This window comes from Onychostruthus taczanowskii, unplaced genomic scaffold, assembly GCF_017590055.1.
Source record: "Onychostruthus taczanowskii isolate IOZ18803 unplaced genomic scaffold, ASM1759005v1 scaffold2, whole genome shotgun sequence".
Taxonomy (NCBI): Eukaryota; Metazoa; Chordata; class Aves; order Passeriformes; family Passeridae; genus Onychostruthus; species Onychostruthus taczanowskii.
The window spans coordinates 23,029,735-23,173,913 of record NW_024499239.1 but is presented as its reverse complement, the minus strand read 5'-3'; the positions used below and the strand labels follow the sequence as shown (position 1 = coordinate 23,173,913).

At 42.6% G+C, this 144,179-nt stretch overlaps 1 protein-coding gene across 2 annotated transcripts; it reads right to left on the bottom strand.

Annotated features, from left to right (window-relative positions):
• Window positions 1-43,589: 43,589 nt before the first annotated feature.
• On the bottom strand, window positions 43,590-114,171 carry FAM53A (family with sequence similarity 53 member A). 2 transcript variants are annotated; one of them, XM_041402701.1, is made up of 5 exons: window positions 114,083-114,171; window positions 93,358-93,601; window positions 86,215-86,269; window positions 81,594-82,396; window positions 43,590-44,796 (listed from the first exon to the last, which is right to left on the bottom strand). In XM_041402701.1, exons 2-5 carry the CDS (start codon window positions 93,433-93,435, stop codon window positions 44,473-44,475), a joined length of 1,260 nt encoding a protein of 419 aa, XP_041258635.1. In that variant the 5' UTR covers window positions 93,436-93,601; window positions 114,083-114,171; the 3' UTR covers window positions 43,590-44,472. The 2 variants fall into 2 exon arrangements, with proteins under 2 accessions (XP_041258635.1, XP_041258636.1); XM_041402702.1 differs by lacking the exon at window positions 114,083-114,171 and adding an exon at window positions 107,747-107,811.
• Between the last annotated feature and the right edge of the window lie 30,008 nt (window positions 114,172-144,179).

The window sequence follows — 144,179 nt, the reverse complement described above, 5'->3', positions numbered from 1 at the left end:
CCTGAAGGCTTGCCTCTCTCTTTTCCTTTTCTTAGACCACATAAATAGAAGAGTAACACCAGTCCATAAGCTGAATACATCAGGTTCTGATCATAGACCAAAGCTTTTGCAACACATGAAACTCATATTTGCTGTCATGTGCACAAAGGTGTCATGTACACATTAATGCTACTCAGGATTGAATGGGCAGATTCTTGTCTTTCTGTGGTGTGTATCTCCCATGGCATAATCCCCAAAAATCACTCTTCCCTTGGAAGGAAAGTCTGAGAATGTTTTGAACTTTTTTTAACCTGCAAATTGAAGGCTCACGGTAGGATTAGTAGGTACCAATGGAAGGAGTACTAGTAAGTGGGAATCCTGAAAAACATCTCCTCTTCCTTTGTCTTCAAAAGCCTTGACAAGCCTCCCTCTCCCTGCTTTTATCTCACCCAAGCTTACCAGCATAATCCCTCCCACCAAGTCATCCATGATTTCCAGCCTGCTTTTACTTTTTTGGTGTTTTGAAACACCTACCATGCATAAAAGCAAGGTAAATCTAATTGGCTCATCCTCCTCTCCTTCCCTGTACAGCTCACAGTGTTAGACTGAAGAAATCCCACAACATCCTTCACATGAGTGCATCCAGCAACTCATGTGTGGGGATTCCCATCCCTATTAATTGCACTTGGGGGCATTTAAATATCCTGTGATGGTCCTGTTTGCAAATCCAAACAGTTTATGGTCAGAGCAGACAAAATGTCATTGTCATCCCATGTAATATGGGATGCAAATTACTCTACATTTTTGGGGATGGAAGGGACAATAAATATTATTCCAACCTCCCTGCCATGGGCAGGAACACCTTTCACTGCACCAGGTTGTTAAAAGCCCCACCCAACCTGGCCCTGAACATCTCCAGGGATGAAGCATCCAAAACATCTCAGGGCAGCTTCACCACACTCACAGTAAAGAATTTCTTCCTAACAGCTAAGCTAAATCTGTGTCTACCATCTTTCAATTTAAAGCCATTCTCCCTTGTCCTATCAACACAAACCCTTGCAAAGTCTCTCTTCAGTTCTCTTGTAGCCCTTTAGGTACTGTCAGGCTGCTCTAAGGTCTCCCTGAAGCCTTCTCTTCTCTCTTCTTTCTCTCTTCTCTTCTTCAACTCCTTCAGCCTATTTTCACTGGAGAGGTGCTAGAGCCTTCTGAGCATTCTCGTGGCCTCTTCTGGACTCACTTCAGCAGGTCCATGTCCTCCTGGTGCTGGGGATCCCAGAGCTGGATGCAGCTCTGCAGTTGGGCTTTCACCAGAGAAGAGGAGCAGAATCCTCTCCCTCATCTGTTATCTTTCCTTTGTACCCTCTGGTGAATATATTCAGTTTAATCACAATGTCCCTTGTCTGTTCTTGTTCTCTTCTGTCTCGTCTCTTGCCAGCTTTATATCACTGTGAAGCATTTGGGGGTTTTTGATGGAGAAAAGTGAAGCAAACAGCATTAAATATGTTTGCCTTCTCTAGGTCATCCGTACCACTCCTGTTCCTCATTAGGTAATGGGCTGATGCCTGCTGCTGTCTTTCTCTTACTTTACTGTATTTATAGCACCTTTCTCCTTGTATCCTAACACTCCACACTGGTTGTAATTCATTTAGCACGGAAACCTTTGTGCCCTACATGCTTATTTTATTCCTTGATCTCATCCTCAGTAATGTGACCTCATTCCTCTTTTTAAAATGATTCTTCTGGGACTCTCCTATCCTTCCCTACCCTCTGGCTGTGCTCAGTGGGGAGAGGTGGATTGGTGAGCAACGTCCCCTGGCTCAGATGCTTGCTGCCCATGAGGACAGCTCCTTGCCCCTGGCCCTGCTGAGAAAACCTTGTCAGGATGTGGGATCTCACTCAAACAGCAAGGCTTTATCCAGCACACAGCACTTCAGTTGTTCCAAATCCTTCCAGCACCCACAGGAAGGGGATGTGCCCCAGATAAAGGATGAGGGCAATGACTGTCCCCTGCACTCAGTGCTGGTGAGGTCACACCTTGAATCCTGGATTCAGTTTTGAGCCCCTAACAATAAAAATGTATTGAGGTGCTGGAGTAAGTCCCTAGAAGGGAAATGGAGCTGGGGAATGTACAAATTTTACAAGAAGGGGCTAAGTGTATTGGAGATTTGGCTTGGCGAAAAAGAGGCTCAGGAACTTATAATTTTCTACAACTCCCTGAAAGAAGGTTGTAGTGAGGTGGGGCTCAGGCTCTTCTCCCACATAAAAAGTGACAGGACAAAAGCAAATGTTCTCAGGTTACACCAGGGAAAATTTAGGTTGAATATTAGGAAAAAAATCTTCACTGCAAGGGTGGTCAGGCACTGGAATAGGCTGCCTAGAGCAGCTGTGAAATCACCATTCCTGGAAGTGTTCAATTGTGTGTGGATGTGGCAGCTGGGACATGGCTTAGTGGTGAGCATGGTGGTGTTGGGTTAACAGCTGGACTTGATGAACTTAGGGTCTTTTGCAGCCTTAATGTTTCTCTGATTCTGTACATCAGGGACATGCCAAAGGAGATCCTCTGCATCCCACACTGCAGACATGCTGTGGCAGCCAAGGGTGGGAAATGGTGGATCTCAATCCTACCAGCAAAGGACAAGGCAGCATCCAGAGAGAGGTGATCAGGGCATTACAAAAGAAGTCTCTGCCCCCAATCAGTGAGAAAAAGCCACATTTGCCCTCCAATTTTCATGTCTGATGGATACCTTAATGTCAGCTATATACTTGGTTCTCTTCTGCAGCAGAGATGAGCATTTGCCTGTGCAGATCCTCTGCAGCAAAGTTAAAAGGATGCAGATCTGCTTTGCTCCACTCCTCCTCCCCACTCACACAGGAACCAACACTTCCCAAAGCCACCTCTGTAAAGCCTGCAGGGAGTTAACACAACACTGGCAGGAGTGAGGCTGTAAAAAATAATGTCTAAAATGTTAAAATAGATATCTCCTCTGGCAAAACCATCTGACACAGAAAGCCCCATGGTACAGATAACTCAAACAGTACTGGGAGCTTTGTATGTGTTCAGTCAGTGTGAGCTGCAGAAGGGGGATGTTGGAGCAAGAGAGTCTCACCCACATTTGACTTGCTGAAGATGTGAGGGGGTTGTAGCCTTACCTGTTCCCTCCTCAGTGCTCAGCAGCTCCCACGCTGGAGTCCCTGCAGAGTTCTGTTTTACCCAGCAGCAGCTGAAGTGCCTTAGGGCCCTTTCATGCAGCCTCAGTGGGGGTGGCCCTTGGAAACACCACTAAGGGAATAATTAAAAAAAAAATTAAAAAGAAGCAGATAAAGAACTGATCACAACCCCAGTACAAGCAGGACATGAAAAAAACCTGATTACAGCCCTCTAGGCAGGACACCAAAGACTTCCTCTGTCCAGTCTGGGCTTGGTGAAAACTACAGTGATTCTGTTTAATCTCTCCAGGTATCTTTCCTCCCCAATACAAGGTGTCAAATGATTTGCAAAATGTTTGTGATTGCATTGATACATGCTGGCTGTACTGGCCATGCATATTCTTTGGGAAAGTATTTTGGGAAGTACTTCCATTCAAGTGCCTCCTCAAAACTTTCCCTCTCTGAGATTTCAAGGGCTCAGGGCTCAGAAGCTGAGGGAAGGGAAAATTGTGATTTTTGAAACAGGGTGTTCTATATCAGGGCACCCAGAGGCAAATAGCTCCAGAGAGCCCTGTCTCTGTCATTAGAGACTACATTAGAGTTTATGCAGGGCTGAGAACAGAAATCAACAACACTCATGGACCCCTCTTCCAGCCTTTCTAGATGAAAACCTGATTCTAAAATATTTTAAAGATGAGTTTTTATAACACTCACTTATCACACATATGTCTGACTACCGTTGTGTGTTGGAGCATCAGTTTTAATATCACAGCACCACTCTACTGCTGACATGTCCCTAAATGATCTCAAACCTCTTTTTATCCAGAAAAGGTTGGGGGTTTATGCCTTAATTCCTTAAATTCAGATAAACTCCAAGGAGTTTCCCAAAGTCAATCTTGAGCCTGGGGAGAGATGAACAGGGCTGGTTATTTTTCATCTGATCCAGGCCCTGGTTGCTGCCTGTCTCACCCAGTGAGACCTTGTTTGAACCAGCCTGGCCCCACCAGCTACCCTATCAGGCTGTGTGAATGCAATCTAAATTCAGCAAGCAGCCCTAATTAATGCTCCTTGTGTTTATTTGACTCACCAAAGATACACATCGACCTAAGTAGTAAATCTCATCGTTGCATAGGAACTACAGGGATCAGTTCCTTTCCAAATGTGTCCTGGACAGAGCCCAAGATATCTAATACTGTGGGGAAAACACATATTGAGTGTCAAATAAAAGCAACAGCGGCTCTGCAACAAATGGCAACTTCCTCTTGGAAGAGTCAAAGATGGCTGTGACTGCTGAAGGTTTTAAATGTACTTTCAGATTATTAATAGAGACAATTTAAAATAGTTCCTCTCAGTCCAATTCCTTCTTTAACTCATGCCCAACTGCTAAACATACTGTGGCTGCTCCTGCTAATACACTCTCTAACAAATCACAGCCATGCATAGGTTTCCTTTCAGTATTTCCAATTTACTCTTTAATGGGAAACAAATGTGTCTTATTTGCTGACTGTTTAATGAGTCTGAAAGATTTTCCAGGCAGACAGTGGGATGGTGCTTATTAGAGCTGCTTGCAAATTGTTTTACTTGCTTAAATCTGTGGCCATAGGATATTCACTGGCACCTAGATGCTGGACTGGCTGGTGCAACACTAACATGTAAATCAGCCTATTATGTAGAGAAATAGAAATTTTGGTAGGACTGTTCCCATTTACACTTGACAATATTCAGAAACCAACATATTGAACTGACAAGATGTGCATGTAAATAGTTGCTTTGCTCGTGTAGTTGTAGGATAGTAATTGCTGTCTGGCTTTCTATTGTAGAAATTCACTGAGTAGCCGATCCTGACAACTTCAGGTCTGTTGAATTTCATGCTCCTGAGGTTTACTATTGATTATTCAGAGGGACTCTTTGTTTTGGTGGCCATGCAAAGGAAATATGCCTCTTTGTGCATTTGTACATGTATTTTGGGACTGGATTTATTTTTCTTATATTTTTTTCTAAGTGTGACGACTCCACCAGGAAACATATCCAAGCGCAGACTTCCTGACATAAATATTTATATAATCACCTGCCTTTCCACCTGCTCCCAGCCACTGGGTCAGAGGTGGGAAGCATGGATGAAGGGCTGGGGACAAGGGGAAATGCAGCAGGGAGAAATGCTGAGGGGGCTGAGCCTCAGGCAAGGGTACCTGGGGCGTGAGAACGGCTGGAGGAGTTGAGGGAGGGCAAGGCATGGAGACATGGGCAGGGGTGGGGGATTTGTAAAAATATAACATAAAACATTTTATTTGGGGTAGGATGGAAGCAGGTTTCCATTGGAAAATCTCTTGGTGTCCATCTCTGTTCCTTCACAAAGGAAGGGTGGCTTGTGGGTGCTGGGTTTTTTGTGGACTGGGGGTCTGTGGCTGTAGACATTGCAAAGCAACAAAGAGCCAGATGCAGCGAGTTTGATCAGAGTCAGATGGGGTTTGGGGGAACAAAGCACCCCAAAAGAGGTGGTCATTGGAACAGAAACAAAGAGAGAAAATGTACATTGACCCTGAATTCATGTGACAGAAAAAAAAGGAATAAATCCCTCATTTTTCCAGCATGAAAACCTACACAGTTTTTAGAGACTAAAAGGCCTTAGATCTTATTGCTTTGTCTTTCTTACTGCTAGTAGGGCATTCAGGCTTAAGAAAACCATTAAGGATATGCTTTCTCAGGGTAACTGAGGCTTTTTGCTGTTCAATAACAGGGGAAAAAATGAATTAATATTATTCTGTTGGTTTCACAAACTGAGAGAGGGGACTTTGAGGTTTTCCTCCCTTAGAAAAGTTTTGCTTTTCAGCTCTCAACTACACCAAAATTACCCACATTTACTGCAGAATAGACCTGTCAGTGTGTAGCATGTATTTGAAATATAGAGGCATGCCAGATGAAAACCAGCAGTGTGAAATGAGTGCACCAAGAGAAAAAGGCAAGGATCAGATCAGACCCTCTGGGCTGGCTGCTGGCAGCGTGTGTGTGCTCGCCCCTCTACTCCCAGTGCCCTTGATTTCTCAGGCTGCTTTGAAAGACAAAAAGAAAGTTGGTAATCATACACTGACAGATGGTTCCTTGGTTAGTTACTCTTTATTTAGATGGAAACAACTGCGATTCATCAGCTTTTTTTTTTTTTTTTGCTTTTTTTTTTTTATTATAGCTACATCATGGTGAATTTTCAACTCCTAATCTATTTCTAAGTATTGTGTGACAAGTGTCTATTAATAACAAACCTTGGGGTGACTCGAAATTTCCTTTTCTGTATTCATATTCAGTTTTTGAGGTGTTTTCACCCAATTTTGTTTCACTTTTAATGATAGAACTATCTAGAAAGTTTTCCAGTGAATGTCATATTAAAGATATTGTTTACATGCCTATAAATAGAACATAGATATTTCTTTCTTATTCTTGGACTTGTTTTCTTTATTTTAATTTTGAATTGATAGCTAATGAACTGCTTGTTTCTTATTTTGATCATGAACAATTTTGGTTGATTATTTGGGGAAAATATGCTTGTATCACCTTCCTAGGCATATCAGAGTGTGGCTGTATCTGTGAATTGTCCTATTGAATAGTATTTTAGAGAACTTTATATGCATTTAAAGTTAAGAATGTCCAAAAATAATGTGTCTAGATGAAAGTCTGAAACAAAGATTTAGAATGATTGACTTAAATTTGAAGAGTGGCTGTCTGCAATAAATGGAAAAAACTTGTATTACATTCCTGCTCATGTCTAGAGGTTCATTTTCCTTTTGGCTCTTTTGGTTGATGTAGGATTTTACTGCATGTCTTACACACAAGTGAATAGGGATTTCTCCAAGATTCACTAATTAAAGGAAAATCCTGTTTAAAAAAAAATCCAAACAACAAGAGATTCAGATTCTTTGGGGGCTTTTGTTTCACATTTCCTACCATCCATCATTATAGGCCTGCACCAGAATTACTGCAAACAAAGCTGCAGATTAAGTAGTGTCCAAATTTTCTTTTACAGACATAGGGGAGACTTTCACTCATACATTTTTTCCAGCAACACAAACTCAAAATATCAGAATTACTCATTTTTCAGGTATTAAAATGGGTTGAATTAAAAAAAGATTGCTATATTTCAAAAATGCATTTAAATATTTTATATTTGAAAAACAGAAGGGGACCATCTCTATGCTTAGTTACCATAAAACACTTAATGCATCTGTGGCTATTCATTTTTTTAGGAATTCATTCTGAATTTTTTGAGAGGAAAATCTCAGGGAACTCAAATTTAATGTCTTTAATTCTAATAGAATGAGATCCAAGTCTGCTCTAAATTATTTTATATTTGGACCTGATCTACCTCAAAACCAGCCCATAGCTGACCATTTTCAGGTCACTCAGTGCTATGCAAGTTCAGCTTGGAAATTCTCCCCTTTTTCACATGCTGTTAACACTATCAAATTTTTACTTCAAGGTATGTTCTTTAACAGGCAAAGTGAAAGGAAAAGTCCCATTTTCGCAGCATATACTCCACTGCTGGCCTTCCAGACAAGAGCTGATAACCCATGAGGAGTGGCATGCTGGTAGGAGATGGGATCACTGGCATGAACAACCCCCTTCCTTGAAAATTGCTGTCTTCTTCTTCTCCCTTTGGCAAAAAGCTTACACTGACAAACCTCAGCAGTCAAGTGGGCATTCCCTCTGTTGTTCTATCCTCAGTTCCCCTGTCTTGGCCTGAGCTGGCCCAAGTGCTGCTGAAAGGCACTGGGATGATGCCATGTTTTTGCATAGATGAAGAAGATGCCATGAGAAGATTCAATGGGAGGTCCCTTAGACAAACCTATCCAAATGCCAGGAGCACTGTTTCAAGGATTCATTTTGTGCATATCCTCCTTGCAGGAGAGCTCGAGGCAGCCAGGGCTGTTGAGCTTCTCCAGCTCCTCCTGGTGAGAAATGGTCACATCCCCAGCACTCATCTCAGGATCCTCCAGCTGCCCTCCTTCTCCTCCTCTCCCCCTCTTTGGCACTGCTCTGAAACCCCCATGGGTCACACAGTGGGCAATGAGATTAAGACTGGGATTTGTAAAGATGATGCCTTTTTAGAGAGCTTAGTAGGCCAGATGCTCAGCTGAGGATCAGGCCATCTGTCCTTTCAAGCCCTACCTGTACAGCAGGTTATTGCTAAGAGAGGGAGGGTGACAGTTTGGGACTGCAGCCCCAAATCCCAGGGACACAGCAGACTCCTGACACAAAAAAACTTGGAAGAGAAAATGGCAGATGATGTTCCTGGCTGATATAGGCACTAGTAAGAGGGAGACAAGCCCAACTGCGTTCATGGCAAAGGACTTTGCTCTTCCAGCAGATATTAAGGAGCCTGAGATTCAGCAAAACCTGTAATTATGCTCACTTTAAAATCTTTTGCTCAACCAGAGTAGAGTGAAGTGAGCCCCCCGAGAAAGGAGAGTCAGGCCCAGTCTCCAAAGCCAGCTGCTGCTTTAGTGCAGTGATCTGTCTCCATACTCCCTGATAAGCAGTCTATGCCCTGTGACTTATAATAAAAGGGAACGATGGTCCCTGCACAAACCCAGAGAAGAGGTATTGATTTGCAAATGGTTTAAAAGAATATTCAAGGGTCATGAGCTGACCCTTTTTCAGCTCTGACATTTTATATCAGGGGGGATCCCATTGAGATGGGAATTCATATCCTAGACATTGTTTTGTCCTGTTTCATAAATAAGTTGAATAGCTTAATTGATTGACACCCACTGCACTTTCCCAGCTTCCTCAGGCTCAAAAGTACACTGCTGTTTTCTGCCATAAATAATATGAACTTTCAATCAGCCGCCAGGCACAGAAAGGAACTGAAAATTCTTCATACAATAGCTGCAATCTGGCATACGAGGCACTGCACTCTGAAGGGAGAGTGGTATTTGATGTCACCAGGTACTCATTTTTTTCCTGTGGCACCAATAGCATTTTCCTACCCAAATGACCAAAATCCTGAAGAAGAAGCACCTAGGGGCCCCTGCAAGGAGGAAGACTGGTTTGTCCTGGAGTTTATGTGTGGGTTAAGAACCTGGTTTGCAATACTGTGAGCACAACATGGAACCACATGCTGGACCATCCAGTCCAGTCCCTTGGAAATGCTGGTACAGCATCCCTTCTTCTCTCTTAGATTCTGATCCAACTTCATCTCAACCTGAGTGACATTATTCTCCTCCAAGCTCCCCATTTGTCCTCAGACCTCACTCCTCTGATTATTACAAATGTCTTAATTTTCAATCCATTCTTAAACACGTGCTTTGTGTTTAACTGAGATCAATCTGTTCTCATGGCAAGTTCATTTTTTTTACTTAAAAAGTTCTTTTCCTCCCTGGATATTCAGTCCCTGATGCATTTTGTTCACATTGCTCCTCCTCAGTCTTGGTTGCACTAAGGGAAATGAGCTACACACTTTACATCTCTTATTTTTCATACAACTTAATGGCCTTTTCAGCAATTCTGGTGACCTTTCAGAGAGCTCTTGGCTAACATATAGGCCACACTTTCAAAAAACAAATGCAAAAAGAGTGTGAAAGTGTTGAGGACTTCCTCTCAGGGAAGGAAGGTGTGGATGTAAGCACTTACCTTCAGTTGCCCAAGTTGGAAAATGTTAGCTTCTGACCTCCCTGTGCTTTCATTTCCTCATCTGTAAAACAGAAAGAACAACACAGACCTCAAAGGGGAGTAATTAAGTTTTCCAAAGTGCTCCAAGATCTTCAAGGGAAAAGTGCAGTTCTAAATGTGAAGCTCTTTATTCTGTTGCTCTTTACTTGTTACTTAAGCACTGCAAAGCCTGGAGTGAGGGCACTGAGCCAGACTAAAGCCAAGGCAAGTTCCTCCATTGATTGCAGTGGGAAACCTTTATGCAAAAGGTTTCATAAGGGGCAACAGGCATCTGCTGCTAAGACAGAGCAATAAACACTGGCAGAGAAAGAATACTGACCGAAACCATTGCAAGGCCAAGTGAGAAGATCAGTATTTTTTCTTTAGAAATAGCAGCAAACAGTTAATTCTATTTTCCTTGCTTTGCTTCAGCAGAAATTTCTCCAAGGATGATCACCATACGCATCCTCATCTGTAATTAATAAATGTTTGGAAGGACACTTTCCCACTCAACATATGAAATTATAGATGATCCCTTAATTCCCCAGACATTTGCAAGCCTTGTCTTGTCAGAATTGAATTTACTACAGCTGATTACCCTGAGAATGCACTGACCTTCTTAGCTCCTGCTGTGGTCTTTATTTTTTCCATGGCAGATAATATGGAGACCAGAAACTGGGGACTTGGTAGTAGGGATTATGTGATACTAATGAGACAAAGCTTATTGTTGATGTTAACTGTTATTACCACTATAAAACAGTGCACAACTCCAGACAGATGGACTTCACTTTGTTACACCAGGAGGGAGTGAATGCATTTTGACAGTAGCAGCATCTATTTAAAATCTGGACCACATCTGGTGCCTCTCTGAAGCAAACCATATCTGATCAATCAGAATTATGGCTCTTCAGTCTCCAGACAAGTTAGAAGAAATTCATTATCTGTTTTGAAGCCTGCTTCTCTTTCATCTAGTAAAAAAAAAATGAATTGTCATCAGATTCATTTAGCTAAAGAAAGAAAGGGGGGGGAAAAAAAGGACAGTAATTAAACTAACTAGCAAGCTCCACATCTGAAGATATGATTAATTCTTTGAAACACAGTGCATGTAGGTACTTGGCTCATGCTAGGCTTCAGTCAACAGTTTCTTAGCTGATGAAATAGATAGCACAGGACTTATCTCCATTTCTGGTTAATTCATAAACTCTTGGAAATACCCACATGAATTTCTCCAAACTCTGTCAGAAGTCAATATTTGTCTTTCAGTAACATTTAGCCCCTGGGCATGGGGCTTGAAAGTCACCACCTGGAGGACAGCAGTGTCTCCATGGAGCCTCCTGCTCCCAGAGATGTCACCCCCCTCTCCTGTGTCCCCTTCTGGACCAGCAGTTTCAAATGCTGAAAACTGACACTAAATGCTGTGAATTCTTCCATGTGTGGTCTGCTGAAGACAAAGAGGTGGTGAGAGCCTGGGCCCACCAATAAGCAAAAGCAGAGTGCAAAAGGATCCTGGTCTGGATCACTTTAATTTCTCCAGTTTTTTCTGATTGCAGCGTTTCTTCTTGCCTTTGCTGATGAACACAATCATCACACCAAGTAGAACTCAGCCTCTGAAGTTATCACTGCTTCCATCCTTACCATGTTTTAAGAGCACAGTTCAGAAAGAAGCCTTGTGAAAGCAATTGACTTATATCTCCATCACTCACAACTTTTCAAAAAAAAGCTTTTATTAAAATATAAAGCATTTTATAGGTGTTATAGCTAAAGTTAGTGAGAGGGTGGGGAAACACAGGTTTCATGTGCAAAAGTATGACTTGGAAGAACAATTTAAAATGCTCATCAATATTTGTGAATTATTTCTCAAAATTCTTTGTCAAACTGTTATTTTTAATTCCTGCTAATGAGACCCAGTGAAATTATCTACTTTTTTGAGTGATGTGGAGGCGGTGACTGTAACCTTCCAGAGCAGCATCAGGTGTGCAAAAGAGACCAAGGCTGGCATTAATTTCTTCTGTTGCAGTGATAGCTCAGGAGCAAATGATTTTGACTGCTTGTTGATCACGTCCAGATGGGTAAAGCACAAAATGAGGTTATAATAGCTGCCTGCCTCAATGCTAAACCACCCTCAAAATTAGGTGAGGCTGCTCCAAAGCCATTTATCTACCATGGTGCAGGACTGTCATGGGAAAATTGACTCAGGATGATATATATCAAAATCTCCTGCTGGCAGCAGTAACTTCTCTGGAATTTCTACAAATCATGGATGACAATTTTCTAACCAAGAAATAAAAGCTAACGGTAACTAAGGTGGAAATGATTATGTTGGATCCCTGTCTGAGCCAGTTAAAAACACGTGGTAATTCAACACAACCAGGTTCACAAAGCTGAAACAAGTACAAGCCAGTTGTAAGGAAGAACTGAAGACTAAATGTGATGCATGCAATGAATAGTTTAAATAATAGTTTAAATAGTATTATTTAGCTAGATGTAAAAATAATCAAACAACAACAACAAAATGAGACTAAAACTGTAAGTAGGGAAGCAAGCATGTTTCCAAAAATCTGGAATAGAAAAGGATGCAAAATAAGCAATAATAATGGATGGATGTTTATAAGACAGATGTTGTACACACTGAAAATACATCCTGGAGCTATACAGAATTAGTAAGGAAGCACAGTAAGGAGCAGATGTTTGAGTCCATTGGGACCAAGAGTAACCCTACTAATACTGGAAGTCCATGAATAGTAAGAGCACCAGAAGAGTCAGTAATAATGCAGAAAATCAGAAGTGTTTAACAAATGTATTCCTTCTCTCCCCAGGAATAAACCAGGACATGTTCATATCATAAGAAAAGAATGAGTATTTTCTACTCAGGCCATAATCAAAATGGAAGGAAAACAGTCACTACTAAAGTAACTTTTTAACAACCAGATACGTGGCACCAGGACTACTAAAAGTGTAGGTTAGCAAGTTCCTCTGGATGCTGATTTTAGTAACTCAGGCCCAGCAGTGGCAGAAACCTGAGAGAAAGCAAATACTATTGCAATGTTTGGACAGGGTGAAGGAAATGATCAAATAAGTATAAATCTGTCATCCTGGCACTCACTAAGGGTTGCAATAACAGAAAATTTTTACAAGACTTAACTACTAAAGATTTCAATGAGGTATTCTAAATATTTTGCAATTTATGGTAAACAGAGCTTCTAAAAGTTGCTGTTATAATCACTGACAAAGACAGAGACAGATAAGACCTGTTGATTTCACTTGTTCTCATCTCCAGAAAAGATGGGAAATATCCTGTGTATTCACCAAGTAAGAAATATTTGGGGTTTAGAAAAATGTGACACAAAATACAGACTTACTTTCTTTGAAAAATATTTGTTATCAATCTCAGAAGAATGAAGAAGGTCCTAATCAGTGCTTGTACAATTTGATCTAATTTTTAATTTAAAATTACCGGCTGTAATCTGTAAAATTTTTATTTAGTTGTGGTGATGAAGTAATAATTTTTTGTCAATATACTGTTTTAAGAATGGTTTAAGGCCTTAAGGCAGTGCAATCCACAGCTGATACAAAATATTCTTCTCTCTATTGTTACATAGGCTTCAGTAATTAATCTCTGATATAAAAAAATAAAGAATTTGTGAAAGAAGTGGAAGAGAAACAGTCAATTCCATCTAATTTCCACCCAAATCAGAAACAGGCATGAAGCATGGTCTCCAAAAATAACTGAAATGCTTCCTCTTTTTTTTTTTTCTTTTAAATCTGTCATTTCTTTGCTGAAATAAGGCATATCAATTCCTAGAGGTGAAGAGATAAATTCCCTTTTTGTCCTGAAGTTTCTGAAATGATCCCCTCTCCCAGATGGAGCGTGCAATGGCAGGTTACGGAGTTCAGGGCGTTCTGCGGCTCAGCTGCCGATCGCTCCGTGCCGCAATTTCTGCCTTTCCCAACAGCCCTGTCACCATATGGAGATGAAACTCAATTCCAATCTCTGAACCATCACACCTGCTTTAAAACTGTCTGTGACTTGAGGGCTGGGATTGAGATCCGAGATTAGGACACGGGACCACAGCAAAGCGCTTAGATTTCCATTGTGGTCAGTGGAAAAGGAATTGTGAGAGATGAATAATGCGATGATTGACTCTCACAATTAATGGATTAATATCGTGTATATAGGTTAAGAAAAGTTGTATAGATTTATAGTTATGTTGTACCCCCTCACGTGGTTATCAAGGGACATCTGGAGCTGGGACATCTGGGTGGGCTGGCTGTCATTATGGAGACATCTGCCCTCCAATCAGGATTTGAGAGAGAGCTCTCCACCACTGCACAGAGAAGAAGGGCTTGATGGACAGAACTTTGGGAGGAGTTAAAGGGTTAAAAGCAGAAAGCTCCATTGTGAGAGGGCTGAGCACATGGCGGGGAAAATCTATTGCCCCCCCGCACCGTAACCTTTTTTCTTTATTCAGTCTTCTGTTGTGTTTTTGATCAGGTTTAATAAACCTTCCTAAACTATGAAAAGTGAGTTGCTATTTCTCACAGAATCAACACAGTCTGAGAGCTATTTTCCTGTAGAAGGCACTCACTCTTATCAGCAGCTTGAATTCCACACAAGTCCCTTTAATATGTAATTTTTTTCAGAGAAATTGATCCAATGTTTTGCAGCAGGACAGCAGAGCTCTCTTTTCCAAGGCAATACTTCAATCTATGTTTCTGTTTAATAAAATTTCTCCCTAGGGCCATGGAGAAGGCATTGCTTGCTGCTTTAAAGGATATGTTCTTTTAAAGACCCCATAGTTCCTCAGCTTTTATAAACTCCTCTGCTTCTCAACTCTGTCCTCTCACATCTTGATGTCTCAGAGGTGCAGCTACACCAAGATTTTTGAAAGCACCATTCAAGAGTTAGTAAAACCAAAGCTTTGCATTGATATCAGTCTGCTTCTGGCTCTCTCTGAGGATTCATTCCTCCTTAATTCTAGGTGTGCCTGTTGACTCTCTTGAAGGAAGGAAAAGGACAGCCTTCTCCCAGATGCTGTGTGTGCCATTCACCTCCAGCTGGGAAATAACAGCATTGGAGCCAGGCTTGCAGGGACTGCAAATCCCTTGCACCAAGGCTGTGCTCCTCAGACAAAGCACAGCACCCCTCTTCTGCAGCAAAGGAAATGACAGCAGGGTTTGCTCAGCTCACAACCTGAGCTATCATAACCTTCAGTGTGAACTCCCCCACTTTCAGGAGCAGGGTGGGAGGTGCATGAGAACCCCTGAGGGAAGGAGGCACATTTGCACCACATCTCTGATCATCAAGATCAGCTGCCAGGAGACTGTTTATGGGTACTCTGTTATCTCATTATGATTTGCAATATTCCAAAATACAGTACAAAAGAAGACCCCAAACTGAGACAATGCCCCACAGCACCAACTCTGATGGCAGAAACAGATTTTCCACACCTGCTGACTTCACACCCAAACCCACATCTGTTTAATAAGCAGTAGCAGGAATAAAAAATACCAGCTCTGGAGTTTCATCAACAATTAGAGTAAACTTGTTGTTATGTCAGCAGTCGCTATTTCTGCTTGATGACTGTCACACACATTCACATGAGAATGGTTCTGAGTTGCACTTATGTGGGACAAGGGCATGATACAGGTGTAATTTTAAAAGCACTGACATGGATTGCTTTTAAAGGACTCTCATGGTGGAACTCAGAAACAAAGTTATCTTGCTCATACATGTGGTATCAGCATATTTTCATCCCTGATTGAATTTGAATTTTAAAGTTAATTACATTAAGTTAGACAAGATGAGGAGTTTTTTAAGTGTGCTGACAGCCTTTTTGCTTTGCAAGCCATGCCAAATGCCAGTGACTAGCACCTTACAATCTTCTGATCTTCATTCCCAACATTTTTCTTCGAAGTCTTGTATTTCAAATTCTTTAGGTATTCTACAGAGCCCATCGTAATCTTCCCATATAATGTTGTTCACTCACCTTCCACACATGCCAAGCATTACAATGCTTGTTGACTTACTTAGCAATGCAGCCTTGCAAGACCCCAACACACTTGTCATAACGAGGTTTATAATGGAAATACTCCATGGAAGAAAAAAGAAAACACTTCTTTTTCTTTCTTCTTTCATTTCACTGAAATACTGCATTTTAAATTGTTTCTTTTCAAAAGTATTAAACACAAGATGATAACAGTTTTATGGCTCTTACAAGAATAAACATATTGAAGCAAGACACTGAGCTGGACCAAGAGTGCAACAAAGCATTATAGTCCTAATTCCTAAAACCAAGTAAAAATTAAAAATTATGACAGAAATCAAGGTTCATCAGCTGAGTATGACAGATTTCAGTAATCTGGGAACTTTAATGAACCTAGCCCAAACTCTTCAGCTGTTAAATCAGCCTACAAAAGAGATCCCCTTTGCCAGGGTCCCCACTGAAGCACGTCTGCCATCAGCTGTGGTCACGTCCTGCTGGGTCCCAGCACTGCTGGGATGTGCTCCCCTTTCAAAGCCAGCCAAATCCATTTGTGTCACATGCTCTGCCTGCCCAGGACCATCCCCTTTCTGCCCCTGTGCCCATTTGGCCCGTGCTCCAGCCTGGCCATTCCTGCAGCCCATGCTCCTGTCACACACACAGATTGCAGCCTGAGCGCTGATTTGGCACCTCTAATGCACAACACCTGTTTTGAAGGTTAACAGATAGTGACAAGTATAATCACAGCTTCTGCTGAAGTTTGAGCCTGCCAGACAGACAATTATGCTATTATTTTCAATAGTTTTTTTTCTCCCCACACACATAACCCATCACTTTTTCAAGGCAGAGCCACATGCAGCTGCAACATGCTCTGTTTTGGAAAGGTGGTCACCTTTGCTTAGACTCCTTCCTGATGGCCAGCAGCTCTCAATGCCATTCCCCACCATGCCATGGCACTTCTCTGGGATGTTGCTCCTCAAAAATCACAATGCAAGGATGCTCCAGCAGCTTTGCCCACCTTATGTCCGTCAGGTGAGGTCATGTCTAGAAGAGCTCTGTCCTCAAATTTCACCTCTGGGGCCCTGGAGTCTTTGGCCAAGAGCAGTCACGAGCTGCTCCAGTTGTGGTCACGCTGCAGGACTGGGATTGGAGCCGGGGTCACTGCCAGGGCAGGAGGGGGAGGCTCATGTATCCCTGTCTAAAGGTTCCCACGACCAGAGAGCTCCTCATAATCTCAGCACAGGGGGCTTTCATTTGTCTTTTAGTGTGCTTTGACAGCGGTCTTCTCCCCAGGCAGGCAGCTGGGCTCGTCTCTTGTGCAGGGAGGAAGAGAGGGAAAAAGGACTTAAAAACTGGGAGTGCAGTAACAGCCCCAGCTCCTACAGTGCACAGTTCACTGGCAATCAGTCCTGCAGCCTCAGTGAGGACACAATTCCTGGCCATTACAGTGTGAACAAAAACACTGTCCTAAACCTTCATATTTTCAGCATTAGGCTTACTAAAATCTTCAGACCAGAAGCAATTATTCATTTTTCAGTGCACCATTTTGATTTCATCTTGGCACAGAAAGGAGAGACCAAGTGTTCTCCTTCCTTTCCTGGAAGAAGATCTAAAGATACCCGCAACATATCCAAGGTCCATTTCAACGTCCATCTCTATTGCAAGCCCTGCTGACCTGAGCTGAGCAGCACAGGCACAAGTGAAGATTCTTTCTTTAGGGTCCTTACATTCTGCAATTGAATACCTGAGGTAGAAAACAAACACTGGGCAGGGTGGATGTAGCCTGGAAGGACAAGGGATGAAAACCAGGTTGTTACTTCACAAAACAGGGACACACAACTTTTTGAAAAGACCTTTATTATTCCAATTAAACTGAAAAAGAAAGGAAGCTTTAAATGCTCATTTGAGGGGTCATTAATTCTGTCACCAAAAATAAAAAAAATATAGCAGCATGGAAAACAGCCATGATGAGATGACAGTCTGCAGCACTCCTCTCCAGTGACATCCATTGCTCGTTTCCACTGGAGCTGATGTGCTTTCTGTAGGACTACACAAAATAGACAGCCCTGTCCCCATGCCATGAGTGGGGACAGCAGCCATGTTTAGCAGGTTTGAAGATGGGGACAGGCACAGCACTGGCATTTTCGTTGTGAAAGTCAGAGGCCCAGAATGTAGTTAGGAAAAAATTACATTACTGGTGCTTACGATGTGTCAGCACAGGAAAACTCAGAGGACTATTTCCTTTGGGCTGGGAAGAATGGATAGGGAACAAGGTTTTTCTCTTTGCTTGCTTCCCTTCTACCTAGGATGCAGATAAGCATGGCATTCTCCTAGTTTTGGGGAAGGTAATGTTTCCCCTGTTACTTTCTGGCAAAATACCAGTTTGGGGGAATCCATAATTTCCCTGCAGAGAGGAAGCTGATGGCAGCACAGTTTCCAGTGCCCCCCCACCCCCTTACTTGTTCTGAGTTATGAAAGTTCACAGACCTGCACAGCGGGGGCAGTCGTGGGGGACCTGGAGCCATCAGATGCCAAAATCTTGTGCCAGCTTTTCCTGACCTAAGGCTGAGCTGGAGATACTTGGAGGCATCATATCCCAGAAGACAAACAGAGAGGCTTGGCATGGAAGTGGAGCTGAGGAGATAAACAGCTGTCAACAGCAAGCCCAGATCCCACCTGCCCTGTGCAGTGAGAGGGCTGGAGAGAGCAAGGAGAACAGGAAGCTGGGATCAGCTCCTGTGCATTCCAGAGTGGCCTCATGGTGCAGCTGGCTTCAAGAGATGGGAGATGGGCCTGTCTTACCTGGTGTATCTCCTACCTGGACCACGGGGTGGGAGGGGAGTCATGGAACACACCCAAAATTGCAGATGGTGGTTGCCTGACAGGGGGGTACACAGCAGTTCATGATCCAACTGCTTGTGGTGTGGGACTTACACCCCTCCACATGCCAAAACGTTGGCCACTATTGTGGATGCTAAGAAACAGAACAGCTCAGCAAAACAGTCTGCAGGAGGGAAGAGGTTATTTAAAGGGTGTTTGCCCAGGCTCTGCACCAGCAATGCTGTGTTTGGAGACTGACAACCCTACTGGGGGGAGCAGTATGAGGTGAGGAGTTAAGTGCCAAGTTCTCATCAGCCTTTTCCAACCACAACACTGCAGCTAAATTTAAACAAAATCTGTTCCCGTCCGTTCTGCCTGCCGTGCTCTTCCCTGTCACACACACAGCAACCTGAATTTGATACACCCTCCCCCCAGCACTTATTTATTTATTTTCAACCTGTTCACCTGGTGACCACCCATCCCTCCAGAATGCCCCATGACCTCTGGAGCAGGCAGTGTGCCAGGGGCATGCAACCACCATGGGAAAGGACAGAAAAATGCAATAAATTTGCTGGTGAGGTGCACTCACAGTCTCCAGAAATTGTTAAGGACCTGGAGGTTGTCCAGCTCTCAGGTACCTTGGGCAACCATGGGGTACCTTCTCCACTTAAAGTAAGGCTTATAAAAACCAAACAGCTTAAACCAAAGCTGTTCCCAAAGAGAAGAGAACTTTGCAAATTTTTTTTTTTTTTTCTGAGTGCAGATATCCTTGGCAAATGCTTTTCTTTTTTCTGAGAGAGACAGAGGAAATGTCTGCTCAGACCTCCTGTGTCCTCAGCTGCAGGACAGGTCAGTGAAGAGCAATGAAACAACCCATCAGCTGAGCCCGTGCTATTAAATCCAGACTAGCAATGACACACCAGTTTTCCCCATATCATATAATCAAATAGAACTTGTATTTCCATTCCTTTTCCATCCTGCACTAATGCCATTGGAATGACATGTAGGATAACACAGGGAATGTTACTGGTGCAAAGTAATTAAGGGTTTAGTTTGCACACTGCATGGGCTGGGGGTTGTTACTCATTTAATACATTTCATTCGCCATGTATCAGAGGCAAAACTTCTGAGAAAAATCTGTTTACACACTGCTAATAACTAGCACTGCTAATTAAAATATTGTGTGATATATTGTTAATAGGATACTAGAAAAGCCCAAATCAAGAAAAGCACCATTAACAAAAACACAGGGCATATCCTCAGCAGAAGGAAGAGAAAAAACACACCTATATTCCACAATGGCATCTAAAATTTTCCCATTTGACAAAGACAAAATATCATCCTGAACACAGCAATTTTGAATGAATTTCAAGATGGTGGGTGGGAAAATGCAGGACCCTTTTATTTTTTCTCCAAAAAATTCTGAAAGGAAATACTAATTTATTAAACCTTTCTTACTGGTAAAAAAGGGAAGGGAAGGGAAGGGAAGGGAAGGGAAGGGAAGGGAAGGGAAGGGAAGGGAAGGACAAAAATCCTAGCTAATTATGATCCTGCCAAAGTCGTTTTTGTAATTACTAACACAGGAGAGACCTAGATTATGAGTTGGGTTTCTCAGTGTGTAATTAATTAAAGGAATACAGAACAGCGTTAAAAAACTTGTTTGTTTTGCCATGGTCAGTTATGACCTTGCATGGGATCTGTGACCAAACCACCAGGACTTTCTTGTGTCTGGTCCCGAGATGCTGGGATTTAGGTTTTTATTAAGTAACTGCACAGTCTGCATATGCTCTCCAAACAAAACCAAGGCTGTGAGCTGTGGGATCTCAGCACATCACTGTGGATGTGCAGAGACACCAGGGGAGCCCCTGGGGGGCTCGGAAACCCTGGAATGCTGCCAAAAGGGTTTGGTGGTTGGATTTCGATCCATCAAAAGGAGAAGAACCTGTGAGGGAGGAAATGAGAGCTTCTTAGGTGTGAATGATACCTTTATGGAGGGAAATATAAATTTTAGAAAAATAGGTACAGGGGGGTCATGAAGGCAAGATGGAGGATTCAGGGCGTGGTCCTGTGTTCTTCTTTCTTCTTCATGTCTTCCATTTTGTGTGGTGATGTTAGCACTTGGAGATTGGTTCATAGTGAAAGTGCACTTGTCTATAAGGATGAATAGTATTGGGAAATAAAGGTAAATATATCACATGTAATTTTTACTATAAAAGACACAACCGCCCTGTGGGCGGAGGAGAGTGCACTCGACTGTCCTGCTGAGCGGACCTCAGCTGGGCAAAGAGAAAACTTTGTAGATAAGAGATAATAAACAGAACTGAAGACCAAGAATTTGAGAGTCCAGACTCATCCTTCGCAATCGCGGCCGCCCAGAACCACCTTTCCCTGTGTCGGGGCAGAGACACATAACAGCGGACCCCGACAGTGAGCCCTCAGTGTCACTGAGCACAATCCCCCTGATGTGCCCAACAGCTCCCAAACACACACCTGGCCCAATCCCTTCCCCAGAGATGACATGAGGGCTCATCTGTTTTAGCTGGTTATGTTTAAAAATAAAGAGGATTTGCTTTTCATAACTTTCCTTCAGAATCTACATAGTCTCATAAACAACAATGGTGGGCTCTGGGGGGATTTTAAAAAATCTCCTGCTTTGAAAGTCAGAAGTGAGACCCTGGCACTACACAGGCAAGTGTGCAGAGAATCCCTTTGATAGCTGGACCCAGCCTCTTCTGCATTTCTACTTAGCTGAAACTAATGAGCTAAATAACTACTGATTAATGCTGGTTAATGCTGAACCACTCTGTGTCAACCTACAAATGATCTACAGGAGCTACACAAGACACATGACCAAAGCCTTCACCCTGGAATAATCTGGAAGAGGGCTCATATTTCTGATTCAATATCTGTTTTTGCCACAGAGGATAAATTATTTCTGCAATACAGACTTGGAGACAGCTCTGCCGAGGATAACTTGTCAGCAGGGTAGCAGAAAGGCAAAGGCATTAGCCTTTCAGTCCCTGTGTATGGAAATGTGGATGGATTTCTGGGCTGCTGCTCAAGCCCGAATACCAGCTCTGCACTGTGTTTGGAGCACCAGATAAATAAAGCCACCTACATCACTTGTGAATAACCAAAAATGGTGGACAACAGGGAGCACCTCCTCAGGCCTTCAGGAAAGGGCCATAGCTGAGCTGGGAGCAGAGACTGCTCCCTGGCACATGGCTGAGAGCACTCCCACACCACTGAGTCATTCCAGGAAAGCGGAATCTGTCCCTGCTGACTTCTCAGGACGAGGTGACTCCGGCATGGGAGACGGCAGAGGGAGAGCATCCCCTTCCTTGACTCATCCCTGCGTGGCACTTTGCACCACAGCGTGGGAGACACCAGCCCTGTTCTGAGGTGGAGCACCTTCCCCAGCCCCCAGCCATGGCTCTGCAGTGCCCACAGCCCACAGGACTCACCACAAGGACACCTCACACACATTCATTTTACAGACAGAGAGGTGATCCACGCCCTCGCCACCGTGCAGCTCAGTGGTGCTTAGCCAATTAGATTGATCCGAGAGCCCTAAGTGGGATATAGTCAGCATTTAAGTAGATCATTGACAAAAATAGAAAATCAGAAGGACCTAGGAGCTATTTTGGTCTAGCCTTTGACTGTAAATGGTGTGGCTGATAGCTGAGATGACTGGCTCCATTACAAGTAAAAGACCCATCTAGAGTAAACAGATGAACTGATTCAAATAGACCAGCTTCTGATTTTACCTTTTTTAAGGCCTTTTCCTATGAGAAATACTCCTGACAAGGTCTGCAATGCCTTATCCCAAGGTCCCTTACAAGTGAAACAATTAACCCCTACTCTCACCAAACACCTTCTCTTTTTCAAGTGTATCCAGTTATTGATGTACACAATCATTTTTAGATGATGCTTTTTCATTCAGAACAACAATATCCATATATGAAAATACAGCTCATATCTTCTAGTGCTATCAGAGAATTTATTTTCTAGTAGATAAGATTGCTGCACTAAACCACATTTGGGAATGCAATATCCAGCCTCTGATCTTTGACTGCTTTAATATTGGCTTCCCACTGTAGCATTTGAGCAACGTTAATGGTCTCTTTTTTTGAACAGCCAAACCTGTGAGAGGGAGGGAAGTGGTATTATCTCTGTTTTATGGAGGATCACTATTAGAAGAAACAAGCAAAGGTCAAGGTTATCTGCAATGTCTACAGCCCAGCCACAAATAGTTCTTCTGGGTTCTATGGAGGGTATTAAAAAGGTAAGAAAGTTGGTCAAAATATTTTTTGGAAACCAAACTTACCCTGGCTGTAGAAGGATGCGTAATCCAGAAAAAAATAAAAACCAGCAAACAAAAACAAATCACCAACACAAACCCAGAGGGTGGAAGCCCAATTAAAGCACTGAAATAGAGAGTGTTTTTCCCAGCTGTGAGGATAACCTTACCATGATCTCCCAAAAATGGGGTCCTTCAGTCCTTCATTTAAGTGTTTTAACACAAGCTCATTTGGGAGCTCTAAGCTTGATACAAAATGATGTTGTGTGGTTGAACCATGGGGGAGGTCAGATGGAAAGAACATCACAGTCCCTTCCAGCCTGGAAGTCTGTGACAGATCAGTGTCTTTCATATGGATAGTTCTTGCTCCAAGCAGATGTTGAATTATTTCAGCATTTAAGTGTTTTGCTGCTGGCTCTGATAGGACTCTGTGCTCTTACATGCTGCTTTCCAGCTCTTTATCTTCAGGAGAATGCCCTGCTGGTAAGGGCTGACACGAGCTTTGTCTTCCATGTTGTTATAAAAAGTACCAGATCCAGAAATGGACTGACAATCCAAGATAAGAGAGTGGCAAAATATCAATTTACAGCTTCTTGCTCAAGAGAGGCACATCCCAGAAACATGAACAGAACACATGGACCAACTGCTTGTTCACATTTCTCCAACATGCCAAGGATTCCCAAGTCTACGTACCTGGAAGATTTCCAACAGTACCTGGGATGTCAGAATTGTGCTTTAGTAGATGACACCTCCTAATATGTCACCTTGGACTGATGTCTCTTGTGGAGGAACCTATTAGAGTTCAGCCTAATTGCAAAATCATGAAATAATTTAGGATGCAGGCACCTCTGGAGACCCCTATGCCAACCCTTGTTTGAAATAGGGTCACTTTCAGAGCTGTCTGCTCCACTTTTAAGTATCTTCAAGGATGGAGAATCCCCAAACTGAAACTACTGAAAGAAGAGCCAAAAGTATTGGAAATAAACTCTTCTTGCCAGTGGTAGAGGGTAGAGCAAGAGGCAGCAATAGAGGGGAGCAGAGGAGGTTCCCAGGTGAGCTCAGAAGGCTCAGACTGGCAGCTTTGGGGCCTGTAACTGGAGATGAGGTGTGAACTCCAGCCTTGGAGGTTTTCCAGAGTAGGTGGCACAAAGGATGTGCTGGCCTCACCTCTTATGGCCTGCTTTGAATAGAGGTTGGACTAGAGATCACCAGAGGTCCCTCCCAACCAGTGATTCTGTCCACAGATTGTTCAATGGATCAGTCAATCAATGGAAGCAAACATAGTTTTTGCAAAGTTGCGCCTCAAAATTCTATCAGATATTTTGGAAGGATTGCTAACCATGAGGAGCAGAGCTGATTGACTTCCCCTGGTGTTTGAAAAACACTGCTAATTGGTAAAGTTTCCAAATAATTTATTGTCATGGACTATAATAAACTCATGCCAGATAAAAACATAGGAAGTTAAAAGAAGAATAAAGGATGGTATAAATGCACACATACACATATGGGTCCATATTTTTGCATTTATTTGTACATTCTGACAAATGTACAAATTCTGACATATGTAACAGAAGAAAAGTTCCTGGAAAGTCCCCAAACACCTTGTAACTTGTGCTGGAATTTCAGGTGATTAGTGCAATCACAGTCATCTGGAAAAAGAATGAGTGAGGGGTGAAATGATGAATGATCAAGTATTAAAAGTTATCCAAGATTTTCTGATCTAAGCCTGAATGTGAGTTATGGTGGAAAGATGATAATGAATAGCCAGGCAATGAAGCCACAGTTGAAAGTCAGTATCAATAAACACAGATTAATTTATGTGGGAAAAATCATCCTAGCCATACACAGAAAAAGAACTGACATAATTGTGAATAATTGTCTGAAAATTCCAGGCCAGAGGCTTTGAAAAAGAGTCTGATAGCATTTATCAGAAGAGGGCAGAGAACAAAATTAAAAGTCCATTGCACACCCTGAAATTTTGTGGAGGGAAATGTTGATCAGAGAGCTGGAGTGGCATTTGTGTGCCAAGTGACTGCATGAGCTCTGCAGCTTGCAAAGAGCTGATGGTGGGGTGTGTCCCCACATGCAGTGACACCAGAAACTGGCTGCTCCATCTGGGGGTTCCCCTGACCCTGGCATAGGATCCTTGCAAAAAGCATAACTGTGCACAATTCATACCCAGGTGCACCCAGGTACCATCCACAATGTATGCAGAAGACAGGACAATTAGCAGCCTGACACCACTTAAATATTTCATTCTGCATAGCCAAATTTCAAATGTGACAAGGTCCACCAGAAACCCCCCATTTCAGCCTGCAGAGGGAGAGTGAGAGAAGGGAAGAAAGCAAGAGACAGACCTCTGACTCAGAAGTGCTCAGGTGTGATAAGAGTGAAGGAGAAATGGCTCAACATATGATGCATCTTTCACACCCACAGGCTCCATGATGGGACTGTAGCAGCCATGTAGTCTTCAAGTGGCATCAGGAACAGCAGGGATTCCAGTTCAAGGCCACTAGTTTACTTATTAATAGTATCAATGGGTGAAAACTCCTATTTCCAGTTTTGTAAGAGAACTAATTGCTCTAGAGATCTCTGCTCTCTGCAGAAAAATTACTGCCAGTGGCTGTGGCAGGTTCAACAACCTGGAGGACAATGCCTGGGCACCAAGAGCAGTGCACAAGACACTAAATTCCATGGGCCAAATCATGCCTGGTGCACAGAATTTGACTCACCTGTAACTGTTCCCAGGTTATGAGTCCAGTGACAGAAAAGCTGTCTGCCTCTTGGAGCTCTCCATCTCTGGGTCACATGTTTCCATAAGAGGCAGAGACCTGAACTGCCAAGTGTTTTTCTGACAGCTGAACAAATTTGTGTCCGATGGACAACCCATGCTAGAAAGATTTTCATACAAAGTGCTTAAATGTAGTGGAAAATTTACAACGTAGGTTATTAAAAGATAGGATGTCAAAAAGACACCCTGGAGTTCCCACCCATTCTCAAACCCAGATTTCCAGACACTCTGTACAGACCCTTGAGCTCTTGGTATGATAACCATCTTCCAGATGGATTTGGGCTTCTGCTCCTAGTATAACCAATGTGTAATCATGGATGCAGTAGTATTTTTGGCAATGGTATTTTGACTTCTACTTCTTACAGAATGTTGTTTCTGCTTCTTACAGAATGTTGTTACGGAGTCCTGCAAAACCAAGCAATGCCACTTCTGCGTTTTAGTTGTGCCTGACAGGTTTCAGAAACCAAAACTCAACCCCACAAAGTTTTGCAAGCAGAGTGTGTGACAGGAAAGTTGGCTGGCACCCAAGCCCATCCTGACAGGGGAAACTGGCTCAGCTGTTTCTGAAAACACCTACTCAGGTTCACCCATGCAGCGAGCAGTTTTACAAGTTAGTCATTAACCACCTCACCCCCACTGAGCCACACAAGCAAAACAGCCTTGGCTCTCTGCAGCCAAGTGTCTTGCAGATGTGCAATGGATCCAAATCCTCACAGACTCTTTTGGAGTCTTGGGCAGGAGGAAAAGAAGGGGTTTTGGAAGGAAGCTCCCTTCACGGTTTCAGTGGGGCTCCAGCTGACAGAGGAGTCAGGAGTCTGTGTGGGTGAGAGCCAAGTGCTGGACGTGAGTTACAGAAAGGCAGCTGAAATTGCATTATAGAACCTGAGAACAGCTGCTGGGAGCTGCATTCTGTGGCACTGCTTGCTGGCAGGAGCTTACCTAGGGCATGAGAAAAGAGCTCTTCTTCCACCTGGAAAAGACTCAAAGCCCCCTGGTTCTTGGAAGATGTCTCAGACATGGGATCAGGGCATGTACCCTCACAAGAGAGAGTCATGGGGATGGAGAGGGGCCAGGTGAAGAGAAATGAGACCGGGTAATTCAGGCATGCAGCAGAGCCCTCACTCCCCCTTCTTGCTCACAACTTAAGGATACACAAGTTGTGTATCCTTATCACTATACCATGCCTCCAGTCTCCAGGACAAATTCTGTATCACAGAATTTTCTCATCCATTCATATTTTCAGAGGCCAGTTAAATCTGGAAGGGTTGGAATAGATCACACAGAAGATTTTTGCTCAATTTTGAAGAGATGTACTTTGAGAGAGCTGCTTCCTGCCATGTCTCTTTGTCCCCTCAGAGCAGGACAAGCCCCATTAGCACAGGGGGAGATTTCCTGATCACCTTCTGGTGCTCCGGGAGGCTGCAGTGAGAGAACATTTCATAAACAAAAGGCTTCCCTCCCCTTCACATCAGCAACATTACAGAAGGAAACAAAACAAAAAGTGACAGTGGGCTGAGATAATGCCCTGCACCCTTGTAGCCTAAAACCCCACTGCAGACAATGGCTGTGGGGGTACTGACAGCATTGCAGCCAGGGTGTGGCTGGCAGGTGGCATGTCCCCAGCTGGAAATGTGGTCCAGCCACAGCCAGCAGGGAGCTGAGCACCCCAAGCCTCCCTGCTCGCCTCAGGCCCTGCTGAGCCCCACCACGAGCTCTGAAGGAAGGAGTTCCACTTCCATCTCGGAGCAACAAATCAGGCGGCACCTTGTTAAGTTTGAAGACAAAAGGGGAGGGGAAGAACAAAAGGTCAGAGCGGGACTGATTTCCATCTCGTCGGCCTCCCTGCGGGTCTTTCCTGTTTATTGGAAAGTTTTCTGAGGGCTATGGGTGAGCCTCCAGTGCAACCTCTGCTCCAGAGAGCCTCGAGCACTCGGGAGAAGAAAATTACTCCAAACTCGGCAGCACGAGGCCTGACTTTGCTGGGGTGTCCTGCCACTCCTGGGGGACAGAAAGCTAAATCCCTCACAGGATGCTCTCAGAGCCCAGCTTTTTGCCACAGGCCTCCAAGCAAAGGCAAACACCCACTGAAACTCTGGCTCTTAAAAGGATGCAGGCAATTCCTGTGTCCAGCAGAGTCATGGCTGTCAAGGAGCCAACAGCACATCTAGAAATGAGGACCTTCTGCCACGGGATCACACAGGGTTTCTCATGAAAGTGACTCAAAGGCAATGAAGATCTCACCCCTCAAGGCTGCTGAGTTTGCTTGTCATGCTCATCTGTGAACACTTTTAGCCTACAAAGCTCAGGCATGTGGCCAAATAGTTATGGAAAGACATTGCCCTGTCCAGATTGCTTTGGCAAGGAGGCAGCATTTGCTGCAGCATTTGCAGAGCCCTTGTTCCTGCAGTAATGCTCGTAGGACTCTGGTTTAACATGATTTTTTTTTTATTTTTTTTTTAATAGGAGCCAAACCTCAGTTTGCAAACACAAAACCCACTTTTCCCTTGAAACAGGCAAATGTGGTTGTGAGGCCTAGCTTAGGAGCACAAGTGCAGATCCTACAAAGATAAGAGAAAGAATCAGAGGAGACCCTGCAGGGTGCAAGTGCTGTGCGCCCAAAGCATCCTGCAAAGGTAGGAGCTCATCCTTGCTGGTCTCACTGCTACACAGAGACACCTCTCAAAATGGGACAGAGCTCCATCTGCACTGCATGAAAGATGTCCTCACCCTAGTCAGCTTTTCAGGCTGACTAATTCCTGAATTAATTGAACCTCTTCCCCAGTCCTGGGCGTTCAGGGGCTGTTGCCTTGTGGGGCTCTTTTGTCCCACAGCCTCTCCACGCTCAAGTCCCTCTCTGGCCAGAGGAGCAGCCCCCAGGGCAGCTGTGAGCTGGGGCCTTGTGGGCAGCGGGGCTCCCCTGGCACAGCCCAGCTCGTGCCACCCAGCCCAGGGAGGTGACACAGCCACAGAAGGGCAGTTGTTCCCCCCAAGGCGAACCCCAAAGGTGTCCCCCTGTGGGCAGAGCAGTGCCAGGGGATGCTCTTGAGCTGGGGTGACACGTCCCACATGGGCAGTGGCCTCCAGCCCTGCCCATGTGCTACAGGTGGCCACAGCAACTGCAAGCTGTCCTGAAACTGGAGCCTTTACAACTAGTTAAATAACAGATATGGTCCATTAGTTTGGCAGGCCGACAGGCCCCCGTGCCAAAAAGCCCATCTCTGCTCAAAAGGGACACTGTTAACAGTAACTCCAGAGGATGCAATAGAAGAAAATAAACAACAGTTGAGGCAGTTGGTGTAATTGGCCAGCAGATGAAAATAAATTTATGCCAGTTTGTGAATACAGCTGCTGAGCATGATTCAGTGAGTAAATCGTGTGGCAGAGAGCACAGGGCAGGCAGGAATAAAATTAAGTAAGAGACAAAAGCCAGGCTGCCTCTTGGAGAATATCACCCCTCCAATCACCCAGCTTTTCCCGTTTCTGCCCATTTCACTCTCATGTGTCCCCTCATGTTACTAATACATGGGTTTCCCAGCCAGCCATAACGTTTTTCAGGAGGGACATATGCTTGAACCACTGTTAAAACAAATACCCAAACCTCACAAAACCCAAGCAGAATTTTAAAAAAGAAAATGTTCAGCAGAAAATCCCAACCATTTCAAGTGCTCTTTGAGCACCATACATGAATAACAAAGAGTGAGCCTGCCATTTATTCCTCTGCGGATCACTTTTAAGATCAGCTTTTGTTCTGTGCTTTTTAGAGCAGCTCAAGTCCAATGGACAAAAATTCCATTCCCAGGAGCACACAAGAAAGAACTGGGAGCCCTGGGCTGCACATTTCACCTTTACTTTTTCATTCTATACTACAAATGTTCAGCATGGTCTTAACAAACTGAGCCAGCGTCTTCCTTTATGCAGTGGGGCTGACAGCTTGGAAACTGGAATTCTGCAAGCAGGAGAGGAGGATGGAGGCTGTGGATGAAGTGAACCACCTAGGAAAAAAGAGACCTCAGCCCGAGTGGATGGAACCCTACCAAACATTAACATAACTTCTACTTTGCAGATGTTGCTTCCTGATTTTACAGTCAGCAGAGAAAAGAGCTCCCCTTTTCTCATCCTGGCCTGGATACACAGAAGGCATTTTAAGACACCTGTTTATCTCCTGCTTTAGCTGCAAACCACTTGCTCTTATCAGCTCTCTCTGTGAAACACCAGCCTGCAATTTCTTTTTTTTTTCTTCTTTTTTTTTTTTTTTGCAGAGAAGCTCCAATTCTCGCTGGCACAAAGATGGCTTCAAAGGCAGCAGAACCCCAATGCTCATGCTGTCTTCCACCTTCAAAGCTTGTTGCCAGCTCAAGCCCATCCTTTGCAGACAGCTAGGGGTTCTCCTTTTTACAGAAACAAGATCCTAGCAGAAGTTTTTCTTGTCGTTTTCCTCAAACTGATGGACTGCTTGTTTCCCCCTGGTTTATTCACCCTGTCTTTTTCAAAACACCCAACCAAATCACAGTGCAAAGCAATGAGGTCACTATGAACTCCACAGAAGATGTTATCACTGCTATCCTGCGATTCCCTCAGTCTTTGCTTTGACTGCCTTGTTTTCCTGAGCCATATGGGAGGATAGTGCCTCTCAGCAAAACAGAGACGTGAGAAGTCTCAAGGGCTCTGCCTCTGATAACAAAGACACCAGCATTTCCTTGACAATTATAACTCTAAGAAATACTTTTTTTTCCTCTTTTTAGTCACATAAGAAATATTTGGGCCATATTTTCAAAATGTATTTCAAATCCCAGGTAGGCACAGCAAATAAATAGCCTGGATTTTTCCCTAGATCATAGAGGCTCTTTGGAAAATCAGGTCACAAAGTGAGAGTGGGAGCAGCTGAAGGCAGAGACCTTCTACCAAACCTTGCCCTAAACAGCTTCCTGTGCTGACAGTCACTTCACCTTTCTGCCTCCAATGGAGCTTGGGAAATAATGTCACACTGGCAGCATGAGACAGCTGCAGGGGGTAGGGATCTCTGAAGTGAATGCTGTTAGGTACAGGTGACACATTTAGCAGATATATTTTCATGCTCTGATAGGATGAAACCAAGGCCAGGAAGACCCACAGCAGGTGTCTGGCCTGGATTTGTGTGCCCAGTACAAAAACCATTTCCTTCTTTGAATATGGCAAAGACATCTGTAGGGTAGCCACAGAGTCTCCAGGCACAAGGCACTGCAGGGTGAGGTTAATTAATTAACAGTGGGCTGTGTCTCGTGCACCTTTGAAACCGCGGCGTTCCTTGGGGAGAGCTGCTGGTGGGCACGTGTGGCTGTGCACGGACACGTGGAGGCACTGGCTGCTGCTCCTCAGCGAGGAGGCTCCACAGCCTGTCTGTACTGCAGAGTCACTCATCCAAAGTCCTCCAACTGCCTTGCAAACATTAATTATCGGCTCGTGTGGTGGGGATGCAGGTAAACATCAACCGCCCTGTTTTACAGACAGGTCGGCCGTTGCATAATCTCAGCTGATGGCATTCAGAAACTAAAACCAAAAGGTCATTTTCTGTTTTAAGGACTTTCCCTGCATTGTGCAATATATCTTCATGTTATATAACTACTTTTTCCTGGTATTTAACATGTGTGTCCATCCTAAATTCTGCTGCCTTCCATGACTGTCTGTTCTGCAACCACAGATAAGTGTCCTGCTTATTTATTGAAGATATCCCTTATCTGCAGGCTTTCATCACACTTTGGAGCCCCACAGAGCAGCACCAAGCCCCATGTGCAGGAGCTCAGGGGGACTGTTTGGACCCAAACCCTGACAGATATCATTGAGGCAGCCTGTGAACCAGACACTTATATAGCAAATGACTGTCTAGACACATCTGGGTATCTGAAATCCTGCATCCAGCCTGGGTGGGAGGCACATCTCACCAAGTAACAACTGGCAAATTTAAGCTGTCTCTGAAGGCTAATTTTCAGGGATTGGCACACAAATTCTCCCTTTGTTTGGAGAAATCCAGAGTGATCAGAGGATTTTCAACTCCCCAGACCTCCCTAGGGTGGTGGGTGTGTTAAACCACATCTAATAAAGGGAAAAGTTGTGATCTCAGGACAGACAGCTACTGCAGAGTGACACAATCATAGGGATGCATACCTCAGTTGTGGGGCAGTTTCTGCTTGTATTAGTGGGACCTTCTGCTGCTGCTTGATTATTGAAGTGTGCAATGACAGCCAGCTTCAGAATAACCTTGTTTGCAACAGGTGCAGCTCCAGATTTCATATCTCCAAGTTCATCTTTTGTTTGCTTTTCTCTTGTTGGCCAAACTTCTGGTAGAGCTCTGCTCAGGGTGACAGCACCCAGTTACAAAAGCTGGGTAGATAAGGAGCAGGAAATTAGTTTCTCTAATGGATACAAAATTCAGCATCCAGATATCAAGGTCAAGCAGAAAATGAGATTTTTTTCCCCCGTCCATTTTTTTTTTTTTAACAGGGTGAAACAAGAGTGATATTCTTGGCACAACTGCAATGTAGCTGGTGGTGGGAGACATTGGGAGAGGCTGTACTTGACTCTCCAGTGTCCCATGGAGGATGTCCACAGGAAAAGAACTACCTTAGAGAAGACTCTGGCAAAATATGCAGCCCAGGATGATCACCATGGGTCTGACATAACTAGCCCACCCACTTCTTTCATTGTCTTGTTTCTTTTGGACCTGGGGCAAGCAGGCCTCACATTTCCTCTGCCTCCACTTTCAAAATTCAAAATAACCAGGCAAGACACCATGCAGCCTTTGCATCTTCTCAGCATTCATTGTGGAAGTTCCATTTTCATCCCATCATAGTGGTGGATCAGGCATTTGGACCCATATCTACCAACCCAATAGCTTGATTCATATCTACCACAGCTACCAACCCAACAGATGGTGCTTGAGGCTAAACCATCATTTTTTGGGCAAGTTAACTTCAGCTTTAAACTGATTCCTCTCCCATAAGGGCAACACAATGCTTCTGTTGCTGATGACAATGACCTAGAAATGACCACAGCTCAGCACAAGAAAGATGAAGAGTTGGTACCACTTAGGAAAGGTGCCCTCTGTGCCCAGCAGCAGTTAAAGTTATACAACTCCTTCTAGGTTTCCCAAAGGACCCTTTTACTCTTAGACAGGCCCTTGAACTTTTTTCTTTTTCTTTTATGCTGCACAGAAGGGAAAACACTAACCCTGCTGATTGAAAACTGTGTTTCAAGCAGTAAAAGCTGGCAATACTGAGAAGAAACATAAGCTCAAGGAGGAACTGTGCTCCAATGAGTGCCCTGTTGTGAGATAAGTTTTTCTTTTTTTGTGATGAATCAACATAATAATCCATCTGTAACACTAGATGGGTCTGCCTCTACTACAGCAAAGGGCCATCTGCCCATCTGCATATATGTTCAAAATGCTGCTGGGACAACCACGATGGCCTCTTAATGAAAGGCACTTGGCAATTAGTACTTCAGTGAAATCGTGCCTGGGTGGCTCTGAACCCTCATTTGTCCTTCCCACTCCAATGCAACAAGTGTCTGTAACTTTTTCTCTTTGTTTTTATTCCAGCAATTTCTCTTTAAAGCCCGGCGGGGAGGGGTGGACACGTTCTGATGCCTGCAACAGCAGGAGCTGAGGCAAGTTGTAATCAACATATGCCCTGTGTGAGCTGCGTGGCCACGAATTAGTGGGACAAACCGCTCCTCGTTTCCAAAATACCCACCTGCTCGGGGGCCAGGCTGCAGCAAAGCCATCCGCTACGTGGCTCCATCTGTCTGACAAACAGGCTGCACATTTGCTGAAAACTGAATCATTTTGCCTCTATTTACTTCCTTTCTTTTCCCCCCCTCTTCTCTCCCCCGCTCTTCTAATTGGGGCTGGTTTGAAAGGTGCAGACACCCACAAAAACAATGCAGCACAATGAGGCCACGGCTGACGTTCGTTAAACTGCTCCAACCGAAATCCGCTGGGGCTGTACGGGCAGAAAGGAGACAGACCTTGTCAGCCTCCAGTCAGAGCGGGAAAATTAAAAAATAAAACAGCCAGGCTACAAAGCGGTGCAGAAAATCCATCAGGGGAAGCCTTGTGCTGCAGTCAGAGAAAGTAGCTGCCACCAGGATGACGAGGGTGCTGTGGCACATGGGTCCTGCTGGGAGAACCACGGGAGAGAAAATGTCAGATGTTAAAAGTCATGAGCACCAGCTCTCCAGCACCACTCAGCAGCACGGGGGAGACTGAAGCACCCTTGAGCCTGCCCCCAGCTCTGCTGCAGGCTCTGTCAGCAGTGTACAGCCCCCAGAGTGTACAAGAAAATATTGAAAATTGTGTGCACTAGCAGTGCAGTGCCTGAGCAGGCACAACCAGGAAAGCACAGCCTCTTGGAGGAGTTCTTCCCTTGACCCCTTGTCTTCCCTTCCACAGCCAAGAATCATCCTGACTGTCCTGTGGTCAGTAAAATAAGCATATTTCTACCCCAGCTGCAAAGAAACAAATGATGTCCAGAAGGCTGAATTGCTCCCAGTCTGGAAAGCACAGACTGCTGCATGGAGCTTGTAGGCCAGGACGTGCTGTGGTCATGAATTTCCTTCATCTAATCACTTCACCTCATTAGGGAAATGACAGATTTCTCCACTAATCAGACCTTCCATTTCACTTACAAAGGAAAGACTAAAAAAGGGAACTAATTGTGATTCTGAAAGACCTTTTACTAAAAACTTTCAACAATCTACTAGGCAGTAAAGACACATAATTTTCCCAGTAGTCTGGACTATCTCCATAGTAATCTGTTGTGCTTTCAGATGGACTACTCACAAAATACATTAAAATTAGACTGTAAAAGCTATTTGCAAGGATTATCATTAGTAGAAGCACCAACTTTCTGGTGAGAAAGTGAGACATGGAGAATGAGTCAGGTTTCAAACAAGGTTTTGACAAGTCAAAAAGGGTGTTTCTGAGGAAAGCACCTGCTCTTTACAGATGGTGGTGAGATTTTTCTTCATTCTTTGCCACCACCTCATTGGATTTCTCCCCAGCACGGCACAGCAAGGATCTGAAAGATCCATCCAGGTAATATTTAGGATAGGAAGACTGTGGGAGAACAAGGTTCACTACACATCTGAAAGTGTTGATACATGCAGCTGATATTGCTGCCAAGTCCAGTAAATTTCTCTGTGGCTTGCACTGCCCAAACCTGGCTCAATATCTTTAGAGGTGGAAGTCTTCCATTCTTTCTGTCTGTGATTCACTCTTTTCCTTTGGCTTTGGAAACCCACATGCTGACCCATCCAAGACAACCTTCTTTCCCCACAGACATCTCACCACGATGAGCAGCTTTGCCCCAGCCCCCCACGAGCCCCCACTGCCTGTCTGTCCCTCCTGATTCCCCCTCTCCAAGCAATGCAACTTATTGTTCAAGAACCCAAGAATTTACATGCCAAATTGCAGTTCAAAGTTTGCAGGAGTGGATTTCAACACCTGAAACGGTGCTTGGCCTTCAGCCAGATGAATTGTTGATCCTGGTTTCCCAGCCTTTCTCCCACCTCTGCCCAAAAAGAGGGTGCTGAATTCCCTGCATCCATGTGGCTGGTGTCCTGACTGCACTGAGGGCAGAGCATCCCTGCCCGTGTCATCCACCGAGCCGTGATGGGGGTTCTGATGTCAGTGTTGGACACATGGAGGGCTTTCCAGGAACAATTCTCCAAGAATGTGTGTTGTGCAATGACAAAGGGAGAGGTGCTGGTGCAGCTCATCCACTCCCAGTGGGCAGCTCTTGGGAGATTTTCTTTCATGGCTTCAGTGGGGAGAGATCCCAGGCACTGATGTGTGTTTGCCAAGGGATGAGAAACACAGTGACTGACAGGGAGGAGGGAAGGGGCCCGGCCCTTTGTAAAAGGTCTGTGAGGCATCCTGACCCTGCTTCAGCCCAGCCCAAGGTCAGTCCCTGTCCCAGTGATGCTGCAGGGTGCCAGGCCACAGCTCCTCACCAGGGACACTGGAGCCAGGACAGTCATGCAGGCTGATGTCCTGTCCCTGTGCCTGGGCTACCCCACTCCCTGGCAGGGGTCACCCAGCCCTTGTCCCCAGCCCTTGTCCCCAGCACTGATGTCCAAGCCTGACCCCATTTCACAGCCTGGCAGGGGATGCAGCTGCCCCCAAACTGGAACCCCCCATTCCCTGTGGGAGCTGAGCTCAGATGGCACAAGCCACCCAGCTGTCTCCCAAACCTGGAGCTTTCCACCTCACTGCAGAACACATCTGACAGCAGGGCAATGAGGAGAGGTGGGAACACCACCCCAGAAACCTCAGCACATGGTCAGGGGGATTAAAATAGGAACCCCAGGAACATCAGCACGTGGTCAGAGGGATTAAAGAGAGGTAATACCAACACGGGACAAGCCAACTCGCTGTGGCAGAGCCTGGATGTTTGCTGAAACAATCACAATTTTTCACACCCCTGTGCCTAGTTTCAAACAAAACTTTTCTCATGAAAGAAAAAAACTTTTGCACGGAAGAGATGAGGGTGGCAGGGAGGAGCAGGGGGAGTCACCCAGCCTGCTCTACCAAAGCAGGGAATCCAGCCTTGAGAATCCAGCTCCCTTAAACAACTGGAGTTTTGGGGCATGCTGAAGGTAAACTCTCAGCAGGCAAACGGCAAAGCTCATCCCAAAGCACACAGAAGGGCCTGGCTAAGGAGCAGGCTCACGATACAAAGCCCAGCTTCCAGCCCCAGCGTGGTCCAGCTGCCTCCCTGTGCCCCCCTCCATTTGCATGACTATCCACGGGAGGAGAGGGGCAGTCCGCAGCCGAACAGCTGGCCATTGGCAAAATGGATTATTTCACCCTTTTGTCCCCATGTCTGGCTCACCCCGTTTGCATATTCAAGCTTTTTCCCCCACCCGGGCATCTCCTGTGCCGGGAGCTCGAAGTGCTCCCAGCTCAGTCTCTCTCCAGCGATTCAGTTTGCTCGGGTATACAAATATCCCGGTGAGGAGAATGGGAACAGATCCACTGGGACAGAGCCCTCACTGGGAGGAAAGCTGAGAGCCTGGAAATGAGGTTGGATGTTACCTTTTGCAAGTGGATTTAGGAACAGGTGTAACTCTGTATACTGGAATATGTGAAAATGCAGCACGACACAAATTAGACAGAAAAGGTACATTTTGGAGTTGCTCTTTTCCTGTCTGAGAGTCACTGCTACCGTTCTGAACAGCTCGTGCTGTGCAAGATACAGGTGTCTTCAGGAGTTCAAGGTCTCAACAGCTTTGTGTGTGCACAAATAAAATGAACAGTCCCAGTGCTTTCCTGCCTATGGGCTAAATTCACATTCTTTTTCTCAAGGGCAATAGTTTTAGGAAACTTCTCTTGGCAAGAACTCAAAGAAATTGGTGCCTAAAGACTATCCCAGCCATTCCCACTAGCCCTGAGTAAGGCTGACTTAAACAAATTCCTTCCTTTAGAATGAATGTGTGTTTCAGACCAAAAATATGCTGGGTAGAACAACTTGCATTTGCTGCAGTTCAAACATTGTGCCACAACCCTTTTGGTTTAAATTATGATTGCCTATATTGGATTTTTTTCCTGTTCAAATGTTGCTATTTCTGTTGAATTTTGTGTGTTACCTCTCTTTGTTTCTGTCACCATTTTCTCATCTGCCTAGACAGACTCCAGTATAATGACCTTTGAAAGCAGAACATCCACATCAGACAGGCAAATCAGGAACACTCACCCTGCCCTACATGATGGAGAGGAGCTCCCAGATCAACAACATTTTTGTTACAAGATCCTGATTTTAGACAGTTGTTTCCAATGACTTCGAGGTGTTCAGGCTGAAGTTCTTCCATGACAGTTATTTGCTTTGGATTAATTCCTTCCATTTGTTGAAAAAAAGCTAAACTGGTTCAACCCCAAAACTAAAACAAACCACCTACCATCTAGGTAAGAAGGTTTAGAATCTATGGGGACTCAAATTCCTGTGATCATCACAACACTCATGTCACAGATCAGCATTTGTGATTCCTATAAAGTTTCATCCAATTTTGACCTTTCCTTGAAGGTGTAGAGACACAGTAGTTTGTAAACTCTTATTTGAGACTGGAAATTTCAGCATCTCAGCTCTCTAAACATTTCACATGGGATGGGCACACACCTGCTGTCCCAGCTCTGTCTCATGGCCCAGGTAGCCCACACACCACCCATATCCACCCAACAAACCAGCTCTGGACATAATTTTCCAAACTGAGAGAGGATAATGGATGTAACTGAGCAGTACAGAGGGTAGAACAGAATGATGGGGATGGGGAGACTTATGAGTCAGAGGGGAAAACCAGAACTAGATCATGTTGTAATAGCCAGACTAAATTCCAGAGTAAATCCTTTGCTCCCTAGGCATGGACATTGCTTTCTTGGCAAGTAAAAAGCTATGAAGACATCTGCAAAACATGTATCTTATTTCCTCTCTGGTGGATCCATTCTATCAGACAATAAACTCAGTAATCTTAGGCTGTATGCTTGCATAGAGACTGACTCTGATGTGGCCACACAGAATGACACAGAGTCATTTGGGTTGGAGAAAACCTCCAAGGTCATTGACTCCAACCTTCTGACCAACCACCCCCTCATCAACTGGACCACAGCACTGACTGCCCTGGTCAGTCATTTCTTGGACACTTCCAGGGACAGTGACTCCCCCTCCTCCCTGGGCAGACTGTTCCAAGGCTTAACAACTCTTTATATGAAGAAATTTTTCCTGATGTTTAAACTGAGCCTCCCCTGGAGCAGCTTGAGGCTCTGTCCTCTCATCCTCTCACTGGTTGTCTGGGAGGAGAGGGTGGTCCCCACCTGGCTCACAGGGAGTTGTAGAGTGACAAGGTCTCTCTTCAGCCTCTTTTTCTCCAGGCTTTTTTCTCTCCAGCTCCCTCAGCTTCTCCTCTTAGGACCTACAAAGCTCATGACAATGCTGATGACCAAATCTGCACAATTAGCATATTTTCCTGTCTTGTTTCAGTGGAGGATTTATGTCAAATAATGTTTTCAAAACTGTGCTAGAGATAGGTGAACAGTGAAAAGTCCCTCAGAATTAGCAAACAGCAGAGTCAAGGCTGCCTACAGACTCACAGTTTGCTCTTGTGCACCTTTCTGCATTATGCAAGATTACCCATTCATGTAACATGCTCCATTTTCCATGGGAACACATCTCAGTGCATGGAAAGAGCTTTGGGGGAACAAAGCAGAGTCAAGCAGCAAAATCACAAGCAGGGCTACAGCAGTGACCTTTTCCTTGCTGTACCCACCTCATCACGAGCTCTGACACTTCCAGAAACCTGTTCAGACAGTGTCCCACAGCCTCACCTGATGCAGAGTACCTCTGTGAGATGAAGAAAGGAAAAGGAAAAAAAAAAAAAAAGAAAAAAGAAAAAAGAAAAAAGAAAAAAAAAAGAAAAAAAAAACCAAAAAAATCCACACACAAACACATACACAAAAAAAAAAAAAAAAAAAAAAAAAAAAAAAAAAAACCAAACTAAAAAATGTGGAGCTGGGGCAGCTGAACACCATCCCAGCCCACACCTGAATGCTCTGGGAGTACATCCCCACTCCATGCTGCTGCAGGGAGGAGTTCAGCCAAGACTCTGGGAAAGTGGGACACAAGTTTTGAGTACTCTACCTCAACTTCCAATTCACATCACTGCTCACATCACACAAGCTTACCTGAATGAGGAGACCACAGCTCTTCATCCAAACTGAGGCATCATGAAACATTTAGACTTATGGTTTGGGTTTTAAAGAGTTTAAGAAATGCAATGCCACTTTAAGGAAGTTTTAAACTTGTTTCCATGGAGTTCATGCCATACTTCCCTGGCTCAAAGCACTCACAGAGTAGATCTCAAAAGCATTTTACAACAGCAAAAATCCATAAAAGCAGTACTGCTGATGGGTCCAAGAAGCTGCAGATAGTGAAAGCAGCCTCATTTTCTCTCAGTAAATACCCACATTTCAGGATGCCAGTGACTATTGTGATGACCAGATGGTGGTGGGAGCAGTAAGTTGGATGATGTTAACTACACACAAACTCCAAAACAACTGATGTCCAAACTCATTTTGAAAACACACCTGATTGGGCTGCTCAGCATATGGCAGCAACGCTCCACTGAAACTGCATTTTGTGTCCTTTAAACAACTAACAAGCTCCACCAAGGGGTCCAAGGATAAGCAGCCACAGCAAGCAGGGCCCCAGATCCAAACTATTTGATGCTCGTTTCTTTATAAAGGTGATGAAAAGGTGCAGGGATGTGGGGGCAGTGTCAGCCTGCAGCTCCTGGACCAGGTCCAGGTAAGGGGAGCATGTGTAACATGTGCCACCAGCGCAGCTGTGTCACCTCTTCTAATGGCAATACCTTGAAGGAAACATCCCAGGTGATCTGCTGAGCAGCACTGGATGGATCCTAATCAAAGGATGAGCCCTGCTGTGACAGCCCAATTGCAAGCACGCAGATCTAGACTTGGGTACTTTTGAAAACAAACTACGTGTTTGCAAAATAAACACAGCGAACAGATTGAGAAAAATTATTCTGGCGTCTACCAACCTGCACTGAGGGCTTTCCAACAAACCTGTGGGTTTCCAGAGCAATGGCAGAGGCCATCTCTACACCAACAGGTAAGCAGCAACTTCACCTCTGATTTGAAAGGAAAGGTAAATTCACTAGGCACCTCCCCTCAGAATGGACCTGCATACACAAAAACACATACTTACGTTTTTCTGATAGATAATTTAGCCCGACTTTACACCACAGAGGCCTGTAGTCTAACAATGTCAGCACTGAGCAGGATCCACAGCTGCATTCCTGGGAGCTCTTTCCTTTCTGCTCCAGAGTGCTCTCCTTGCCACCTTATTTTCAGCTGCTCTTCCTCCAGCAGTTATTTACCTTGAAACATCAAAGCTTGCTTGGAGATGCAAACTGCACAGATCCAGAGGAAAATGGGACAGGATCCAGAGGAAAAGGACTGTGGAAAGTCAGCCAGCCGTGTCCCTGCCCCAAAGCAAGCTGTAGCACAGCTATTGCTGCTGACAGATGCTTGCTCTTAACAGATTTCTGTTTATGGAACAGCTACTAGTGGCTCCCCACACGTCTGTCCAGTGACTCCCTACCCTTTTTTCCTTTTATATTTAGCCTTAGAAGAAACCACCACTCATCCTAGCTACAATTTAAGCCCCATCTACCATATGATTCCAAGCTCAGTCCTTCCACTGCATCCTCACAAGTGCCTTTTCCCCCATTTTCAAGGCATCAGTCACACCACTCTCCACTGCCATTTCTTGCCCTACGTGCAGTGTCTCAAGTTGCATCTCTGAAGTACAGGATTATCTTGGATCTCACCAAATGCACTACCATTTGTGAACCCCAACCTGAAGCTCTTCTACCACCAGTAGGACCAGCTTTATCTGAAACAGTGCTTACAAGCTGTCACAACTCTGAATTTGTGCAGTTGTTTTACCCTACCTAAATTTAGTGCCTTGCTAAAAAGGATCTTGTCTTTCCCCACCATCTACTCCCTGCTGCAACCATTTCTACAAGATTATTTTGAATTCTAATGCTATCTTATCTTTCACATCTGTCCAGTTTCCTGTTGACTGTAGGTTTAACGTGCATACTACTTTGTTATCCAGGTTGTAATAAAAATGAAAGATAAGTGACCTAGAGCAACTCCCTCAGCCCCACGCAACACAGCCTTCCGTTCTGACACTGGGTGCAAGATGGAAGGAAACCACTCCCAGAGCAGAGCTGCTTACAGCCCACTCAGCTGCTTCCAAGCACAATTCAGTCTCTGAAACCACACTTTTCCTTCTTGCAAACCATCCTGTTTGCCCAACAGCCCCTACTCCATCCTGTAAGCAAGTGCAAAGGGGCCATGTTCATCATCTGTGATTTTGTTTTAGAGCGGGACTTCTGATCTCATGGGGTGGATGCAAAGTCCAAGCCTGCCCCATCTGAAGGAAGTTTCAACCAACAGTTCCTTTTGCTGTGGGTTCTCATGGGGGATTACACTGGAATTTGCAGACAAAGTGCACAGATTCCTTCCAGCAGATTTCATTTGCCAGTGTCACTGCACAGCTGTTCAACTGCTTATTTTCCTGTCACCGACTAACACAAGCCTAAACTAGATAATTACTACTTCCTACTGTCATGAAATTCATTCTTCAGTATCCAAATCCACTCCTTTCTGTTTGCTTCCATGAAAGGGCTATTTAGAGTTTTAACAGCTGGCTTAGCAGGAGACTGAGTCCTGTGTTACCATGAGCAAGTGTATCTGTAACTTCCCTTGGGAAACCCCTTCCTACTCCAAGGGCCGGGGTAGGAATGTGGCTGTGTGTTGACTGAAAACAGCACACCTACAAAAGCAATTCATCAACACCACAGGCAGGCTGTATTTCAAAGCTAGAGCAAATATTACCTCGTTGTCTACCCTTGCCTTCGCTTTATCACCGTCTTATTGATAGCTTCAGCTCTTGTTATTTTTTCATTGACAATGCACATCTTAACCTCCTTCTACCATGCCTCCTCTGAGGCATTTTCTTCTTTTACTTCTTCTAGAAGCTTGTCTTCCTTGGGGGAGGAAGAGCTAAAGGGATTGCCACATTAGCTTTCTCATTCCATGCCATTACACTTTTAACTAGTGCTTGCAAATAGGTAAATTAGCTTTTAAGTGATCCCAGTTGTACCATTGGCCTTTGCTACAATCCTGCATTAAAGCTGATTCACTTTTACTTAACCTCTATTGCTCAATTAAGAGCACTCAGAGAGGAAAAGCAGTTCTGCAGCCAGGAACTGCAGTCCAGGAGTGAGCTGGGCTGTTCCACTGCCCACAGTGTCCCATCACCACACTGCAGCATTTTCCCATCTACAGCGAGGGGAACTGGCTGTACCTCACTCACTGTTTCTGGAGGAAAAGCACCAGGAGCAGTGATCCTCCATCACACAGGATTATTCCAAATGGCTGGCTGTGCCAGCACCAGGCTGCTCTGTGCTGCCCCACAGCAACAATCTGTAGGGTGAGACGTTCCCAATAGGAGCTTCTGAAGGAACTCAAGTCTTTGCTCCAACAGCAACTCCTTTATTTTCCTTTATTTACTCATCTAGGAAAAGGAGAATGATTTGCATCAACAGAGGCTTCACTGCTCCCACACAATGTGCAGGAACACACCAAGAACCTGGCAAGTCTCTGCAGTGTTCTTGCACCTCACTACGCACACATGCCAGTATCAATAGCACACACCATTGCCACTTCCAGTGGGAGTTGTAAAAGAAAAGTTTAGAGCACCTCACTGAATTTTAAAATTTTGGTTAGATTCTGAGTTAGGTGCACTTTTTCAATAATTAAGGGCTAATCCCTTTATGATGAAAGGCTGACCCTAACCACATGGCTGGATCATGTATCATACCTTGCCACAGACTTTGACACATCCCTCAAGATATTTTTTTCATGTTTTAATCATATTCCATTAGCTGTCTGGTTACTTATCTTGGTTTTATGTTCCAGTAGGAGTTAGCTCATTTAAGCACACTAACATGATGGACTCAAGTGCCATTATCTGAGTTTCCTTCTCCTATCCCATTTAACCATTTTGAAATTAATTTCCCCCTTGTTGAGGAAGTTCCTCATTGCAGCTGAACCAAAAAAAAAAAAAAAATTATGTGTTGCAATAGTCTGCAATGAGTGCAGTATGACATTTGAGATTATTCCAGTGTATGTAATCATTGAGACACCTTTGGGATCCAGCATGAGTTATTTCACAGAGCTCCAGACAAACCTGATGTCACTTCTGTTTCAGATGACCAGAAATCTGCCCTTCCCCTCCACCAAATTCCACACATAAATACCCCATTACAGAATCTACCACATTTTTCACCAGTAAAATCCATGAACAGACACAAGTGCAAAGCAAAATGTCATTTTATTTAATTCAAGGACTATTTTCCTTCTAGTATTGCTGAAGGGATCACCTCCTGGGGAATTGATCATTACAAAGTCCCTGTCTAAAAGTTCAAGTGCTCTTGTTGTACATTCTTTTGAAACACAGAAAACATAATGACCAAGTAGGTGGGCAGCTACTTGCAGTTTTGGCCCACCTAAATTAGCATTGCTTCAGGCTAGAAAACAATTCAAGTAGTAAAATAATGAAAAATGTTAACCTTTAAGGTCACTACCATATTTTGATCAAAAAAGTCCTGAATGTATGAAAAGAACATTTGTACATGTTATGAAGTTGTTTTTTAACCAGACACTGTCAAAGATGGCAGTTAAATATTTTGGACCAGTTGTCAACCAGATATTTAAGAGTTCTATCTGAAGGTTTATTACCAATTTCATTATGCAATTCACTTTTCACATTAAGCTCTTTAACAAAAGCAACATAGACCCGCACCAGAATCACTGTAGACAGATTTAGTTTTATAGAATGCCCTTCTGAAAATTCGTTTCAAAATAGAGATGCCTTTTCTCCAGAACTGTAAAAGCCATAAAAATGCAAAATATTTGTTAGGAAATTTTTAATCAAAATTATTCCTTAATGTTCAAAATAACATTTAACCACCTATTTTTTTGTTGTTGTTGTTGTTGTTGTTGTCATCCACATATTGACCAATAGACTAAACAGGTAACAATGGTTCACGTTTTTCCCCCACCTGAAACATTTCTTCTAACACAGGCCCAAAGATAGGCAATACAGAGATTCAGGGACATGGATTATGCATGGCAAAGGTAATCCTCTATCACTTTAATTTAGAACAATTCTGATTCTAGCACACAACTCGGAGTCTCAGTTGTTTTCGATCTGCTCTAGGTCCAGGTCCCCACAGTCTAGAGGGAAGATTCCTTCTTCAGTGCTCTCACAATCGCTCGTGTCCTCGTCGCTTTCGCACACCGCGTCTGCTTTCTTATAATCCCTTGTTTTGAAGCTACGTTGGCACGACCCGTGCTGCCTCCCTTCATCCAGCTGCTCTTTCATCGGGCTGGAGCCAGGGGTGATGATGTTCATAAGATCATTTGAGTCACATGGGGATGACACAATTGTCTTCATTTGCGTGTCATCATCATCATCTTCATAGTCGAGGGAGCAAAGACTTTTGGAATTTTTTAAAGTCTGCAATTAAAAGAGAGAAACCATGACTGTATTAAACATGACTGGACAGGAGGAACAGAATAAATTCTTGAAATTCTTCAATGGTTTGAGTGTACGTACTCAAGAGTGCCACGTGTTTAAAGTAATCCTCGAAATGAGAGGCATGAAGAAAGAGGAAGAATGGTATTTACTTAATACACAGGCTTTGCATGGATATTTTGCCTAGATTCCCATCTGTGAGAAAAACAGTCCCCTTTTCTTATGCAGGAAGAGCCAACAATCCACCCTTGGTCAACTACATGGGGAAAGAGAGACACCCACCCAGTTTGCTGTATTGGGTTTCTGGTAAACCCAGAGCAGAGCATTTGGTGACACCAGCATTTAGGTCAGACAGCTGCCCTGCAGCCTGGTCAACAATTAACTTCCCCTGCAGACAATGAGCCCTCAGGCGTCACCTCGGTGAGACTGCCAGGACAACTGGCACATTTGAATAATCTCAAACAGAAGAAACCCAAGCCTCTACTGGGAGCATCTTCCTTAGTTAAGTCTTTCCGCTGGGTACTGTCTGAACAAGAACTCAGGAGCAATTCTGTTTAAATTCAAAGGATATTAAAACTAGAGGGGCACTCATCTTTATTAGTACAATGGCAAAAGAAAATAAACACTCTTTTAGAGTTTTAGCACATTAGTAAATGTGCTACCTCTGTACCAGAGTTACCAGCTCCATGAGGAGCTGGTAAGGGATCCTTGGCTAGAATCCAAGGAGAGCATTTAATAATAAACCAAATATACAGAAAGCAGAATGTATATTTTAAAAAGTGAGAAACTTCCAAATTGTGCCTCATGCAAGCACTCAGTGAGAGGAAGGTGAAACAGCCAGGGCTCCTCTAAGAAGTGGTGCAAGACAGAATAATGTCACACTCATTTCCAGTCTCTCGCTGGTTAAGTGACTCCAGCCTCACAGACAGCAATCAGTGTATTACAAGGAGATCCACAGGGAACAGGACCAACTTTCACACCCATTTCCAGCTTCCTCCCCCAATTTGTCATTTCTTAAGTATTTCATATTTGTTTATTTGAAATGGGAACATTGCAACATTCCTAGTATGCTGTATTCCAGATGCTCTTCCAGACAACAGTGTAATGGTTCCTGCTCCATCAATGCACAAGAGCACCCACATAAGGGGCCTTACCAGCACCTTTGGGTATTTTTAAACAAAACTCCACAAATTCAGAAGAAATTTGAATTAGCCTTGTCAGTACACAGCTGGTTAAAAGAGGAAAGTTCACCAGGGTGAGGGGGTTAGCCTGATCCCTTAAGTTGATGTTACATGTGGAACACCTTGTAGAGAATTCCACTGCCATGCTGCAAGGTCACAGAGTTCCTTGGACATACCTACATCAAATCTGCATGGAAAGCTCACTGGAAGGAAAGTTCAGGTAAAGGTAAAAAGCAGAGCACCCAAGGTTTGGAGCTCAGTCACAGCACAGGCAGGCTGAGGGTGGGATGGGATGGGTGGTGGCCCCATCACTGGTACCCCAGGGACACTGCAGCAGCATTCCCTGAGCCTGCACCACATTTAACACACCAATGAAACACATTTCTCCATTGATCAGATGTTTGTTTTGCTCTTCCCCTGCTCAAACAGCTTTCATATCTCACAACACACATTAGATGATTAGTTAACAAGTCATACATTTCTGGGCAGAAAGAGCCATACGGGATAATCCAGTTTGTTTGAGCAGACAAACAAGACCTCGTCTAGGAGCTGATTTATGTAACTCCAAGGCCTGCATCCGAAGATGAGCCCTCAGAAAAAGAATTACTGCTAGTCATAGTTCTGTCAGGAGGAATTCAAACTCTTTGTTAGCCATGGTTAAAGCCCATATCCAGTTTTGCATGTGACTAACACCAACACGATAAATCACCTTGCATGATCAAAAAGATGTCTATTTTCAAATTTTACTCCCCTGTGAAAACAGATTTGGTATAATATACATTCCTGGTTACAAAATGCTTCCATATAGCTCACTTACATTTTATTCAAATAGAAACATTTGAGAACATTTGAGTTACTTTCTATGACTAACAGGTACAAATTTCTCTCATATTTACTTAAAAGCAAACCAGTATATTTTTGAAGTAAAAAACATTAAAGTATATTTTAATCCTAAATCTATCTCGCTGCTTTGCAAAACACAAGATGTGCTCTATCTCCATATAGGGGACAATAATTTCAGTTCTTTAAACTTATAGTAGGAACTGGGAGGGAAAGGAACCAAATAAAGAGAAGCTTTGAAAGTTCTGCTTTCAGTGTCTTAGAAAGGAATTCCTGAGTCCCCCTTCAAAATATCTTTTATTCAATTTACTGCTAGAAATTAATCCAACCACACAGCTGTCTTTCTAGAAGGTTTGTGTACATAAATGGAAAATTGCCTGTTAGCTGTACTGTGCTGAAACCACTTGAATGGGAACTTTTAGCCGGTTTCAACACAACAGCAAGTGCATTCAACTGGTTCTTTGTTCCCCCACTTGTCACAACCTCACCAAACTAAAAATAGGTGGATTTATTATCTCGCAGCACAATCCAGCTCCTTTCACAAAGCAAAAGGTAGAAATTGCAATGCATTCAGGCTCTCTGAACTGCAGCTTTCCATGTTACACTGGTACAGTACCACACCTTTCAAGAACAATTGTGCTCAGTGGGGAGCCTGCGAGTACTTGCTCAATGGTCCTCATTTTATAAAGGATGCTGGACTAGCAAGACAAAAGAGTCCACAGTTGGCAATGGATAGAACTCAATCAGCTAGAAGTATTCTTTTGTGTGATGGAAAAAAAGGGGGGAAAAAAACCCCTCAGAGTTTTAAAAGAAGTGAGGCGATAAAATGTCTGAATATTAAGGAAAAAACCCCAACTTTGTACCAAAAACAATGGTGAAGAAGGAAATAAAAGAAATCTCTCTAGACCCTTGCCATACAAAGCAAACAAGAAAGGCCCGGAGCAGCTTGAAAGGAAGCTAATGTCTGTACTCTTTATTAAACCTTCACTTCAGAAACCCATAATACATCACTTTCCAAATATAAGAAGCAATAAAAAGGTTGTTTTTGTTTTACTAACAAAACTAGAGCATTTGCTACAGTAGTCAAGGGAAAAAATAAGACATTTACGTGCATGAAAACCTAGTGCATAATGGGAGCAGCAGTTCTCATGCTTCTCCCCCAAGCCCCCATCATTCTCCAAGTCCAGCCCTCGGCTTTGAGTGGGGGTGAAGATCCAGCTGCTCTGAAGAGGTGCAGCTGCAGCAGCTGGCACACTCTGAGGAGCAGAGGAAGCCTGAAACCACCATGAGCCCTCAGCCCATCCTATTGCTTCCTCAGCACCAGTTATCTCTGATGGGCTGCTCCCTGAAGGCACAGGCTTAGGCAGAGAGGGAATTCATCAGACTAGTAATTTGGCTTGCTTCCTGTCCCATCCTGAGACTTCTGCCTGCAGTGGCACAGGAGATGCTGCTTTAAGACTGGCACACAGGATTTCTTGGCTGTTAAGGTCTCTCTACCAGCAATACGAAATACAGAGATGGTGCAGTGTCCTCATGATGAGGAGATTCTGGAACTTCCCAGACTATCAGCATCTAACCCAAGAGCAAAACACTGAAGTAGCAGAACCCAAGCATGGAGCAACATGTGGCTTTTTTGTTCCTTCCCTATCTAGCCAGTTGATGGAGATGGGGCAAGTTAGATGGGCTGCACTTCTCCCTCTGAGAGCTTCATAGGTCCTTACTTCACTTTCTTGAATTAGGTTTCCTGTAGATTAGTGAGACTGGCTCAAAAAATGCTTTTACTGATGGTAACTCATAGCTAAAGTTCAGAAGCACCACCAACAGCACAGTGCATTTGTGTCTCAGAGCAACCTGTCCCCAAAGAGGCCACAGCTGAGTCTCAGCAACAACAAAACCCAACCATGGTACAAATTTGTTGGTGGTGGTTTTTTTTTTTTGTTTTTTTTTTTTTTAAAGAGATTCCATTCAGTGAAGCTAAGAGGGAGCCTTAAGGAAGACCTTTGTAAGAACTGACACAAAAGCCTGGTGCTGAGCAGCTCTCAATCACACAGAACAAACCCTCACCTGGCTGACATCACACCCAGCCACACACAGATGTGCAGGGTGTCCCTCCCTCCTGCAAACTGAATTTTCCCTTCAGGCACCTAATTACATTAGTACCTTCACCTGTGACAATTCAAGTTGGAGATATGTACAGTGTCTACTGTAAACAATTAGAAATGTCAACTTGTTGTACAGATTAAAAAATATCCCACCACAGTCCTAATCCCTGCATCTCCTACTATGCATAAAGGGAAAAAAAGTAAGAAAAAATGCTGTATTTATGTAACAAACTATTAATCTTTCTGAAGAGTAAATCTCTTGACATTTCACTCTGACTTTTCTGTCTTGAATTGCACTGAGCATTTTGTGTCCAGTGTTTGCAGATAACTTTTGCTTTCAAGAAACTTGCAGCTGAGTAGAAATGCTGCTTCACTGGTACAAAGTGGTGCTGACAGGAGGAAAACAATATAGTATCCTGAATAATGTTATATGCTTGAGGCTTGCTAATGCACTAGAAGTTAAACCCCTAAGTGGGAAAGAATCTCTTCCTGTTCAAACAAGAAAATAAAAGGTACAGAAATAAATTACGCTTTACAATTCAAGTGTCTAGGAAAACATTTCGGGTCCAAAACCACCGCAGATTTTTAAGTTATGCATTTGAAGTAAATCAAAAGACCCATAATTTTTTTTCTTGCATCAGGTTAAAAAACAAGTAGTGAACAAAACCATTTCTATTTGTGCATTATGTGGAAACCATCAAATCCCAAGAAAATTTCTGACACCTTCATGGGCAAAATCAAGTCTCTGTTCAAATTGACTAGGGAACCAAAGATGTTTTTCTCTTTTTTTTAGCTCTGCAGTTATCCCTCATTTTCCTGGAAATTTGACACGTACTTTTATATATTAAAAAGGCAATGTTTATGTTATCATCTATAGCTAGTAATCAGAAAAGACCTGGAATACTGGATATGAATGAGAGAGAGCAAACAGCCTCTAACATTCTGCCATGTAATCAGACACTGAACTATAACAACCACTCCTTCCAGCAGAGACAGAATTACTGCTGCAATTCTTGTAGTCAAATAAGGTAAAACTCTACTTGCAATGCCAAAGACCCAGTTAAAAATCAATACAAGCTGACAGCAATATGGCTACAACTTGAAATGACAATTGTTCAGTGCTTTGTCTCTGCTGTATCTTCAAAGATGATTTCAATTTTTTTCGATGTAGGTGCCCAGGGAGAGAAGGAAACTGCCATCAACTCATTTCACATCAGATGCTAAACAGCATCATGATGTAACAGGCTTTCATCTCCCACTAGCCAGACTGCTCTAGATTTAAGTGTGCAGTTTTCTGGTGTAGTCTACCATGAAAGTTGATCTATTTATTGGCCTAGATATTTATGTTCATATTCTAAATGGTGCCACAGTATCCTTACAAGTTTTGTTTATAAGCTGTGAGAACCTATTATTTAATTTGGCTTCTTATTTAGTGCTACTAATTGAAAAAAATAGTATGACTTAAAGAAACAATACTTAAGTGAGATACTGAAATTTATCTAATTATGCCCAGATATACCAGAATACAAGGCTGCTCATTATGTAAAATAACTGAAAGAAACCACTGGAACAGTTAAAGTCTCCAAGTGAAAAATGACAAAATGCACAAACACTGGGGGACAGGAGGGGAAATTGGGGTGCAGTTCCCTGACTGAATATCACTGCACCCACACAGGGTCCCCAGCACTGGTGAGGAACTCAGAACTCTGGCACTGCAGCCCTCGGAGCTGTAAAGCAGCCTACTCACCTAGCCAGGAAATTGCAGGAGCCAGTTAACATCACTGCTGTCACACCACAATGCAAACAGCCAAGCTGGAGATCCCAAATACATCAGGGATTACAAACAGCATTAACTGAGTTCAACCCAAATCCCTACTGCCTCCTGCCCCAAACTCAGACTTAGAAGTCATCCATCATGGGCTCTGCACATACAATAGTAAATTTCACACCCAAACTAAATATCCTCTCCAACAAAGCACCTTTTCCTTTTAGTGGTTTGCAAAGATGATCTGAACACCTGAGAGCATCCCCAGCCCCCCTCAGAGCTATCAGCTCACCCCTCTCGGGGCTTACATGCACTCAGGGAAGTCCCAACATTAAGTAACACAAGAAACGAAGGAATTTAAGCAGATTAAAGAAAAGTTTGTCAGCCTAGACGTGTTTAAAAACTGAATTTAAGCAGCCAAACCACTACTGTAATTTTGTAGTTATTCCTTTAAAAATTAAATTTTGGTCGGATGGGGCAATTTAGTGCAGGAAACTCAGTGCTGGGGTTTAGCAGCTTCTACAGGTTCAGGACCATGATCTCAGGGGTTAAGTTTTGAATGCTTTTAGAGACAAATTGAAAGCTAAGCAAGTTAATGCAGTACTTAGTGTAATACAGTCAAGAATATGACTCAACACCACTGCTAACATGTAGAGGGTGAACACACACAGCAATTTTCCCTTTTATAAAGCCCAAACCAACATTAAACCACTTTTTGAAAAGATTACAGTATGGAATTTTAATCAAGATGTTAGCCTCCTAGATTTTCTAATTCAGTGGATTTGCAAACTGCAACCTTTTACCTTCCCTGTCTGAGTAAGTCTAAATCATGCAAGCTTTTATTGTAAGAATGTGGATTACACTCTACAAACATCAGGCCTGTTTCACCTGTATGTAATTAAGCAGAGAAAGTTTCAGCTATTCTTAGGACCAGTCCAGCAGGCACTTACAGATGCTATGAATTATGCCATTAGCTACAACAGACGGGGCTCACACAGAGGATTTAACTCTTCTGAAGTGTCCAATAACCAGTACAGTGCCAAAGTGGAACACAGTGGCATTGCTTTGTTCAGCTGCACAATACAGCACAAGGCTTGGGCCAGGGAGGAGGAGGAGGTTTAAGCCAAATAGGACAATTCCTGGATACAGCAGCAATGTTCATCTGAAATGCACCCACGCATTAAAACAGAGCAAAGAAGCACCACAGAAAAAATAGTTATTCCAAAGGGCACTGAAAGAGCAGGGAAAGGGTCTGGATGATGAGTTCTTGCTCTGGTCTTGCTTCAGCAACAGCTACAGTCAGGGGTCTCTGCAAACCACAGAAATTCTGCCTCAAGATAAACCACTGTCTTTGCACACCTTTACCCAGATTATTTTACTACTCGCTGCTTGACCCTAAGCACATCTCTCTTATGGACAGTGAATTTATTTACCTTATGGACAGACTGAAGAGCTGGACAACATGAAATTGGGCTTCTACTGTGCTTGAGCTGCATAAGCTCAAGAGGCTTTGGTCTGGCAAATCCAATCAGCCAACAGCACTAATGAGCAATGGTGTGATGAACAAACAGCTGCAGCACTTGTGTGCATACAGGGATGATAAACACATCTGGTTTTGTAGGAGAAGGACACAGAGGGAAACAATGCAAGCACATGCTCTCTCCCAGCAGAAGTGATTCATGCTTTGCCAGAGTTGTTCCCCCTTTTCCTATTCAAGAACTATTACCTTTCCTTTCAGAAAGAAAACAAGCTGCAGAAGCAAGAAACAAACTGTATATTACCATCTTCTGTAGTAATCTGACAAAATAATTTTATGAAGACTTAATTCAATCAAATCTAATTAATACAGATGCATCTATTTTTCCACATTTTAGACTGGGAAATAAGAAGGCACGCACACATCATTAACATGAGCTACACACACATCCCCAAACAGAAACACAGGCACAAAAGGAGCAGCACAAGAAAACTGCTTAACAAGACTATGATTGCTTGCAGTACCATCTCTCAGTGTTCAGCTTTCAGGATCCAAAAACAAAGACCACCCTGGGTAGTCAAAGCCTTCTGATGTATTATTCCTCTGACAGAAGAATTAACAGACTACAGTCAGCTCTGAAACAACATAAACAAAAAAGTTACCTCCAAATCCAGGAGTTTTAATAAGTTTCTCAGTTTCTAACTAGGCACATTTAGACAAGAAGAGAAAAAGCTCTACCTGTGCTTCCACAAAACTCCAAATAAAAAGTGACATTTCAAAGTTTGCTTTGCCATGCCAAACTCTGCTCTCAAGTAACAAGGTTTAAGTTGACTGATTATGCACTGGAGTAACACAGGACAGGATTTGACCCTTGTGGCTTCAAAACACGACCATATTGGCTTCATTTCCTGCCATTTATGTGTCATCTATTTTTACAGAAAAGTTCTATTCCTGAGAAGTTTAGCCAAGGTCTTATTCCTTCATGACTTTGCTATGAGCTGCAAACAATTACTTTAACAACTGAATCACACATGCACCGATTGTACATCCACGTACCAACTTCTCTTCAAATTCCTGCATGTTCTCTTTTCATTTCATTTTTCTCCTCAGGTCCAATATTAAGCTGATGTGATGGGTCAAACTTAGGAGAAATTAGAGAAGTGAACCCCAAATCCTGATTCCAATGCTGCCCTCATTAGTTACTGACAGATGTCAGACTCACCTATATTATTGCGTTATGCTGGAACTCCATCATAACTAGCATTTTAAGGGATTCTATAATTGGGCCATAAAGTTCACTTCTGCCAGGGGAGGGGGATGGGGAAAAAAAAGGGAAAACTACCCCATCAGCTTGGGAACAGTTCCCCCTTCTTCAAACCAATTTTCCACTACAGAAATACTTGTCCAAAAGTATTTCTGTACACACAAAACGCCCTAAGATGTTGCTATGCCAGTGCACAGAGGGACACACGGGCACAGACACACAGACAAAGCACAGCTGCTGCTATGAATCTTTTGCTCAGCTCAATGCAAAACCCACAATTTAAGGGTAAATTCTTCCAGGAGTATTAATTCAAACTGTAGGGGGACCTTTACCACTAATTATTTCCAGGGACAAGTTAAATTGAACACAATGAGTTCGTTTAAGAATTAGTACCAGAGATTGAAGGAGAATGGTGGAATGATTGCATTTTGCTAGCTCAATATCTGATTTTGGACTATTTGAACTTTTTTGAAATAATGTGGTTCAGGAAGTGATCTTGATATTAAGTGACAAAACTGCTATATATTTTTAATACTTAGTCAACTTGTAGTAAAACTTCTATTTGATAAATAAAATTCAGACAAGTTTGTTTATTGGTCATGACATGTCAGCAGTTGATGCTCAGTATGTTTTGGTTTTTTTTTTTAAAAAGTGAGGAAACCATATATGTGGTCCTTTATCCTTCAGTGTAATACATGTTTTAAAACACATCATGCCAAGTCAGAGGAGAAGCAAAGTATACACAACTTGTGTAAGGCAGAGTCGACACTCATATTCCCAAAACATTGAGGTAACACTAAAACTGAGCTCAACCTCTCACTGTATGGCCTCAGTTTTCCTCTATTGTGTAGTAAACCCAGAGTTTGCATGAAAAAAGCTGTAACATTCAAAAAAAGTGTACATTCAGTTACTACATGTGCTTTGTTTTAAAGATGAGGATCTGTTTATGCTACCCCAGCTTGCAAACTTCCCAGCATACCATAAAAGCCTTTTGAGTGTCAGTCACATGGTAACCAATACAATGAAAACTGAAATCAGGAAACTCATCAGAAGTCTCATTTATTTAAAACTCCTTTTCTGCTAATGCTTCAGTTTTATTGCAAAGCACATGTCACCAGAATAAAAATAAATGAGTACTTTCAAATACAGAAACAGATGAGCTATTAGATTATCTGCAGCTCACCTTAAGACTAAACCATCACTTATGCAGAAAACATCTCTTTATTAACTATAGTCCATTAGAAGTTGCATCTAACAGCAACTTAAGAACAGAACAAACTTCCCTTTCGTTTTTATGTACTTGAAAAAACATGTAAACAAGTCAATATTTTCCATCCTAAAAAAGTTGACATCACTAAGTGACGTAGAAAAATTCCCATCAGTTCATTTTCACAGGTTTGAGATACCTGTACTGCTTTTATCACACCTGTTTAAGTGCTTACATGCAGCAGGAACTGATCAGTGCAATGCAAGTCTAACAAAAGACCAAGTGACAGTTAAGTTTAAGACTTTTCCAAGTGATTTTAAGCAACTTCTCTGCAGAGAAAAGCCTCAGATGAATCAGCTTGGTTTAAGGTCTCTTTTAGATATGATGCATCTAATCACAGAGCAACTGTCAAAAAGCAAGGCAAGTTTCACAGCAGATAACAGAGTATGGAAGAACAAAGTCTAGTTTCACAGTTAAGTCCTTACATTCAAGTACCACAAAAATGTACTAATCTATTAATTTGATTAACATGTTATAACAAAAATACTGAATATTTAAAGAGCCCTCTCCCTGAATTACCCTGAGTTAAACTTAAAGATGTACAACTTCTTCTAATAAAGTTTAGAAATTACACTGGGATTTCATTTGTTGCCAAAAAACCTGGAAAAAGTTCCCATATCAATGATGAAACACTACTCAACACTTCTGCTAGCCGTCATCTCTTGCAATTTAGAGCACAGGAAAAAAAAAATAACAATCCTCTACCACCTGCCAAAACCCAGATGGTAAAACCTGAGAAAAGTGCTCTCACCTCTCTTTAAACCCTCTGGTGCAGCTTAGGCACATTAACTGTAAGTACCCTATAGTTAACACTGAACCATAGCTCTTAATTCAGTACAGCATTGTTTTCCAAACAACATCACCAATAATTTTAGCATAATCCAATTTGCTGATGGGATATGTAATAATTAAAAAAGAAATATCCACAGCTGGCTGAAACCTGGCATGGGAGTCAATAGATGGCCTCTTTCTTTTCTCATAATGTCAAATGCAGCTGGTCTGGTACTCATTAGCTCTTTCAGCAACAAATACTTATTGTACATACAGGAACTTGCAAGAAAGGAAAAGCGACTCTGCAGCAGATATTGAGCTGCCTCCTCTTCTTCTCAGCACGTTGCTTACAGGAAAGTACCATAAACATCCACACAGAGCTGACTGCAGGTATGGCAAAGCAACAGAGTGATGAGCAGCTCTGGGGATCTGCAAGACATTTGTTACAGAATCCATTCACAAAAGAGGGGGGAAAACCTCCATCCTTAATGAGATTTCCTTTTCTTCCCTCTCCTCAGGGCTTATACTCCCTCACTGTCAGAGCACAGGGAACCTCCAGCACAAGGGCTCACTTCATTAAATGCCATTTTGGGCCTAATTTCACATTGTGAGCCACTCTGCCGAGGCAAAGAAAGCAAAACGCCAGATGCTCTCTGTGCCTGCTACCTCAGCAGCGTTTCATTCACTGCTCCAAAAAACTTCCAGGCATCCATTCAAAACCCAGTACCCCCAGCCTGGTCTGTCTTGTCACAGGACAAAGTGCTGGCTTGTCTTCAGCTCACTTTTGATGCTTGCCTATCATCTCCCAGCCCAGCCTACTCCTATCTCCTTTCCTTCTTCCCAAGCCTGCTGGAATTTGAACTTTAAATGGACGCCCTCCATGGCAACAATAGATAAAAAAGGAGCCTTTGATTGTTCATGCGTTGCAGAAAAGAAAGGAGGAGATTCATCCTGGCTGCAACCTAGCAGAAACTCATCAAGCACAGCTCCCCTTCCATTGCAATGGGATGCCTGAGCCTGGAGCCACTCATTCAAGCTCCCTGTGTCTATGTTGCCATTCAAAGAGGATGAATTCTTCAGGTTTCCCCTGTTAAGGAATTAAATGTTGATCCTGTGAATGAAGGGCAACACCAAGCTTGGAAAGCTGCCAAAAGGTTCTGTAACACTCAGCAGTTTGGAGTTAATTCAATACTTATTGATACCTAGGAGAATTTATAGCTGCATTATTTATAAGGGGGGGGGGGGGGGAGAGGAGAAATCACAGAGCCATATTTAGACCTTAGTAATAAACTATTTTTAGCACCATCTGTTTTTCTAGCTTGTTCCCTTGCTTAGGCAAGAGCATACTTTTACCCAGCTCCCTCTTCCTTGCCCATTTAAAAGAATCCACAGAGTCTAAACTGAAACACCAGTTAGGATCCCTCATAATATTTATTGTGCAGCAATCCTCCTAATCATGTTCTGGAAATCAAACCTGCTGACTAAGGACAGTCTTGGGCTGATGTAACACTATATATGTTGTCTTCACAGAACAGAGCAGATTTTCTTAATGTAAGGGGCAATGTGTTTCACACAAAGGAGGTTACTATCTGGAAAGGAACAACTGATCATTAACAGCATTAAGCCATCTGAAAAGTGGTTCACAACTCCTGGCAGTGCTTTTCTGGGAGACAGTTGCCAAGTTTCACCCTCATTAAACACATAGATTTTTTTTTTTTTTTTTTTAGTCACAAGTACATTCTGCCAGGCCAGGATGCTGTTAGGGGGGAGAGAAATCATAAGCAGCTGCTGCAAGCACCTTGTTTCAGAGATGAGTTTCAAGCTGCAGCTGTTACCCACTCAAAAACTCCCCCAAACCTCAAATTACCTCTTGGAGTTTACACTGATATTCTGCTTTTAGTATGTGACACAACACTGGTGGCCTCTGCAACATGACAAGGGACAGAATGAAGAGATTGCTAGTTCCTTGAACTCAGAGAAGCAAGGATTTGGGTACTTCATGCAGTACCCACTATATTCATCTTATCCTCCTGGCAGCAGTTTTCTTTTCACCCAAACAGCAGCACAAATATTCAAAAGCTTCACTGTTAATTGTGTCAGATTCAGAAATTTTACCATAGAGCAAGGCACAAAACTCATGTAAAATATGAGCTCATAGGGTTCTTATTTGCCACAAAGGGCAGCAGCAATAAGGGTTGAACGCTGGTTTCCTGGGCCTTGCAGCACAGGTCAAGCATTCCTAGGAAGCAGACTGTGTGCAGCAGAAAACCAAAAAAATTCCCAGCATGTAGTACATAGGTCAAAATTAAATTCTACAAATGCACAACAAACACACAGCACAACAAAACACTCTAATGGGTTCCAACAAAGTCTTGAGGACTTTGAAACTTCAAGCAATCAGTATTATTAATAGAACATTCACTTGGCACTGGCATTATGCAACAATAATTTCAGTGTGAAGGAAATAGAACAGTGCTGCCCACCCAGCAGCCCCTGGGATGTTTCCTTCCACTTCACTGCCTTTTTTTTTCCCCCCAGTGGAGGAAGCAGGACTCAGCACTTCTAACAGCAAATACAGCAAACTGCCAGGTACATGGAAAGACTCCTTGGCAGCACAATACATAGACAGGCCATTCCCAGGACCAGAGCCAGGATGTGAAGTCTGCTCCTGCTGGGAAGCATCTCCACAAGCCCCAGCAGCAACCACTGTGTCCCATCTGCCAAAGCTCCCCACCCCTGTGACAAGTGGTCTGTCCCTCTCCAGGGGAAAAAAGCTCCAAACCAGGGCTGCGTGGAGAGGACACCTCTCAAAGGACAGTCTGCCTCAGCTCAATAAAAGCCATTCCAAGGACAGAATCAGTCTGCAGTACTTTGAGTGGCCACACAAAGCTCATGGACAAAAGCCAGCACATACAGTAACTGTCGCAATAAATTTAAGATTTATTGCCAAGTATGTTTAAGAGTAAAAACTAAGATTACAACTTGTAGTTCAATTCCCTAAGGCTGTTGCATAACCTGCAAATATATTACAACATAAGAGCAAACTAATACTGGTGATTAACCAGGAATATAATCAGAGGATCTGGAAATCTTCAAAAACGCAGCTTGTTGCAAGCCTTACAGCAAAGCATCCAACTCTCATAGGGCAAGGATGCTTGCTTGCACACAGACACTTTTGTGAAGATCTGGAAGGTGTAACCTACCTGATTCCTTTTACAAAGCTGACACCTTATTCTAGTACATATGTGTATTTAGCATGATTCTGCATTCAGGCAGTACTATAGGGACAGATGAATCACAGTCTCAGAAAGCAGCTGGAGAAGATGATGGCAAAAAGATCCAGGATGAGGCTTGCTAGGATTTGCTCATCCACCCTTCCCTTACACACCAGATGGCTCTGGAAAGACAACAGTTATCTGTCCTTAAAAATCAGTGATCACAAAGAAAAGGCTTTGTGATTAGCTCTCAAGTCCATATCCATTTGAGGGGTGGCTGTGTGCCAGTGAAAGGAACTGTGGCAAGTCAGAAGAATCTGTACAAACTGCATTTCTATCCTAGTCCATTCAGGGATCTCTCCCCTCCACCCCAGTGACTAAGGGATCTGGGGAGCAACTGGGATCCACAAGTCCAACACTGAAACCCTCTCTCAATCAATATTCTTGCATATCAAGCCTATGTGAAATTCATCTGCAGCTGGTTCCAACTGTATCAAATTATATATTGGCAAAACCAGGAACCATTAGGAGATTTGTATTTTACCCTACTTAAGTAGCTAATGATCTATAAGCAAAGTCTGATCTTAAAAGTTTTGAACTTCTAATTTTAAAAATAATCTCCAAAAGCATTGAGGTAGTTTGAACAAAACATGACTTTCAAAAAGTCATACAATACATGTATTTTTTTAAACCTCAATAGATTTGTTACCATTACTTAGCATTTGGAACAGTATTACTTCAGTCCTCACGATGATTACTATTCAGCAACATGTTTCCATGTCAAGGCCTCCAATGGCAGAACACAGTGAAAAAAGTACAGAAAGGCCTTTTAATATATAAATGAATTGTGTATGTGCCCTGTAAGCAGCCACAAACAAATCTTTGTCTCCTGACACTAGTCAGAATAAACACATCAACACTACCCTGCAAGGTCACTAACATTAACTCATTCAGTGTTAACTCCTCCTGATTTGGAGTGGTAACACCCTTGTTCCTCCTAGTAGAAACATTTTATCCTGACAGGTACACAAAATTCCCTGACAATATCCAACAGTTCACCGTTTTCTACAGTGGCTGTATTTACACCAGCACACATGGCTTGTGTCCACTACCAGTGTCTGCAGGCCATCTAAACCAATTTGTGTTACACTTTACTCAAGCTAAAGGTGGGAATCCAGCTCTTTAGTTGTTAAGATTTAAGAAGTGGATACACACTTCAGGTATTGCAAGTAGGCATTACAAAGGACTCCTCCTTCCCCCATCAAACAGAGAATAACATTTACCAGAATAACCACAGCCTAAAGTTTAATCTAATTGTTTTTGAATCAGACTGCATCACTACAAGATGCAACAAAAACATTATTATTGACATGCAGGCACCCCACACACTTGAGGACCCATTTCTCTTAAAACCGAATTTTTTCTGCTGCCCACTGTCGCAGGGAGAGGACACCTCCTGCAGAGCTCAACCACCAGAGAACAGAGGTAAAAAGACGAATTTAAACCAGGGTTCTGTCCGAAGGATAGGAAAACAACCAGACAGTTTGGATGTCCAGGAGTTTATTGGTGCCTCAAAAGATGGGAATCAATAGAGTTCTTTCCAGTATACTGAAGCCATTCAAGATTATTAATTACCACCTAATACTCAGGGTCCATGCTTTCTGCTGTTAAGGGACCTTAGGCTCAGTAACAGAAAATTCTCATTTCTTCTTATGGTTATTTGAATTCTCCACGAGGTGTCCTCTCCCCAGGAGAGCAGAAAGAATTCAGTTCTTTTAGAATATCCATACCAGAGAATACTATTTTTCAACATGGAGCATATATACACTTTAGTTATAAGTCTGAGGTGAGTCTGAAAGTGAAACACACTCCACTGCAAAGTTAAGTATTTCTGTTCATAATAAATTCCATTATTGCACTCATACTTACCTGACAAAGTACTTCTATTTAACAAGCTTAAGGACCATTTACCCACCCAACTGTACACTTGCATGCCCTGAAAACACACCTTACTGTGCCAACTATGTGAGCTTTTCAAAATTGAAAAAAGCAAGCTTATTGCTCTGGGACATGCAATTTTAACGAGCCTTGGAAATTCAACTAATTTTTTTTTTGTTCTATAGTAACACCAGCTCAAGTTACAAGAGTTACACAACTAAAATAATATTAAATGTTTAACACAATAGCCTATGCATTGCACTTCAGGACAGTACACTCTGAATTCCCTGAAACCTTCAAGTCCATATTTTGATGCAGGAATGTATCCTTAAAAACAGTATGAAGAATAAGATTCTCAAAAAAAAAAAAAAAAAAAAAAAAAAAAAAAAAAAAAAAAAAAAAAAACACCAAAAAAAAAAAAACCCACAAAAAAACCACCAAAAACAACACCCCAACCTGCTAGGCAAGCTACTACGCAAAAGTAAACTCTTAACTAAATGCTGAAAGGAGAGAAGTGAAAAAAGCCCCCACACCAAGTTTATATTTGAGGGGTTTGGAGCACATCAGGAGTCTCAGCCTCTGAATCAATTTTGGTTCTGTGCACTAAGAAGAATTTCAGTGAGACTCTGTGTTGACTATGCTTCAAACACATCTGATTTCTGCCACTCTCAGCAGTTACAAGTAACCTTGAAGCTCTACAAAATAGGACATGACAGTTAAGCCACAAGCACCTGTCATATGTGTTATAAGATCTTTCATACTATTTGTATATCATAACACTACTGCATGTAACTTATTTTAACCTACCAGTTCAAACTGAAATACCCTTGTAACACATCTTTTAAAAGGGACAATTTTCAGCACACTGGCTCAAATGGAGTAACCCAGCATTAGCTGAAGTTCAGAAAACTTTCAGTCCTGCTAAGCAATTTATACCACATTATTCTTGTTCCAATACTGTCAAGACCACAGAGTCCTCCTGCTCTTTACTGGTCATGTGAATTAGTCTAGAAGACAAGCAAAGCATACGCTGATCAACGTAAAACAGAACTGAAAGCTGAGATAGTTAAAATATAACTAGACAAAGGAAAAAAAAGTCTCATACAGTATCAAAAGCCACACCTGAAGAACACTGGGAATATGCAAAACCCTTTCCCAGAAGGACAGTATGTAGAGCTGAATTGCTCAACCTCTGGTCTTAAAGGTTTTTTTGAACTCTGCATTTGTAAAACCTTCAGAGGCCCAAGCAATCATAAACAGGATTTTTGAGTTGCGACAAACTAGTCTACCCCTTGCATGAGAAAAAGGACCACACAAGCCATATGCTTTCTGGTTTTACTACTCAGGCTTGGCTGAGGGAAGGTAGTTTCTACAGCAGGGAGCTAGAAATGTTACCCAGTGTGGTATTGCAGCCCCCTGCTACATGCATCCCTCCTGGGTAAGGTGGAAGGAGGAGAGACTGGACCTACAGCAGGCACCAGGGACCCCAGGCAAGCAGAAGGGACACACTGAGCCAGGCCTTGGTTCTAATGCAGACCTAAAGATCTACCACTTCTCCTTCCACTGACAGGCACAGGATGTTGTTCTCCTATTGCACTAGGACATTGTGTCCTTTTGAAAATGAAATAGTTACAAACAAAAAAAAAAATCTGTAAGTAGAATTTCAACACTTTGATATTTCTGATCAAGGCACACTGTGCAATGATACCTGGAACACTAGGGTACTGCAAATAGTGAATGTTAAAAATTTTCAACAGGCCTCCAAAATATAGCTCAATGTTTTATCCCACTGAAACACATCATGAAAACACTTTTGTGCTGGAGATACTTCATGTTCAAAAAAATCTACTGACTAAGAGTGCCCACTTCTGCTACCCTCCAAAATACCAAGATATGTCCCTTCTTTTTTAGGGGAAAACTGAAATTATTAAGGGTTGACATTTACAAAGAATGAACTGGGAATAGGCACTATACTAAGAGAAGAGTGTCTGCATTCAGCTATTCTACAATTGTCATTGTCCTTCACACCTCACACCCTACTCACTTGATAACTGCTGCACAGGAAGCCTCAACTCATACATGGGGCCTTCCTAAACCTTGTCCCCTCAGAGAGCTGTCAAATTGGTGGTATGACTAGGGGGGAAAAAAAATTAAGTCCAGGCTTCCTTTGGTAATGCTGCAAAATAATTCATGTGAAAAAACTTTAGTGCTATTCTCAAATTAAAACCAGAGGGTGTTTCCCTACTACAGAAGAAACGTGTTTGACAGAATGAAGATAACCCTTGTGAAATCACCCTGTATACCTTGCATTAATAAAGCACAGCTGAATTAAACATAAGTACAGTTCAGATGAGTACACTGCATTTCATGCAGCTGGAAGCAATGGTCTTTGGTCAAAGAAAGACAAATTTGTACAAACATCTGCAAAAAAAGTTCAGTGAGTTGATCCTTTCTCCTTTCCCAGTTTCCAAAGTACTCTGGTTTTTTTTTGTTTCCTCAATCATTCTCCTTTATAATGCCTATAAGAAAGGATATTCTTTTGGATTTAAAAAAAAAAAAAAAAACCACTACGAAGACTAGCTGTAAAATGTTTCAGTTACACTTGACAAAGTAGTTGTTGAAATTGTTTTAGTTTACATCACTTTATCAGTTTCTACATCTAATTTGAGTACTTGAGTACTTAGTCACTTGGTTGAAGTTTAAAAGGTTGCCACATTAATAACTGAGTTATCAGCACACTGCTGGCTGCTCACAGTACTGGAAGCAAGCAGAAACAGTTGCATTTAAGAATTGAGGATGCATTTGCTATTTTCTCAAAAGCATAGGAAGACAGTTAAAGTGGAAATGCTGTTAAGCAAACATCCGGATTGATGATACAATCATTTCACAGAGCACTGAATGAACCAAGTTATTTTTTAACTAGTGCAAGTTCAAGATTCTTAAAAAAGGCTGTTGGGCGGATGAAGTGTGTCACACCAGTACTGCAGCAAGAACAACTAATGGAAAACTACTCAGGCTTCTGTTCCACACAGGGTGCTGCAGCTCAGACTCCAAAAGGTTTGGGCTGAGACAAGCTCCTCACATCTCTACCATTTTATTGTTGAAGTCAGAGCATTTTAGCCACTCCAGGTTTTTAAAAACACCCTGTCAGCAAGATACATCTTTTGACATAGTAAAATTCAGCTTAACACAAAGGGACCTATCTACTAATTATCCAGTTGATGACTTACACTAGAAATTTTATTTAATCCCTTTTTTACCTTCTACTGCATGTCAGAGTAAAGAATTCCTGTTCAGGAGCTTCATTTTGTTCTCTATCATTTCATTATTACAACAAACCTAATCTCCAGGGTACCACCTTATTTCCCAGCTAATGCAAATATTTACTTGAACTATTTAATTGCATTTTTAAACCAGACAGGTGATGGCTGATCAAAGTATTTTCCTGAAAGTCAGATACACAACACAGCAGATGTGTTCACGTGGCAAAGCAACCTCAAAATCTGTGGTGGGATCTCTAACACTGGGAACAGTGCAGAGGAACTATAACCATGACAACAGCAAATCACCTACAGAAAAAGGCTGCAGCACCTCCTGATATCAAAACAACATGAGTCCTAACTTCATCCTGCATTGCTCAAATACAAGCAGTGTTTTTCACTCCAAATTGACGCTTTCAATCTTGATCTCAAGAGCAAATGTGAAATCAGCTCCTTCTGCTACACATGATTAATTTATATAAAAAGTCAGTCAAGTTAGAGAATTATTCAAAAACAAAGAAAATCAAAGACTCCAGGACCTAAAGAAAAGCATGTTAAAATAACTCATTTTTTCATCTTTGCTTGCATAGAAAGTTGGACAACTCCAAACATCTGGATATGAAGAAACTAGCAAGATTTGAAAGAAATTTAGTTTCATTTAGTCCTGATTTTCTTTAGACTCACCCAAAAGCAACTGTACTAACTTCTGCCATAAATAATTTTTTTTATTCAACAAAAAATTCTTGAATATTTTGCTTCAAAATGCACAGTAAAAACTTATACACTTGATCACTTGAATTGTGGTAAATCCCACACAGATTCCAAAAACACTCAAAATCCACACCAGAGGACTGTCCTCCAGCACTGAGTGACCTTCCTGTTGCTCTCTCCCTTGAACCATACCAAAAAAGTCCCCAGATTTCAGAGGCTTCTTGGCACTGTCTATTCCTGGGTAATTCTTCTAAAACAGAAAAGGTTCCTCTTGCTTTTTGCAAACTTAAACCATTCTCATTTCAAAATGGAAATTCTCCCCTACACACACACAGGTCCTCAGCCTTGTAACTTTTGCATCAAAAGCTCATTTCACATCAGGATTGCAGCTGCATTTGTTGGAAGCCAATTTTCTTCCTTCACTGAAAATCCCCAGCAGTCATTACACTCAAGCAGTCTTACAGATACAAGTTTGAAGCAAGTTATTTTCCCTAATATGTTTATATACCACACTGAATTTTAAATCTTTTTGAACATCAAAAACCTCACAGAAGATGAATCTTCTGCAGTAATTCAGTTTAAACCTAGTACTTTCATATCTTCTTCTTGTGTGCAGTGATCTCAGAGGAAGTTTCTTGGGTGGAGACTTGAGAAAGTTTTCAAAGCCTCTGAACTGTATCTGAATTACTAGTTTGGTTTTATTGCACATGTCCACTTTCTACCATTCCAAACAGACCTTAAACCAGAATGCAGTTCCAGAGAAAAACCTCTGCCCTGGCATATCTTCATGCCCTTGGAGCTGAGATCACACACTCCACTCAGCAGAGCAATCAATGTCATATTCTACTTATCCTTACTGACCTAATCAAAAAGCAGGTTAAAAGACTTTTCCACGAGTAAGACAGGCAAGGGAGCTGAGTGACCAGAACGCAGTCCAAGGGAGCCCAGAACAGCAGCATGACACAACTACTCTTGGAAATTACACCTTGTCCCAAAAGGAAAGGGGTGAGTTATTCAAAACCGTGCTATGACACAGCACTTGGAATAGAAAGTCAAGTTACTGTCTGTACTAAAGGCCCTAACAGCAACAAACTTGCACTGCCTGCAAAAAACCCTAAGCATTGAACCTCAATTGCTTACTCTAGGAAAACACACAGAAAGACAAGTCCAGAGGAGAATAATTGTTGTTTCTTCATCATGATCAGGCAGTTCTCTAAGAACTGTATCCCTTCCAGTTTCATGTACTTGAGAGCACTGGTATGTTTATCTCAAATGTGGCACACAAACCTGCTCCCAACTCTAATGCTGTCCTCCATGACCGGCTGAATCATCATTTAGGAGTTCTGCAAGACACAGTGCAGCAATACCGAGAGCCCCATACAGAGGAGAAATCTAATCCTCAAAGATGGAGGTGGTAATACATCTTTTTGACAATGCATCTGAAGACTGCTTTAAAAAAGGGAAAATATATGCCATAAAGAGTACATTATATTAACATACTTCATGAGTTAAAGGCTGAGTGACATCAGCCACAAAAGGGAAGGCTGGAATATTCATGAACTTGACTGAAATGATATCATGGGCACATTTATAGAAAAGCACAAGGTCACACCATCAAACTGCATCACGAGGAATTAATCAGTTGGAAGGGTCAGAGCAGGACAAGAAAAACAAGTGACTGCAGTCACCAACACAAAACAGCCGTAAAAGGAGAGAGAATAAAAGCAAATAGAAAAAAAAAAAATAGCAGTCAGAGGTAGACAAGGTTCACAGTCTGCTTCAGCAGAGCCTGGTTTAATACTCAGCATGGCCAAAGAGACAATCAGCATTAACTTTCTCTAAGGCACAGTGCAGAGGGATCAGCTGGAAGGAAGAGCTAAAGAACCAGCTCCAGGGCACAAACACACTTGATAAGGGCACATTATATGATCACCCATGAGTAAGTTTAAGAAATCACCCACAACCTTCTTCTTCATGGCAGTTTTCTAACTTCAACCAACCACGTTGGAAATGAACAATAAAATTGAGCTCCAATTAAAATCCATGTTAGATGGTGTTCATGTGCTAATCCTAAAGTAAAATGAAACAAACCACAGCAACTTCTGCAATATTCACTTGACTTTTATAGGATACTGAAGCCCAGGAACCTGTGTAATCTCTTTCAACAAGAGACTTCAGCTTGGCCATACATCTGACAGGTAGTACTTCTTGGAAATTGATTGAAACATTCCACAGCATGAAAGACTAACGAAGAAGGTTAAGGAAGAGAAACTAGCAGGGTGGGGAATGTTACACAAGAACAAATTTGTCATAAATCTCAGGACATATTTAAATAGATCACAAAAATATTTTGACCACAAGCTGGCCAGTGAAGTGTGAAAGTAGCCTTATTCTGTGTACACAAAATAAGATGAAGAGAACTCAAAGTAGGTATGAGTCACATTAAAAAAATTAAATATGACTGCTTTGGAACTGACATGGAGAAGGGGAAGGAGGTTTAAAGCAGAGGGAGTTAACAGCAGCACTCATAGTTCACTAACAGTTCCACTGAGGTTTGTTCTTACAGATTAGAGGTTATTACAAGTACGACTGTTCACTCAAAATGCATTTCAACATCCTGCCCCTCCTTCATTTCCTCTCTGTAATCCTTTGGTTTACAGTTTCCAAACATGAACTTCAAGGATGAAGTTGTTTCTGCTGTAATCCAAAGGTAAAACCACTAATATGCATTACAAACCATATTACCATTACAAAACTGGACTTGACCCTCAGTCTGAATGAATATAGATGAAATGATCCCCCATGGAAGACATGATGAAGCCTGTTTCACAGCAAGGGAAAGACTTCACCACAACAGAAGAAAAAAACCACCCCAGTATGACAGCAGCTAAATCAGCCAAGCAGCACTGCTTGCAAAATCTCCTGTAAGATATCAAAGCAAAAAAGAAGTTTTGTTTTTAGATAAACAGAGGAGAAACTCAAAGTGTCCCAAACCTGTCACTTGTTACACTCTGCAGACAATATGTTGTAGCACTAGTTTGAATCTCCTTTCTATTTAGGTCACAGTTCCCACAAGTCACACTGCAGGACAGAGAAACACCTCATATTGCTGCTATTACTTGCAGTGAACATGGCAGTATATTGATTTTTGCTTTGTGTAACTGGCAGTCAGTTTCATCACTACACAGGAGAACAGGAATCTTAACTAAAGTTATTTCACAGGTGCAGGAGGAACTCCTGAAGTAGAAGATCCAGCATGTATCAGTATACTCATACCTGAAGAAAAAAACAGCATTTATGCCTAAACAGATATTTGAAACCAAAGGCCATCTCAAGAACATCAGCTTTACAAATAGTGCTGCTCAGGGAATTAATAATTGGAAGAGACAGGCATTGAGAGCTATTCATAGACCTAGAGCATACACTAAAAAGGTTGCAGAGGACACTCCTTCCTTCCCCCTCAAACTCTGGCATCCCCTCCTCAAGTACACTAGCATGCTTTTTTTAACCCAGAGCTTTAAGGCATTAACTTCCAGACTATCAAACTGCTGACAGTGGCAATGAAAAAAAGGAAGATATCCCCCAAATTCTGCTTGGGAGCACGCCTTTTGGGCAGTTTTCACCCTTCTGCCACCATCCTCTAGCTGCCGACTACCACACATGCAACTTGTTTCATGGCTCCCCAGAGGTCTTCATATTTTTCAGAATATGTATTAAGACAGAAAAAGCCAGAACCATGCTAAGTGGATTTCAATTTAATATGGTAATGTTAAAGATTCAAAACCACAGTCACTGATTGCAGAAGCAGATTCACTAAAAAAATACAAGTGCAAGCCATAAAAAGAGTTGATCACATTAGCAGAAGGATGTCCTGTGTGGCTGGGAGCAAAGAGGGGACAGGGAGATGTTGGAGTGAGTTCACATGGCTTCACACATGCTGGATACTCTCAGCCCTGGCTCTCAGATATGCCATGGCTACAATATCCAGCACACATCAGGGTCACTAGATCCCAAGCCTACCTAGTCAGGGAATGTTTTGTATAAGGCAACTTCTGCAGTAGTCTAAGAACAGCTCAGTGTATTTATACAGGACTAACTGTGGGTCATGCTACCACGCAAGAGGATCAGCAGAACTCAGTTCCACTGGATCTTTCTGCTGCAGGTCACAGAATATTCCTCACTGCCATAATGAAAGTGGAGCAGGACTTAGGGATGCTCAGCACCAGGAAGGCCAGCTGGTTTTCTGGACAGTTATTCTCCACAAGGATCTAAACACGATTTGGACACCAGACCAAAGAACTTAAAAAAAAAAAAAAAATCCCTAAACAGAAAGCAGCAGAGCAGAGCTGCAAAAATAACTCAGAACAAAGCCAAAGGGACTCACAGAACAGCAATGTACATGAAGCAGAACCTGAGGAATGGCAGGCTGTGTAAACTATTTAATTCTGCACATGCCCTGTTCTCACACAGTAATAGACAAAGAATCACTCTCACTTCCAACATTCAGTTCTGCTGTCCTTCCTCCTAAAGAAAGAGAGCTTACAGCAGCAAGTAATAGTCCATAACATCCTTATAAAACATAAGAACATGCAGGAACACACAGATACAGTAATGGGGAAAGAAGCTGGCAACATTTAGGAGGAGGAAGATTTTAGACCATGTGAAATTAGCCAGCAGACATCATGCTGGGTTGCCAATTCCCAGTAAACACAAATATGCATTTTGTAAAGATGCTTAAATACTATCAGGAAAAAAATATTGACTCCCAGTAGAACACTTCCATACTTTAGGTTTGTGCCATGTAAGATTCATCCTAGAGCAAAAAGCCTTATGTGCAGACAAAGGTTTCCTTTTTAAGGCCTGTTACTGAAGGAGCTTTTCAAGTTCAAGATTCTTACTTTTTTTAAGAACACAGCTGGGGCAGAATAGCATCCAAATTCAACAGTATCAGAGGCAGAGAGTAGAGGTTCTCCAAACTCTGTGTCAAACCAGACTAACCCCTTCAGGCAACAATGTTTAAGGTAAGAAAAACAGTCATCTGTCTTTGAAAAATAACTAGGTCAAGAAAATACTCTGCTGTGGCCAGAAAAAACCCACAAGGCCACTTCTTGACAAACTTTATGACCCATGTAACTCCAGTTTGGAATGTAGTTATCAGTTATGTTTCAGCACAGGAAACTTAAATCTGTTTGTGACAGCAAGATCATGTTAAGGAGCAAGACTGGAAAAAATATGCTCCTCCTCTAACACTGCTCAACCTAAAAAAGTTTTTTCTAACAAATTAAAGACCATTAATTAGAAATTACAGCTTTAAGTAAAGGACCTTTCTCATCATAATGAAGGGGAGAATTACCCAAGATCTGGATTAGCCAAGCTCAGATGCATCTGAAATGGAGACCTAGATGGATAGCAACTCCCAGCTCCCTTCCCTCCCCTTATTTAAGCTACCTAGATATTCATCTTGTTCATGGCCAGAAGAGGTAAAAGCATCAAATTTAAGTCTGACATTATCTCCAACAACTTGGCAAACCTCAGATTATTCCTCAGGTACTTACACTGATACCAGAGTACATCAAGTCTCAGTCAACTGGGCCTATTTACTAGAACAGGATCGGAAAAATTAAAAGCATGTTTAAATTCAAACCTTGTAGAAGCTGAAGGTATTGGGACAGGACCTGCTGGTCCTGCCTGAAGGATCTATCATCAATATGAACAGTTGCTGCCTTAAGTCTGTACAAGAAGCCTCAGATGTGCCCTGGAGCTCTTAGGAAAAGCCTTCCTGTTCTACAACACCTATTGTGAAAGGCCTTCCTTCTCAAAAATGGCTGTTCCTTGAGCAAGGTACAAAGACTAAAATCTCTAGTGTCAAAAAGCCATCAATAACCAAAGGAACTTCACTAGTTTTGTACCAGGCACAGAGTAACACACGAACAACACCAGTTGCACTGAAATAGCCGGGATTTGGAGACCACTCATGTTCAGCAGATACCAAACGCTACGGGCAGGACTCTCCCACAAGTGCGAGCTCTGATGATTAAGTGCCCCAAGCTGCTCTCAGAAGCAGCCAAATACTGGCAACTGGAAACTTCTAGCTTACTGAAGTAATTATTTGTAGTACTTTGAACTAAGCTAAAAATACACAGTCTTTGATATATCAAGGATCCTTCTTATCTAAATCAGTATGAAGCTAGCACTACATGCACACCAATACAGGCAAAATATATCACTTGTCCCCCTCACCATAACAATAGTTACTTTTTAATAGACTACATTTTATTTTTAATAGATTATAGCTTAATCTGTGATACCCTAAAATATACCCACAAGAACTAGACAAATAAAAAAACCCCAGAAGGTAACCCTGTGATATCAACTCATTGTTTTTGTACCATGATATAAAAAGCTAGCATTTAAAGGTTTCACATATTAGATCAAATTATAAACTGGGTAGACATGCTTCTCTAAACCACCCCACTGAAAGTAAAAATACCTGTCAGATGCTAAAGCTTAGCAGGACCAGGACACTAATTATCCATGATTCATTAGCCATCCCACAAATCTGTTATTGCTTCCTCATATGGAAAGTTCTTAAGGACTGTCATATTCTGAAGCCTGGCAGTCAGAAGATGACTCACTCACTTTGAGACAAAACATTATTACCAAAATATAATGCCTGCTTCATACAGACATTGTAATCACCATTGTATTTGAAAGAGGAAAACAAGGAAAAGGAATTCAGCTTCCCTTCCTCTGAGTCCTCATCATACAAAACTCAAACCACAGGGGTGGCAAGGGGAGGGGAGTGAGGAAGGGAAAAACAAATGCTAAAGTGGTTTCAATAACCAAACCCTCCATAATTTCAAAGCATGTATGACATAAACATGCTGCAGAGTGACCACAGGAAAGCACAGCTTCAGGGAAGATAATGCCTTATACCAGTGCCTTGCACACTGCCATTTGCTTAAGGACATCCTTCAACAACAAAAATTCAAGTAGTTGGAGAGCCCAAACTTAAAATTACACAATAGAGGTTGTGAAAAGAAGTGTTTCACATCTTCATAAAATAAAACACAAGAAAACTAAAGCAGCAAGTGATGAAGGTCTGTAATTCAGAACAAAAGAGAATACAGTTTAAGTTACTTCTTTTTGCACCTATGGAACTTATCTGAAAAAATTAATTCCAGTTGCCAATAAACACTTTATTGGATGGGGCAGGGGGAGTCTCAATTACACCCCAGATTCAAAAAGAACTGGGAGGAAATTGAGAAGCAGTAGCTTCAACATCTCATTTCAGATTTAATTACTCATGCCCTTTTCTCTAGCTCCGTTCAATTGTAGAATTATCTTAACTGTTATGTTCAAGAAATTGATAGAGCAAACATGAATTGCTATCAGAGATGCTTCTACTTGAATAATAACATCTCTTTTTTTTTTTTCTTAAGGAAAATCAAAAATACTGAAAACCTTGAAATTCAAGTATCCCTCTCAGTTTAACTGATGCTACACCATCAAGCATAGAAAATCCAAACTGCTGCTACAGAGTCTCCTACATCTCCCTCTTGCAGTATCTCCACTCTAAAGGCAGCACTGCTCTGGCTTGCACCATCTACACATGTACTGCAGCCATAAAGGTGCACACAGACTGTTCAAAAGCCAAGTGAATTCCACAGGGCAATGTCTCTGACAACTGAATCCACTTTGAGCTGAGTTACATGTTACTTGGATAGAGCCCACAAGTTCTACATGAAAAGCTCACACAAGTCAGCTCAGTAGCTACACGCCATTGACATCACCTGGGATCTTAAGCCCTACAAGACTCACTGTCAAATTAAGTTATGACCTGTCCGGCCTTTCTTATAGGCAGATGTTGGAAGGTTTATACCTTGTGTCTGCCTCCTCCTGAAAAAAATAGAATAGCATACCATTCTTCATTTTAAGAAACTGTTCTTCTTGCTTCACACAAAAATTTGTCACAACAAATTAAAGAACTAAAACCCACACTTAAGTCTCTGCACCTCCCCAGCAGCAGAGAAAGCTCCTAATGTTTGCTCCCCTAAGGCCCTTTAAAATCAGTCATGGCACAAAGTGTTGTCCTTAGGCACTGCTGCTACACACATTTTGGTGAAAATTCTCAGCTCTTTGTACAAGAGTACTTCTATTTTCACCTGGTACCGAGCCCGAACTTATTTAAAAAATTAAAGCTTAATTTTGCTGTGTTACTTTGCTGGCTATTAAGCGTAATACCCAGTTTTAAAAATAAAGATTTTAACACGCTTCACATTAAAAACCATCTGGGAAGGGATGGAAAATGAACATCAGTTTTGCAACACCACAGTGTTAATAGGAACTGTGTAATTATAGATAAGCCTTTTAACTGATGTTAACAAAGTCACTCTTGAAATAGAAAAATTTAGAGACCTCCTACGTTACTTTCACACAACAGATGTGCAGTTCATCTATTTAGGATTAGAAGGATGAAAGAGCCATACAACTATGCCTGAAATGACAAAATCCAACTCAAATGTGATTGTCAGATAGTAACATAACGCCCAGTGGAAAATACAGATTTTTGACAAGGTTAAAAAGCTGTCTTTAAGCTTAAAGTCAACTGCTTATGCCACAAATGCATACTCTAAAAATAGTTTTCATATTGCCCTGAAAATACTACTGTTATTTAAACAAACTCCTGCTCAAACAATGGACACAGCAAGAGACAAGCTGCTACATATGATTAAGAAGTTTAGAAGAATGCTATACTGATTTATAATGGCATAAAGTTGTGATGGCAAGGGTGTTGTTTTGGTTGTTTGAGGTTTCTTTTAAATATTTGGAGCTTAAGCCCACTTACAGGCTTTTTTATCTGATGCAATACACATTAAAGAATTTCTTTTTAGTTTTGAAACCAGCAGTTGAGTATTTCTAACATAAGTACTCCAACACAGGAAGTAGCATCTGTATAACACCTTATATAACTAGGGTAAATAAAGCTTGAGATGACTGAAAAAGGTTATTCAGTTTCTGCAAAATATTCATTTCATTAACCTATTTTACTGGAGTACTTGGAAGAGGTTTAAATTAAGAGACCTAACTATTAGGGAAAGGAATAGTCTAAATGTTTGACTGGAAATGGAGATCCAGCTGGACACCTCAGCTGGCACTACTCAAGTCCTTGAAACTCTGCAAGAAGCTCTCATCCCCAGCTATTATTTATCAGAGCAAAAACTCCTGCTCGTGTAATTCTCTAACTCATGAAAAAAAAAATTCCAGGCCAAAAAAGCAGAGTCATTCAAAAATTTTCACAAAGCAGGGAAGTGTAGCTGGACACAGGCTCGCAGGCTCTAGGTATCACATTTAGTATCTGCTATTCCTCCTCTTGCTCCTGCAGAAGTTGTTTTCAAATGGAGACTAAGACATCTCACATGTCTTTACTAACAAGAGGATCAGGAAGACTAAAGTTCTATTTCCATGAAATATTATCATGACAGTAGGAAAGACATCCAAAAATACATAACACTATCTTAAGTGAGTCTGAATAACTTTTACAGCTTAAGCAAAACTGCCCCTGCTTCCCACAAAAGACTCTTTTATCTGCTATGGAAACCACATCCCTGGAGGCACTTAAAAGGCTACAGTGGACCAAATACTAGAAAAATATATATTGTGGGAAGTAATCCTGCATGAACAGAGAATGAGACAAGATGATTTAGGACATCTTTCGTCAGCCATGATTTCCACAATTGTTTTTTACAGATTGATAGCCAAATGTAAATAGCTGTTCACACAAAATTTGATTCAAACGGCTGTACAGAATTTTTTATTTAGTTTGAGAATATGGGAGGTTTCATCACACTACATAACAGATGCATATTGCTTAACTTCAGAGAGGTAAATTTAACATACAGTCTAAGTCAAAATACTTGGAAATTTATTAGACATCTGTTGTCCAGAAAGGTACAGAGCTCAGGAATACCTGCGCTTTTCCAGCAGTGAGTGGTGCTGGGACTGCCACCAGCCATCACTGAAGTCTGCTCAAGAAGTAAACGCCACAGGAGTAGGCATCTCAAGAAACTGCTCCTATCTCTCACATACCTGTTCATCTCCAAGGAGAATTTCTTCCTAATCTTAACCATTCTCTGGCCTCTTAACTGATTGAAGTCACATAAATATAGCTTGACCAACCTCTAGCAGACTGAAGCCAACTTGCACTTCATTGTTCAAACTCCTGCAGGCATAGCAGGAGTTTATCTTAGCTCTGCTGAAGCTTAGGTTCAGAACCTGCAAGTACTTTACTGTACTCATTTTCATTCAGACATTTGTCCTCCAAGACAAGGTTACTATTAAAGAAAAAACACACTGAAATATTGAAGTATTTAGCCTCTTGCACACAGGGGGACACTGCATATGTAAAGAGTAGAAAAATTGTCCTTGAGGTCCATTGCTCACAATTTATTTCCAGCTATAAATTATGTTTATATGCCTAGAATTATACAAAATTGATTTAAACCACTGTTTTACTTAGCTGGGCAATTCTGATATAATGTTGGTATTGGTGTTTTAAATATCATGTTATCTTTTGCTTTCTTGGTTTATGATCACTTACAGAAATTACCACCACAGGAAGAAGAAAAAAAAAAAGCCCAACAAGTCCCCCAAGTGTTTTTCAAAGTAAAGGTAGGCCAGGATTAGTTCTATTTTTCAAATGTGAAGTTAAAGGCTCCCCTGGTAAAAGGTATTTAATTTTAAAAAAAGAACTAGAATTCTGTTCCTGGCTCAATTACTTCATTCATAGCTGTTCTTTTTGGTCTCAGTCTTATACAAGGGGAAACTACTACTGTTATACATCTATATTTGCCACCATTTTATTGATCCAAATCAACCCAGCCCAAACCTTCTGCATATATTACTCATCTGTATTGTATTTTCCACAAACCATATTCCAAAACCCAAGGGCATTGAGGGTGCCCTGCAGCATAAGATACCCACATGTAGTGCAAGGACACGTACCACCTATTTCATCTGAGCAGTGCTGCACCATCCATGCACCACTGAACTGCAACATGTCAGACACAGGCAGAAAAACCAGACTTACATTCTGACCACGAGATGCTGTAGTACATCTTGCAAGTGAATCACAAGAGCTTAAGTGATTATGCGCTGCAGTCGTAATTAAAGACCTTCCCCAAATCACTCTGCACTCGTGTGCAGGGCACAGAACAGCCTTTGCTGACTCCACAAGCAGAAATTACATCTACCCCAAATAACCTGTTTGTTCCCATTTACACAGGAGGCTACGAGAGACAAGCTTTACATAAGCACCTCAAGCTATTTAAAGCAACATGTTTACTATTTCCAGAACACAATCTGAATGAACTTCATGAGCCAGCACTTAACCTACTTCAGCCAGTGCAGCCCTGACTCACAGGGCAGGCACTCTGTGAGCTTAGTGAGGGACTTGGTATCACTTCTTTATCTTGTACATGCTAAAACAGCAACCTGGCAGAGAGCTTAGCAAAAGGGAGCAGCTCCTTCACTACACTAATCACAACAAGAATTCAAAGAATCAAGAAGAATGCTTCCACATCTACTTTGCTTAAACTTGGTGAGGTCACAGCATGGCTAATGCATAAGCCTGTCCCCATACTAACCACTACAGCAACCTCAAAGGTCAAAACCCAGCCACTGCCTGGTAGTTCTCAGACTGCAACCACACCTTTTGTTACCCTGGCTTACATAACTAAATAAAATCATTAGTATTACAGCTACCCTTGTAGCTATTCACAAAGGTTTCCACAAACTGGCCCACACAAAGTGAAACAAGTGGATGTAGAGATTGCACAACAGAGATCAGGAGTTACCAGGAAAGTCTCTGCAGTAAAAGCAGCAGCCACCTGACCCAAGTTCAGTTGCAACACTGCTGATGTGCTCTGCCCTTTACTAAGTACTGCCTTCTCCTGCCACCCTTCAGGGACACATATCCACCAACATTCACCTCTGCTTTGTATATGTTTTTAAACTGCTATTTCAACCAACTGCTGTTGGTTGAAATCACTGCCAACCAGTCCTGCTGCTTACTCTCACATGTAAGTGACACTAATTTTGCTATTCTGGTCAAAGTTGATGAATTTGACTCCTTTGTTCATGTTCACCCTGTGAGAAGCCCTCATTCCTATATAGCGCCATTACACCACTGCTATCTGCAGCATAAAGGTAGTAGTCATGAAGCAATTTTAGCTCAATTTACTTGAAGGATCAAAAGTTATCCAAGTGTTTTGCCTGTTGAAACTGAAACTTCAAGAAAGACTAAATCAAACATTCAGGTGTTGCAAGTGATGAAGAACTGCTTACAAAAATTTGTTGCCTAACACCATGGAGGTCCAAGATATGGGATTAAAAAAGCTGATTATCAATAGAAAATAGCTCTGTCAGTGGTTGTCAGAGTTTGAACCACTGATGCACACTGTGAAACCCCCAAGATGCACACTGGCAGGAGCCAGGCCGTGCTGCAGGAAGTATCACATTGCACATTCATTGTTCCTGCATCCCTCAAAGCAGCTGTTCTGGCTGGGCAGGATGCCAGCTGCAGCTTTGACCTGACCTGGTGTGGCACTTAGGATCTCTCTCAGTACCAAGAAAATCCAGTAGTATAAAATCCAGATGACTTTCAAGCATTTCTAAGAAAAGAAGCACCCTGTACTAGGAAATTACAATTTCAATCCCTGAGTTAGACTATTTAGAGACCCTTAAAACTCTTCATTGCGTTACCTAATCAGTCTAATGTTAATTAATGCATGAGATGCCCCAGGATTCAATAGTTGAAACTATTACTTATGTGGATAAAGCCAGGTATTTGGTGTTAACTATTTAAACAGACCAAGCACCACTTCACAGAAAACACAAATAGTTTGGGATTTTAAAGTATGCTACCGAATATTACTTTCTGGAACCTCATGCCACCACATTGGGGGAGGAGTAACACAAGAATGTTGAACACCAGAAAGACTTCAAACTACAATGTGTTGTTTGATCTAAAACAGAATTGAATCTCACTGTCACAGTAAAACTTGCTTACACACCAAAAAACATGTGCAACCTCTTGGCTGCTCTTTCCTTGTCGCACCTCAGGATCAACTGACATAACTCACTAAGCAGAACACTGGAAAAAAAGTCAGCAGTTTCCACTTCAGTAAAGAAACATTTCTCTCCTCATACTGCAGTTAGCAGTCTAAACACCACCTTGACTCATTCTGTGGCAGCCTCTGAGACAGAGCGGATTTGCTGCAGGAGAGCACAAGCCCAGAGAGGCTCTTGGCCACACTCAGACATCTCCAAACACCAGGGTGACGGGATGTCTGCTGCCAGGGAGGAGGGCTGACACTGCTCACTGCAGCCAGCTTCCCATCTGATTCTTCTTTCTCATTTGGTTGTGAACAAATGCTCAGCAGGCACAGACACCGTGTTCTGCTGTGCTACAACTCCTACAGCTCTCCTTGCACACAAAACTGAATGGAGAAAGTAATTCTGAGCCTTCAGGGGCTGGAAACAGCTATTGCTTTTGTTATCTGTTCCTACAGTCTTTTCCACTTGTTTTTACAGCTGTCTTCATGTCCTAGAAGGTCTGATGTTTCACAAGTTTGAATTTTCAGCTTCTAGTGCAGAAAAAGATCCTTCCCGAATTTAGCACAACGTGAGAGCTAAGCAGGGGTGTACAGCAATCTGCCTTCAATCTCTTTCTACATACATGAATCACTCACTTCACTGGATATTAATGTAGCATTTTCCATGAGAATTGAAGATATGGCATATTCCTTCCCAAAAGGGCATGAAAACCTAAATCAGAGGGGGAGTGCAGTGAACTATGAAGATCTGTGGAAGAATAAAACAAAGTCAAAGCACAAAGAAATAAACAGTTTCTGGTATTCAGAGCTGCCCAATTTTTTTACCTTTTCTAAATAAAGGTGGAAATCAGAATATCAGAGATGCAACAGTGGAAGGAGCAAGCCAGGAACAAGGACAGAAATTAGCAACATAGACACAGATAAATTAATAATCTGAATTTTCTCAACAATGAATTCTGAACTTAAAAACCAGTGACACTGGAAACACTGCTTTCAGAATTAGACTTCTGATTTTCTAGCACTAATATTTATCAAATTAATAGGGACTGAAGCAACAAGTACGTTTTCAGAACTCAACCAGCAAAAAATCCAGTTCAGTAATGAAAAAAAGCCCAAAACAAAAAACCAACACCAAAACAAAAACAAGAAAATAAAACACATCAAACCAAAACACTTTTCATCCCCTTCTGCCTCTAAAGCATCACCCGACCACAGTTATTCATTCAGATAGAAGATAGCCCTTGCTTCAAGCTAGAGTAAGTAAATAATTTAGTGCTGATAAATACTGATTTGAAGGAATTCCTTGCTGAGAAGCTTTCTGCAACTTTGGCAGGTGTTTGTGTAAACCTCTCAGGACACCACAGCATTGAAAGAAATGGCTGCAGCCTCAAAACTTTCATCTTCAAGCACTTCTGGCTCCAATATACCACCTGCAGATCCATCATAAATCATATCTGCCCCATGTTAAGTTCTCCATGTTAATCATATCTGCCCCATGTTAAGCACTATTATCTAACTGCTGACCTGGTTTTGAGCAACCACTTGCTAAGTTGAGCTTTTCAGGAAGATTTGAGAACATCAAAATATTTGCAGAAAAGCTTAAAACAAAAATCCTTAAAAGTGTTTGTTTTCAACAGAGGTATTTCATAATGTGACTTGGAAGTGAATTTGAAATCACAGAAAAATTATTTTTGGAAACAATAAGGAGACATCAAGATACATTAAAGGAAGGTCTTGCTGAACTTTCCCTAATGGTAGCCCTGATCTTCCCTGAGCTCTATGCAGGTAAAGGACATCTTGGATGATACTTCAAAACAAGCCTGCTGTAGTATCAGCTCATGACATTTTGCACAGCAGTAATTTTGCTTAAGACCACAATGTAAATTTCAAAGCATATACATCTGCTAGGATTTGGGGCATGCAGAGAAGGTAAGATAAGAAGACTTCTAACAATGAAATGAGTAAGCAAGCTGACATTCTAAATAACCCTGATATTCCTTGGAAACTTAATTCAATTTTTATTTCAAATGTTTTCAGTACTTGGCTCATTTTTTAACAGATGCTTTCATTAAAGTTTAGCATGCTTGGAAATTGATGCATTTCCAAGCTATAGTTTGTGCCTTTGATTTAAAACACAGTGGTATCTTAATAGGTAGATTCTACTGAAATAGCAGGAAAGAAAACATCAGGTCTTGACACTGGAGAATAAACTACTCATCATTAAATCATCACTTCACAATAGTCTTACAGGAAAAAGTAGTCAAGACTGGCTAAATATTAGTACCATGTACAATTCCGCAGCAACTCTAAACAGCCAAAAAACTTCCTACAGACATGGGCTATAACATAAACACTGCTGTATGGATTACTTAAAAGGTATAAGATCTGAGCAACTGAAGCTATTCAGTAGCCTGAAATACTGCATCTCACCTCTGGAGCTTGAAGAATGCAAGCAATGAGCCAAAAAAAGGGGCAGGTTTTCAATTTTACATAAAGAAAACTGCATTAGACCACACAGGCAGTTGAAAGGCAAATCCAATAATACTTCTAGTCTAGATTAGCAAACTAATCCCAACAGTGATTAACACAGAGAAACAGGTAAAATCTGATTAGCTAACTAGTAAACTTGCATCTTAGCCAAAACTCAGAACACTGTCTAGTCACACCTAGAACAGAACTGGTAACCAACCTTGCCAGTAACCAAACAGACTGCTTTAGCCCCACAGCTACACCAAAAATGTTGTATTTTTAAAGAGGAAAATCCTTTAAGATAAGGAAGTTGTTTCACAAAAGTACAAGGGAAGGACAGTTATCATAGAGACTTTTAGCCAAGTGGATATAAATCAGTTAGCATCAGACAGTTCCAGTATCTATTTTACTGGTATTTTGATGCAAAACCTACTAATACTGGGGTACCACAAACTGCATGTTTTAGCCAACACCATGTCCTAACTCAGCTTTTCTTTTGCACAGCGCATCACATACAGGGACACTGGTGCACAACTATGTCCCTTCCTTACAATTTTACTGCTACTTTTGCAAACTGCCTCCTCACCACCAGTCATAACAGAACTATCACACAAGCCTTCCAAGTCTGGTATCTGCTGAAGGCAGTAGGGTTATTTTCACAAGCACAAAGTGTTCTCTCACCATAATGTTAGATTCAGTTTTACATTTTGAACTGTCAACTCTGTAGACAAAGAAACTCCAAAAAAATGAGCTCTGCTACATGCATTTGTGTTACATACAAAGTATAGGCATGAACTGAAGTTTTCTAGTTCTTGAATCAGCACTTCTAATGAGGAGGGAAGTAGAAGTCTAAATAACATTCTGAAGTAAAACACCTCTCCATTGAGCTACAGCACCTGTAGTTGCCATATTAGAATACTATCTCTTTCCAACTGCTTATTTGCAGTTTCTTTAGTTAATCCATTTATACAGAGGTTTGCTTGCTCTTATTTAGCTTCATAGAATTACTTAAACCAAGGGATGGCTTAATCAAACGGATTTGCAGTAAGATTACTCAGAAATCTGGGGAACATGATGGTATCAACTTTTTGCTACCATGTCTACTCCATTCCCCATGGCTTCCTTGCTTTCCAAAAAGCAAGCCATTTTTCTGTGGCCTCTGCTTTTAAGCATCTTTTCAGAGCTCTCAGCATTCCACATCAAGTAGAATGCACTTCAAGAACTGGGTTTCACAGGCAGAATCTAAGTTGCTTTATGGTATAGCGCAAGCAACCTGCTCTCCTGCCAAAGGTGACAGACACAGGGCACAAGCAAATCTGCAACAACTACAAATTAGTGCCGCTGATCTAGAAACAGCCTTTCTGCAAGAGCTCCCTTCCCACAGCGAGGAAAGTAAAATCTCACCCGTGTCATTTTAAAAAAGTCTAACGATGGCCTGTTCCATCGTACATCCTCCTCCCGTCTGCGCTTCAGCCGGCTTTTCTTTTCGTTCAGGACGCAGGGCTGCGAGCGGCACCTGAGCAGGCCCTGCCGCCGGCTGAGCTCGGGTGTGGAGGTGGGAGTGCTGCTGGCTGAAGGCAAGAGATTCCCTGTCTCGGTGATGTGCTCCTGGGAGAGGGACAGGCGGCGCCTTGGGTTAAAGTCACAAGGGCCCCCGGAATTCCAGCGGGTGCTGGAGCTCGTGCTGCCCTCGCTGCTGTCCACAAACCCGCTGCTGGCAGAGGAAGGTCTGGGTACTGGAGAGGTGTTGAAGCTGGTGACGGTGAAGACGTTGTTTAGGGACAGGATGTTCTGTGGCAGGCTGATGCTTGTGCTTCTCTGCAAGGTGGCACTTCCGTGGCTGTTGCAGCGCTGCAAGGTCGCGCTGCCGCCGCTGTTACAGCGTCTCTTTGACACAGGAGTCCAAACCTTGGAGCTGCCGGGCTTCCAGGGGGAGCGGCAGCGAGCCAGCTCGTCCGGCTCCGACAGGGAGCGGCAGTGGCGCTTGGTGGGTGGTGCCAGGGGCTGGCCCGAGTTCTCGTTCAGGTTTAACTCGCTTATCCATCCCGACACCATGGATGTGTTGGAGGGCTCCTGCTGCCACGGCAGGCTGCCATTGCTGGCAGCGCTGGTGCTGAACGGGCACACTGGGAAAGGGTAAGCTGAATTCCTGGTTGGGTCAGGCTGGATTGGGTAACCCCCATTTAAAGCTTTCCAAGGACTGTCTTCTGAAAGCAAGAAGAGATACAGGTGAGAGATGAAAGGAGAAAGAGCAATTTGTGTTAAACCTAGTTTAAATTAAAGCCATCAAAATTATCTTTAGAAGGATGAGCCATAAATACCCAGTTCCTAATCAAAATTTCACACACACAAAAAAAAAAAAAACAAGTAGAAAATTCAAAAACACAAAGACTACAAAAAAAAAAAAAAAAAGTAGAAAATTCAAAAACACAAAGACCAAAGTATTTAATCAGGAACCAATCCAGGCACTCCAATATACATGTACCTTGTTAATACACTTTCCTTTACACTGAATAACAACTATGTTATTTTTCAGTGAGCAACAGGACAGTTTCCTAGTGCACAGCACACACCACAATTAAATCACAGAATAGTGAACAACCTCAGGTACAACCAAAACAGATTAACAACAAAAGAAGCCATCAGGGAACTTGTTATTTTTTTTATGCAAGTGTAGGATAATCACTTCAGACTGCTCCTCTTCATTTAGTTCTTATGCTTTTCTATTAAAAACACCTTATTAAGGAAAACTTCCAAAGGGTGTTCACATTCTCTACTCTGAAAAGCTTTACTTTAAATGAGAAACAGTATAAAGTTAAATCGGACTGAAGACTTGTGCCTTCCCCCCCTTAAACTCTGAATATAAGAAAAAACCCCAAATCCTAATTTAATGCATAAAATAAAGTATCCCTTAAGAACCTTCTGCAAGTCTTACTGTGAATGCAGACACAGTGCACAACTTCTCATCTGAAGTGGCAGTGCTGGGTTAAAAGCAGTCTGCCAGCACAGCCTCTCACTCTTTTGTGAAGCATTTCTTTGAGAACATTCTGCACATTTTACAGCTGTTCCTCCACATTATACAATGAAGTGTAAGAAGAACTACAGCAGACTTTGGATTTGCAAATTGAAAAGCAGCAAAACTGTTGGCCAGCTAACAGTGCTTCATGCTTGGTTAGAAAATTTGCTAATTTAAACCAATTAGCCAAATAAGTCTCACTTATCCTGGCTTTAAAGAAAGAACATGTAAAATACCCATTTTTTCCCATACACCTATTTTAAGAACCTAGATAGAGTCTAAACACTGAATACTAGTATATTCTTATGGTTGACTTTCTAAAATAAGTTTTAGGGTAAAACAGCTAAAAGACTTGCTGAGTAGCTTTAAAAGTTGCAAACCCAAATACTTGTACATGTTCCATGCCCAAAGTATGTCATGGATTATCCTGTTTATTTGGATCTTATTTAAAGAACACCCTATTGTCTCAAAATCATTTAACTGTGCAGACAGCTGGCCTATTCAAACATGTTTTATTAGAATTCCTCTGTCCTTCCTCCTCCATTCTTTCAGATGGGTACAACCACATACTGTGCTTTGCCTTAAGCATGCAAGCTCTTCAAGGCAGGGACCATCCATAATTCAATGCAAGTAAAAGAGCCAACACAATGGGGTCCAGCTAATGTATGAAACTCCTAGCATCTACTGTAGGACAATTTCCTAGCTGGAACTCACCTGATTTTTTTAAAATCCTTAGGAAGCTTTCTTCCAGGCTAGGAGACTTATGTAAAAGTTTAATGTAAAATGACTTACGTAAAAAGTTGAATGTAAAAAAAAAAAGTCCAGAATCTGTGTTTTAATTGTTTACATGGCAGAAGCACCTTATTATTTAGTCTGGAGAACAGCTCTAAGATCAGAGTCCAATCATTAACTTAAATCCACCAACTCCACCACTAAACTATGTCCCAAGTGCCACATCTACATGTATTTTAAACACCTGCTGGGATGGTGACTCCACCACTGCCCTGGGCAGCCAGTTTCCATACTTGACAGCCCTTCCAGTGAAGAAATTTTTCCTAACATCCAATCTAGTCCCCCCTGGTGCAATTTGAGGCCGTTTCCTCTTGTCCTGTCACCTGCTATTCAGGAGAAGCCTTTCCCTCATGCACAAGACAGGTCACCTTGTTAGAGAAGATTGGGTTGGTCAAGCAGGACCTGCCTTTCATAAAGTCCAGAATGACACACTTGTAGTTCCCAGATCCTCGTCCAGGCCCTTCTGGTAGATGAGTGTCACATTTGGTGACCTCCAGGCACCTGGGAGCTCCCCAGGGAGCCAGGACTGCTGGTAAATGACAGAGGGGCTCAGTGAGCCCAGCCATGACTCCCTCAGTCCTCTTGGATCATGGATCCCCATCCAGCCCCACAGACCTGCGTGGGTCAAAGTGAAGTAGCAGATCTCTGACCATTTCCCCTTGGATTTTGGGGGCTTCATTCTGCCCCCCATCCCTGTCTTCCACCTCAAGGGGCTGAGCACCCAGAGAACAACTGTCTTACTGTTAAAAGACTGTGGCAAAGAAGGCATTAAGCACCTCAGCTTGCATCATCCTTTGTCCCAGTATCCTCCTTGCTTCCAGTAAAGGATGGACATTCTCCTTAGCCCTCCTTTTGTTGCCAATGCATTTATAGAAACATTTTTAATTGTTTTTTACGGCAGTAGCCAGATTAGCTTCTTGTTGAACTCTGGCCCTTCTAATTGTCTCCCTGCATAACCAGACAACATCCTTATAGTCCTCCTGAGTTGCCTTCCCCTCCCTCCAAAGGTCACCTCTCCTGGCTTTGTTCCTTAGCCTTGAGCTCCAGCCAAAGCTCTCTGTTCAATCAAGCCAAAAATCTTCCCCACTGGCTCATCTTCCAACAGCCTGCTCCTGCACCCTTAACGTTTCCTTCTTAAAGCACATCCAGCCTTCCCCTGTCATTCAGCACTGCCTCCCAAGGGATTCTGCCAACCAGCCTCCTACACAGGCTGAAGGCTACCCTCCAGAATTTTCAGGTGGCACTTCTCCTAAGCCCTGCCTCCTCCTTTCTCCCAAGGATCAAACAGCCCAGGCAGCCTCTGATCACCACCAGTCATTCCCTGTTCAAAACCAGCAGGGTATCTCCTCTGGCTGAGCTCACTCATCAGCTGCATCAGGGAGTTTTCTTCCACAAAGTCCAGGAACCTCCTGGACTGCTTCCTCTGCTGTATTGTATTTCCAGCAGACATCTGGTAAGTTGAAGTCCCCCATGAAAACAAGGACTAGCAATTGTGAGGCTTCTCCCAGCTGCTTACAGAGTATTTTCTCTGCCTCTCTTCATCCTGGTTGGGTGGCGTGTACCAGACTCCCACCAGGATACCTGCCTAGTTGGTAATGCTATTTAGACAAAACACCATTTGAAACTTCTCACAAACCAAGATCCATGTTTTAAGAGGAATCCCACTGAGCAAATAGAAATGGTCCTTGATCAGAGAAAACATAACATGCCAAGTTTCAACTCCATGCCTTAAGAAGGCAGTACAAAGTTCACATATCAATAACTGGAACTCTTCTTTTTGCTAGATAAAACTTATTATAATAGAACCAAGGGGGTATAAAAGCAAGTAACACTTCTATGAGGGCACTGGACTTCAACTTCTGGTTTGCATCATGCTAGATGGTCTGTATGGCAAAGAACATAATAATGTGTATAAAGATTTCTACTAGCTGAGGAATCTGAAGATGTTTAACATGAAAAACAGCATTAGTGTCTTTCTGCACACCAAGGCAGATATTGAACAAAAAAAAAAAGTGTTATACGGGCTTTTTACTATGCAAAGCAGATCACAAGTACAAAACTAACAACCAGCTATTCCCAGTATTGTTCAAAGACCAGCTTAAACCAGCAGGCTCTACAGCAGCATGCTCCATCCCCCTCACCTTATTTACAAAAGAAAGGCTGCTTGCTATACCAATTACCTCAGTAAAACACAACTAAGGTTTCTGAAGAACTTACCATTGATTTCGAAAGGGAACAAGCTGCCACTTTTGTTCAGCTTCTCAGATGAGTACTGAAATCAATCAGAAAAAAAAAAAGTTTTAACTGTGGAAAGAGTCAGCATTCACTTCAAGGAAACTACATGCAGTTTTTAGTTTCCCTATATATGCAGTTAACAATGCCTTTAAAAGATGGGGTTTTCCAATGTAACTTGAAGAAATTCCTGAACAGCTGATCTTTATAAATAAGCCTCTGGCACCTCATTATTTGTAATGTTTTCTGATATATTGCTAAATATCAAACTGTTTCAAGAGTTACAACATTAGCCTATGTGAATAAACTGGAAAATTAAGAGTGATAATTCATCCTTAATGAAAGAGCTTTGATCCAATTCTCATTTCAGCAGAGAGGAAATTACAATCTGGCAGTTGGGTTTCCATTTTCAATCTTAAGGCTAGAAGGCAAAACACTTCAACTAAGGGACAGGAATAGCTTTATCTAAATTAAATATACATGGTCTTGAAGTTCACCACCATGAACACTGTTCCAATCAGGCTTTATTAGTATTTTACATTTTCTTATAATCAGTGCAGTGATTTTTTTTTTTTTTTTTTTACTTCTTCAAAGTAGAAAAGCCATTGAAAAATATCTTTCCTATCATCAAAACATCTTTAGCAGACTGACTGCTTTTTAAATCTCAGCTTATTGGTGGAAAACAACATAACAGCCATGCTTAAAACAAGGTCTGTGTTTAAAGGCCTTCAATTAAGCCTCATCAGTAGCATCTACACAGTAAGACAAGTTTGTAACCAATTTACCTAAAAAATATTACTACAAAGGCATTCTTAATGGTCTAGATTTTTCAGACAAAGCACAGAGCCTGCAAATCCAGCATCCTATAAAGGAGCTATAAATAAGTGGCTCAGCTCCATCAACCCAAAGGTCATTATTCACTCCCCCACCACCACCTCAGGATGGAGAGGAAGATTGCTTTAAAAAACAGCAACACACTTTATGTGAACATTGTTCTTTGTGTATAGCCAAAGAAGATAGCATTGTACATACACTTCCTTTCCAGATACAAAGTCAATTTTTAAACAAACATCCTTGGGCTACAAAGCTTTTTCTTTCTTTTCCTGTACAGCAGCACACAGTGCTAGTGACAACTTTATATCCTTGAGCTCCACAGAGACAAACACTGAGCTGTGGTAATATTCCCTTGGTGTTATTGTTTCACAGGTAGGAAATAACAGAACAGATTAAAGGACAGGACAGCAATGAGGTTTGAATCTTATTTTTTATCAGCATCTGCTTATGAGACAAACCATTTCATTTTTACTTTGTAAATGCATCTGTAGATGCATTTACAATCTCCTTTTAAAGAAGCTACTCTGAGTAAACAGCAGAACCCCAAGTTTAAATCTCCACTGGATCTGCTGTTAGTTAGTCCAATTCAAACCATTTGAAGTCTGCAACTTGCCAGTTCCATAGAATTCATATTTAAAAAAGCCAGTACCCATCTTTACTTTAATCAGGCACCAGCTTCATGTGAAACACAGGAGCACATTAAGGTAACAGCAGTTACATTTCAGCTGTCCCTGAAGGGGAAATGGACAAATTAGAGACTTAAAGATAAGGTCTTCCACAAAATTCTTCCTTTCCATCATTCCCCAAGTGAAAGGCAATACCAACGTATTCAACTATCAGACAGTAGCAACAGAAAATGTTTTCACAACAAAATTCTATGTCAAAAAGTCTTACAGCTGATTTATCCTGAGCCAGATGAAAAGCGTAACAAAATGAGTTAATATGGGCATAATAGTTAGGGATGTTTAAAAGACTCTTTATTCACACAGGCCAAGATATTCAGTACCCATAAGGAAAAGAACCTCAAGGACAATCCTACATGGCAGTTGATACTTCGTTTTTACAATTTTCAGCCAAATGCATCTTTAAAAAGGTTCTTCATGAATGTCCCAGTTATTTGATTACCTGTACTTTTACCACCTTAAAAAGCTTTGTCCATCAGTTAGAGACTAAACTACTTGATCTTTGACAACTGCAGAGCACTGAAACCATTTGCCATGGGGACCATGGAAAAAGCAGGATCATGTGCACACAGACTATTTGTCCTCCAGAAAACTGCAATGCTCTCTAACTCAGGCAGCAACCTTGTCCTTACAGCTATTTCTGACCAGGCTCTGGAGAAGTCAGTGCTCAGCTCCATGACAAAGTAGACATATCTCCTCTGCAACTTGGAATCTTGTACACAGAATCCTGCTAAATCACAAAATTTCTTTGTTTTCATCTCCAAAGAATTAGCAAACTGTAAGAACGTGACACGTATCTCCTCTGCAACTTGGAATCTTGTACACAGAATCCTATTAGTCACAAAATTTCTTTGCTAATTCTTTGGAGATTAAAACAAACTGTAAGAACGTGACACATGACATCACATGCTGAAAGGGAGAGTAAGCTACACTATTTCCAGCAAAAGCTCAAGGTACTGAAGTAAGGGTTGAGTGACTAAGAGGACAGTAAGTAACAAATCTCCTTCACAATATATGCTTGGCTCTCTATAACTGAAACAGAAATACTTGGAAACAGTGTCTGCTGGTGTATTTTAACCACGTTTGGAAGCCCAAACTTGAGAAGACCCTGTCAAGCTGTAAATTTTTATAGGAGGGAGGATTTTTTTTTATCTATACAGCACATGGCACAAATCCCACTAGATATTACTGTAACAAGGCACTGAACCAGTTTATCAGCTCTCCTGGGCTGGCCACACTCCACCTTCCCCCACTCACTGCCTTTGTGCTAGGAGCTACCTGAAGCTTCCTCAATTAATACTTTATTTTGTGATTATGCCTGAAAAGAGCTTGCAATTCCTGAGAACCTTGACAGGGAAGTCTGCTACCCTCTGTGTGAAGGAAATCTTCCTTAGAATAAGGCCAAATTATTCAACAAGGTCACTTTCCTGAAGAGGAAACACAGCCATCTTGCAACTACTGCTTTTTTAATAGATGTTAAAACATCCACCGAGATTTCATGCCTCTGGAGAATTTATTAGGGAAATAATGGCATATTTTAAGATAGACATGTAAAACAATGTAAAACAACTACAAGTTTCACCTGAGGTTAGAATTGTTTGCTTCATGCCAAGAAGTGGAACTACTTTGAAATGCCTGTTCATAATTAGAATCTCTTTTGTGCAGCTGGACAGACTGTGTCCAATAGGAAAGGAAACATTTAGGACAGTGCTGCAAGTTTCAGTTGGTTTTCTGAATCTTGAACAGCTGTTCTTTCATTAAAATACTCACTCAAAAAGACACCTAGTCTGAACTAAGTGGAAGAGCTGTGCAAGTGAGGCTGACAACGAATTATAATTTACATCACTAATTTTAAGTGTTCTTTGCTAGCAGAAGCCAACTGTAACAAAAATAATTCTGGCTATTCTTCTACCCTCCAATGTACTGCACAGCCTGTGCTATCCCTCTTCATTATACTCAGATGACAACTTCATCTTCATACTTTTAAAATTAATGGCTTTAATTTCAAGGCTTTTTTTTTTTTTTCCAGTTTCCAAGTATATTTGAGTTCCTCCAATTTATCAGCATCCTTTCCAAACCACAGGGAAGCCACTGTTTATCATTCAAACACCAATTTAACCACCACCATACAGATGTGACTCAGTCTGAATAGCCCATGCCAGACCTCAGTTTTCCTACCAAATATCCTCCAAATGTGACTAGATATGAAATGGTGAGGGGGAACATTTTGACCTTTTCTCAGGATGCAAAGAAGTGATTAAGTCAAGTAGTCTGACCAGTGGCTTTTCCTCTGAGGAAGAGAGTTTAATTCTACATCTTTTAACATAAATAGGCTTCAAAAGTTAAAAATAACAAAACCCCACATGCCTGGAAGGGGTTTTACAGTAAAACTTGTTCCTTTCACAAATCCTTGACTAGCAGTGCTCATGTTTCCTTCTTAATACCACACCCTGAATTCTTACAGCTCACATGCTGTTACTCCACAATTCAGCATGAGACTCTATACAGCAATATGAAAAAGATACAAGTTTAGTTAAAATACAGACAAATCCAAGACTTTTGAGCTCTATGAAAGTTCTGTGAGTTCAAGAGACTAGAGACCAACTATTTGATTTCGTGCTGCTGTCAACCCGTGGAAGTCACAATGTGCTCAAAGAACTTCTCACCTCTTTTGTGAGGCAGAGTTGAACAACCAGGGACACCTCCATGTGAGCTACAGTACCCAAACTGAGGAGAAAAGCTTGGGACAACCTTCCTGCTTCTACAGCAAGTCACTCAGTCATTTTCCTGAAGGCAGGTGCAGGACAAGGCTGTACAACATCACTGAGCATGCACTGGCTGAATTACACCAGCTTGGAAAATTAGCATGCCATTTAACAGAGCACTAAAAAGCTGCAGCCAGTATTTTACAACATAAAAGAGAGGTACTTGGTCACCACACAGCTTACACAAATGAAAAAGTGTACTATGTCCTATACATGTTGTCTTTGTGCCCAGTTCGGCTGCACAGCACACAGCTTTGAAAGAGCCATTCTTTCCTTTATAACCCTCATTCATGAGCTGTATAACAGAATAGCTTTTCCCCAGCTATTTTATCTACTTGTGCCCAGACACTTGTGCAGATGCACAGTAAAAGGTATCACAAAACTGATAAGGTTTAACTACATTAACCCAGGCAAGAAAAGTTGGTCTTAATCCTCAATCAGCTCACAATGAGGTTCACCACATGGTGTCACAGAACTTTGTGCCAGCACAAGTAACAAAAGGTGCAGCCAAGATCACTTCAGAATTGCTCCAAACTGCTGTTGCTATTAGAAGCAGAAACTACAGCACTAACCTGAACTTCTTGCCAAAAAGCCTAAATGTGCTAGCAGTGATACCAGACTATCACCAGCAGTCTCTTTCTCTTAGTGCCATTTAGCAATTGCCTTCACCAGTGGAAAAAGCACACTTTATCACCTTAGGTTCACATTTTAGTCAGGAAGTCATTATTTGCTACCATGAATCCTTTTTAGTAGGTAGCAACCTACTTGCACACTTTTATTCACACTTGCTTCTCTATTTCCACACCTCGCTATGCAATTTCCACACTTTTTCAGGGTGCCATTGTGTACAAACAGAACCTGTCCCTGTCCTCAGAACCTATTTTCTGTAAGAACTAAAGCACTTACAAAACCAATTACTTGACAGATAAAAGGAGGAGAGGAGCAGGAGAAGGCTGAGGACGAAACAACTGATGAGACATCATGTGCCATTTTCCGCTCTACTTGTTCTTTTTCATGCTTTATTGTAAGTCCAGATAAGGAGAGGAATAAAAAACAACCAACCTACAACACATTACAGCATTGCAGCCAACACACTCCTGCACAGACTCCACACAGTGTAGGAGCAGTAATATGTCCTTCTCTGCTATTAGAGGTCTGTGGTCCAAAACTTTCAGTGACTATTGGTAAAAAGACTGGAAATTACAACGTGCTGCTACATGTTTGTCACTGGACACTGCTACTGACTGTAAGTCATTATTGGCTCACAATTAGGCCTCAGAGTTTAGTTATGAATGATGACTTTGCCAGTTCACAGATAAAGCAGATTCTTCTACAAAACTGCATGGCCCAAATGCTTCATCAACCCAGACAAAATAAATGCAAGCTAAGTATGCACTTCTCCTGAGAGTGAGGATTCTTCTACAAAACTGCATGGCCCAAATGCTTCATCAAACCAGACAAAATAAGTAAGCTAAGTATGCACTTTTCCTGGGAGTGGCCATCATTTCAGCACCTTAAATCTGCCTTTCAAAAATAGCACATATTTAAGGGGCAGGTGAAATAAAAGTAAAATCAATTATTGGAAGAACTCTAAATAGACCTGCTACAGTTTTGAAAATAAAATTGCTTGATTAAGGTCTACTGTTACATATCCTTACTGAACAAGGAACTGCATACATGAGAATTGCAGGTGCTTGTGCACAAATTCCACCGCATTCAAGTTTGTTTCACCTGCTATGGGCTCTTGAAACCAGTAACGAAGCAGCTCAGTTGTTTAAGTAAGTTAAAACACAGTCCACCGCATTCAAGTTTGTTTCACCTGCTATGGGCTCTTGAAATCAGTAAGGAAGCAGCTCAATTGTTTAAGTTAAAACACAGAATTTAAAAGTAACTGACATACTTCAGGTCCAATATTTGATTATCTTAAAAAGTAACAAGACTAGAGTTGAACAACACCTTGACATTCAGTCAAGTTAAGTTTTCATGTCCCACCAGAACACTAAAGTTTGACCTACAGAAGGGTGCCACTGTAATTAAAGTCAGTAAAGCAAAATTAGTGCATTCCATACAGAACATGGTTTCAGGGTTCTCAGGTAGGCACCTAGAAGTGGCAAGAGATTGTTCTGCATTACTCACTCTGGAGTAGCTATTTCATTCACAAGAGAGATGTGAAGAGAATAGATTCCTTCATGCCTGAACTGCATGTTTGAATCACACAATGTACCCAGAGACTAAACCAGCAAGAATAACACCATAAAGTACAAAGTTTTTCAGAGCACCAGGCATCTGAGACACTGAAAAAGCCAGGATCCACTCCACTAGCACCAACAACAGTCTGGCAGTAACCTGACTTGTAGTTTAACTGAATTTACTCGATGATCTGTTTTCCTTCTGCCCAGTGCTGAGAGTTACCTACATGGCACTCAAGGATTTTTATAAGTAAATACTCTTGTCAGATATAAAGCTATCAAGCACCTGGTCTGTATGGGGCGAAGAAAACTTCAGTCCATAAAAATACATTTTGCTACTAAAACAGGAGTCCTGAGATGCTTGGATAATCCTTTTCAGTCATTAGAACACTATTTTACTAAGAGAACTGGCTTTTTACTACTCAAAATGAAATAGCAACATTAAAAATATCATTAAAGTAAAAAAGCATTACTTCAAAAACAGACTAAACACTGAAAATCCACTTTTCCTTCCCATTACTACTCTCACCCAACCTTGCAAACCAGTCCTAACTTGAATAGCTGAATTCTGGCTGATTTGCATTCTTGAATTTATTATGCAGTTGTGAGTTACTTGGCATTTCACATTTATTTCATGTTGTTTTGGTAGATCCTTACCAGATTAATATTGTATGTTTTACAGGTCAGATCATCCAAGCTCTGGTTCTGCAGCTTTTCTGTTATTAGTGTTACCATGGTAGTTGTTCCTTTTCCACTGCTCACACAAGTGTTGGAGGCTCTTCAGTCTCTTCTTTCAATACTCATGAGCCATTTCTGGTTCGGTCTAGAATCTTCAATTTATGCTTCCATCTTACTGTCAAAGCTTGTTTCCAAATGCTGTCAGTGTATCATGTCTGGTTTCCTGTAAAATTGGATTAGAAAAAAGGAAAAAGTCAGAAAAATTCTTGGATATATAATAATTAGTACTGTAATAACACAGCTCTTATTTGGACTCTTCCCTCATGCAAATATATCACTTTGTGACCAATGCTGATGGCCTGGCATTTCAGATGACACATCTCTAGTCATGAAAGAATACTCCTATTTGAGATTTCACTGATTAAAATTTCAGAAAGGAGATGAGACTCATTAAAGGTGCAGATCAGAGCCAAACTGCTTGGCTGTTTCCTGCTACTGAACTGCTTCTACCTAGGAGTTTAATCCAAGGCAGAGGGAAAGCTTTCCCTCAAACTACTGAGGTCTAAGCCAGGTGTGATGGAAGAGCACATTTCACAGGTACTTACCCACCATACTTTCCTGCATGTTTAACACTACTTGGCACCTTAAAGCATTCTACTGTATTTTTTCATCACTAATCCCCTCTTAAAGAGAAAAGTACAGTGGGTAACAAACACTATCCCCACTTCCTAAACCCTCAGCTACTTTTAATCTTGCCCTGTGGTTTTTTCTTCAGCTTTTTCTTTAAAGGTTACATAATTGTTACCTGTCAGCAAGCACCAGATCTGGTAACCAGGACAGATTCCCATACACATAAAATTATCACAGACAACAGCTTTGATATCTTTATTCTGTGAGCAGTGATCTAAATCAAAAGCACTAGGTTCATCAGCTACCTCTTTATCTTAAACATCCTCTACATATTTTCTCTCTCTCGTGACCTGCATTAACCATTCTTGATGATTTAAGCTGGCCAAGGATGTTCAGGGACCACTTAGGGAATATAAAGTGGGAAGAGACCTTCATAGATGTATTTCCAAATTTAAACATGTGGCTTTGGGAAGGAACATTGATGCTACTAGGCCTGTAAGTTTACTTGCATTTTCTAGTTTAACATCTACAGTTTAAAAAAAAATTATTTTCAAATAATGTTTCCATAAAATATTGCCTGTTCTACACTACTAATTAGCTGTTTAAATAACCAGCAGCAGCAAGGAAAAAAAGCAACTTGAGGCTATGAGTCATGTTAAACCCACTTAAAACTAAGATATTAATAGTAGTGATGGTGATGTTAGACTATTTTTCAAACCTGTTGCCTTTAAGTACATCCTCAGATGTGATTTTCATATGCTAACCACACACTTTTTCACCTTCACAGCAGTCTGCTACACACCAGCCTCCCTCAGCCTGAGAGCTATAACATAAATGTAACTTCTGCCCAACTTCTGGCCTTGTTGTTACATCTACTTTTTTTTTTTGCTGTAAGACAGAATGCTTAGAGATGCTCTTCCACCACAAATAATGCTGCTCAGATAGCTGGAAATTCAACTGGTCTGTTTTTACTTCATGTGTCCTATCTTTCAGAAAAGCATACAACCTGAAATATTTACATCTTGTTCTGAAATTACGCCAGATCAAATATTAAAAAACCCTCAAGTTCACACACTCACTGGTAAAGGTGGCACACAGACTGTTCCATGTGAGCAGGCAAAGCAAAGTGTGGCTCATGAAATACTGAAGCCAAGTTTGAGGGCAAGCATGTGAACACAGCAGTACCCAGAGCAGCACAATCAAACATTGCTATGCCCCTTTTAAACCTGGTGGAGTTTAAAATAAATCAGGAAATCCAGAACAGAAGTCACAAGAAAGGCTGACTGGAGGTCAGATGTTGTTCCTTTATAGGCTGAAAACATACTGAAGTCATTCATAACTGGTGCAAAGACTTTCAGATCTACGTTAAGGATTAATTTTTCCACTAGTAAGAGGCTACTACCACTGAACCAGCTGAAAAGTTCAGCACACATTTACTTAGTTCTATTTGGAAAGGCCACAGAAGAATTTGTGGGTTTTCATTTCCCTCAAGCAAAAAAATCAAAATCCAATAAAGCTACCAAAGATGGGAGAAAAGTGGATCTGTAATCAGTTAATTATATTTGGCTTAGTACTTCAAATCTTGAAATGTTTCAGTGCAATTTTAAGTCAGCTTAATACAAGCTAAAATAAGGAGAGACTAGACAGAATGACATTAGACTTTAGTTAATGAATCAATTGAATCCAAGGATAAAGGGAAAGCAAATGAAATCATAGAAGCATAGAAACTTTCAGAATCATGCTGAATTGTAGTTACCCACATTCATAAATCCTACCAGCTACTGAAATTAATATTTGGGCACTGCAACCATTCAGGCCCTTTCTGACAGCACTGGGACCCAATCAGCTCTGAAACACAGGCACTGTGAAACCCCCCCCAAAAAGTTTCATTTTAGCAGCCCACACAATAATAATAATTTTTCAAATGGAGACATGCTCCATTGACAAAGTTTTATTTTTAAGTATGGGGCAGGGATGAAAAGGTGCTGTTAGCCCAAAAAGCCTTCATCTAGCTGCTCCCACTTTCTGCTACTCCCCCACGAGTCAATTCCATTCCTGAATATGAAGCATAATCCTGATAGCAGGGGTTGTAGTTCAGATCAGAAACACACTTTACACACTTCTCACCACTTCACAGGGGTGAGAATTCCCTTCTCACCCTTCTTAAATGTGCTTGATCAGTACATTGGTATTAACTGTTTTACACTAGAAATCTGTTCTCACTGGGTGCTCCTTGTTAAGGATGGCACAACAAATGTTCCTAGTGGTCAAAATGTCACCAACACACTCCTACCACTGAAATGTCACCATCACACTCCCACCACTGAAAGCCATTCTAGGTTGCAGTTTGATGTACCTCAGCTGCCATCACAACTGCCAACACATTCTCTTCTCTGGCTATTTGTGGCCCACAGCAGTGTGCCAGCACAAGTGTTTCTGCTCATCACAGAGAACTAGATCAAGGAATTTTTATAGCTGGATGAAACCAAAACACTTCCTTTTGTTTCTGGGAAATGTTGTTTTCCAGCTGGATCAGCTCCCCAGCCTGGTTTGCCATGAACTGGACACAAATGCCTGTGTGGGAGCATTGTGGGATGCTGACACTGCCTGTCCAAGTACCTGTCCAACCACAGCATCAGAAAGAAAAGTAATCCCCCACACAAGAAAGCCAGTTGACATCAGCATTTCCTACACTGAGCCACGCAGATTCTCTTTAATTAGAAATTAGATACCGCCTCCTGAAGCATGGTTTGAACATGTTTTGCTCCCATCTTCCTTTCCCAATTTGACTGGTCAAACTTACCAGCTCAAAGGGCTCTGAAATCCTCCCTGCAGCCTCAGCACCTTAACTCAGTGACCAAACTGCTGGTTCACTCTGGTTGAGCTATGTATAAACTACAAAGAATTGTTTCCCTCATCTTTGCTAATTAATATTGTCTGCCAGGAGACAAGAGATTCTTCAGAATTACTTGACTCAGCTGTGGTCATTTTAAATCTTTGTTATTATGTATTTATAAGCCTTTTGTCCCTCAGTACCTCCTAGAGGGAAACGCCTCACTTAATCTTCCTGGTTTTGAGGGTTATAGTTTATTTCAAGACTCTCTGCTATGGTATGTATTTAATGGATCCACAGAGAGAGAGAGTAGAGAAAGCTGTTTATGTACTTTTTCCACCATGCTATTTTTCTAGAGCTGGTTAAAGGCAGCCAACTTTATTTTTCAGCCTCTCCTTATCATGCTCTTTATGCTTATCAGGCTGAATCCCTCTCAAACTGCTCAGCACTTCACACTAATTGGATTTTCAGTAATATGAACCATTTGACCATCCTTGTTAGGGCAACGAGGATGCTGCTGAATTTACATGTTTTCAGCTGCCTCATGGCAGAGATCTTGGCACAATCCAGTGCTGCCCCAGCCTCCAGAGAGCCTGGAAGCACAGTCCCCAGGTGACACACCTCTGCTGTCACCACGTCTCCACCAGCAGCAGCAGAGCCAGGCGCTGCCAGTTCAAACAGGAACATCCTCCAAGCCTTGAGCTGATAACAACAGGCCCTGGAGCTCCAAGTTGGATGGAGTCCTACAAGATTATGGCCATCTTTCCCTTAGCACACCATCCTTTGTGGAGCCTGATTAGGTAGGATAGTGAGCAAGCTGAGACCTCCAAGATAAACATGCACAACAAAAGATGTTACTCAGTCTCTGTCCTGGGAGAGACTTTATCTTCCTACCATCTCCTTGAGCTGAGGGGCAGAGGTGAGAGCTGGGGAGGAAGAGAAGATTTTTTTTGTTGTTGTTCAAAGGTACACTAATAAAAATGAATAAATGGAATATAAAAATCAAACTCCAAATGCAAGCCAAAGCTAACATTCCTCAAAGCTGGAGAATGAGATGTGATGGAATCAGTATCACCACTGTCTCTGATGTAAAGTTCTTTTCTCTTCATTCTGAAGGCTGGAAAAAGTAAAGGTTCATTATTATATCTCTATAGTACTACTAAAGGAGAGAGGGTTTATTTCGATAAAGTTTAGCTACAAGTAGTAATGACTTGTAAAATCTCTGCCAAAATTAACAGTGAAGATAGAACAGAAGTGCTCATGTCACAAATTCTGTATTTTCTCAGTGACATCACTAGTGTCTTTTTTGGGGAAGCCTACTAAAAATACAGATTATCCAACCTCCCAGTCAATTAAAGGATGTCAGAAGCTCATTCAGTTTGACAAGCTACTTTCAAAGAGATGAAGAGTCCTGATGAAGAACACAAAGCCAACACAAAAAAAAAAAAATCTCTCCTTGGCTCTAAGAAAGTAAAGCAGCCAGACTCATTTCCAACCCACTCCTCCTCCTCCTCTGCATCCTGCAGGACAAAATGTTCCAGCAACAGCTCATCTCAATGGGAAAATTTACATTTGTTTGAAACACTTCTAACAATTTCTTCTGTTTCTGGAAGTTCTATCTTGGATAAAGAAAAAGAGATCACAAGATTTTTAGATGATTTCCCCATAACACAAATGTAGGTGTTTCTTGGTGATCAGTGTTCCATTCTTTTTCTGCCTGTGACACTAAAATGACCTGTGAGAACACAGAGGGTTGCTCCCTCTGTTACTTCACATTATTGCCTACTCTTTGCTCTGAGTGCTACACGGAGCCTTTATTACCAACAATCCCATACATGCACTTAGCTTGCTCCCAGCAGAAGAAAAGGATTAGCTGGAGTCAAAATTCCAATTCGGATAAGCAGGTCCTTTAAAATATTATCTCTGCTTCAGCAAGCCAAAGGAGCTAATCACTGCAGCAGTACTAACTCCAGATCTAGATGACTTTGCTACTAGACTCTAGATGAAAGGTGATGCGATTTTTTGCCTCCTGGCACTTTCTGCAGCATCCAAGAAGCATTTCCAAATTGAACCACCACATAAAACTGATCAAGTTTTAACAGAGCATCATCTGTCCCATCCCACTTATGCTTGAAGCAACTCTAAGTTGGAAGACCAGCTTTTCAGAAACTGCTAAGCTAATACTTTATGCCATCTGACAAAAAGCTAAAAAATGTCTAGCTTCCTGCAATGCAAAATTCCAACTTCCAAAAGGGAAGAGAATATTCTATTTCTAAAAATACATACTATTTACTACAGTGCTAAGAAGTTCATAGAGAGGCTAAGCATTCCTTACAACATAAGTCTATTATTAATAACTTTTAGCCCAGAAAAGTTGTTGAGAGCAGGCACTTAAAAGAGAATTATTTGGATTCTATCCTTTCCAGCATTAATCTGCAGTGTGGCTGTTCTGCAAACCTTCCAAAATTCCACATCAATGAAAAAAACAATCTGTTTTAATTAGAAAGTTTCCTACAGCTATAAAGTTATTAATCAATGTTTTGGGGGATCCCTCCATTTCCAATACACTAAAAGGGGACACCTCCATTTCCAACATATTATACTTCAGGAGTCCTCTCAATGCCAAGCACCCCTTAACTAGCATCTCTTTATTTTCTGAGGTTGTTTACAAAGAGGTTTTTAACCGTGCATTAAAAGAACAGTTTCTGACCAAAAGGGACAAAGAGAAGAGAGTTTATAATCCTAGTTTGTATTCTGTAGAAACTGTTTCACAACCATCTCAAAAATGGTTTCAATTGTATTTGTTCTCCCTGAAGAGTCCAGACGTGACAAAGCCTTAACACCGCACTCTACACATTCTAGAACTCTGAACAAAGAAGCCAAAGAACCCAGTTTGCAATTTAGAGTTTCTCTCAAAGGACTGAAGACAGATTTCATGAGTTACAGAACCTCTCATCTTTCTCTATGCATAGTTTTCATAAACTAGTTTTCATTAGAAGGAAACTTCAATATTATGAAGTGTTCAAGCTTGGATTCAGGTTGACACAACTCCAGCACAGAACACCAAGAAAGGACACGAGAAATAGGCTAGAATACATCCTTTACATCAACTTATGGCCACTGGAGATACAGTTCAGATATTTCAGAGGTCCTGGAAGCACAAGGAATATCAAAAGCTCAAAACTGTCTGCTGAAGAATATACAACATTAATGTTTAAGGCAGAACTACAGATCACCACTCTGAGGTAAAAAAATAGGGTTTGGGTTGTTAATACCTCCAGAAACAGATGAGACTAAATATTAGGTCCACTTACCTCAAATGCAGAAAATCACTACTGAGCCCAGAATTTCACTGTTTTGACCCTAAGCATCATCACTAAGGCCACCTGGTCACTGAGGCAGCTGAAACAAAATATAAACTGCTACTAAAATAAAGCTGCATCCTACACCCTCACTTCTACTCCATCTCCCACACTTCAGATCCAAGAGCTCCTATGAGAAGGAAAGGAAGCCTCGACCATCACACACAGCCTCTGGATTCCACTTTATTTTAAAAAGACAGGTGATATGCTGGAAAGAAGTTAAAGGTAATACTTTGGTATTACTTTTGATGGTATGGTTTCCTATCTTTAGCTGTACAATTCACCCAACCTGGCTGAGGAACACATACAAAACAAAGACCCGAAATAATTTAATACATTTTGAATTAGCCAAAATATTTTACACGAACTGTTGTCTGTAATAAATATACCCCTTTTTGCTTCTCAAGTTACTATCAATAGTTTGGGTTTGGCTTTGAAACAAGATGAGAGTCACTTTCCAGAAAGGAAAAAGAAGAGAAAGGAGAAAGGCAATGTTAAACCTTTGTCACAGTTTATAAAGTACACTTCTCAAAGCAACAGAAGTGGTGAAGTAAGCTCAAGAGACTTTTTCCAGGTCATACCTAATTAAAGCAGGGAATATATCACTACAGAAAACTAGGGCTAAGAACTCAACACAGCCAGAGGTTAAAGCATTTTTTATTGCCAACTCATATCAGTAAGAAGTCAGTCTCTCACGTTTAAACCTGTCTTTCAGAACTGATGAAGACCAAATACTCACATCACAGACAAGTCATCCTGCATCTTTTAAAGTATCTTTGTCAGACAGGACAGCAGATGAGCTGTGCCTTGGGTCTGATGCTGTACAAAGATGCTGTTCCAAGATGCTTGTGTTACTTAAACTCCTTCCTAAAATAATCCACCACGACAACAAGGCAAGGATTTCACTAATTTTGCTGAAGAATATTTACATCTACGTTGTTTGGAGTTCCATTTGAATGAGCCATCAGTGCTGGCCCACAACCAGTCATCTCCCTGCAATGTGAGATTTGGACTCTTTCTCCTCAGCCCTACTGCAGAAAGCCCAAGGCTACAACGAGATGTTGAGGAACAGAACTCCAATCTACTGAGCCTTGAACACATGAACACCAAGCCCTTGGCTTTTGCTGTGATTATGAACTAAATGAGCTAACAGTCATCATTTCAAGACTACACTACTCAGACCAAGAGCTATTGCCTGTTTAAGCAATTCAGAACAGAACCTAGTGGGCATCTCCACCTTTTTTGCTGTAACATTCAGTGAATATTACTAAAAGCTCAAAGCTCAGGTCCTACACAAATTACGTTCACCTTCACATACTGCTTTTATAAATATGCTATTTAAAACCAATGGAAGTATTTACTTCATAGACTAAGCCTCCAGTAAAATACAATACTCAGATTCAAATAGTAATTTACACTGATAATATTATTGTTTGGAGAAATTCACCAGACTTTCACTAAAGCAAGTGATCCAGATTGTACAAGACCCATGAGATTTTTTTTTTTCCCCCTAAGGCCTGAAAAATGAAAAAAATAGATCAACTGGCCCTACTATCAATATAATTGCTTCACTCCACTGGTTAGAAAAGCCAAAGGGGGAAAAAACCCCAAGTAGTATCACCTACTTTTGCTTAATGTTTGCCCTTAAAACTGAGAAGTAAAGCAGACAGGCATACTTTAAAAATACCCAGGGTTGAAGAAAATATAGCACTGACCCTTCAATTGTATGGCAGTGACAACGATTACCCCACACACATCCTGCTTCTCTGTGACAGAATGGAAGAACACCAGCACTGAAGTACTGTTCTATTAGCAAAGCCTATGAGCTTGGAGCTGAGGGATTATACCAATCTCTTCCATACATCCTGCTCCCAAAACACACACAGCTAATAAACCTCCTCCTGTTTGCCTTCAGGTTCATTCTGAGGAGTTTCAGACATCTGGTTGGCTTGTTTAAAATAAAAAGCTCAACTAGTAGGTTTGTTTTTATGATCCCAAGTGTGAAATGTTCTTGCTGGAGGCCTCAGGCCAGGTGAAAAACACTTATGTTAAGATGCTACTTCATGGCATTTCACGGATCTAATGAGCTATATAATCTGCACACAGGGAAGTCTCCCTTCATTAGCTTGCATACAACTATGGAAATTAAAAATGAGGAACCTATGGTAGTCCAAATATTCTTCAGTAAATAGTACAGCTGGTGAACTGCAGATAGCACTAAATTTAGAACTCAAATTCCGAGCCGTATTCTGTAAATATCCATACATCCACACAGCAACATGAAGCACATTTCTCCAAGCCTCACTGTACTTATTTTTCATACTATGAGTAATATTTCCTTCTCATGACAAAGTACTATGCCCAATTTAGCAGCTTCAGAAAAGTATATCCGTGTCTCAAAACTGGAACTCTCCAGAAGAGCATTGTGCAACTATACTGAATGAGCATATGGATGTGTGTACCCTTAATTTAGCAGTTCACTGTTGACAAATTTTCATATAAAGCCCTAAAGTATAAAGAAAGCAAATTACAGGAAGAGTCTACACAATAGTAAAAGTCTATGCAGGCTTGCATAAAATAGTTAAAGCTTGCTGCTGCATTATCTGTGTGGAAAGAGCATGGAAACGTATTGAACAGATATGAAATATGGTGTGCAGCTGACAACCAAGCTCCATCTCATGGCCCAAACTCGTTCTCTATCAGGGCTCACCATCTGCAATTTGTCACTGAAGAAACCCTAACTCATGTGGCAGGAGATACCACCTCAAGAGGTGGCACACAAAGATCCCAAGTTCTACAACACCCATCTAGTCACCAGATCCATTAGAACCCAGGTACCACACAGTTTTCAAATAGCAAAAATTTTCTTTTAAATGAAGAGGTCTTAGTATCATGCTACAAACAGCAAAACTGAGTGGTAGTTTGAAGAATTTCTTCTTGTTGCTCTTTACTTTGCTAAACTATGGTTCCTATCAACTTAATAGCTGGTTTCCAACTTGTTTTGCACATACCACAAGCTTTTGAATGGTGAATTCTCTGAAGGGATCTGCACTACATATAATCTGCTCTACATGTGAGCTCCGAGTCCACAAATGACCCAAGTATGAGCTGACCACAAATTAAAGCCCATTAAAATAATGGAATGAAATAAAAAGACAAAGGCAGTACACATCAATACTGTGTGTGCTTTCAGCATTCAATTCAGACATCAAGTGTCACCAGGGACATCCCTCTTGCCAGACCTATTAAAGGTACTTCAATAAAAATTAGTTCAGTTGAGCTATGCAGCTCTGACTAGCTCACTAGACTACTTGAAAAGCCAGATAACTACTTTGTCTCAATGCAGTCAGCCTTGAGCAGCACACTGAACAGCTGGATTCAGGAAACGCTGTGGTAGAGGTCAAGATACCAACCAAGGCGTACACATTGCAGTAGGTATTGAGAAAAAGCATTTGTAACAATTACATCAACTAGAGAAAATTCATGACACAAAGTTACACCATGTCAGAGAAGGAAAAAAAGTGAACTATTTTAGCTACATTAGTATGATTGTTTTTTCTTTAAATACTGGAAGATCACCTTTGCTTGATGGAAAAGCTCAGTATTCTCTGTGTACTACCTCAACACTACCTGACGATCAACAAACAGCTCATTACTTCTACAGAAAGATTTACTTGTCAAAGGGGATTCACAGAAGTCACTAGAACTCCAAATTACAAAGTTCACTCACAGAGGATGGGCTACGAAGCCTTAATGTAAAACCATGCCCCTGGTACAGGAAGCAAACAGGCACAAGGTGCCAATTAGTACACAAATACTACAGGCCATACTTCAGTCAGTACAAACCAAAATAACTGTTTTATTTGAGCACAAAAATGCCAGCAGAAAAATGAGTGTTGAGGAAGGCCTTCACTTTTAATCTTCCCTGACTGGGACAGAAATGTAGCAGATTTGAATGGCAGAAGTTAAGTCACCTGGCAAGTCCAGCACGTAACATTCACAGACAGCAACTGTGCAAAGGAGGACAGGACCAAGAGTGTTTGGAAGAGAAATGGGATGTCCCACTTGGGGGGCAGGCACCTGTACAGATGACAGCATTCTGTCAAGATCAACTTCAATAACCAAGCCGAAGCACAAAACAGTAAAGATGTATCTGATGAAGTCAACAGTAAGAGTTAGATGCAGTCTTTCAAATGATCTTTCAATGCTGACAAAAAGTATAGCCCATCTAAGCTTCCTTTAAAATAAAACTCTGAAATTACACCTGGGTTCCTGGTATCTTCACACATGCAAAGGTTAAGCACACTATAATCTGCATAAAGCAGTAACATCTTTTCTGCTGAAGATCTGAAACAAACAACTGTGTTACGGGAAGTCACTGGCTGAGCACCTGGACTCAAGAAGTACTGAAGTGATAAACAAGCTTCTGACAGCTGCAGCCTTTTCTGCAGGTGCAACAGGCATTTACTTCATGGCAGTTAGGCTCAGTTCAACAGCCACATCAGAACTCAAACAGGTTTGGTATTATTTGATAAACTTGCGCTCCAGTGAGAAAAGGACAAAGGGAACGTCCCCCCAAAGTAGTTCCAAAGTTTAAGACTGTATATTTAACAGACTATAAAGTCTAATCTCAAGAACACATGGAATTTTACAGTAAAATATGTTAGTAAAATTGGAGTATCACACTTCATACAGAAAAACCTGCCACATCCATGAACACACCTTGAAAGAGCTTTTCTGAGCATAGCTCCCCCATAATCCTGTTTAAGGTCTAACACTTACAAACAACTATTAACCTAAAGTACACTCTGCACAGATTTCACCATCCACACTGCCTTTAACTTGCCAACACCAGATGATGCTGCCTTACTGCTCTGGTAACATTCTGTGGGTTCAGAGTGGTCACTGAGGTAATCCCAGCTAACAAACATTCAGTATCTTTAGCCAAGGACCATCAGACTTCCTAAACCTCTGCTCAATTTAACAATGCAGCATGGTTTCAAAGTGTATCTGTCCATCTCCTTAGAGCATCCAGTGGAAAGAACAGTTGGAAGACTCATTATTCCAGCCTGTAACCAGGCACAATAAAACTTCTAACTACACTCAAATACACGTGTGATGAGAATAAACTGCTACACATGCAGAGACTATAAATAAGGCAATGATAAGAGCAAGTCCAAGGGAATTACTGAATGGCAGAGATGTAAAGAAAGTTTAGAGGAGGTGCTGGAGAAAAAAACCAATGAATAGCACTTATAGAACTGTGTCAAACAACCTCAACAGAGACAGGGCCCAGAAAAATCCATTTCTGTGCAACACAAGATTTATTATGTGCATCAAGTTTGACAGGGGAGATAATATGAGAACTAAGATTTCAAACAGAGAAAATTGCACCTATAGAGATGTCAAAAAAATACTTACAAATACAAATCCAAGAAAAATACTCTAAAAAAAGCTGTTCCAAGTAGTGGAGCTTATCCTTCGACACACAGCTTGCAATGAAAGAGCAATTCCATCTCAAGAATGGACAGCTTCAAAGACCTCTAACTACAGATGATTTCAGTCTGTAACACCTGGAATTATTTGCAAGGTACTAGATTTAGACTGTTATGTGATGTATTTAAATACAGACAGAAACAGGACATGGTTGGGGCTTTCTTAAGACAAAACAAAGAAGCAAGGGTTTGGACATCAGTTTGAGGTTAGGTCCGTCTTCATTCTATGCCTGCAAAAAGAAAAAGGTCAAAAGTCATGCAATGTGTCCTCCATATTAAGTAGAACCTCTGGGAAGAGTGGGAACATGTTGTGAGCACTACAGGTGTGCAGCACCCACCTGCTTCACTGGGACATCAGTACAACAGAGTTTAGGGACAGGGAGGAACCTGTGAGCTCGCACACCTGAATTTTACAGCCTTGTGCTGCTGGGAGGTAAGCAAAGGCAGTCCTTGGGGGACAATCACAGCCAGAGAGCAGCTGCCAGTGGTGTGTGGGAGAACCCAGAGCAGGAACCCAGCTCAGTTCCATTTCTGTGCTTCCTGAGATCTGCTGCTGGCACAGGAGCCTTGTTATATAGGAGAACAGCAGGAAGGACTGCAAGACAGCCTTAAAATCCTGCTTAACTCTGACAAGTTTGAAAATTGTTCTGCAAGTAATATAGGATACAAGTGAGTTCTGAAAGGCACAATCATGCAGGATTAAATGAACCAACAGGAAGGCAAGTTCTTCAGAACAAAGCTGTGAGCTAGGTGGGACCAACAGGCTGACCTTGAAATGAGTGTTAAGATGGTGGTAAAAGTCCAGTGTATGGGGATGCATAAACAGGAATATCAGCTCCTGGGCACATGGAGCCATTTTTTTCACTCCACTCAGCACAAAAAGCTCCAGCTGCAGTACAGACTTGGGTTGTGAGCGCCACACTTGAAGCCCAACGTGAACTAACTTGAGAGAACAACAGGAGTGACCAGAGCTGAAAAGACATGATGCCTCAGGAAGACCTCAATACCCCAGTTTTATTTGGGACAAAGTATAACAAGGGTGGAGGGGGCAAGAGACAAGGAAACAGGAACACTGCAAAGAACAGTTCAAATATTTTTGAAGATTACTTACTACAGGGGAAGAAAGATGTCTGGTTTCATATTCAGAACAAGTTTTAATACTGAGGACAGCAAACTACTGGACTAAGGAGAAAGAAGAGCTGCTCAGGCTTCTGTTATGAATCACATTAGAGGTGCAACACCAGTATGAGGCAGGAGACTCACCACCAGCCCTACTTTTTTTTTTTTTTATTAACTCAATTTCAAGCCCCTGTAACGTTTTTGCTTATCCTCCCATGTTTTTTGAGTTTCAATGAACTACAAGTTACTTTTCTGATTTTTCAAATTAAAACTTCAGGATTTGCACAATCAGGTTATTGTATTATTACCAAACAAAGTTATACCTGCCCCACACTTTCTCCACACAGAAAAAAATCCCCTCCTATGGCAGCATGCAAGTTTCAGCAATATTGCAGTATCTTGCTGCATCTTTCTTGTGACCAAGAGAAGCCAGAAGCCTATTACTTCAGAAAGGCAGGCGTGCTTTGCCTTCCAACAACCCAGCAGGGTGATGTAATGGCTTTCACTGATGTTGTGTCAAGGCACTGTCACACAAACATGTGCATGCACCTTTTACACCCACTGCCTCAGGCTGGCTTAGGACTTCCTGAGGATGGAAAATGCTGCATGCAGCAGCCAAATATTCCAAAACAAAAATTAAGATATGCAGCATTTTACAGATGAGGAGTTGAAGCAAAGAGCATTAGTTACAGCAGCCAGAGTTCACATTTAAACTGCAAAATCCAAAGTCACTAAAGCACAGAAGAATTAACTCTTAATAGCTCAAGCATAAATAGGCCACCTAAAAAGCAGCATAAAACAAGTAATTTTCATCCTCTGTAATAGTTTGGTACTACAAGTATTTATCCAGGTACTTTCCTGCTTTATTAAAGGACATTCTTCTGATTTGTGAAGCATGAAAACAGAAGAGCAGCGGCAGTCCACCTTACCCTCCCACAGTTCAGCCATTTCTTATCCAAATATTGAATCAGAAAGGTCTGGTCAGGATGGGGTGCTAATGGAAGAAAAGGATGAAGTCAGCAGGCACATATGAAGCCAAGCTCAAGCAGACCACTGTGCATCCTGAGAAGGGAACAGGCCAAGTACCAGGCTGGCACTGGAACATGCTGGCTCACATTCCAGTGCCAGCACAATCTCCAAACCAGCGACACCCCTGTTGTCTCTTAACCTTTGGAGCCTCTTACAACAGGCAGCAGCACTTCAGTTTAGCCTCCAAGTCTCTCACACGTCTCAAATTCATCAAGGTTCAACTCTGTTGTTTCATTTCATGTTTCATTTTTAAGAAATGAAACCATGAAGTGCTGGGTACTTGTTCCTTCCCCCCTTCCCACTACAAGAAATACATGCTGTACTTCAGTCAGTTCATGTAAGTAGTTCTTAAATGCTGTTTTCATTACCCCTCTCTCCTCTCATTTACTAACTACTGCATCAAATTACACTCTGAAGCACTAGTAGTCTGGAGGCATGCTCACACACCAGTACCCTCCAGTCTAACTGACAGCAATGAATCATTTGCCACTACTGTCACACAGGGATAATTGGGAAAAGTTGTTCCTTTTTTAAAAGAACTAGGATTGCAATTTTAACTGTCAGTTCATCAAAAACATTGTACAAACATACAAATAGGTCTAAGGTATCTAACTGGAGACCAGCACTTAAAAAAAATCAAAAAATCACACCCTCCAGCAGTCCACAGATCAGAAGTTTCCTACATTACGAAAAGACAACATTGTACAAAAACCACCTGCAACCTCAATGGCCATTTGCATATTGACTAAGAAATGCTGAGCTGCAGAAGGCAGAACCCCAGACCATCATCCTGTCCCAGCTATGTTCCTACAATTCTGTTTCATAACCTGCATCACACCTGAGGCTCCAAACTTTAGCCTCTTCCATATTCTGTGTACTACTTTTGGAAAGTGGCAGCTGATAATGCCACAGGGTTTGACACACAGCTTTTGTCACTTGCCCCCTTCCTTAAACAGGCTAAACTTTTATCCCTCTAAAACCAAAGGAGGTCAGATCAACAGAAACCTTAAAGGAAGGCAGAGAAGTGCATTTGGGAAAGAAGGGGGAGTTAAAGGAAAAAGAATCTTGAAAATAAGAATTTTCATTCTAAATAAACTTTTGAGGGTAAAATAAGGAACAAAAACACCAAGGTATCCAGTAGTAAATGTATGAGATAGATGAATACTTAACCAAGACAAATCTAAAGCCACAATTAAGAAGATGAAACATAACACATGTGCACAGCACTGAAGGAATGATTTAGAGCTACTGAAATCAACACAAGCTGTGCAGAGCAAAAATTAAACACACTGCAATAATAATTTGAACTGCCCAATTAGGTTAAAAAAATACATTTACCCTACAAATTAAAAAAATCTCCCAAACCCCTCGAAGGCATTAATGCTGTTCACTATGTTATTTGAGATGCAAATTAGGGACCTAAAGTTAATATAACACCAACAGAAGTTTCTATTATTCCTATTAATGGCTAAAGGGGAGTGACAGTAGAAGAAAAGCCACAGCCCTGTTACATGAGGTCTTACTAGGACAGTACACATTTTCCTTTATTTTTAATACCTTCACTTCAACGCAGAACTGGGCAAGTTAAAAATGTGATCCTTCATAACCCAAGAAAACCGGAGTGAATTAACAAATAAGCAGCAAGTTGGTTGACAAGGGTGGCCGGATGAGGGGAGTCTTAAGGAGAAACAGGTATTCCTTTAAAAAAATTGAATTCAGATCTTGTCTTCCAGCATCATAGATCTCAGGCTAAAGCACAAAAGTAAAGGCACAGACAGTGATGCTGCAGTTAATTTCTTCAACTATTTCCTGTACCAGCTGGGTGCTCCAATTCTGAAGCTCAGCAAATGCAGCCACAGCTTTCCTGCAGCTCAAATGCCCTCCCCACAACGATGTGCAGGTCTTGTACACAGAGTCAGCTTTGCAAATGACACTTGTGATGAAAGCTCCAGTTTGATTTCCACACCCTTGGCTCTGTCTGCACAGACAGACCCCCACACACTGAAGGGCAGTTGGATCACTGGCACTGGATGTCCCAAATTCTGGGTCTGATACATCACTGACAACTCTCCCCAGTGCTTTCCTACAGTTTAATTCTCACAGGAACTCAAAACAGTGCTGTCATATCAGGTTCAGAGCAATGATGTGAACATCAGCTGATCAGAACCCTTGATCTTACTGCTAACACCCAACCTGCAAAACACAGCAGCTGCATTTTGCCAGAACACAATCAAGTTCAAACAGAAGAAAGCCAATTATATTAGTTTTGTTTTTAAAACTCAGTAAATATCCTAATTGAAACATTTCCTATTACTTTAAAGCATAATATTCAACTGCTTGCTTTAAAAAAGTGCTGTCAGTAAACTGAGAGGCATAACCCAGATAATGTATTTAGTAACAACCCTGCCTACTTCCTCCCCTCAAACTAAAAATTAGCAACAACATGGCCTTCAGAAGTAATTTACACCCACTGCAAAGCATTAGCAGTTAGCTGAGCAGCTCCTTGCCAGCTTGCTAATGATATTATTCTCCAAAACAACCAAAAAAGACAAAACAGCACCAAATGTAGAAAGGGCCACATTAAGAGTTGACAGTTACCTTCATTTCAGGTTTCTCTGTACTTAACAGTGCCAAAATATCCAACTGGATCATCACAAAAAAAATTGTAATGCAGCCTAGAAATGAGTTAAAAATATGCCACACCCCCTCTTTTTTTTTTACAGGCCTCCTCTTGAGTGAGAAGAAAATCCTCAAAGAAAAACCACCTTCTGAAAATATGACTGTCTCAACTCCCCTAACAGAGTGTTTACAATTAAAAGAAACCAACAAAGTGAAGGTGGTTATTTTTTCTTAAAAAGACTCATCACTGTAGTGATGATGTAGCAGTACTTCAGTGCTAAGATCTCTTTAAGGACAAACTTTATGACAACCAAAAAGCAGATTGTCCATGTAAGGGGCTCCCTCACAGGTGTGCAGAGTCAAGAGATTATAATTTACCTACCAAGAAAGCATCAGACACTGCACTGTACATCAAGTGCCTGCATTTCTAGAGTTGAACAGGGCTTCTTTGTGCTGATGAACCCTTCCTTCAGGAGTGCTCATAAAGCCCTCCACAGGTTTTTGTGAGTAGTTTCATCCCCCCATAAAGTTATGTTAGTTACACTATCTGAAGTAAAAGTTGGAGAAAACTCCACAATGGACAGAAATCTCTCACAGTTAAAAATAGAGTACCTGCAACATCTGGTAACTACCAGATCTCAAGAATGTAGCAATAAAATAGTCCAAGAAGTTTATTTAACAAAAATTAAAATTACATTTTAAAGCAAGCAAAGTTTTGTCTAAAAAGAAAGCACAGAACTTGTGAGCTTGCAGGGGAGAGAGAAGTTCCCTGTTGCCAAAACACAAAATTTCTGTTTATGTTATGACCATCAACATACACAAAAAGAAATGTAAATCATAACACAAATACTAATATTTTCCACTAAAGGCTTAAGGAGACTTCTTAATAGTTTTTAAGACAACTCAAAGCAGAACCACAGAGGACAAATTTTTAGAACAAAACTCAAAGCCAGCATCAAAAAAGTGGAGGAGCAAGGAAAGAATTGTGTTTGGAAAGTTTTAAGTACACCATGATTCTAAAGGGAATAATCTATCAAACCACAGGAGGTGACTAGAACTGCCATCATCACTGCTAACACAAAGGAATGTAGATTGGGGGGAGGCAACAGAGGAAGGGGGAGAAAGCACAGAGAAGGGAAAAGAAGGAACTAAAAAAAGGGAGCCACAGTAATGGCTACCAGACTCTCAAGGAATTCCTAAAGGAAAGAATAAATCCTTCAAGGTTTTGTTTTAAATAAAGCAATCCATGCAATAAATTGCAGTCTTCTCAGTACAGTCAGGCTTTCAGTTTATCTGCCCACCATATTTTCATAAATACAGTTTTACACCTCTACTAAACTTCCAAAGCTTAACACAATGGTTGCAAATATAAATATTTCTTCTTTCAGCCTCCTCATTCTTCTGAATCACAGTACCCTGCAGAATAACAGCTTTTTGAAAGGAAGTAGGGAAGTTTAACCATCCTGAACTTAAAATAACCCTTCACAATTATTTAGCCAACTTTAATTCCCCAGCTAGAGAGACAATAACTATGGGCTGGGCACTGGCAGGTAAAGGCCGCTAGAGGACTGCCAGATTACCACAGGAACATCCCAAAAAAGTATCATATCATTAGAGGGCTGATCTTGCAGATCAGGATTTGGAGTTTGTGTTTAACAGGCAGCATTTACTTCCATATGATGAAGAGCAGCATCTTGCTACTGATGCAAAAAAAAAAAAAATAGGGCTGATGAAAAATAGCAGACATGTTAATATGAACAGTAATTCAAGGAAATTCAAAACGAATAAGTAGTGAACCCATTTTCTAGTTCAGAGTTCCACCAGCTTATGTAGAGCTACTTAAAATATATGTTTTAGTCTCCTGCCTCTGAGAGCAATTCTTCCAGACATTTTTGGAAGCCCAGTAACTGTGAGGATACAAGCTCTTTGGGCCTGAACAAGTACCCTGCACCTCCAATAAAACCAGATCAAGTAACATGCTTCATCAGGAAAGTTTTTACTATTCAGCAAACACTGTGCTCCACATTTCATAAGCCCGACTAGAAGCGAGCAGACCATTCACAATTAAAACACACCCAGAAACATCTCAGCTTGCCACAAGAGATACAAACTTACTGGTTCCTGCCAAAAATGGCAAATTTTTCTGACAAAAGTATTTGCTATCACTCAGGCAAATGAACGGGAGGCAATGCAACAGTAAAGGCTCTACTAACTGTTCTAAGGAGCCAATTTCAAGGTAGGCACAGCGAATCAGAAAATGGATTTGACCAGCCGACGCAACCCATCCCCAGGCAGAGGACTTGGTGAAAGCCAGGGACAGAATCACCCAGCCCCTCTCAACCCTGCAGCCCCAAAGCTGGGGTGCTGCCGAACTTCTGAATGCTGGGATGGGGATGTCCTTCCCTAAAGGGGAAATCTCCTGAACTTCTCCATCCCACCCCCAAGAGTTCAGATCCCTGAACACCAATCCTGAGAAGGCTCCACAGCGGGTGCCTGCTCCATCTCACAGGACCTAAAGCGACCTCCTGAAAGAGCACCCAGAAATTCAACCACACGTTTCTATCCAGCCTTCCAGCAGGCCAGAAGACGTTTAATAAGCCAAATACCCAGAACAAAGCCATGTTACTGCCCTTAGAAAAGCTGGGATAACACAAAGAACCCATTCACTCACCCACTGAGCCCAACTGGTCCTTACACTTCGGGGCCATAAACTAAAATCAACTTTCCTATTGCTGAGGGGAGGGGAAGGAAGAAAATAGCCACTGTTTCCACCCTGGAATCATTATGGAAGGCAGCTATTGTGGAAAAACAGGCACCTCCACAGAGGTAACTCTATCCTTGGGCCAGACAGGGGGGAATCGCCTCAAAATCGCCGGGGTACGTGCCTGCAGACATGTGTTTCCAGGGCAGCGGCACAAAGGAATGTCCGAGCCCCGCCGCGGCCGGGCACCTTCGCTTGGGGTCCCCTCACGGCCGGGCCGGGCCAGGCCCCAGGGAGCCACGGCAGCGCCGCGGAGCCGGCCCGGATCGCGCCCCAGCAGCGCCCAGGAACGCCAGCAACTGCACCGGGGGTACGGGCGTGCTGCCTCCCGCGGGCCGGCCGCCTCCAGCCCGCGGCGGCCGCACAGCAGCGGCCCCGGCGGTGCGGGCGGAGCGCGGCCCGGGCCGAGCACGGACAATGACAACAAGACGCACGATATCCACACCGCTTTACCTATCCGCCGAGGTAACCGGAGGGATGCGCAGCGTGCAGCCCTGCGGCAGCAGGAGGTGCCGCTGCGGGGAAGCGCAGCCTCGGGGTGACACCCCCGCCCCGCAGGGTCCCCCGGGCCGCGCTCGCTGCCCCGCCCGCCCGGGGCTGCGCGGTGCGCTCGGCCTCGTGGGCTCCGCCAAGGGCTCCGAGGATGGCCGGGCCGCCTCTCCTCTGCCCCGCACTGCTTGCGGGCCGACAGCGGGGCTGCTGCTTGTCCGGCTGCTGCCTGCAGGGCTGTTATTACCTGTCCGGCTGTTGCCTACACGGCTGTTACCTGTTACCCGCACAACTGTTGTTACCTGCCGGCCGCGCTCGTTGCGCCCCCCCCCGCCCCGCTCCCCCCCATCACGGCAGCCGCCGGTACCTGAGCGGCCGCGCCGCCTCCCCCGCGCGTATGGACCGGGCTGCTCAATGGCAACCGAACAAAACACCGCCGACCACGCCCCCTCCACCGCCCGCCAGCGCCCATTGGCCGCGCCGCCCGCCCGCCGAACCTTGACCCGCTCTGCCATTGGCAGGTGAGGCGGTCGGCCACGCCCACAAGGGGGCGGGGGGCGGGCGCTGCCCCGGTCGCGGCAGGGACGCGCAGCTGTGGTGCCGGGTGGGGTGGGGGACGCGCGCTGGACTACAGCCCCCAGGAGGCCTTGCGGTGGCGCGCCGCTGTCATTGGCTGGGCAGCGCGCGTGCGGGGGCGCGTGGAAGGGAAGACGCCCTTCGCGCGCGGGGGTGATGACGTCATCGCGTGCCCGTATGGAGCCGCAAGGGGGATGCGCACCCTTCTCCTCCTCCTTTTCCTCTTCTTCCTCTTCCTCCTATTCCGATTGCTCTCCCTCCTCCTTGTGGCTCTTGGCACCCTTTCTGCCCGTGCCCCCGTTGCTCCTGGCCCAGCTGTGGGTCCTGGTGCATGGGAAGTTGTATCCCATCTGCTTCCACGGTCCTTGTCCGTATCCTTGGCAGGGATTCGGCTCCATCCTTTTTTGTTCGCAGAATTCCCCACTGAAAACAGCTCATGCCCTGAAGCATTTCATTGCTAAATCCCATCCAAACTTAGAATTAATTTTTATTTTTTTAATAAGAGTGAAGTCATGACAATGTGTTTGCCTATCACAAGCAGGCCGGGGTGCGGCGGGCCCGGCGGAGCCCCCGGCCCGAGCCGCTCCCGCTGTTCCTGCTGTGCCCGGGGCCGGCGCTCCCGGCGCTGTGTCCGTGTGCCCACACTGCCCTCTGCTTGCCCGCTCCCGCCCGCACTGCCGGGAATTCCGCATCGCTCCACAACGGGGGCACAACGCCGCCCTAAAACGGGGCTGAACGCCGCCCCACAACGGGGGCACAACGCCGCCACACAACGGGGCTGAACGCCGCCCCACAACGGGGGCACAAAGCCGCCACACAACGGGGCTGAACGCCGCCACACAACGGGGCACAACGCCGCCACACAACGGGGCACAACGCCGCCACACAACGGGGGCATAAAGCCGCTCCACAACGGGGGCACAGGGGCTGAACGCCGCCTCACAACGGGGGCACAACGCCGCTCCACAACGGGGGCTGAACGCCGCCACACAACGGGGCTGAACGCCGCCACACAACGGGGCTGAACGCCGCCTCACAACGGGGCACAACGCCGCCACACAACGGGGCTGAACCGCCACACAACGGGGCTGAACGCCGCCTCACAACGGAGCACAACGCCGCCACACAACGGGGGCACAACGCCGCCACACGACGGGGGCACAACGCCGGCACACAACGGGGCTGAACGCCGCCCCACAACGGGGGCACAACGTCGCCCCAGAACGGGGCTGAACGCCGCCTCACAACGGGGCTGAACGCCGCCGCGCAGAACGGCTGAACGCCGCCCCAGAACGGGGCTGAACGCCGCCGCGCAGCTGCCGCTGGCCGCACAGAAGCGTTCCGATGGGAGTTTCTCCGAGGCGGCCGTGAGTCAGCCGGAGCGAGGAAGGGGGATGTGTTTGGACAGCAGTTCCACCGTGCGCTTGTCGGGGCAGAGGCTGCGTTATGTGGGTGCTTAATCCTGAACGTCATGAGAAACCAAGCCCTGATTTACTGCTGCCCACAGGCCTGACATTACCGCGGTGCAGGTATTTCTTATTCACGGTGACTGTTATCTAGCTCTTCTTGTGCCTGTGACAGCCATCTGTTGTTTCAGCCTTCTGCAACCTGTTCTCCTGTATTTGCACATGGACTTGTATTTCACTCACCTTTCCTTCGACTCACGAGTTTTTCAGCTGAATTTACCTTATTTCCCTGTGAGATTTTGCCGAGTTACAGGGCAATGCTGCAAGAGATGTTCAAGTTAACATCGCAATGAAGGGTCCAAACCAAAATTGTCTTTCTGGGAAATGGTTACTTTGGCTAGCTTACTTTCAAATTTGAACCTTAAGAGACCAATAAATTAAACCAAATTTTATTTTAAACAACACTACCAGGTTTCACTGCTGGTCTTCATCACTCTCCTCCCATCCTTTGCACTCTGTACAACCCCACAGTACTTTTTTCACATAGTTTTCCAAGATTCCTCCCCCGATTATACAATGAATATTTAAATCAGTGTTCTAGTTCTCTGTAAGATCAACACATACCTCTCTTCAGAAAGATCTTGCAAGAGATTACAGGTACACAGAAGAAAGTACACAGCTTTCTCCCATTGCTCACTCCTGGCTCTTGAAAGGCTTTGTGATTGTGCTCATTTTGCTCCTGGCCCAATTGTGGATTCTGGTGCATGGGAAATTGTAGTTCATCTGCTTCCATGATCCTGTTTGTATCCTTGGCAGGGATTTGGCTCCATCCTGCAATCAGTTTTTGTTCACAGAATTCCCCACTGAAAACAAGTTATCCCTGAAGCATTTAATTGCTAAATCCTTATCCAAATTTAGAATTAACAATTTGTTTGTTTGTTTGTTTTTAAATGAAGTAATGATATAATTTGTCTTTCACAACCATTGTAAGTATTCCACTGGAGTAGAGCAGCTCAGGTGTGAGATTTTGAGGTAAAACTGGTTTTCCTTTACTTATTACTTTAACCATTTCCATAGTTTGCAAACATTTGTGTTTCCATGATACTTTCCTCCAGACTCCTGTGCTGTTTCTGTTTCAAGCAGGGTAAAACCAGAGGGAACTCAGTGTATCTGAAATTGAAGTTCCTTGATTGCAACTGTTCAGTCCAGGCCGTGGCTGCAGCATGGGGGAGGCACGTGAAAGGGGCACAGCTGCACTTCCCCAGCAGCCAGGGCTGCTGCTCTCAGCTTCCACAGGCTGGATATTCCCATCTGGGCAAAACTTTGCAGGAATTGAACTATCTAATGCATTAGATAAATCCCTGAACTTCTTTCTCTTCTTCTGGAATGCTCCCCTGTAATTTTTCCCCTGATTTATCACTTTCCATTCTCCTCTCCAACTTTATCTGCTTTTTTTCCCAGTAGTGACAATTTCTCTGTACTGGCTTCTTTTGGGATGGAACTGTTTTTACCTCTCTGTAGTCCAAATCCACGAGGGGAGATGAGCTTTAACTAGAGATGTTACAGAGGTGGTACCTCCTATGATCCCAGAACTTACCAGATGGGGAAACCACACACAATGGTCAACAAAAACTACAGGATGGAGTGGGAGAGAGGAGTGAGTGATCATGTCTGAGACAGGGCAGGTGGTAGCTCTAATCAATGTCACTCAGTATTCCACCAGAGCCTTCTTTCATTTTATACCCAAGAGTAAAGCCCTGGCAGGGATCCAGTTTATAATTCAGATCTTGGTAAACACAGACCTAAATTTCCCTCATGACAAGGTTTGATAGTAATTGTCTAGCACTTTAAATATCTAATTACAAACATGCTACCACATGGTAAAGTGGTCCGTGTCTGTTCACTCAACTGTGTGTCTTCAGGAAGGGCCATCTGTTTCCAACAAAACAGTGAGACACGAATGTAGGCAGGTTTCTAAATTAAAAATAAAAAAAAATAGAGAAGGGGAAGAAAACAAACTAAAGAGAGACACAAAGCTGTCTTTACAATGAAGCACAAGCTGAAATAGGTGCAATCAGAATGAACCTCAGGAGACAGTTTTCACCTAGGGAACCAAGGGATGGCATGGCTTCTCTGGGATGTCCTTCTGAGCATTATTTTATGCACCAAACTGCTGCATTAAGAATATAGAAGTCTTCACTACAGGATGAGTTTGGTCCATCTTGACTCCCATGTTCCATAAAGAAATAGCAGCTCCTCTAACCTCCTGTCTCCACATCCAGATCATGGATCCAGGTATTCAAGAAAGGGAAAGTGTTCCCCTGCTTAGAGCGTGGCAGATAGACATGAGTGACACTTTGGCATTGCCTCTTGGGCAAAAACAACAGACAGACCTGAATGCTCTGGGTGTGTGTCACAAGGAAGCTGCTGCCTATCTAGGCAAATTACCACCTTAAATCAGGAAGGGAAGCAGAGGAGACTGTGCAACTCAGTTCTTTTTTTTGTTATTATTTTCATACTGTTTCTAGACAAGGAGCCCAGCAGCTATTTGATGTAAGGTCATGAAGTGCAAAAATAGTTGAGACACTCTGTAACGTGCACCACTGCTCGTAAAGGTCAGATGAGCATTTCCAACACTGTTTCAAACTGATTGCAAAGTGTTTTGCTGTGGACACTGATTAGGTCAACATTAGTACACCAAAACTTAGTGTATTTACTGCATACAGTGTTCTTTCAACAGTGAATTACAGAAGCAAGACAAGCAGGCTGGGATAGCAGGTCTCAGTTGGGATAGCAAGTCTCAGGTAAATTTACCCCAAGTCATGCTATTTCTCTTCTTGCAGCAATCACTGTTGGCCATTCATCTGCTTCCCCATAAAATATATACAGTGGCAAAGGAGCCTCTGTTTTAAAAGCCACATTTATGAAGGCCTGTCAGAAAGAGTCCAGATCCAATAAAATCCTGTCACAGTCATATTTTCTGAAAAATCCCTTTGACCAGGATTTTGCTCCTGGGAAGCTGAGAAGCCTCAGAGAAAAAAGGAAAACAATAATTATCTGATTTGCTTCTCCTGTGTTTTGCTGCTTTGAAATGTGTTTGGGGATTGTTTACCAACAGGTGATTGTTTCATTGGTTTCATGTGAATTGTTTTGACTCACTGGCCAATTAGGGTCAAGCTGTGTTGAGGCTCTGGAAAGAGTCACAAGTTTTCATTATTATCTTTTTAGCATTCTGTAAGTGTCCTTTCTGTATTCTTTAGTTTAGTATTATTTAATATAATATAGTATCTTAAAATAATAAATTAGCCTTCTGAGAACATGGAGTCAGAGTCATCATTCCTTCCTTTGTCTGGGCACCCTGCAAATACAATAAAATCCTTCCCTGTTTTTCTCAGGGTCACTTTGCATTCCCCCTGAGGAGCCAGAGGGCAATGTGGATTCCATCTCCCAGCCCAGGGAGTCCCCATGCAGAGGGTGAAGAAGGCACTGGATGACTCTGGGGTCTGACACAGAGCGGGTACAGGAGACACTGCCGGGCTGCTGAGTTCACTGTGATGTTCTTCCTGTTTTGAGGGGATGTTCGAGCATGGCTGAGCCCCATCAAAGCTGCTTTTCACACTTCTCCATTCTCTCTGTTGAGTGGTTTCACAGATTCTGGGCACAAGAGGAAGTTCTGCCACTACTTACATGTATCAGTTGGTGGGTTTAGTGTAGACCTTGCTCAGACTGATCAAACAGATGAATTTATTGTATGGGGTACTTTTCCTTAATTATGTTCACAAGATTGCTATAAATGAGATAAAGCAATAAGAATGCTAAATAAATAAACTGGAACTGAGAAGCAGAGCAGTGTTCAGCATCAAAATCTGAAACAAGCAGAGGGCTGACATCCAGGGATTTTAGAGTCAGGGCTCTCTCACATACCACTACGAGCTGGGTAGATATTATGTTCCCTGAGAACTCTTAGAAGGATTTTGAAAATGTTGAGTTAATCATGACCAGATCAGTTTTTATTAGATTTCACGGATGGGTGACTCCACCCCATGCCCCCTGCATACAGCTGAATTTTCCTACACCCAGCCTTTCACCTCCATTACCTGTTATTCCAGCTACACACTTCACACTTGCCTGTTTCTTAAACTGAGCCAACTGGCCAGGATGTACTTCCTTTCTCTGGGTATGAGTTAGCCACCAGCTTTCAAAAAGGGCCAAGCAGGCTCCATGTGCTGAGCCAATACAGCACTGTTCAGCTTTTCACTGCAGTCCCTGAGGAACAGCCCCACTCCTGAGAACTCTAAACCACTACGAGTTCAGCCAAAGCATCTTCTGCCTCCTCAAATTTCTGGTCCTTCCTACATACATTTCCACGTGCCTTGTTCCTTTTGCTGTATACAGCACTTTCCAACACTTGTCTGCTTTTCCAAATGGCTTCTTCATCTCTTGGCTGAGCTTTTTCTCAGCCCAGAACTTTTCCCCAGTTTGTGTCTCCTTGAAAAAGCCAGGGGCAGCACAGATACATCAGGTACCTGCATCCTGCTGCTGGAGTTCTCAGGTTTGCAGCTTTTCCTCCATGACAGGGCTTGCAGAGCTCCTGCAAACTCCTCTAGTGATTTCCAATTCAAGGCTTAGGGAAGGCATATAACTAACACAGAAATTTGGTTAATCAGCCCTGTTACTTAAAGCCCACTCTGCACAAGATATCAACACTTGTTATGCTTCACCATCCTTAATATAGGATTTCTGTGTGAGCCATTTCATCTGCTTCTCATATTTTATGAGTTGAGGTTGGAGTTTTTTTGTTTAGTTTGGGCTGGTTTTGGTTGGCTTTGCTTCATTTTAGAGGTTTTTTGTTGTTTTTGGTTTTTTGTGTGTTTTTTTCTGTTTTGTTGTTGTTGGGCAGTTTTTTGTTTGTTTTGTTTCATTTTGGTTTTTGTTTCAAGGAGATGGTAGTTAGCACTGTTCTGGTACTTTTCTGCTTTTACTTACCCAGGAATCCAGAGAGAGAGCAATTAGCAAATTAATTTTCCTGTGGAAACACACTGGATAAATATTTTGTTAGTGTTAGAATTGTTTATATCTGCATAGGTATTATGTTATTTTATTCTGCCTCAAGTTTGGCTGTGAAGTGGTGGAAGATGTGCAGTGGGCAGTGTCACAGCATCAGGCCTTAATCTCTTTTACTATTTCTCAGGAAACAAAGACCTTTCAAATGTGAAACTTCACTGGAGAACAAAGTGATTGCAAGCCAATAATATCTGTATGTCACTTCATCTCATTCCTAAATTGACTGTGGTTAGATAAAGCAGGGGCTATTTTAATCCTCAAATCAAGACAGGAGTATAGGGATGAATTTTCCTTGTGTTTCAGCCAAGCAGAGTGATATGTACCCAAGATTTTAACCATGAATTCTTCACATAGATTTGTGCATACTAATCATGGGGGATATTAAAGTATTGAAGGTTTTCTCTGACATCTTATATTTCTGGACAATTTCCCATGCAGAAAGCAGTTCAAACACCACGTTTCTACTCATGCTCTCAGACCTGCCTGCTCTGCTCCAGATGAAATCAGAAATCATGTCCCTGACACATAAGAAATCGAGCCCACTATGACTCAAACAGAACTTTAATTTTCTCTCAGTTTTCCCCTCAACTAACACAATCTCATCCCATCCACACCCACTCCCTGCTGCTGCAGTGGCTGTCTGGCCACGTCCTTTAGCCACACGAGCCTCCTCCTTCTCCCCCTTACTCTGGTGGCTCTGTTTTAATGCTCAGTTTTAGTTGTATCAACCACAACCTCCCCATCTCTTCATTCACAGCCCTTGACAGCCTGTTGTGCCTCTGTCTACCTCTCACTGAAGCAAAGGCTGTTGTGCCTCTCGAGCCCCCCAGACACTGAACTGCCCCAGTGTGACCTCTGCTTACCTCAGGCCTTTCCATTTAACAAAGGTACTCATATATTAAGCCCAAAGGTTTCAATTAAACTAAAGCATTTTCATTCTCAGGAGAGTAACCTGTGTTTCACAAGCAGAAAACAAGAGTGATCACCATGACCTGAGGCTTTTTTATGATGACCTGACTGATTCAGGAGGTCAGCCAGTCAGCTGGCTGTAGAGGAAAGGGATAAAAAAAGACAAATGAATCTTCATGTCCCTCCTTCCCTGACTGGGAGGGAAATGTCTTCCTGACCCCCAATCAACCCTGTGCAAGGGAGCAAAAGACTTCCATCAGTCCTGTAGCAAGAGGGGTTTCCTCTTCACCTCCAAGCACCCACATAAACTCTTCTGTGTATTGAACTGAGACATCTAGGATGCTTTTGAAGAAGGGAGGAGATAATATTGGAACCAGTACATATTAAAATCTGTTTTAATGACACTTGGTGTGTTTTGAATGTGTTTCAAGGCTGACTAGGACTGACAATGTGTTTCAAGGCTGACAAGGACTAAGATGGAAGTCCTGGCTGAAATTTTTTCTGCACTTGGGGTAGGAGAAAACCTCACAAATTTGGCTTTTTTTTCTGTCTTCTCTGTTGTCTGAGACCACAGGAGCTGATTAAGAGGCCTTTTCTTCAGCAGAAATACTTGTGGGGTGTTTTTTATTCAGTTGAGTATTTCCATGAATTTTGTGCAATCTCCAGAAGGTCTCTAAACCTCTACCAAATTCAGTTGAAGTTGCCCAACTGGTTTTAAATCTGTTACATCGTGTACAGATATGCACAGACAGGCACAGATGACACGCAACAGTGGCTGTGTGTTATCACAGAAGCACAGAATGGCTTGGCTTGCAAGGGACCCCTAAAGGCCATCTAGTTCAACCCTCCTGCAATGATCAGGGGCAACTTCAGCTTGCTCAGGTTGTCAGAGCTGCAGCCCACCTGGCCTTGAATGTGTCCAGAGATGGAGCATCCCCCTCTGGGTAACCTGTGCCAGTGCTTCAGAGTCTCATCATAAAAATTTCTTCCTTATATCTAGTATAAATCTATTCTTTTTTCCTCCCTCATCTCTGATACTGTTGGTTAAAGGTAGAAGATTTAATTATAGCTGTTATTTGAATACTGAACAGGAGTTGTTACAAGTCCAGCAAAGGCTGCCCACAAAGACTTACTCTCAGAAGGAGGGAACTGAGCAGGAGGAGTGTGGCACAGGTACTGGGCTCAGAAAGCAGCAGTGAAACCCTCCAGCTCCAAACCTGTTCCCCACAGGGTGAGGCTCCATGGTTTCCTCTTGAAGCTAATGAAGCATCTCATGCCTTAGTTTAAATCAAAGGCAAGTGCAGTGCATTGCTGTGTAAGCAGCAATAATTATTTAAAATCACAAGAAAATGTCTGATTTCAAAGTGCAATAGATCAACCCAGTGAGGACCACCAGATTATAATAAAGATCAGCCGTCTGTCTGAAGCCTCTGTCTTCTTTTTAAACTACAAAAAGACACCTCTTGGCTTCTGTGTGCCTCTTGGCAAGGATTATACACTTATTCTGTGTTGGTGCACTGCCCAGCACAACAGGGACCTGCACCATCACAAGAGTACCTAGGTACTTTGGGTAGATAGTAATAGTGGTAATCTGCAAACAAGAAATTGTTTTGAGAGTTCAGGGCAATGGAGTGTTTTCTGTGAAGCAAAAAATGTAATTTGTCCTCCCAAAAAAATCACTTAAAATACTTTGCATACAGATCTGTAGATCCCAAATGCAGGGAGGCACTTTAAACAGCTAAAATAATTCCTCTCTCCCCACCCCAAGAACAGTCATCAAATATGTATTTTGAGGAAGAAGTATCATCTTTGAGTGTATTTTTTCTGTTTCAGTTCTTTTTTAATGTTCTAAAGACAGCGAGTACTTATTTAAAATAAGCATCTCAAACTTTGTCATTAAAATAGCTGTTCTGATTTTTTTACATTTTTAAACCCATTATGTATGTCTGTATGCCGAGGCCTTCTGTGAAAAAAATTAAAGGCAAGCTTCATGAGACCAATGTATTTTTTTTCCTGGTTACCAACCTTGTACAAATTAAAAGCACATTAGCCACTTTGAAAATAAATCCAACTGCAGTTCAACCTCTTTGGAGTTTTAGTTTGAAGATAGCAGTGACATTCCACTGACTAAGCCACTTGAGTGAATTTCCTGATTTTGCTTAGTTGCTTCATTTCCTGTTGGGCTCACATTTTGCCTAATTCAAGACAAAAAGACCCCTATAAATGGGATAAATGATTGAAATTGCAGAGCTGGACATAGTAATTTGATTGCAGTTCAGCATGTGCCTCTCTGAACAGAGTAGAATTTCTGAGACATGCATATAAGTAACTTTAAAAATGTCTTTAATTCAGCATTTTCTCCCCTTATTGAATTACCCATTTATGTATCTGAATCTCTGTTATCAAAGGTCTTCTCCTTGTGTCCAGGGTTTAATGTGTGCCCATGACAAGTTTCCCCCTGTTATGACATCACTCTCGAGGCTCTAAAACAGGACAAAATGTAAAACAATAGGAAGTGCTGTGGTCTGTTCTTCATAAAAGCTCTCTAGCAGTAATTAAGAGTACATTTAAAGCAGATCTCCTTCTCTGCCTCATTTTTGCAGTGATAGATAGGCTTTAACTTTTAAATGCTCAGGACTGTGAATGGGAATAAATAATGCCTTAGCCATAGCTTATAAATCATGGCTATATAATACATAGAATTTAATTCTCTAACCTGGTGGTTCCACACACCTTTTCTTTATGTATTGCCTACCATGCTGTACAAAATTACTGGGCTATAAAAACTTAAAGTAAACCTGTTGGCTTTTTTCCTTGCTTCCTTCCTTTCTGAAGAGCCCTGCCAGCGTGGGTATCAGGTCAGGGGAAGACTTGATGAATTTAAAAATGCACTTTGCAGCTTTCCCTGAACACCATCAGCCTGGGCTAAGGTGGATGGTTTCTGGGAAGGCTTTCCAGGCAGCTCTCCTGGGAACACAGCATTAGCCATGGTCCAGGAGCTCCCAGCTTGTCACCTGTGTGGGGCTGGAAGCTTCAGGGATTTCAACCCTGTATCGACCAAGGCTAAACTGAAATAATTGCAACACCCCATTACAAGATCAGTTTCTGTAATATCTGTTCTTCAAGTACCTTTTAGGTCAAGAACTTGGTGGTGAATTGAGTACCAAATTAATAGAGCTGAACTGAACTCTTGTGTTTGTTAAACTAAAATATTAGCTTGGCTTTGGATGCTTGAGCCTGATGATTCTGAAAGGGATGATTCTGCAATGTGAACCACATTTCCAGCAGCCTGATTTGCTTCAAAGGTGACAGACAAATCCTTCAGGAAATGAAAATGCAGTGTCTTCTTTCTTGAATAATAGCAATAATAATAATAATAATAATAATAATAATAATAATAGTTCTTGTATCTGTCTTCTTTATCAGGTGGTCTGTTAGAGGCAGGGATCTTCTCACTAGGTTAAGCATCTGGTTAAAGGCCTAGGACTTCATCACTGTTTACAGATATTTCCAACAGGAACTGAGATGAAAGATCAAGTTAATGGAAGAAAGAACAGTGAAAGATGAGAGCCAGTGCTCTTTTAGGAGGAACCAGATTCTGCCCTTGTAGAGCTTTGTCTGAAAGGTATTTTTCCATCTCTGATGACTGTAAGCCAGATCCTGTGATCTTTATATTGACCAGCTTTGTGTTTAAAACTATGTCAATAAGACTGCATTTAATTTGGGCACATTTTTATCGCACTGCTCTTTCACTTGTGAAAAATCCACTTTACCTAGCAAGAGCTATGCCTCTAAAAATACGGTGCCTGGGCTTCTTTAGGGCCATGAACCAAGGGTACTGGCTTTTTTGTTGTTGTGGAATTGTCTGAAGGTTGCATGACTTTCTGGGTTCTTGCAAATAGAAGAATGTAGGTTGAGATGGGAAAGTAATTTCTCAGAAGAACCAACTACGTGTGGATCCAATAGCTTCTTGAAACTTTACAAACGAGTTAGGTCTGAGAGTGGGCTTCAGGTTTCCATTTATACAGGAGCGAATTTAACAATATATATATAACATAAACATGACCAAGATACCATGACTGATTTGGGTGGTTCTGTTTTTATGTTATTTTATTTTTAATCTTGGTGGGAGCAGACATGCTTTAAATTAAACCCGACACTTCCACATAATTGAAGAGGTATTTACAGAAGATGCAGACGCTTTTCATGCCAAATGTTGTGCACGTACAGAACAGGAACCAACCACCACAGTTAATTTCTGAGCCCATGTTCTGTACCCAAGAAGCAGCAATGTGCCTCCTTAGCACACACATGCATGGGGGAAGGGGTTTTATGGGGGGTTATGCATTTTTTCAGTGCTGTCAGAACCTGGAAGTTGTGAAATGCCTCGGATTTCTTTCACATGCGTTTGTCCAGGCTGGCAGGAAAGTCTGCAGGCTGGGACAGCAAAGGGCCCGGCAGCATCCGAGAGCTTGAAGTGCAAGTTACGGCAGACAAAAGCAGCGCCTGCTGCATTCCACCTGTTATCTCCGGGAGGCAGCAGCGCTGCCTTCCCCCTCCAGCTGCCGGCAAGTCCTGGCAGCGCCCAGATAACATTTGGTTCAAGATCTGCTCCTGCCAGGTTATCGATGGAGTGAGGAAAACGAATACCTGGAGGGAGCAAGGCGAGGGTTTCAGTTTGCTTAATTTATGGGCCAAGTCTCGCCTGGTACAATGGGAGTCCCGCTGTCAGTGCTTTCACCAGCTTTTACAGGATGTCATTTTGGGACATGAAAGGAGGTTTGAAGAACACTTTGCAGGGATGGTGGCTGACCTACTGCATTTCTGGTTACAATTAACAGCACATTCTCACCCACTCTCTCTGATTCTGCTTGTTCACAGGCCCGGGGGCAACCGGAATATCTTTCTTTTGTCCCACACTCCTTCATCACCATGGCAACAAATGGGCAAATATTATAGTGTTTTTTTTAATTTGCAAGTAGACTGGTGAGTTTTCGAGACCACACACACAGACACACAGTACGTGTAGCTCAAACTCGGGGATTAGCACATTAAAACCATGGGTTTAACCAGTAACTTGGGCTGTGGTCTGGCTCCCGGCCAATGCCCACTGGAAAACGTCCTCACAAAGTCACACAGCACAGTGGTGACAACACAAGAATGTGGGCCACGTCCAGCGCTGGCCTGTGGTTGTTGTCACCAGCAATTACAAGGAGGCTGAGGTCCTCCCCAGGACCACCCTGAGTCCATCCTAATTGTGCCGCTGGTGGAAACAAAGGCCAGCTCCCGTGCAGGGGTTTAAAGGTTGAACTTGCACCCCCAAGGGGACACTGCAGCCCAGAGCCCGCGGGGACACCGCAGCCACTCATCACTGTGGCCTGGGAATCAAAGCCACCATCTGCTTTAATACGGGCTGTCCCCAAATGAAGGGGCAAAAGGAGTGACACCAGGAGTTCATCTCCGCTGGGAATTGAGGGAGGGGATTCAGCTCTGCCTCTGTGCACACCGAAACCCCTGTGTCACCAGGAACCCCCCGGCACTGCCCGTCCAGGCAGCACTTAATTACAGCGCTGGTGCTAAAGGCACACGTGGAGTTCCAGTTTCTGCTCTGCTGCTCTGGACTCTGGGAAGAGATCCTTGCCAGCCACAGCTGCTGGAAGATGCCACGTCTTGGCATGGCCATTGGGCTGACGGATCATCTGGCATCCAACCCGAGGGAGCTCGGAGGCTCTCATCTGCAGCCTCTGGATGCAGAAGAAAGCCAGAAGCGCTGAGTCTTTCCCTAACCCGCGGTTCCTTAAGCTCCCTGCAACATCTGTATCACTTGGTTATTTCATGGGAAAGTTTTCTTTTTGCTGGTTACGTGTTGCTGCTTGCACACGTTTTTTTTTCCCCCATGTATCTAGACCATCTATTCTTTTCAAGTGACAGATACTAAAAGTAGTAAGCTGTAAAAACATGTACCACCAGAGCTATAAAGAAAATCTCTTGGGAGATGGTAAAACAAACCCAGTCCCAAACACCCTTCCCTGGCCCACGCTGCCAAACCACCTCCTTTTCTACCGCCCTGCCAACAACTCAATTCTTCCACAATACCTACAGGGAGGGAGGTGGTAGCAGATTAAAAAGCCAGGTTCCTCCCTCGCCGAGGTTTCCCAGCACGTATGTCCGGCCTGGGGAATACGGGGGAAGGGCGGAGGAAAGGCTGGCTCTGCCCTGCCTAGGTCCCAGCAAGTTTTCAGCTGTATAAAATATATTAAGTCCCGACGGCGCTGGAGCCGGTGTTGAAAGATTTCAGCGAGGCCAGCACTTGACCTTTGGCAGACAATAGCCCCGGCCCTAATTGGCAAGGGCTCATTGTGCGGCCTCAGCTGCGCTGAACAGGCGGGTTTCATGCTCATTCCCCCGTGGGCTCAGGTCTGGGGCTGCGGGCGGGAAGCGGCCAAGGTTTGGGCATTCCTGATTGTTCTATAATGCCACCTGCTGACTCGAGGGCGACGGCAGCCAGTGTATCAAAAGTCCTTTCACGGAGCCCTGCTTTTAACTTTAGTGCTATTTATATTAATGGGATCATTCAATGCACTTCACTCACGTCCTGATTTAGAGTCCAAGGACAGCCCCGAGTTACAAATCCTGAGTGAGCACCGTAAGATATATTGGACACTAACTATACTGGCTTTTTGTGCTTCAGCTGGGTTGGGACTACGAAATATAATGAGGAGGTGATTGAAAAGGTCCTGAAACTCAAAATATTAAAATGCCTGTTTATACCGCACTATGCTTGTTGGTGACTGAAGCAAGAACAAGCATCTGTGTGCCAGCACTATAATGTGTCTTCACCAAGTGGCCAAGGTGGTAGGAGGGGGCAGACACAAGGGGCTGTTTTGTCTGGGAGGCACAGATCTTGCTCCAGCTTCAGGAATCCACAGCAATTCATGAAAGGATACACAGATTAAGGAGGCTCCCATCCAGAAAAGGGCTCTGTACCATCTACTTCTGCAAAGCCTGGGAAAGTGCAAACACAGACCTGGAGTGGGTGATACACTGCTAATTTAATCCTTTACCAATTGCTAATTTAATCCTTTACCAAATTGAAAAATCATGGCACTTTTATCTGACAAAATTTGCACTTCCTGAACTCATCCGATTATGCCAGTGACTCCTTGTTCTTCACTTCCCTGTCTAGACTGAAATTCAGTTTTCACTTCATTTCTGGGTGAATCCTTTTACTGGAGGATCACTTCCATTGTAGGGTGTATGTGCTCCCAGCACACTTCAGCTACTGCTGTGCTCTGCTTGACCCCTCACATCCATTGTGGTTCTCTTTCCCTATGGTCTGGCTCTCCTTTTGCTCCTGGCACCAGCCTTATTTATCAGCTCCATAAATAACTGTTCATCCAGGTCTCTACCAGCACCTGCAGCAAATCTTTGTGTGTTTCTTATGAGCTCCCAGCTAACACTCAGGGTACAATTTTCAGAGGGCTTCTGACATGGCCAGCTTGGTGCTGCTCTCCAGCACAGCAGAGACACGCACTGCAAGGCTTTTGCACCACTCCCCTCCTTCTGGCACCTTTTTGGGGTCTAATTTTTTGTGCTGGCCTCCCACACACTTCATAAAAGACGCACATTCAGGCAGGCTTTGTGCTCGGAACGCAATTAAGCATCCAACTGTCCGATCTGTGTGGCCAAATCCTCTCGTTCCCGGGGCTTCTCAGGTGCAGGTTCACACTGGTTCATCAGGTTTCCATAGGGGGGAGGAAATGTAATTTAGCTCTTTCAGTCTTAGTCATTGCAAATAAAAGGGGAGTAAGTGAAGCTTGTCTCTGGCTATAGGAATGGCAAACAAACCAGCCGTGATTCTTTATCTTAAAGTGAAATTTGCAAGTGAACAAGGCATTATAATTGATGCAGATTTAAAGATTTAAGGTGAGACTATTCTGTGTTTCGTTTGAATGACAGACCTTATCTCACTTTTCCCATCCCCTCCCTTTTTCTTCCCTTGCACAGCAAAATGCTTAACAATAATTTCTTCAGGCCCAGAACTCAGAATTGCCATTCCCCACAACTTCAGCAGTTATTTTGAGCAGCTGGAGGTGTTTAGCAAACCTGAAAAAATCCCTCCATCAAACCTCTCTTTCATCACAAGCTGACCACAGAAATGTCACAATACTGGGCTGTGTGCTCTGGGTCAGTCTGTACCACTAACAAAACATTACATGTGATGAATTCAACCCAAAGTCACATCACAGAAAATAACTATCATCTCTACTGAAGATATAGATCAGGTGTGTTTAATTCCAGAACCAAATCAAACTTAAGCTCTGGACTATTAACTGTGCACCCTGCTAATCTGGCAGTGCCTTTCATCATAAGGCTGTGCCCTGTGCCCTTCCCAGAGAATGCCTGGCATGGCTTGGGGAATAGCAGGCATTCCTGAAAGGCAGTATGGATAGTACAGAGGCAGCTCTGGCTCCCTCCGTGCTCCTCCAGCACTGGCTGAGCAGGCTTTGCATCCTCAGGGATGTCCTCATGCTGCACACCACGGCTCACCAAACACACTCCTGCAGTTCCATGCTCTGAAAAGCCATCTGGATGGGATGCACAGCACAGGCAGGGATTTTGGGACACTTTGGTCTTAGGCCTAAAGGCCACACATGGGCCCAGAGGAAACCACAGCACCACAGACCTTCTCTACATGTCTGGCTGTGCCACTTTTCTTTGGGGCTGAGAACAACATCTGTTCTGTTGTATTTAGCAACATAGCTGTCACCACAGAAAGGAACATTTTCACCTCCTAGGACTTACCAGGGAGAAAAACCTGAATCTAAAACACTAAAAAACACAATGTAAGACTTGGTCTCTTCTGTTTGTTGAGGCAGAGAGAACAGGGAGGTTAGAAGATGGATAGGAATGGCTGATGGCACAAAAGTAATCTTGGATGAACAGAAAAGTAAAAAAAAATATATATTTTATATGGCTGCTACTAAATGACAGAGAGCCATTAGCCTACTAATGCCTTGTGTGATTACTGTGTGAGAGATGTTCCTCAGCCATCCAGAGATGGATTGGTCTGGAGATGACTGTAACCTTTATCTCTGTCACACCAGTCCCTTTGCATACACTTGGGCATTGCACTGTCTTTGCCCCTCAGCTGTAACCAGGCCAGGAAAAATAGAGTGTGTAAAGGAATAAAAGCTGCAAGAATGCTCAGACTTCAATCAAAGCAGGAGACCACAGGAGCTCTGGTCCTCCTGTTTTGATTTGCATTTTCCAGCTACTGCAGAGGAAAATGAGATCTCATCTGACCAAAGGCACCACTGGCCACTGGAATGTTTGACTGCCCAGAGACACAGTACAGAGATGAGCCTTTGATGGATTAGCTCAGGTTTGAAAGAGGTGCACAAAGAGGGAAACCACACATTGGAGAGCAAATGGAAGCTCAGTACACCTTGGCAAACTGAGCTCTAGGAGGTTTTTCTTATAACTAGGAATTATTGAAGTTTCTCTGAAAATGCTCTGTTGTATATAATAAAAGGACAATTTTACTGAGTGGACCAACCTTACTAGGTTATACACCTCAAGATTAAGAAGAGTAAGAAAGGCCCAAATCACAAGATTTGAAACAATCCATCCAGGAAAAGTCCTTACTTTTGGTCAGTGCATTCAGTGAAAAACAATTCATATTGCACAAGAGCAGGAGGAGGTGGAAGTGAAAAACAGTCCATGAGGAAAGCATGTTTCCCGTTTTTTAAAAAGCTGCTAGCCTCTGCAAGGATGTCCAGGAGCTGAATCCAGTTCCTCACTGTTTCTCCAGCTTGCAGTTTTCCAAATGACTGTCATCTTCCTCCTTGCTCTGCCCTCCATGGCTGTTGGAAGCCCATTCTGTCTCATTTGTCTACCCCCTTAAATGTCCCTTCTGCCCTGCCCTCTCATTTACCCAGAAATATCAACAGGTCTTTTCTCCACTCCTCTACATCCTCAATACTGCCAAGTAAACCACATAAACCAAGCACAGCATCAGAAGCTCTGAAACACCAGGCCTGGGAATAGGACAATTATACCACATAAACAAAGAAAATAAATACCAGACTGTAAATATTTTAAGTAATTCCTATGTAAAACCTAAATGTTTAAAACTCTGGCACACTTCTGTACAGCTGTTTAGTGTTAGTTGTTAAACTGTGTGATACAAAATGCAAAGACTAATTTGATTTAGTGGGTGGATGGATCTCTTCTGAGTAAATCAGAAGGTTGTAGATTTAATAAAGAGTTTTAAATTATATTTTCTATTTTATTTGTTATATATTTATTATGTTTTCAATGCTTGGAATGAGAGTGAGAGAGAACATGAGAAAAACCTGGTGTTTATCTGAAGAACCAGAAGTATGAAAACACACTTTGAACTAACATTTGCAGAAGTTCTGCCCAATCTTTCAGCTGCTAAGACTATTCATGCAAATTAAAGCAATACTGATATTTTCATTTCAGTTTGAAAATAAAGGCTGGATGAGGAGAGAGAGACCAAAAATAGCTACCTACTGTTTGCAGCAAACACTAGATGGGATGTTTTTCTGAGAAAAGGGGAAGCAGCAGTGCAGGACAGCCTGCTCACCGGTCTGGTTCAGAGCAATCTCCAGCCTTTGCACGCTGGTAATCTTCCCAGCTCAACTCCAGATGTTAAGGCTGGCTGGCTGGAGGGAGGAAGGGAAGATATGGAGAAGAAAATGCACCAGATATCCAAGATTAGAAGTTATGCAGTCTCAGGCATTCATAAAAGATGGGAGCCTGCCAGCTCCTCCACATATGGGATGGACTTTTGGAAAGGGGGAAACAACTGCTGCTGTCCTGTGCTGCCTCCCTGGCCATGGAATTTGTGCCTGTGGCCCAGCACAGCCAGAGACGGACAAAGACCCCCAGTGCAGAAACCCAGCTAGATGGTGGAGTTAGAGGACAACAGAGAGAGGACAATCTCACCCAGGAGAATCAGCCCTGACCACCAGACTACATCTGAGCCTTGCCAGTGACAGCTGGGCTCCCGTTACACCCACTGGGATGATGTCAACCACCTTCTTGGGGAAGCACTGAATGTAAAACCCACGTGTGTGACTGTCACACTGTCACATTCATTACAGCAAGAGTTTTCCGAAGCCCCCTGTATGACTGACCAGGTTTTACATTTCCCAGACATCTCCAGAAGGAACGTGGATCTTTGTCCTGCTGCAGTCCCATATCCCAGCTCATTCCACAGGCAGCTCAGGCTGTTACAGTCTGCAACCCCGGGATGCTGAAATCCTGCACCACACACTGCACTTTGATGTGGCATTGGCAAAGGGAGGATGCTCCCCTCCAGCGATGTGCACAGTGAAACCCTGCAGTGAAATGCCGAGTCCAGGCAGGGTCAGGACAGATTCCACGGCTTTTGTGCTGCCTCCTCTTCACTTTTCCCTTCCTGTAGCAATTATTGCTCATCAGCACAGAGTAACAATTGCACAAGCAAACCCTCAGAACAAATGAAATCAGGGCTGAGGGCCAATCCTAGTCAGTGGAGCTCTGCCACTGACTTTAAATGGGATTGGGATTTAGCCCTGCAGCCTTTCCCCGTTTCCTCTTTTTCCCCATTCATGTGCTGCACATGTGTAGCTCTCTGGCAGCTCCTCTGGCTTTGTTTGGGATGAGGCACTCACAGGTACAAGCTCCAAAAGTTGCACCCATAACCTTCTGCCATTCTCCACCCACTCCCTGGCCCTGGCTTTCTACTAAGAGTTGTCCCAGCCATTTTATGATATCTTTTAAAAGGTAGGAGAATAAAGACAAAAATAGTTCTCAATCCATTCATATGGGTTCCTGCTGGGCTGTGAATAATTTAAATGTCTTCTCACCTCATCTCTTGTTTATCTTGTAGCCTCAGGCCTCATCTACATGAAAGAGTTGCACCCATTCAAGTAGATGTTAATTTAAACCAATTCATTAAACTAATACAAACCCCGGAGCAGAGGGAGGGATGCTCCCGTGCTAAACCCAGGGCTCCTATCGGTTTGCTTTAATCTGGTGAGAAACTAAACCAAAGTAAGGAGCGCCCATGGACAGGTTTGCTCTGGTTTTACAGAGCACATGGAACAGAGCAATGCAAATCATGCCAGGCAGTTCTCACTGGCAGAGCTCTGCTGCTCACTCCCTGCAGGGACAAGCTCAGACATTCAGCAGAGACTGGAAACACCAAAAAAAAAAAAAAATTTGTCATGAGCCTCCAACATACACCCAGGGCCATGAGCCTTGAGCTGGGCTGTGCTGTGGGTGTGTCACACCTCTCACCCAGCCCAGGGGCTCTGCTGCAGGTCTGCACTTTTTGGCCAGTGTCCCTGCAGGTGGTAATAAAGCCACACAAGTGCTTTCATACCATGGTTAACAGGGGCTATGTAAGAAACCAGGTAACGTGTAGGTCACCTGAAAAAACTCCAATGTCAGCGGGAGCCAAAAAACGAAAGAATTGCATGGAGCACCACCCCAAAGTCACAAAGAAAATCACTATTGAATGAAAACAAAACCAAAAAGAAAAGAGGGGAGGGATGGGACAGGAACATTTTTGTTTCATGTTTCTGCCCTCTTTTCATCGAGTGGGAAGGACTAAATCACCTGTTGTCAGTCTTGATGAGGACTACAAAGAACATGGAGCAGACTCCTCTCATGTGTGCCTGGGGGAGGATGAGAGGCAACAGATCCCATCCCCATCAGCAAAATTCCAATCGATATTAAGAAGTTACTTAATGATGAGAGCAGTTAAACCAGAGGAGGCCAGAGAGATGGCGGTATCATCATCCATGGAGGTAATAAAACTAAACCATACAAGACACCAAACAACCCGATCTAATACAGAAGCTATCTGTTTGCTGAGTAGGGTAAAGGTTTGATCTGGTGTCTTTAAGTCCCTGTCAATTTATTCTGATTTATTAAAGTAAAATACAGCAGAAATTTCTTTTCTGAAGCCAGCTTTCCTGATGTTCCAAAGTCACACAGCTGGTAAATTCACCTGGCCATTACCCAGTTCTTCACTCTTCCTGAAGAGAGAAGGCAAAAGAAAATATTGAGAGACCTGTGTGTCTGCAAAATGGTGCCAGTTGGTGCAGTACAATTCCGTGGGGCAACACAGAAGAATTTCCATCAGGAAAGTGCAAGTGGGACACTGGAAGCCTACAGAAAGCTTCTTAGCATCCACCTCCTTGCTCAGTGTGTCCTAGGCTTGGGAAGTTACTGGAAGTTTTGCTGCCAGAAGGCTTTTCCCTGCCTTGGTTAGCACTGGGAGTCAGGGTGTAGGTGGCTGCTGGCTGGTTCTGGCACTTCAAAGCTACACCTGTAGCACTACACCATGGTACCTACACCTCTAGCAGCAGCCACAGCTCCTAAATTTCCATCACTGCGAGTGCTCACACTCAGGAAGAAGTCACCCAGCAGGAAGAGAGACAGAGTCACTGTTAGTATGGGCAAAACCCCTTAGGCCATGTAGGGGCAGCATAAATAAAACAAAATCCTCATTATTTCAGTGAAGAGAAAAGCAGAGGAATGATTTTGCAAAAGGTGTATAGATTTTATAGATTCAATACTTGAATATTTTTGGATTTTATATATATATACAGATATTCTAGGAAAACCATTAGTGTTGTTTACATGAATTTTTCATCATACTGGAGAAATCCTTCAAGATCTGTTTTTATATCACTGTGGTTCTTTTTATCCAAGGACCTTTTATCAACTATCATGCTGAAGCTTTCATGGGTTTAAAGACATGAAAACTAAATTTCCAGGAGGAAGGCATGCCAAGGGCCACGAAACACAAAAGCATGGTGTCTAACTCAGGAGGCCTTTAAGCCATGGATAGCTGGGAGTGGAATAGTGTACCAGAGAAATCCCAGCATGTAGTGCTGTCCTTGTTTTCTGTTCCAGCACCCAGCACAGAAGGGACACTGGCTGTGTGCTTCCTTCATGTTCTCAGCCTGATCCTCACTGATCTGACAACTACAAGTGGTGGTACAAAAATAGCAGGGCCCTGTGGTTGTCTTGAAGTCTAAGTAATGCCCAACATCTCCAAATGTTGTTGGGCATTACTTAGACCATGTTGCAGCTGTTGCATTTGACTTACCTCTTCCACCCCACTCCCCAAAACAGATGTGGTTGTAAATTATAGCCAGATTAGAAGCATCAGTGAAGACCATAAGAATGCAAGAGCAAATAACAGGTTGTAAATTCTGTTGGGTTGTGACTTATGTAAACAGTTTTCAAGTGGTTCTGACCTTCAGCACAGCACAGTCCTGAGTGTGTGTGCAGCATGGACAGAGAAGGAATCTGCTCTGCTGCACTTCTTTGACAATCCAAGGTGAAGGAAGGATGAAGGAGCACATGCCCACAGATCCCACAGAGCTTCCCAGGAGTCTGCTGACCAGTGCTGTGAGATGTATCACAGCCATCCTCACCTCGCCCCTGGGTGTTCATGCTAAAGTCAATCCGATCACAACCACAGATGCGAGAATTCAAATCTCAGCCCCTGGATGGGCCAGGTGGGTGCCTGGTGAAGCCCTGTGTTCAGAAACCATACTCAGTCCACCAGAAAAGCAGCCCAGCACAGTTAAGACACTGCTATAACCTAGAATGGGAAGTCAGACAGAGGCAGGAAACCTGGCATAACATCACTTGAATTACTTCTGTGTCACAGGTGGTGTTTGTGGCTTTCCCAAACATCTGATGTGGGAGACACCTGAAGTCAGTGAGAGGTTTCCATTTACTGCAGATCTCATATCAGACCAGCTGTCTAAAAAGCACTGGGATACGAGTATCTTTCAGTTCCTCAAGTCTGTAGAACTTGCTGCCTTGGTCAAATTTGTACAGACGTTAAGCTGATTTCCAGTTTGATGTCTAGGCATAGGTGAAGGGAGAGAGTGCTTAGAGAAGGAATCTTAATAAAATTACTTTTAAAAGTATAAAAGTGATCCTCCTATAGCCAGGAAAATCATAGTTTTTCATACTCCATTGGTCTGAAGACCAGTTTTTATTTTCTGAGAAAGTGCTGCAGAAAGTTGACAGAGGCTTTAAGAAATTATATTGAAACAGGTAGTGTAGTTGTCACTGTGCTTGTCTTTTGTTTGGTTAAAGATCAGAACTCAGGCTCTGCATGGCAAAGAGACACTTCAGATTTCTAGCCACAAGAGACCCCTTTATATTTCATTCATGTACTAAATATGCCCATCCCAATACAATTGATTAAATCTTTGGACACAGAAGATGATAAAATATATTTCATTTGTATTTAATATATGGTGAAGCTGTTGCATACTCACAGCTGTAAAATCAAAAAATAAGTGAGAATATAAAATATATTTCTTCCAGTCACGTGCTGACAAAACAAGAACCTGTATCTCATCTTGTTTGGACAGCAGGGGAAAGATGAAAGGGGGGCAGCCAGAGCAGCTGCAAAACAGAGCAGTCTGTTTCAAATTCAGAACCAATCATCTTGGTGTAATTTCTGACAAATAATTTTCTTGTCCAACAGTTTTTAGGTTGATCCTGCAGGACTGCTGGGATAATCATCCTGACACTGCAGATAACAGGATTGTGATCATAAATCTTAAGATTCAAGTACATTCACCATGGTTGAGTGACCACCAGTATTTTGAGGGAATGAGAATATTTTTCCCCCGAAAAGATGATGGCATGAAGAGCGCATATGCAGAAAGTGAATCCTCAGAAATACAGAACAATGCATCATTTTTATTTCAATTTGCCATGCACTCCTTATCATTTCACCCACATTCTGCCCACTAATCAAGGGGAAGAGGCTTGGCTGGTGCAACTGGTTCTGGATAGATCTATTTGTGGCTGTTGCTATTGCAGCAACAGCAAAAGTGTGTTTTTTATAGAAGAATCTAGGCTCTGTCACAGAATGTAAGTGACTTATTCTGTGAACAATTATTTTTACCTACAGAGTGAAAGAACCTTTACACCAGGCTGTGTTGTGTGGGGCTATTCCAGTTGTGCACATATAAGTCATGAAAGGAAATACACTTTTCATTATTTGCCCCTGCTTGGTACAATTCTGCCTTTTCTGCATGGAAGAGGAGAAATCAGGTATTTAAGCAATATTACTATTACAGAACTATGGAGCTGAGTTTTTTGCCTTTTAAAGGTAGTTTGTCTTCTGCAAGCAAAAATGAGAAAAAAGGACAAAATAGCACTGAGTTGTTTATCAATATAAAACACTCAGCTGATGAGATGCACTAATCCACAGCCAAACCCTGGATAAAGGCCCAGCTGACTCCTATTTAAGCCACCACCTTACTCCACAGCTTTTCTATGTCAAAACCCTGACAGTACCTACAATTTGAGCCAATTCCACAGTTAACCACAGCCCTGCATATCCATGGTGATCAAACAAATGCTCACCTTCCAAAATGTGAGGAATGTGACATTAATAAAGGCATGTTGCTCCCTGCTAGGCAATGCATGATCCTCCAGACGTGCCACATTATATCACTTGCAAACTGGCAGCATCACAGGGCAGGAGTGTTCACTGGAATACTGCTGTGAGAAGGGGATGTCTGGATTTACTTTCTTCCCCAAGGACCTTCCCAGCAGCCAGCATCTTCTCCATTGCACATAATTCTCTTTTACTAGAAACACCTGGAAGGTCTTGTAATCCCTGTCCTCATGTTGCAGAGTGCTCTCCTCTCTCACATCACTGTCCTCAGGCCACACAAGACATCCTCTTTAAAAGAGCTAAGGACCAGAAGAGGTGGAAGCAGATGGCTCCCCAAAAACCAGAGCAAGGCTATAAGCTGTGCTGCAGCCTCAGCTTACGGGGGTCTAAGAAGGAGTCCCCCTTTGCTTCCATTTGCCCTGGACTGCAGGCTGCTGGTAAAGCAAACAGACCTCTACAAACAAAGCACTGCTGCTGCACAGGATGCCCAAGTTCTTCTAGAAAAGGTTGGTTAAGTCAATGAGTTAACAATTTGTTCCAATTAGAAGAACAGTGACCTGGAATACAGCAAAAGCTTCTTACCTTCCTCTCTGCAATTGCAAAGCTCATGCACCAGGACCCTCACAACCTTGCTGCATGGTTTATGTATTCTGTGCGTGTGGGAGTGAGAGCTCAGGGATTTGGGAGGGGAGGGGGAAAGGGGGAAGAGTCCAAACAGAACATTTAAATGTAATTCCTTTGATAGTGCAGCTGTGAGAGGGCAACTGGGATGATTTTGCTGTATTTCAGGAGCTGCATAGTTTTCCTGTCCTTTATTAATTAGAAATCATATTTCCATGGCCAGGCCCTTCTCAAGTCAATCTCTCCTGCCTGCACAGCAGACCTCTGTTCTAAATTCCCACAGAACAACAACTGATGCTTCATTTTACCCCTTCTTATGACCCCATCTCCCACCTTCTCTTCCAAACATGGCATACCAGAAACATTTCCTAACCAGTGCAAACAGAACAGCACAAGCGAACCGGTTTGCTTTGTGAGAAAACTGCGGAATAGCGCCCAGATGAGAACGATGAGTTGGGGCACTGGGATCCCTTGCAAGCCAAGTGGCTTCCTGGTTCATTCCCAATTCCTTGAGGTGCTTGTACACTCCTTTACACAATGCCATGAATCCTGGTCTCCAGGGCCCAAGGAGCAGGGAGCAGAGGCAGCTCAGGGCGATCCAGCAGCACCAGGAGCTGTGGCAGTGCAGGTGGGTGACGCAGCCCTGCTCCCGATCCTTGTGGCTCCTCCAGGAGCGCAGACCCCTGGTGACTTCAACAGCTCCACCCCAGGCTTTTGCATGGAGCAGGGACCTCCCCACCTGCTCTGCCAAACACTGTCCCTGTCACACAGGAGCAATGGCACTAGGTGACTTCACAGGGGATGTTTTCAGAACAGAACACACTGCAAGGCAGTTCCTGCGCTCCAGCCTTGCCTTCCTTGACCCTGCAGCTCCCAGCTCGGAAACCATCCAGCCACTTTCCTCTAACCTTGGTTAGATCAGGAGCTAAGGTGACACAGTGCTGCAGCACTGGGCTGGTGTCACTGGACAGATAAATGACCACAGACAAGGCAAAGAGTCAGCACCTGCAGCATTGTCTGTGGTTTTACTGCAGCAGCAGCAGCAGCATCGAGGGAGGCAGGGGAGGGTTAGGATTCTGTTTTACCCTCCATATTCAACAACATCCTTGAAGGTTTTTCAATCCTTCTTCCAGAATAAATAGTGCAGCTGAGCCTTTCCTGGAAGTGATGCCAAGATTTTTTTTCCTTTTCTTTTATATACCTTTTATATAACTTTTATGTATCCTCAGTATTCTTAGCATGCATACTTGTAATTCCTTAAGTCTGGTAACTTAGTATTTTGTTACACCAGGAGACCAAACATCCTAAAGGCCTCACAGTAGGCGGCTGGAAAACCCCACACTATCTTGGGAAACCAAGGTCCTCTCTAGAACATATCCTGTAAATTAGAGATTTGGCCCATCCAGGGGGGGAATTCCTTGAATGGGAGAATATCATGCCATTCATCCTCCTCCCTCTGGGGCATCCTTGTTAGATAAGCTAATTTTTAAGGTCTATAAATTGTATAGGCGATCTATCGTGTGTGAGCATTGTGGTGCATCCCACCTTGGCAAAGTGGTGCACCAATACGGATCCTTATTAAAATACCGAGGTAAAAACCCCTTATCCCTCAACTCTCAATTTTTAAGACCAGGAAAAGGCATCAGAAGGGCTAAACCATTGAGAATGAGCAAAGAAAGGAGAGGACACAGACGCATCTCCTCAACTGCAGACAAGCAGCGGCCCGACAGGCCTGACATGATCACGGAGCACAAGCTGGACACCCTCCCTCCCAAACCATTCATCCTCATCTTCCCAGCACAGCACCTGGCTCCCTGGCTGAGCTCCCCACCACCTCTGTTATTTGCATGGTTACTCTCACGTCCGTGGAAACAAGAAACTTGTGTCACACTCCGAGCTGCATCTCAGAGCATCCCGAGGCAGGGGGGCGCAGGGAGGGACAGGGTTACCTAGGAGCTCCGGGATTTTCTCCGAGAGACTTGGTTCATTTTCTCTGAAGCTTCTGTGTTCTCTTTTTTCCCCTTTCGCCCCACTTCTCTCAATGGTCTGGTGCCCTCGGAGAGTCCAGGAGCAGACACCAGCTGGCCCTAGCAAAGGCCACATCCCCCACTGCCTGTGTTGTTCTCTCCAGCTTGCCTATATGGATCCCTTAATTGCATGCATGTCTTTCAGGCTATTCTCCATGCATGAGCTGTCAGCAAAACCTCGCTGGAAACACTGGAATTTCACATTTTTCATGGAGATTTTCCATATCAAATGGGCAGTTTCACATTTTCCATGAAATTCCTAATGACTACAAAAAAAATACAGCCCCAGTGTTTGGAAGGGCTTGCTCAGCTTGCCTTCGGGCACCATTTGCGTGTTAAATGCATGTGTGTGAATTTACTTAGCATATCATTTCAGGGATGGGATTGGAATATTTTTTTTTTTTTTTTTGTTACAGATGACAGGAGAGAAGCATGCATTCATCCATTCATTCATAAACCCAACTTGTGGCACGGCATGCTGGGGAAGGGATCTTTCGCATCATTTTTAAAACAGAGAGAGTGCAAAGCCCTGTCAACTGACAATATCCATCCAAGCTGTCATTGCCAATCACTTGAATGGACTGCAGCAGAGAGTATTTTCCACAATGAGATACCAATGGGGGTGACCATTAGGTCAGGAATCTTATTTTCTCAGCTCACCAACCCCTGCAAATAAATTCTCACCAAAAGGAGAGAAAAGCCTCATTGATTTGACAAGCGATCAGACACTGCAGTTGTCATTTTCCCAGCAGTTGCTGGCATATTTTTTTGCCTGGTGTGTGAGATATGAATTTCGTGACTTAACCTATCAAACTCTTAAAGGGATCATCCCTTTTTCATCTGCATCCTCATGAAAAGCAGAACTCACAGCAGCAAGACTCTGAAAGCAAAATACTCTTCTCAGCTTTAATATATTATTAGTTGATTCACAGCTAAGTCCATGCAGGGGCTCTACTTTGCTGTTAAGAGTCAGGCATACTTGTTTGACCAGCAAGAATGTGGATTTTTCCTCCTCATCAATACCCATTTTAATTTGTAAAACACATTTTTCCAAAGTTGCTGGTATTGTTCCTTTATGAATGCATCACAGCCAAACCAAGAAAGGCTATGGAAAGCAAGAAAAAACACATTCTTCAATGAAAGAAGTCCCAATTTCTTGGTGTTCTTAGAGACATGAGTTCTCATAACTTTTTAAAATGCTGCATTAATCTAAAACAAACAAACAAACAAACTTTATGCTGAATTCCAGCAAACAGCCTAAATTCTAACTGTGGATCCAGTGAAACAGATTTGTGTTGGCAGACAAAGTGTATCTTCTTCCACACTACCCAAATCTACTTCACCTCTTCGAATTAGAGCTTGAAAATTCATCTCAGATTTGCTGTGGAGTTTTTCTGAGGGAATATCTTAGCAGAAATAATTTATTAACTAATATAAAAACAGAGACTTTGTGATGTTTTTACAGGCAGGTTCTTTGGGAATATTTTCGGACCATGAGGAGACCCTGGTCCCCAGCTAAGAGCCTGCAGGGAAGTGAGTCCCTGGTTTAGCTGATTTCCCACAACAGGCACATCAAGGACCTGAATCCAACTTCCCTAGACATAGTTTTTTTTTTTTTTCATTAAAATCAGAAGTTTTGTCTGTAGATATTTTTTACACTAAAAGAAGGTTGTCCCTGCCCAGTTGTAGACACTTTCTGAGGAGCTCACCATCTGCTTGAAGATAACTGCTTCAGCCACACTGGATTATGATCTGCAAAACTTGCAATTCCATCCATCCAGCCCTTCAGTTCCCAACACTAAAACTGCACTAGGTCTCACTTAGTCTATGGCATTATTATAATTCAGAGAAATAATGGGATCCACTCCTACTCAAAGCACTTCTGTCAACAATTCAGAAGATTTAAAAAATATTACATATATCTATATATTATATAGATATTAAATAAATATATATTTGAATTGCAATAATTGATGTATCTAAATTTACTATTGGGAGGGCAACATGACAAAATCAGAATGTTTCTTTACAAGTATTCTAAGGAATGGTCAGAAACCACTAAAAATAGATTAAGAATCAGGTTAAGCCTTACCTCTGTGCCTTACACATGGTCTAGCATCAAGATTGTTGCTCATAAGAATGAGAAGAAGGAGTTTTATTCTCAAATATCATTAAAATAATAATTTATTATTTTGGTAAATTGACAGGTCATGAAGTATCAAATTCTTCTAGGCACTATCAGGCCATTCTTTGTTAATCAATACTGCACATTTCTTACGAGTCTTATCATTGGAGAACATTGTTCCAGAAATTTTAGCAGCATATTGAAGCATGAGTCTGCTTCTAGATAAGCCTGGCTGGCTTAATTTTTTGTCTTTTTCTTTTCAAGATAAGTGCTGTAGTGCAGGGGCCCAGCAAAACGACATTTTATTCCTGATAGACCTATCAATTCTGGCTTTGCCATATCCTTGCAATTCAACATTCAGCTGCTCTGAGCAGTCTCCAGGAGGGACTGACTCTCTCTGTGTTCCTTTTCCTGTGCACACACGAGGTAACCTCACCAACACGCTCCCTTCAGTTGCTGCTGATTCCCTGCTACGATTCCACATCCAACACTCCAGCTACAAGGTGGAATTTGAGCTCAGACAGCAATACTTTCAGAGCAGTGAGGGCTTGGTAGGTGTATGACACACTTTCTGACACATGTCAAGGAATATTCAGAAGCTAGTCAGCTGTGGATAAAATCCTGAAATTAGTTTTCCCTGGGAAATCTTAACCCCTCAGGAAAAAATAGTTTTCTGTTGTTCACAAAAGTGAAGCTCAAACAACTAAAATAAGCATTTTCAGATACTTCCACTGTAGATCACTGAGGATTTTAAATGCAAGCAGGCTCATACTGTCTGTCAGGAGGACTTTTTCTCCCTCCTGAAGTCCATTTTTCCTCTGTCTGCTGTTAAGTTACTATTATCTTCCATTCTTTGTAATAATGGGCTTAAGATCAAGTGAAACTGGAAATGGAAAGAACAGTGAAAGATGACAGACTTGCAGGGGCTTTATTGGGACTATGGGTTGCTCCTGAGGTCAGAATCAGTAAGTATAATTAGATTCCTGGCATTTACAACAAATATAAAGCAACTCAGAGCTCCCTTTTGTGTGCCTGTAATTAAACATGCACTTTTACTGCCCTCTGCAGTGCTCCAGAGTATCTTTGATTCCAGCACATGAAAGTGGAATGAAAGAGCAGGCCCAAATCTTCCTCTCTATATGGCGCTCATATTTCTGAAAACAAAGTATTTCTCAGCAGAAATGGAACAGCCCCTTTCTAAAGAAACACAAAAGGGAACATTGTTTTTGCTAATAATTAAAGCCACTCCTGTACCTCCCAGAAACTTTCTCAAT

Excerpts from the sequence above, each read along its gene's own strand:
- FAM53A (XM_041402701.1), bottom strand. The coding sequence starts at position 93,435 with ATGGTAACACTAATAACAGAAAAGCTGCAGAACCAGAGCTTGGATGAT. Across the intron at positions 82,397-86,214 it reads GTTCCCTTTCGAAATCAATG|AAGACAGTCCTTGGAAAGCT; the intron begins GTAAGTTCTTCA and ends TCTTGCTTTCAG. Across the intron at positions 44,797-81,593 it reads ACTTTTTTAAAATGACACGG|ACTTTAAAAAATTCCAAAAG; the intron begins GTGAGATTTTAC and ends TTTTAATTGCAG.